This window comes from Capricornis sumatraensis, chromosome 6 (genome assembly GCF_032405125.1).
Source record: "Capricornis sumatraensis isolate serow.1 chromosome 6, serow.2, whole genome shotgun sequence".
In the NCBI taxonomy this organism is placed as follows: domain Eukaryota; kingdom Metazoa; phylum Chordata; class Mammalia; order Artiodactyla; family Bovidae; genus Capricornis; species Capricornis sumatraensis.
The window spans coordinates 53,571,318-53,681,773 of NC_091074.1; the positions used below are offsets into that span (position 1 = coordinate 53,571,318).

Consider the following 110,456-nt stretch of genomic DNA (forward strand, 5'->3'; position numbering starts at 1 on the left):
TACACCAAGTAGAATGCAAGCACTATCATGACAAATATACAGAAATATGCAGATCAACATAAAACAGTAATTTATTTTTAAAGAAGGGAAATCTCTTTAAATGGTATGACAACGTACTCCCAAGAATCCTTTTTTCAGTTAATTATACATTTCAATAAAATAAATGGTAATGAATTAAGTGGAAGTTAGCTTGTGAATTTTTCTAAAAAATAAAAATCCAACCCTATTAATCCATGCCAGTTAAACACTCTCAACTAAAATTTCCCAGTAAGTGCAAGAGATGGGGTTAGTTACCTTTTTCGCTTGAACAGTCCCAAGGGAAATGGTTACTACAAATACAGCAGGCAAACTGTTAAGACCAACCAATCTAGAACATAGTGTTGAACTAATTTCAGTCTCAAATTGTGCTGAACGCTCATCATTAGTATGGCACATTTTGGTCCATGATGTGGTTTAATGCCAAGACAGATCCCAATTTGTTACAGAAACACATAGATTACTGTTGCTTTTTTTGTTGTTTATATATATATATATATATATATATATATATATAAAGCCAGATATACTTCCACATACAAAGGCAAGTTTTCCCAAGAGGGATTTACAGGAAGCAGTCTGGGGTGCCCCGGGTCACATGAGGCTCTCCACGAGAGGTGCTGGGTCAAACTGAAGGAAGGAATATTTCAAAGCGTCATCTAATTCCATGATAGCAGCCTGGTTCCCACAACGATAACAGTAATTGGGTGCACTGAAAATGGTAACCACGTTCCGATCGTGACACCAATTGTATCCCTCCATTACAAGTTGGTGAGCGCGAGAAACCAGTGTGGTTAAACGTTTAGCATGGTTAAACGTTTCAGAAATATCTTGTCCCGATGTGTAGCCAGCACCACGTGGTGAAATACCCCACCTACCATGATCATCTGGACCTGACCATAAGAGATCACACACTGGGCCCTCCTGTGGAACTTCTTGTGAACGATCGGGGCTCTTATATGATCCAGTGTATCTATGGATGGAGAGAGGCCACCATGGAGGCAGAATACCTGTCCATCTACTAAAGCTGTAAGTGGCAGATAATGCAAGAGATCTGTAAAATATTTCCAAACATTGGCATTTCCGTACTTTCGCAAACATTCGTCATAAAAGCTATATACTCGGGCAATTTGTCGGCTTTCCTGGCTTCCTCTCAGTATTGTTATGCGTTCTGGATAATGCACCTTTAATGCCACAAGAAGAGTTACCATCTCCACAGAATAATAACCTCTGTCTACATAGTCACCCATGAACAGATAGTTTGTATCTGGTGACTTCCCACCGATTCTGAAGAGTTTCATAAGATCATGGAATTGACCATGCACATCTCCACAGAAGGTAACAGGACAATGGACCTCTTGTACATTTAATTCTTTTGTTAAAATTTCCTTAGCCTTTTCACACAGCGTCCAGACTTGGTTCTCGTTGAGCTGTTTACACTCATTCAGCTGCTCGACCCCACTGGTCCAGGTCCTTAGTGAACGCCTTGTCATCCATGTCGGCCCCGCCCCTCCACTGCCACTTCGTCCAGCCCCCCACCCCCCAACCCCCGCGCACCCTACCCCGGGCGCCGCTCCCCTAGGCCACCCCCCACACCCGCTGCCCGCTGCCGCCAGCTCCCGGTTGGGGAGGAGCCCACTTTATTTACTTTTAATTGATGGAATTCCAGTTGAGCTAGTTCAAATCCTGAAAGATGATGCTGTGAAAGTGCTGCACTCAATATGCCAGCAAATTTGGAAAATTCAGCAGTGGCCACAGGACTGGAAAAGGTCCGTTTTCATTCCAACCCCAAAGAAAAGCGATGCAAGAGAATGCTCAAACTACCGCACAACTGCACTCATCTCACATGCTAGTAAAGTAATGTTCAAAATTCTCCAAGCCAGGCTTCAGCAATACGTGAACCGTGAACTTCCTGATGTTCAAGCTGGTTTTAGAAAAGGTAGAGGAACCAGAGATCAAATTGCCAACATCCGTTGGATCATGGAAAAGGCAAGAGAGTTCCAGGAAAACATCTACTTCTGCTTTATTGACTATGCCAAAGCCTTTGACTGTGTGGATCACAATAAACTGTGGAAAATTCTGAGAGAGATGGGAATACCAGACCACCTGACCTGCCTCTTGAGAAATCTGTATGCAGGTCAGGAAGCAACAGTTAGAACTGGACATGGAACAACAGACTGGTTCCAAATAGGAAAAAGAGTATGTCAAGGCTGTATATTGTCACCCTGCTTATTTAACTTATATGCAGAGTACATCATGAGAAATGCTGGGCTGGAAGAAACACAAGCTGGAATCAAGATTGCCGGGAGCAATATCAATAACCTCAGATATGCAGATGACACCACCTTATGGCAGAAAGTGAAGAGGAACTAAAAAGCCTCTTGATGAAAGTAAAAGAGAAGAGTGAAAAAGTTGGCTTGAAGCTCAACATTCAGAAAACAAAAATCATGGCATCTGGTCCCATCACTTCATGGGAAATAGATGGGGAAACAGTGGAAACAGTGTCAGACTTTATTTCTTTGAGCTCCAAAATCACTGCAGATGGTGACTGCAGCCATGAAATTAAAAGACGCTTACTCCTTGGAAAGAAAGTTATGACCAACCTAGACAGCATATTGAAAAGCAGAGATATTACTTTGCCAACAAAGGTCTGTCTAGTCAAGGCTATGGTTTTTCCAGTGGTCATGTATGGATGTGAGAGTTGGACTGTGAAGAAAGCTGAGTGCCAAAGAATTGATGCTTTTGAACTGTGGTGTTGGAGAAGACTCTTGAGAGTCCCTTGGACTGCAAGGAGATCCAACCAGTCCATCCTAAAGGAGATCAGTCCTGGATGTTCATTGGAAGGACTGATGCTGAAGCTGAAACTCCCATACTTTGGCCACCTCATACGAAGAGTTGACTTACTGGAAAAGACCCTGATGCTGGGAGGGATTGAGAGCAGGAGGAGAAGGGGACTACAAAGGATAAGATGGCTGGATGGCATCACGGACTCGATGGACATGAGTTTGAGTGAACTCTGGGACTTGGTGATGGACCGGGAGGCCTGGCTTGCTGTGATTCATGGGGTTGCAGAGTTGGACACGACTGAGCGACTGAACTGAACTGAACTAACTGAAGGATAGTTGCTTTACAATATTGTGTTGGTTTCTGCCATACATCGACATGAATCAGCCATAGGTATACATATGTCCCCTCCCTCTTGAACAGTTGGATGTTTTGTTTTGTATTTTTCTTTTTTTTTTTTTTTGCTATGACTTCAAAACTTAAAAAAGAAATGTGGCTCATATAGACCACTGCTTCCCTGGTGGCTCAGATGATAAAAAATTTACCTGCAATGCAGGGGGCCCAGGTTTGATCCCTGGGTTGGAAAGATCCCCCAGAGAAGGGAATGGTAACCCACTCCAGTATTCTTGCCAGGAGAACTGCATGGACAGAGGAGCCTGAAGGAGGACTACAGTCCGTGGTGTCGAAAAGAGTTGGACATGACTGAGCGACTAACGCTTTTCACTTTCCTTTAGACCACTAGCTAGATTCAGTTTATCCAAATACTTGAATCTCTGCCTGCTCACAAAGTCTAGGAGTCCCACCTAGATGATCACTTGATTGGAACTGCACTTACCTGATTTTTGTGTACAAAAATGTCTTTTTTTCCATCCAGTTCAACACTGATGGGAACCTAAGCTATTTAAATAATTTTTAAAATTTAACTTGAAAGGTATTTGAATGTGATCAATTCTTTTCTTCTTTCATGTTCCAGATAGGATTATCCTACTTTGTCCAGGTATGGGTCATATATTTGAAATCATAATTATTCTTTTTTCCAAACATTTGTCATTGCTTAGCTAGGAAATAGAGGATATGGACATTCTTAACTTTTCTGTAAATTTAATGAAACTGTTTTGTATGTTCTTAATGATGATTGGAGATAGATATAATGTCAAGAAGTTATGCCATTTAAAAATCAGAAATGGATTTTAAACAACTGGATTGAAATAATTGTTCACATACAGTATAATTCACCCATTTAAGATGTGCCATTCAGTGGTTTTTAGTATGTTCACAGATATGTGCAACCATCACCCTGTCAATTTTAGAACATTTCATCACTTCAAAGAGAAACCTCACACCATTTGGCTTTGTCTCCATTCCCTCCCAACCCTAAACAATCACTAGTCTATTTTCTTTATAAATTTCCCTTGTCTGGACATTTTATGCAAATGGATCATATAGTATGTGGGACTTTTTTGTAACTGGCTTCTTTCACTAGAGAACTAGATGCTGAAATTGGTCAAACATCTTCTTAGGAAATATTAGAAAAATATCCTACTTTTTAATTTGGACACTTCGTATGGGTTTGTCTGTCTTGCAATCACAATGATGAAGTCTTTCTATTGAAATGGACCAACCAGTTGTGGTCCTAAGGGAAGGTGCGGGGAGGGCCCCTTCAGATCAGATATCTGCCCCAGACCCAATCTCCAGTTGAGGGCGGAATCAGTCAAGAACATGGCAGCCCTCACTGGGAATGCATGGTTAAGCAAAGAAAAGTCCTTGAATATGAGGCGAGACAGAATCGAAAATGGCTTCTTTGAAGGTCCTCTCCCATGTTTTCTGAATCATGAGTAACATTGTACCCAAAATATTGCAGGGGTTTACTGGGAAAGAGACCAAAATAGAAGTCAGAAGGCCTAGGTTTTTGCTTTGATTTTGCAGTTTGTCTTGAAAGAAGTCAGTCTATAGCTCCGAACCTCAAGTTCTTCTTAGAGAGTGAAAATTTAGTACCCAGCATGGCTGTTGGTGTATTTGAAAGATTTATGCAAACATGAGACGTGTATGTATTCATTGTCTGTCTTCTCACTCTGACTCTTGGTATCCTGCAAGACGCACCATAGCCCCCTGCTTCCTGGATCTGTTTCAGGTTTAACTCTGGGTAAGTGCAGCATCCATCCCTCTACTTCATGCTGCCCTTGGGGTCTCTGTTTATGAGGCCCATGGTCAGTGGCCTCCAGGGTTCCCAGAGGTTTCCTCAGACTGCATCCATCCACCACCTCCAAGAACACTAAAAACCTTGGACCACTGCCCTTTACTCCCCACCCCCACCTCACTCCTGCTTTAGGTCTCCACTCACCCACTCAATCCCAGCAAAGATGGTTTGCTTGTTAGTTACATTAGTCTCCCCAGAGGTCTGTCATAGCCAAGCTCATCCTTAGTCACATTCTAAGCTGCAGAACCTGTGAGTTCATGAGGGGTACAGCTTCTGCTCGCTGGGGCTAAGCTCTGAGGCTGACATGTAACATAGCCACCAGGAGTGGGATACCTGATATGTGGGTGGCAAGTAGCCTGACACCAGGGCTGTGGGGCCCTGGCTTGTTTTTCAGCTTCATTTACACACACACAAACACACACAGATACAAACACACCTTTCTTTGTACTTTCACATTGAGATGATTCATAATCAGAATATTCTTCTTTAAAGGAGACCCAGGCACTTGGAGAAGAGAGCATTCTACATGCTGGCATTTAGAATTATCTGTCAGAACTGAAAAGAACCATGCACACAATCCAGTCTAAACACCTCCCTACCCACCCACTATCCCACTCCCCATTAATGGAAAAGACTGAAGCCCACTGAGGTGATGTAATTGTCTAAGATCACACAGCAAGTGAGAGAAAAAACAAAGATCATTTGTTTATTCAATAAAACTTTATTCATTCATATTTATCAGGCACTGCTCTAGGAGAGAATATAGGCTTATTCCACACAAAGTCCCTGACCTCATGAAGCTGATATTTGTCGTATTGCCATGGAAACAATTACAATGTAATGTCAGATGGTGATAAGTACCATGAAGAAATCTAGAATATGAGGATAGAGAATGAAGGAGGTGGGAAAGTGCCACATTTGATAAGAAAGTCAGGAGTGATTTCTCTAAAAAGTGAATGAAATAGGGGACAAGACATGTGGGAGAAGAGCATTGCAGATAGAGCAAAAGTGCAAAGGCCCTGGTTTAGTAAAGAGGCCAGTAATTTGCCATCTAGAGCTCCTTCATCAAACCACACTGCCTCTGAATCATCAGGGGTGTCCTAAGAGTCTTCATACCACATAACGTGTCCAGGTTTGAGGATTGCTATATAAACCCAGAGTCACCATGCTGCCCAGGTTAAAACAGAACTTATGTCCCCCATGTATATGACACTGACCCAATACCTCCATGTAGCATAACAGCAACAGCTCTGAGGTGGGAATCAGGAGACTGGTTCTTCTACTGAGCGAGTGATCTAGGGCAAGCCCTCTTGGGAGATCAGATTGTTGTTTTTAAAATTTTAATTAAGGTTTAATGTTTAGTTTTAAAATGAGTACGCAGTTTTCTCATGTATCCTGACCTTGTTGTTGTGGTGGTGGCGGTTGTTATAATTCAGAGATACACACAAATCTTAAATGCACAGCTTGATGAATTTTTATGCATGTATATATCAGAGACTCTATCACGCATGTCAAGATGTGGAGCATTCCAGTGTCTCTGAAGTTTTTTTGTTACGTGCCTTCCCCCACACCTGTAAGGCTCGGAGGGCCGCACTCTGAAGGGGACACTCAGGGACAGCCTCTAGTGGACTGACAAATTTTATTGTCCAGCTTTCACAGATATATGGTCTCAGGGAGCAGAGCATAAAGCAGACTTGCACGTAGCCTTTCTCGATAAAACATCAAAACATTCAAGCATAAAATACAGTTCCCACCGCCCAAGCCATAACATAGCTTTGGCGAAACTCTAAAGGGAGTCTTATCATGAAACAACAGTCCTTGCTCCCAGAAACAGGTGGTCAGAAGGCAGCCTTCGAACGCCTCAAGGCCTGGCGTATAACCCTTCGTTATCCGTTCCCAGCCTCAGGCACTTGGTGAACGCGCATAACCCTTTGTTATGCTCGTTCCAGCTTCCAACCTTCATCATGAGTGGAGCAAATACATTCTCAGTATTTGCTTAAAGCCTTCCAGCTCCTCCACACACACCCCTCCACCTCTAATGCACCACCCCCACCCTCCCACATGCAGAGTCTCGATAGGAATCTAGACAAGAAATCAGGCAGTCACAATACGGTGCGAAGTAGAGAGCAAAATGAAGCACAAAGCAGGTTCACTCTACCTGGCCTCTGGGGGGGAGGTGGCCTTGTAGGGATGTCACAGACAACTTTTGGGAGCAAAGAAGCCCCAACTGTAACCTAGGGATGAGTAGAGGTGTCCTGGGAGAATGTGTCTATGTAAGTTGCGCATCAAGGAGGTAGGCATAGAACAGTATTTTTGGCAGAGGGGACAGCATATTTAAAACCCCAGAAGTAAAAATGAGCCTGGGATAAAAGACTGACATATGTCAAAATGTTGTTGTTATTCAGTCGCTAAGTCATGTCTGACTTTTTGCAACCTTCCTGGACTGTAGCCCACCAGGCTCCTCTGTCCATGGGATTTCCCAGGTCAAGAATACTGGAGTGGGTTGCCATTTCCTTTTCCAGGGGATCTTCTCTACCCAGAGATCTAACTTGCATCTCCTGCATTGGCAGGTGGATTCTTTATTGATGAACCACCAGGGAACCCCTATATGTCAAGACACTTATTTATATAATCAGAACAAGGTGTGAAAGCACACAGTTGAATGCACAGAACTCACATCTGTTATCAAGAGCAGCCCATCAGATCAGAAGAGGTGGGAGAGTGATTTAGTACCACACCATTTCATGCAGAGCAATTTATTTTTGTGCTCTGGACCGTTGAAAGACAGATAGCGACTATGAGCAAAAGAGGCTCAAAGGTGAATGATTTTTCTTTTGCTTCTTTCTCTTCCTTTCCAGCCCAGTTCAGCCAAGGAGCTACCTCACAGAGATGAATTAGAAATAATGCACGCAGACCTGGTCATAGCAGAACATGAAGGCCAGTAGCTAGTGTTACGAGGAGGCTCAGAGAAAGAACAGGGTTGCTCTTCTTCCTGCATCTTGACCTCCACGTTGCTCTCAGTTCCATCTCTCCTGGAGGGCTGGCAGCAGTCATGCCCTCTTCCGGCAGGGGAGACCCCCACCTCTTTCTTCCTGGGTGACTAAGTGGTCTTCAGTAGGTCAGTGGCTAAGATTTTAAATCCATAGAATTTGTACATTTCCCAAATGTATACACAGGGACATCTATAGCTCAGCTCACATGGGCTGCGCTAAGCCCGGCCCAAATCCCCCTCATGCTCTCTCTTCTAGTTTGACAGGCAGGGACTCCATCCTCTGACTGTCTTTGAGGGCCCAAGGTTTTATCTTCTGTAAATAGTTGCTAAAAAGAAGAACATATGTATACATACACATGCACACACACACACACACACACAGGTATATTTGTCTCGAGACATAGCTTTTGAGGGCATCAACTTCTGGGGAACTTTTATTAAATATAGTATGTATGGACCCTACCAAAACCTTATAAATCAGTATCTTCATAACTGGGGGCTTAGAAATTATATATATATAGATACACACATATATATCAAATTTTTTTTCTTATTGAAGTTTTTTTTTTTTTTGAAGTCGCTCAGTCGTGTCCAACTCTTTGCGACCCCATGGACTGTAGCCTATCAGCCTCCTCCGTCTATGGGATTTTCCAGGCAAGAGTGCTGGAGTGGATTGCCATTTCCTTCTCCAGGGGGATCTTCCCGACCCAGGAATCGAACCCGGGTCTCCTGCATTGCAGGCAGATGCTTTACCATCTGAGCCACCAGGTATAATTAACTTATATTAGTTTCAAGTGTACAGCAGAGATTCACTATTTTTATACATTATAAAATGATCCCCACGGTCAGTCTGGTTATCATCTGTCACCATACAAAGTTATCACAATATTATTGACTCTCTCCCTTGTGCTGTAGACTATGTCCCTGTGACTTATTTATTTTCTAACTGGGAATGTGTACCTCTTAATCTCCTCACCTATTCAGAGGTGGTTGCCAGAGGGGATGAGGGGTGTGGGATGAGTGGAATAGATGAAGGAGAAGTTGTATATATTTTTAAGCTCCCTTGGTGATCTGACAAGCACTTCAGACCAAGAGCCCCTTAGTGGAGGGTGAGAACTCTGCTCACACCAGGCAAGGACAGCCTCTCTTGTTATCTTCCAGGTTTTTCCTAAACATCTTCTAGGCTTCACATTTGGTATAAGTAAAAGATTTGTTCAAGAGATTTCTTCAAAAGTGCTCAAAGGTGAATTACAGCTTTAATGTCTACAGAAACTTGAACCAGGAAGCTCTAAGATTACAAGGTTTCACAACACACACACACTCGAATATTCACATTCTCTCTCATAAACACATGCTTATAAAATACAGTTTATTACACATATTTGTGTAGCTTATTTCTCCTAGAAAATTATAAGCCATAAATAAATTTTAGAGCAATTGACTTGAATTGTATTTTGTGAGACTTGCATTATAATAGGTTCTTCAGTATTTAATTTCAAAGAGAAAATTATGGCTGCAGCCCTTCTGTTTAATAGATAAGTCTGTCTTGGGGCCAGTGGCATTAGAAATCCTTAACAACCAACCTGCACCATTATTTCAGAAAAACAAGAGTACCTGGTTTGCCCACCTATGTTCAAGTTGCTTTCTTTTCTTCCATTTTTTTGTTCTCCCTCTCTCTTAATTAGAAAAAAAATTCCACAGCTATTTCTTTGCAAAATGAATTTTATAATGCAAGTTGCCACTCAATTTCCTGGACACAATCCTTGTTCAAAATTGTACCTCAGGGAAAAACAAGAGGCCTTAAAGTTTAGAATGAAGCATTTTTCATTTTGTCATTTTATTCTAGGTCTGAAAGTTTAACTATGCCACACCTTAGTTCACCTGCTTTTCTTGCTCTCTGCTCTCATGCTGATCACCTGAGAAATCATGGTGATTTGGATGGCTGAATTTCAAAATCGCAGGCCTTGGTAGCAATAGAGGCTAGAGAAGTTTGGAGCTGCTCAAGATCACTGAGTGGAGGAGGGACTAGAACCTGGGATGTCTGGCTCCTAATTTGGTCCCCTTTCCAGTAGAACGCAGTGGTTTCAGTCCTTCCTATGCATAAAAATCACCTGGGCAGCAATGCCTGGCTGGGACCCAGCAAAACCTCTCCCTCCAACATATTTACATCTAAGTTTGTATTCAAGCCAAATCCCTTCCAACTATTAAGCTACTTCTAGTCCCCTCCCATATGAAAATGCCCATGTCAAGATTCTTGAGTCTGACTACTACCATGGTTATCAATTCATGTTTTTAAAAATTTGTTAATACGCAATTTGCCAGTTCTTTCCAGATTGTCAGGTTCTGTGAGTGTAAAGAAAGCCCATGAACCTGCATTTCAACCAGCTTTCAAGTGGTTCTGTAGTCCATGAACCAAACTTAGCAAAGCTGCTCCAGAGACACCAAATTAAAGGAGGACTTCTGGATTCCACTCTGCCTGCTTCAGAGAAGCTTTTCTCCTTGTAAAATGTTAAGTACTGGAGGCAGGTTGCCAGGAAACATGTTTCTCCTAGCACTCTAATTAGCTGGCAGGTTGGGGCTTCTGAGGAATGGTGGGAAGCACTGAGGACTTTGTATAAAGGTATCCAGTGTAACCTGAGTGAAAGAATTTGAATTTCTGGGCAGAAAAGGCTTTGAGTGTGGGAAGTGGAAAATGAGGTATGCGGAAGGGAGGAGTTGATGTAAATTTCTCCTTGCAATTTGGCTTTGATATTGAGGAAAGCTGGCAGCTGGGTTCCACCCAACAATATACTACAACCACTGTTTCCTTGCATTTTGGCCCACGTTAATGAAACGCCTGGTCACATTTTCCACATGTTTGTCTTTAATTATTTGTAATACGTCTTAGTAAGGACTTTATTAAGAGCTAATGATAGATTCACCTGTAATATTTATTGAGATACCGTTCCCCCATTCAGTGTTCGATTCAGTGGTTTTTAGTATATTCCCAAGGTTGTGCAATCATCACTAAAATAGACTTCAAGATTTTTTCACTTCAAAAAGTCACCTGACCTTTTAGCTATAAACCCCCATTCAATCTTCTAACTACTCCCCCCATTCCAATTCCTAAGCAATCATTAATCTACTTTCTGTCTCTATGGATTTGTCTGCTGTCGAGATTTCATATGAATGGATTCACATAATATATGATCTTGTGGGACTATCTTCTTTCACTTAGCATGATGTTTTCAAGGTTCGTTCATGTTGTAGCATGAACCAGTACTTCATCCCTTTATATTGTTGAAAATATCCCATTGTATGGCTCTCCTGCATTTTGTTTATCTATTCATCCATAATACCGCATTTCATTTATCCATTCACCCACACTTGCTTTTACCTTTTGGGCTATTGTGAATAATGCTATTTGTATATAGGCTTTTATGTGGACATATGTTTTACTTCTTTGGGGTATATACTGAGGAATGGAATTATTGGGTCAAATGATAATTCTTTAACTTTTGAGGAATTGCCTGTTTTCCAAAATCCTCACTTAAATTTTTTTAAGCCAACATGAAGTCAGTGACTCTGAATTATCCTATAAGAATTTAGTAACATACAACTCAGCCTGATCAGGTATAACTTAGGACTTACTGTAACCAACTGTTTGGGGGGATGCAAAGAATCAGTCTTGAGTTATACAACCCAAAGCTCAAATACCCAAAAGTGCTATTTGGCATAATCTTGAAAGTTGGGACAAAGTTTCATGGATTTGGGTTGATGGAAAAGAATCTCACAGCTATAAATATGGCCAATAACAACAACATAAAAGAAAATTTCTGTGCAACAACTCTTAATTAGCAGCTTAGGAAAAGGTTTAGTGGCCTGAAAAAATATGTGAAGTCTTGGATAAAACTGCCTATGGATTTTAGTTACCTTTGCAGTCATCTGTTTCTATATAGGGAAACAGACAAAAATTTAAGAGTAAAGTACACAGAAAGACTTGAAAATATTTAAATATAAAAAACAGAGCACTGCACAAAGTACAGCTTCATGAATTTTCTCAATGAGTCTCACCCATGGAACTGGCATCCACACCAAGAAACAGACCGTTACCAGCTCTCCCTTTCCAGCCATTAAACATCCAAAGGAAAGGAGGATATCTGATTTCTGGCACCAACCTACACAGACCCAAAGAATACATTTTTGACAGTACGTTTCGGGTGTCAGAGACTGACCAGTGGAATAAACTTATTAGCTGACAGAGTTTCTCAAGACTCAGACTTTTTTACATTACACAGTGTAGTAGAATGTTAAAAACTGAATACCTTTAAGCTTGTGCATAAATTAAAATGTATAATCTGGCACACGAGAAACTCAATTTAACATTACTTGCAATTTAAGAATACCTACCATAAGATGTTTTAAAGTCCATGAAATCACATACTTCAAACGTTTATTTTAAAAGACAACTCCTTTTTTCTTTCCGGGATTTGACGTTTATTTCCAAAAGGAGTTTGTAAAAGAAGTTCTTGAGACTATGAATCACAGGTGCTTTAATAATTCAAAAAGTGTACATGTAGACACACATGCACATTGGCAGTGCATTACATTGTGAGTTACAGTAAGTAATGAACGAAATAAATACAGCCTTTGTAAGCAGAGCATAAAAACAGATACACATTTCCTTTGGTTTAGTGGGGAGGAGGATATAAAATACCCTCCCCTTACTTATTACTCACCTAATACTGAGACTGACTTTCTGCAGAGTGACAGTGCTCTGGTTCTTAACCTGAAAAAATTCTATTATAATCTTTTTATGTATAAGAACACTTTCAACACATAAGAATTCCTACCATTAGGAAATAAAATTTTACAAAGGCAAATCATTTCTTTTTAAGTTCTAAATATATTTTATAAATTACCAAAAACAGATTAGAATTTTATGAGGCCATTTCTCTGAAAGTCTGGGATTCTATGTTCTACCAGATGATGCCTAATACAGCTCAGGAGTCAAGGTGAGACGGCCACAGTGTATGTAACCCCTGCCAACGCTCCAGGCCGTTGGTTCTCTTTCTGGATGCCGGATACTTCCAAGGAAACTTTGGCCTCCTGCCCACTCCTACGCTGGTGCCAGGAAAGCACCCATATCCCTCATTCCCCACCTCCCAACTTCCCAGGCGGAGGGGCTGCAGAGCAGTCAGCGCCGGGAAGCCCCACGCGAACGGTGACTTTGCTCTGCGTCGTCCTTTCCCGAAACCCTGAGGCTTAGACTTTTCCCAAGTCACCCACAGCTCTCTTCCTGTCATCCTTCCTTTAGGCCGGGGAAAAGTTTAAAGCCGGGCTCCCTTCGTATGAAAGGTCGCCAGAGTCGCGCTCGCGGCTGGACCGGAAAGGGGCGAGGGGCCCCAGCGCGCCTGCGGCGCTCCTGTTGCGCCCCAGCTTGGCGGCCGTCGGTACCTCCGCGCCCAGTCCGCAGTTCCCTCCTAGCCTGAGGGAACCTGTTTTAAAATTGGGGCACCTCTTCTGGAGCCCCGGGAGAGAGCGCCGGTTTGGCGGGGCCCCAAAGGGTGCAGGCGCTGCGCGGCGAGACCTCAGGGCGTGAGTGGTGTTGGGGGCGGGGTGTGGGAGTGGGGCGCGCCCGGGAGGCCGGAGGCCGGAGGCCGACCCGCCGGCTGGCAGGTGGGTGCGGCCGGCGGGAGCCGGGGCGGCGGCTGCGGCAGCAAGTGGTTGGGCCGTGCGCATTTTCTTCCCGCCCCCTCCGCGTCCGAGCCCGCCCGCGTGCTCAGAGCCTGGCGCCGGCGGCTCAGCTCCGCGCCCGCTCCCCGCTGCCACCGGCCGCTCCTTCCCCGTTTGTCCATGTCCCTGCCTGTGGTGCTCCCGGGCTCCTGCTGCCCGGTGGCCGGGCTCTCCGGCGGGCCGCAGGCCGGGGGCCCGGGCGCCGCGGCCGCCGCCGCCCAGGAGCCGCCGCTGCCCCCACTACGGCCGCGCTGGCCCCGGGCTGCGCTGCAGCCCCCGGCGCGGCCTCGCTGCGGGGCTACCGCCGCCGGGGTGCTGGCCGCGCCGCCTGCACTCTCTTCCCGCCGGGCCGCCGCCGCGGCCGGGGCTCCGGGCTCCGCGCTGCTGCCCGCTCGCCTGCTGTTGTCGCTCGGTCTGCTGCAGCTGATCCTGGGCTGCTGCATGGTGGCACTCAGCTTTGGGGCACTGTCGCTGAGCAGCTCCCCGCAGGTGAAGAACTCGTGCCCGTTCTGGGCCGGCTCCTCGGTGAGTGCCGCGCGCGCGCCCCGCTCACCGCGGGAGCAGGGATCTTGGGCCGGTTCCCTCCTCTGCCTCGTGATTGAGCGTCCTAGGGCTGCACTTGGGGAGGAGAACCTCTCAGACCGGTCGAAGTTTTTGGGCCGTTGAGAGAGTGGAGGTCCATGGTGAATTGGGTTGCACCTGGACGGTGTCTATTCCATGTAGGCTAAAGGGTTTTGTTATTCCTGTCAAACTAATAGGATAAACTTGATTTCCAGCCCTGGCGAGACTAGAAGGATGGGGGTCGGTGGCAAAAAAAAAAAAAAGCGGGAAGAAAATGAGTAAACTTCTTCTTTCAGCCATTGAGTGTTTACTTCGCTAACAGCGTCCGCAAGGCTCTCGATCTATTTTGTTCACCAGTTTCTCAGCAGTGCCAGGCACACGGCAGGGGTATTTGTGGGATGGATGAAGTGACAGGTTGGGGCATGTCACTTATTTTATTCTGCACTGAGGCAAACGTAAACATGAAGTGTCTGGTGTAAAGTAACTCCACTGTGTTTGGGGACGAGCTCAAGAGGTAATAACAGTGTGTTAACTCGCTGTGTACTTGGTCGTTAAAGGAGGGCCCTAGGCCCGCACTGGGTTCCTGGAGCCACACAAACTGCTAGGCAGAATTTAATTCTTGAGAACAGGAAGCCATCATGTGGATGAGCTTGGAGATGTCTACCCGGCTCTGCCACTGGCCCTACCGGACTGGCGCCTCCAACAGAGAAGGCTGATGCGGGGCAAAAGGTCTGCTGCCCTGGAGCATCCCTGCCTCCAAAAGAGTTCACAGCTTCCAAGGCAACCAGTGTCTTGAGGTTTGCTGGGGATTGAGAGACTTGGAAACAGGTCTTCGTGAACTGATCGTGGAAGATGAATATGTAAAGCAAACAATCTTTCTCTAAATTAAATCTAAAAGCCTGGCAATGCCTATAGTTCTTACTGAGATCTGTAATGAATGTAGGATACCTAAAAACATTGGGTGGTCCTTGCAAGTCCACACAAACCCACTTTCAAGACCAGATTTAAGAATATGGCGGTGGTTGGTGCTCACTCCTGTCCGACTCTTTGCAACCCCATGGACTATAGCCCACCAGGTTCCTCTGTCCTTGGGATTTCCTAGGCAAGAATACTGGAGTGGGTTGCCATTTCCTCCTCCAGGGAATATTCCCCACCTAAGGATCCAATCAGGGTCTCCTGCATTCTCCTGCATTAGCAGGTGGATTCTTTATCAAGGAGCCACATGGGAACCAAAGAATTTTAAGATTATAGGGAGAACTAATTGAACCCAAAGTAATTGTTTGAATAAGAACTGTAAGAAAATTAGGTATGTAGAGCCTGGCTTGGTTTTTAAACTTAAACTGATGCCAGTTTGTTCTGCTTATTTTGATGCTGGTACGGCCTGTGCTGTGGTGGGTGGAATTCACAATCTGTGCAACATATAAAAGAAATCCCCACTTCTAGCCCTGCCCTTGGGCTCTCCAACAGGCTTCTGGGAGTTCTTTAGAACTTCGCAAGGAGGAATATTCTCAACAGGGTAGGTAGGGGTTGGCTCTGTCTTACTCCTTAGTCCACTTGTCAGACTAAATGCAGCCAAATGATGGGTGCATTTAATTTCTCTAAATACCCTGGGCCAGAAGTGACTCTTGCATACATTTTAGGGATTTGCTGTTTGTAAAATCATAATCTCTTGTCTTGTCAAAGATAACTAGTTTAGGATTACTGAAAACTATTTTTTCTCTCCTAAAATTAAACCCCTAAATCAGTGTACTCCTGTGAATTATATCAGAGGTAAATGCATTTCAGATGTCAGTTGAGCCATGGTTAGATCTGATGAACTAACCACTCCAGTATTCTTGCCTGGAGAATATCATGGACAAAGGAACCTGGTGGGCCACAGACCATAGGGTTACAAGGAGTCGGACACGACTGAAGCAACTTAACACACACGTGTGCATCAGATGGTAAAGGCTACTAGTTTGGGCCTGCTGGCTGGGCATGTTCTTGTCCCCAGGACCCAGCAAACCAGAGCAGGGAAAGAATCAGTGATTTGGAACTAAGTCTCTTCTATAGGGTCCTTTTTCCACCTGTGCCCCCCAACTCCATATGAAATTTGCAACTGTTATTTTTTGTGGCCTGTTTCTGAGGTTGTCTTCAGAATTTTTGGTCACAACAGAACCAACAGATACTGCATGTCCAGAACAACGGAATAGGATTTGAGAATGGCCTTACGTCCCATAACTCTGGGGCAGGACAAGAGTTTCAGCAGTAGCATACCTTTTGAATTTATGTGTGTGAGAGGCGTTTTTTTTTTTTTTGAAACTCTTCTTTATGGAAAAATTTAAATTTATTAAAAAACTGTACAGTGAATTTTCATATGCCGCTACCCCAGTTGTTGCACACTGTTTTATCTGTACCTCTTCCTGGCTCTATGTGTCCTCCTCTTCCCCCTCCACTGGGTGGCTTGGGGGATCTTAGTTTCCCAGCCAGAGATTGAACCCAGGTCCTTGGTAGGGAAAGTGTGGAGTTCTAGCCACTGGACCACCAGGGAGTTCCCTCTGTGTTCTGTTAACTCCAGAAGGATGGGCTTTCCAAGCAGGGTAGAAATCAGTTTCAGCATGCTCTCCAGTCTGTTTGTCAGATTCACTTCCCATGCTATTGTGAAACAAACCTCAGACATCACATCGTTTTATCTGTATTTCAATACCTCTGTATTTTTAAAAAGAAAATCTAAATGGACTAGAGAGATAGCATAGAAGTGACCAGGAAGTCTTAAGAACCTCACTCCACTTAACTATTTTATTGTGAAAATTTTAAATTTCGGCACACGTCGAAAGAATAGTATAATGACCACCCTCCACCAGTGACCCATTACCCAACTTTAGTAGTTATCAGCACTTACACGATCACTGTATGCTCAGACTCATTCTCCCTTTATAACACCCACTGGATTATTTTAAGCCAAATCTCCATCATTGTAATTTCAACATTAACTATTTCACAATGTATTTCTAAAAGAAAGAGAGGGGAGGGGCTTGATAGTACATTGTAACTAATTTAATTACAGCTAAAGTTTTTATGAAAACTTGAAAAAATTATGACTTGAAGGCTGCAGAATTTTTTTTAATGAACACTTTTGTTGAGATATAATTCACATTCCATTTAAATCTACTTAAATCACCCATTTAAAGCATGCAGTTCAATGACTTATATTAAATTACAGTTTTGTAACCACCCCCACGATCAATTTTAGAAAATTTTCATCACTTTCCAAAAGAAACCCTGTACCCATTAGCAGTCACACCCCATTTCTCCCTTAATTCCCTTATCAGCAAGCAACTACTTACTTTCTGTCTCTATGGATTTGTTATTCTGGACCTTTCATATAAATGGAGTCAGTTGTGACTGGCTTCTTTCACTTGGTATAACATTTTCAAGGTTCATCCATGTTGTGGCATGTATCAATACTTCATTCCTGTTTATATCCAAATGAGAATCCATTGTATGGCTACAATGTTTTATTTATCACTCAGAATTTTGACTGGCATATGAAAGTAGGTAGTTGAGTGGCAGTGCCAACTTAAGTCTAAGGTTACTTCAAACCCACGTAAGAACACAGTAGAAAGATATCCTCATATTTCAAGTTTTGAATAACCATTATATGCCTGAGTCTGCTATAGCAAGTAAATCAGCAAATCTTGTGGCTTCAATAAAAGTTTTGCTCATATATCTGATACAAAATTAAGAGACAAATATATTCATCTGAGGCTTCTCTGGTGGCTTTCCTGTTGGCTCAGATGGTGAAGAATCTGCCTGCAATGCAGGAGACCCGGGTTCAATCCCTGGGTCAGGAAGATCCCCTGGAGAAGGAAAAGGCAACCTACTCCGCTATTATTGTCTGGAAAATCCCATGGACAGAGGAACCCGGCAGTCTGTGTTCCATGGAATCGCAAAGAGTTGGACGTGATTAAGAGAGGCACTAAACAACAGCAACAGATTCATTTGAAAGGACCATCTTGGTAAACACACTGTAGTTCAAGAATATTTTTCCATGTATACTCCTGTAACTAGTCTCACCTTGAGCCTGAGATTTGGAGGCTTCCTTCACTTGTCTGAATCTTGAAGGCATATTTTACCTGTTGTAATATATATTTGAGAATTAGCAAGTCCTATAAAGACTCTTCGATTTCAGTCTGAATTTGGCAATAAGGAGTTCATGATCTGAGCCACAGTCAGCTCCTGGTCTTGTTTTTGTTGACTGTATAGAGCTTCTCCATCCTTGGCTGCAAAGGATATAATTAGTCTGATTTCGGTGTTGACCATCTGGTGATGTCCATGTGTAGAGCCTTCTCTTGTGTTGTTGGAAGAGGGTGTTTGCTATGACCAGTGCATTCTCTTGGCAAAACTCTATTAGTCTTTGCCCTGCTTCATTCCATTTTCCAAGGCCAAATTTGCCTGTTACTCCAGGTGTTTCTTGATTTCCTACTTTTGCATTCCAGTCCCCTATAATGAAAAGGACATCTTTTTTGGATGTTAGTTCTAAAAGGTCTTGGTCTTCACAGAGCTGTTCAACTTCAGCTTCTTCAGCGTTACTGGGTGGGGCATAGACTTGGATTACTGTGATATTGAATGGTTTGCCTTGGAAACGAACACAGATCATTCTGTCATTTTTGAGATTGCATCCAAGTACTGCATTTTGGACTCTTTTGTTGACCATGATGGCTACTCCATTTCTTCTGAGGGATTCCTGCCCGCAGTAGTAGATATAATGGTCATCTGAGTTAAATTCACCCATTCCAGTCCATTTTAGTTCGCTGATTCCTAGAATGTCGACGTTCACTCTTGCCATCTCCTGTTTGATCACTTCCAACTTGCCTTGATTCATGGACCTAACATTCCAGGTTCCTATGCAATATTGCTCTTTACAGCATCAGATCTTGCTTCTATCACCAGTCACATCCACAGCTGGGTATTGTTTTTGCTTTGGCTCCATCCCTTCATTTTTTCTGGAGTTATTTCTCCACTGATCTCCAGTAGCCTATTGGGCACCTACTGACCTGGGGAGTTCCTCTTTCAGTATCCTATCATTTTGCCTTTTCCTATTATTCATGGGGTTCTCAAGGCAAGAATACTGAAGTGGTTTGCCATTCCCTTCTCCAGTGGACCACATTCTGTCAGACCTCTCCACCATGACCCGCCCATCTTGGGTGGCCCCACAGGGCATGGCTTAGTTTCATTGAGTTAGACAGGCTGTGGTCCTAGTGTGATTAGATTGACTAGTTTTCTGTGGTTATGGTTTCAGCGTGTCTCCCCTCTGATGCCCTCTTGCAACACCTACCCTCTTACTTGAGTTTCTCTTACCCTGGACATGGGGTATCTTTTCACGGCTGTTCCAGCAAAGCGCAGCCGCTGCTCCTTACCTTGGAGGAGGGATATCTCCTCACAGCCGCCCCTCCTAACCTTGAACATGGAATAACTCCTTTAGGCCCTCCTATGCCCCGCGCAGCCACTGCTCCTTGGATGTGGGGTTGCTCCTCCCGGCTGCTGCCCCTGGCCTCGGGCAGGGGATAGCTCCTCCCAGCCGCCGCCCCTGACCTCGGACCCACGCGGGGTAGCTCCTCTCGGCTGCTCCTGTGCTGTAGCAGTCAGCTGTGATCAGCTGTGACAAGCTGGAATCAAGATTGCCAGAAGAAATGTCAATAACCTCAGATATGCAGATGACACCACCCTTATGGCAGAAAGTGAAGAGGAACTAAAAAGCCTCTTGATGAAAGTGAAAGAGGAGAGTGAAAAAGTTGGCTTAAAGCTCAGCATTCAGAAAACGGAGATCATGGCATCCAGTCCTATCACTTCATGGGAAATAGATGGGGAAACAGTGGAAACAGTGTCAGACTTTATTTTTTTGGGCTCCAAAATCACTGCAGATGGTGACTGCAGCCATGAAATTAAAAAACGCTTACTTCTTGGAAGAAAAGTTATGACCAACCTAGATAGCATATTGAAAAGCAGAGATGTTACTTTGCCAACAAAGGTCTGTCTAGTCAAGGCTATGGTTTTTCCTGTGGTCATGTATGGATGTGAGAGTTGGACTGTGAAGAAAGCTGAGCACCAAAGAATTGATGCTTTTGAACTGTGGTGTTGGAGAAGACTCTTGAGAGTTCCCTGGACAGCGAGGACATCCAACCAGTCCATTCTGAAGGAGATCAGCCCTGGGATTTCTTTGGAAGGAATGATGCTAAAGCTGAAACTCCAATACTTTGGCCACCTCATGCGAAGAGTTGACTCATTGGAAAAGACTGATGCTGGGAGGGATTGGGGGCAGGAGAAGGGGACGACAGAGGATGAGATGGCTGGATGGCATCACTGACTCGATGGACGTGAGTCTGAGTGAACTCCACGAGTTGGTGATGGACAGGGAGGCCTGGCGTGCTGCGAATCATGGGGTCGCAAAGAGCCAGACACGACTGAGCGACTGAACTGAACTGAACTGATAAAGACTTTTTCCCATACTTTACATTCTTAACTTTCAGCAACTTGAAGAGAGTGTTTTTAATGTGCTTATTGTTTTGGGGCACTCTATGATCATTGGTTTCCTTGCTGGTGTCCTTGACTAATGACTCTTATTATTCCCGAACTTCATGAAGCTAAGAGATTAGACACGTTAAAAACATGCTGAAGTTTAACCCAGGTGGGTGGCACAGGGAGGATTTAAATGTCCATGTTCAGTCCTTGCTGTCCTGGCTCCCGGTTTGGAGGCATAGTTAGTTAATGTTACTTAGATCCCACTGGGATTACAGAGACCAGCCTACCACACTTTCAGGTTAATGAAAGCATAGAGAGAATTGCATTGTTTTCTGTCTCCCTCAAAACCCAAAATTCCTGACCCTAATGCCATGTATGATCCTTGGGAGATATTTCAGGCAAGTGGTAGAGAATTAGTTACTATTTTTTGTTCTTCTCTGGGGACCCTAATGCCATTTATCATCATTCATGTCTCTGTGTTGAAGTCACTGACCTGAACTCATGGTCACCCCTCCCTTGATTCTGTGATTCTTTGTCAAAATTCCAGTTCCTTATAAAGACACAGACATTGGTGAACCTTAAGGTTAATCTTTAAAAAGTTTTACAGTGACAAAATGTAAAAAATGAATGGTTCAAAGGGGAAACTAACACAAATATTCTAAAATCTCTACCAGTCAAACAATAGTAAATACATTTTTTCTATCACAGTCATCAAGTACTACTTTAATATTGCAGCTGTTTTTTTTTTTTTGCAGCCGTTTTTTAAAGTATAACATTTGAGATAAATTTCATTTTCTTTGGTCCTTTATTTTACACAACAGCAGCGTCATAAGTTCTTGAACAAATGTTCAGCCTCTCAGCCTCAGTTACTTGCCTATAAAAATGAGTGAGATGATTCTTGCCTCAGAGTTGATTTTGTTAAAGTATAATTAGAGAACACTTAGGAAAATGCTTTGTTGCTGAGCACTAGCACCAGGCCTGGTACATACTAGAACTTCTGTCAGTGTTTTTTAAAACATAAGGATAATATTTAAGGTAAGGTGAACAGACTAGTTTTTGTGTTTTGTTCTGTGGGATATTGTGGTAACCAACAAGCATACACAAGAAATACCCAGTTGTCCACTTTGTCAGATCTTTTACTGAGTTGCCCTGGGCAGATAAAGAATGATACATGCACACATACATTAAAAAAAATTCCCAATGTAAAAGCTATCGGGCAAGATAGGTTATTAAGAGGTGTGAATATTGTGTGTTTTTTTACAAGGTAAGTATGGGATGTCTATAACGTGACTCTTTTTAACTCTATTTAATACAGCAACTTTGATGAATAATTCAGAATTCAGAACATTTTTGCACTACAGCATGTTATTGGATTCCTGGAGTAGGAAATCGCAACCCACTCCAGTACTCTTGCCAGGTAATTCCATGGACAGAAGAGCCTGGTGAGCTACAGTCCGTGGGGTTGTAAAGACATGACTGAAGTGACTGAGTACCCATGTGTTAATGGATTAACACAGAAGAATAGGGTAGTAGAATTATTAATATATGCTTTTGACTTTAATGATTTGATTTTTAAGCTGAAAAGTTCAGGCACATTCACAATATATGGTGGGTAACAGTGATTCTTGCCTGGAGTATCTCAATATCCTTCTTTGCAATATTAGAAATAAAGAAAGGCCTCTGCTTTTCCCTATAAGCTACAAGGAATGGGTTTCAAGTGAGTGAAACCAAAAGTGTAATAAATCTCATTATAATAATATAGAGATAATTTCATATTAGAAAATAGGTTCTTACCTATTTATTCAGAGCATGTAGCTTGCACTGGGCAGAAAGAGTGCTAATGGAGTTGCTTTTTACTGTTGCTGTGCTCTTTTAAGAAGCACAGGAGTGAAAGTGTGTTTAGGCTTACACAGTCATCTTTGAGCAAGTTGATCTCCTGTTTTTGATCTTCATTCATTCATTTATTCTTTATCCACTCATTGACTCCTGCCATAACTAACTGAGTGCCCCTAGGAGCCTTTAGTGATACTTGAGTGAATATTCAGAGATCCAAGTCCTCATGAGATTGCAAGTGAGTGTAAAACACAATTGAACAAATAATAGCATTATGGTGTAATGAAAAGGGCCCGTGTTAGGGCCCTTCTTGAGTCCCTTGGGATGCAGGCCCAGCTGCTGCTGCCCCTGAGGAGAGTGGAGGCATTGAATACACCGCATCTTCCTTTTCGCGTCCCCATCCCCTCTCCCCAGTCATGAATTCCACACCTTTCCCCAAAATGTGACCCTCCATTTCTTAAGGCTTGAACTCTTAAAGGATTCATCCCCAGCTACGACACTTTTGTTCAGTATTCCAGGGTTTCTACCTATGCAGTCCTACTTCATCTGCTTCCCCTTCTCCATCTCATCAGTCACAGAGTTCCTCTAGTGTGTTAGGTACGGCTTACTTAAGCTTAAAAAAAGGGATAAACTGAGTAGAAGCTGGTGTGAGACTTTGTTGCAGGGTTCAGGACTGAACAACTCCCCACCCATGACTGGAATATAGTTTCTTGAAGCATCCATAAAAAATGTTGTTTGCAAAAATCCTCCTGAAATTTAAAGTGGATGTGTGCTAAGTCTGCAGAACAATTCAAATGGAAATGATATCTAAGTATTTTGTCCTCCAACTCATGAATGTGATATAGGCCTTGATTTATTGGATCTTTATTTAATATTGTTCAGTAAGGTTTTATTTCTTCCTACTGAGGTCTTAAACATTTCTTTGTCATATATATTTTGAGATTATTGATATTTCTTATTTGTCAAATACATATTGTACTTTTTTAACAATTATGTTTTAAATTTAGTTTGCTTATATATGCCAAGTTCTCCCTAAAAGGAAAAAAGAAAGAAAGCTTAGTTCTTTTGTCCCAGAGACCCTTCATTTGAAATTGTATCTGTCACGATCTATCAAAATATTTTATTTATTCATGTATTTATTTATACACATATGCTCCTTAAAACTTTAGCAATACTACTCCTGGGACTTTAGTCAACCAGAAATGAAAAGCACTTGTTTGTAAAGATATATGTCCATGATGTTTATTGCAACATTGTTAGTGAGGGTAATAAATTGAAAAAAGAGTGAATACCCATGAATATGCAGATGATTGAATATATTAGGTGCTAGCTATATAAAGGAATATTATGTAGCCATTAAATAGAAATGAATGAGAGCTAGTCTGGTAAGCATGAAGTGATTTCCAATGAAGTATTTGTTGAGAGATAAAAAGAAGAGGAAGAGGAGTGTCTTTGATGATTTTTTTGGTAAGAATCACACCCCTCTGCGTGTGTGTGTATACTTAAAATCCATGTAAGGAACCTGAACCGCAAGGCCGCATGGATTTCAAGTTCCAGGTTGTAAGTAGAAGCAGCCCAGGCCCTCTAGACCAGCAGTCCCCAACAGTTTGGGCACCAGGAACTGGTTTTGTGGAATATAGTTTTTCCCATGGATGGGGAGGGGATGATTTCAGAATGACTGATCCTCTTAACGTTTATTATGCCACTCCTGATCTAACAGGAGGCAGAGCTCTGGCGGTAATGCAAGCAGTGGGGAGTGGCTGTAACTACAGATGAAGCTTCATTCACTGGTCCGCCACTTACCTCCTGCTGTGTGTCCCGGGTCCTAACAGGCCACAGACCAGTACTCACCCAGGGGTTGGGGACCCCTGGTCTAGATGGGCCCCACCAAGTATGTTTCCTAGAAGAAATCATTTAAAGGAAGGAAATATCCTATTGAATTTAAGATGATGAAAGTATATAGTGCACAAAACAGGCTGTAATAGTATGTTTAAACATAGATATATACAAAGAAGTGGTCCCCTGTCTGCCCATATGTATTTCTCATCCTCGATATAAGTGGGTAGACTTGTCCTCTGCTGGTTTGTTGTGAAATGATTGCCCTCAGTCAATAAATGGAGAATTGAGAGTATTGCAAGCAGGCCTATGAGCTTCGGATTTCAAGTAGCACTGTAATCCTTAGAGTTAAATAAGAAGTTCTTGTGAAATAGTACATTTGAGTGATTTGGGTAAAAAGTGAATTTGAAAAAAAATCCTCATAACTGCCTTCAGGAGATTCACTTTACTGCATACACAAAGATAAATGTGTTCTGATGGCATCAGAATGTCCCTGGGCTGAATAATTACTTTGCTCATCCTTTCTGACCTGCTTATGAACTGTGTTATTCAGAGGGCTGATGGTGGCTTCCACGTTACGTTTGGCAAAAAGCTGGTTCTTCTTTACTGAGGATGTTTAGGTTGTTTACTGACATATCATTCTGCAACATGAGATATTTCTTACTGTATTCCCTCCCCCTTTGTGGAATAAGTGTTCAAGAACATTTTCAAATTGCCAATCATGTGACAAGCGCTGTGCTAGGAGCTGGGGATTCAGAGAGACTGGACAGGAGTTCACAGTTAGTGGGCAAGACAAAAATGATACGATATTTTGGGGGGAGAAAAATTATGTGTAGAGGGCTTCTAGGAGGGTGGGGTGTTGAGATTAATAAGGCTTAACAGAGAAGGTGACTGTGAGTTGGGGCCTTGCAAAATGCATAGGAGTTCTCAGGCAGGAGAGTGGAGGGGAGTTGAGAGATTTCAGTGGCAAAGAGAAGCACGAAGTCCTAGAATGTCTAGAGCCTGGCCAGTCTGAGGAAAGACAAGTATGCCTGGGAGGAGGGTATGTGGTGGGTGGACCAGGGATTTGTGGAAACCAGGCTTGAGAAGTAGGCAGGGGAAGATCCTGAAAGGCCTTGTTTACCATTTTGAGGAACTGACTTGCCCCCTGAAGGATGGGGCTTCCCAGGTGGCACTTGTGGTAAAGAGCCCATCTGCCAACGCAGGAGACTTAAGAGACGTGGGTTCTATCCCTGAGTTGGGAAGATCCTTGGAGAAGGAAATGGCAACCTGCTCCAGTATTCTTGCCTGGAGAATCCCATGAACAGAGGAGCCGGGAGGGCTGCGGTCCCTACGGTTGCAAAGAGTCAGAAACAACTGAAGTGACTTAGCACGCACGCATGTAGGATGGGTACCCACCTACTGAAGGGAGGGTTGTGGCCAGGCATTCCTGTTCTTCTTTTTTAAACAAAAACGACTTTTATTTTTTTACTTATGGCTGTGCTGGGTCTTGTTGCTGCACTTGGACTTTCTCTAGTTGTGGTGAACAGGGCCTGTTCTCTGGTTGAGGCACGCAGGCTTCTCATTGTAGCGGCTTTTGTTATGGAGCGTGGGTTCCAGGTGAGCGGGCTTCAGCAGTTGCGGCTCACTGGCTCTAGAGCACAGGCTCGGTAGTTGCGGTGCATGGGCTTGGTTTTCCATGGCATGCGGGATCTTCCCAGACCAGGAATTGAACCCCTGTCCCCGCACTGACGGGCAGATTCTTTACCCTTGAGCCACCAGGGAAGCCCCAGATGTTCTTCTTATGAGGCTGACTTTGGCTACAGATTAGGTGCTGCCGGGGGCCAGAAGCCTGGATGGGAAATACTGATTCCTTCATTTATTAGAAGGTAGGCTACTTTCTGTTTGTGTGTTCTTAACTGACCTTAAGAAAAAACATACAGTCAGTGAAAACATTTTAGGACCATGGACATGAAAGATAGTCCAAGATGGTCTACCAGGTCCCATGTAATCAATAGGAATATTAAATGTTTGAGGTAGAAGCCTTTGAAATTTCATGTATTTTTAAAAATATATACTTTAGAGATCGGAGATTAGTGATTGGAACTTGTCTAGATTTCTGATACTGTTTATCCTTGTAGGTGATACTCTCTGGAATCATAGGATTAACAACATGGAAGCGACCTATGATACTCCTGGTACGTACTGATCTTATAAATTTTTACCCTTTGTAAAATGTGCTGTTTATGAAGTCTATAGAGACAAATTGTTGAAATGCTAAAGCTTTCTTGTTCCTTAAAAAAGTAAGTTAATAATGGACACTATTATCCAGATGTTCTCATAACAGTAAAGTGAGATGATAATTTTGCTATAATTTTGTGTGTTTCAAGTTCCAGGATTAGCTCTATTGTAAAGATATAGCAAACACAAAGTAAAGCAAAACTAAATGGCTTACTCTGAACATTTTGAACATACACTGAAGTGGAGGGAATGATATAATGGACTCCCTGTACCGGTCATTCAACTTCAACAATTTTCAGCTCTTAGCCAGTCTTGAGGAGGTTCTCCACATTCTTTTTCTTTCTCATTCTTTTAAAGGAAATCTCAGCTTCAATCATGAATACATTATTTTTTACTGTTATAATGTTTTGGTTGGATAATCTCAGAAATTCCTTGCTTAGATCCCCTTTATTCTCTCTTTATCACATCTATTATATTTTATCACATATATTTTCATGGCAGTAGACTTTGCCCTCTTATAAGGTATTGAGGTAAAACTCACATAGTATAAAATGAACCATTTTAAAGTGTACAGTTCATCCTTTGTTTTTATTTGCTGTGTCCTTTTGATCAGTAAATGTTATAAAAAATAGACAAATGTGCAGAGAGGCTAACGTACAAGGATGAGGTAGAGGATGTAGGAATTTGATATGAAGTATAATTAAAAATTATTTTTTCTGTATAGCATCTCTTCTTATTTTTCTCCCATCCATTTCAAAATAGGGTTAAATGATTTTCTAAACTCATTCTGTAAATATACTTAATACAGCCAGACTGTCCTTCAGACTACTGTTTGCAAGGTGATGGGTAACAAATACAAACTAGTTAAATTCTTACATACAAGGAGGAGAAGCACATTTTAAAATACAATAAGAATAATGGTACTGTGTTGATGGTCTTGAAAAACTAACCTGGAGAGTTTTCAGACCCAGAAGACAATGCAGGCAACATTTTATAACATGTCACATCTCTTTGCTGATATTTCCAGAAGGAACAAATTACTGATGCAGTATTTTAACATATTAGACAGGAGGATAGGAGAAAAGGAGGCTTTGGATGAATCTTGCAGCATGTGCTATGTGTGCCTGGGGTTTGTTTTGCAACAACTCTCTAGGTTACAGTCTCTGCAGAAAAATGTTTGATGGTGTTCAGTGTTTATGCTAGTATTTCACTATATGCGTCATCTTTGCACTGTCCTTTTCCATTAGGTCATTATTGAAATGCTCAGTGACCCTCAGGTATTTAAATAAATTAAAACCAGAAAACTATCTAATCTAATGCTATTTGTACTTTTAAAATTTCAAATGGTGAATAGAGTGACTGCTTGTTCTAGACAGATATTAAGAAAGTCCACCTTTTAAAACATTTCTTTCTTAAAACTGTTTTCTTGTGGAAAGATGCCTTGTGAATTTATTCTGTGAGCTCAAGCAATTTTAACTGAAAATAACCCCAATAAAAATATATTTCTCATCTTTGTTGATAAGTATATGAACTTTGTCACAAAGTTGTAACCAGTTTGTGCATATCATGTTGTGCCTGCTTTTTCTGTTTAATATTAAATTAAGTTCATATCAGTAGCTATTGTGTTTTCCTGAGCAAGGATTTCATATGCCTATCACTTAGAATTGCTAAGTAGCTTTTTGTCATATTTCTGTATTACCTTCGGTTGTTGAGTCTGTTGGACATTTGAGCTTCTGTGTTTTGACTGTTAAGAATATACATTTAGAAGGACATTTAGTGATTATTTTGAAATGTTAATTAACATCAGTTTATAAAGAAGATAAGTTAACTGACAGGAATTGTGCAAAGGAAAACTTTCTGAGTGTATCAATAGTTCATTTGAGCCTTATGTATGTGTTAATCAGTTATGTCTAACTCTTTGCGAGGCCCACCAGGCTCCTCTGTCCATGGAATTCTTCAGGCAAGAATACTGGAGTTGGTTGCCATTCCCTTCTCCAGGGGATCTTCCCAGTGCAGAAATCAAACCTTGGTCTCCTTCATTGCAGGCATATTCTTTACCGTCTGAGTCACGAGGGAAGCCCATTGAGCCTTAGTCAGTATAATAAAGGAAAAAAACAGTCTGTGTGAATCTCAATTGTATATCATTATAACCTGTGCCAAATGATTTTGTTATGCTAAAAAGCAAAATGAAAAAAGCTGATGGGCCAGTCAGACACTCCTAGTTTGAGTCCTAGCTCTTCTGTGGAAGAGTTGTGACACCCTGTGCAAGCCACTTGACTTTCCAGTGTCCAGTTTTCTTTTCTGAACAGAGAGGATACTCTAGTGACACCATGCCACCCCCACCCTCAGTGGATACTTTTTTTTTTTTTTTTACCGCACAAGCATCACCCTTTGTGAGTTTAGGGAATCTGCGGTTGGATGATTTGAGTGGGAGGCTATGTTCATTAGAGAAACCGGAAGTGCCCATGTGTTTTCATCACAGACCCCGGCTGAGCTGGTCCGAGTTACAACCCTACCCACCTGCATATCCCACACTCTACCTACAGGGGTGCCTTCTGACCCTGGCACAGCCAGGCTGTCCTCAGAGACTAGGACCATCTGCCCCGAACTGTTTGCTTAGCTACCTCCTCTTCTGGGTCTCAGCTCAGCAGTCATTTTGAGAGAGATACCTTCCTGAACCACCCTGATTGAGTGGCCCCTCCTCCATGCCCCTTACCTGGTCCCAACCTCTGAAAGCAGCCTGAGTGCTTTCTTGGGTGAACCTCTCCTGTGACCCCCAGTAGATGGTCAGTGAGTTCTGTGAGGACAGGGGTCTCTCCCCAGGACCAGTGGGCTCAAGACTTACTTATTTTTGAACAGTGGGGTTACTCTGGCAACCAATAAGCTGTTTAGGTTCTGGGTTGGTTCTCAAAGTTTCTCTTTTTGTCTTAAATGTTTTTCACTTGTTTTTGTTCTCTGAACTTTGTGTTTACCCACTTCTGACTTCAGGGGGTTAGGGAGTATTCTGGCAGCAGAGTTTGGGAGGGGGCTTTCCAGTGGCAAGCTGCTCTCAGTTTTGGGCTGCTGGGGGCACACTGGTCTAGAACACTTGAGCTCTTCCTTTTGAGAGCTGTTTGCATTTGCGCTCCTTTGTGTGTGTGTTTCAGTGATTACATCAGGATTATACTGGTTTGAACAAAGAAGGGTTGGTTTGACCTAGTTCCTTCAAACTCTAGTTTTCATGGAAACTCAGAGTTGGAAACTTCCATTCACTGAGTCCTCTTCCTTTTATTGATAAAATACTCAGATGCCAGAACAAAATACAGTGTTGGGAGGTACTTTGTGAATGTTTGTATCTGTTCTGGCTATGAGTGGAATTAGGACTGGAGGTATGGGCATGTGCGTGCACTTGTGTGTGTATGTTGGGGGTGTTCTATCAAAAATACTTGTATAGTTTCTGTCAAGATCAAACATTTTTAAAAGATGGTCTTATTTTTTTTTCTAGTTATCATTCATTTTTTCATTCTAATAAAATATTGTAGATTTGTTTAGAAATCATAGATTCAGTGCTGGGAATGATCTCAAAGCCTGTCTTATCTAGGCACCTCAGTTGGAAAATGGACTTGTTTTGGTAAGATAGTTGCAGAATGAGTTGACTGGACCTGATATCCCAGGTAGAGAGCCCCTGTCTCAGGCAGGGAAGTCATTTTCTTATTGGATTTGCACAGCCAGTAATGAAACCATGCTAAGACTGGAATAGTACAAGCTTTAATTGATGGACAGAGGATAGAGAAGAAGGAACCTAGTTCACAAATCAACTTGTCAACCCAGTGTGGGTGAGAGACACCAAATATATTGGAGAGTTGAGGTAAAAGGGAAGGAATTGGAAAGAGTGGAAAGAATACCCATGTGTTATCTAAGAGTGGGGTAACAGGTTCCAGGGGACCCGGAACTAATGCAGCTCTCCTTTTCAGTCCTCGCATGGGCTTTCCCAGTTGGCATGGGCATCAAGTATCATGGTGCTGGTGGTTATGTTGTAACGTGCTGATGCATTACAGTGAACATATAGTGAGGCTGAAGTTCTACTAGAGGTCAGCTAGTTTGTTTTTCTTTTTTTCTTGGCAGCTTCCTCCTGAAACTCAAAGATTAAGACTCATTGGTTTCTGTTTGAGGGAGTGCGAGGGTCTCACTCTGGGGCAGCAACCTCAGTGACTGGTGTTTTTCTTTGGTGGTATACTTGGTAAGAGTCGCCACTGTGAAAGCCTGGTCAGGCATGCTGCCTACAGTTTTGGTTGCTTATGAAGTGCTAATTTGAGCTATAGTTATTTTTATTTTTCTTGTCAGTTTGGAACAGAGGGGATGAATATGACCTTCAATGACTATCAAAAACAGCTTTATTCTCTAGCACCAAGAATGAAGAAGATTCTTTCCTAGTGATGTTCTGGGGTTATGTATGTGGTTTATTCTCAACTGTGGGTCCTGTTGATTTGAACTCTAGACTAAAAATAGGAGAAGTAAGTGAATTGGCTCTTTTTAGAAAACGATCCATCAGTTTCGCTTCTAACTTCAAGATTATAGTATTTAGGGTAAAACCTCATTCCCCAAAGAGCCTCAAAAAGTGGCATGCATAACGTATACAGAGATTTTATTCCCCCTCAGCTAAGGGTCCCAGTAGGCTAGGCTGGTAAGATGGTCCTTCTCCATGAAACTGTTTGGGGATCCAGTTTCTTTCCATCTTATTGTGCCTCACAGGAAGAGTAATGGAACATCCAGACCCTTTCATCAAAAGAGATTGACAAATTGGCATCACTAGATTGTCAGAAATATACATATAGGTGGGTTATGGTGCAGGATAGGTAGTGGTCCTTTCATTCCTGATGATATAAAGAACAGGAGGAGGGCAGAATACCTCGGCACAGTTTAGGAGTCTGTACATTTATAAAAGGAACTCTGAAGCTCTGGCTTGTGCAGTTTGGTTCTTTCAAGTACATTTCACGGTTGTTAATAATTTGGAATGAACTCCCTGGTTTGAAAGTTCAAGAAACCTGCATTTTAATGCTGACATGTTACCACTAATTATTGGATGGTCTTGGGGAAATCTCTTGATTTCCCCTTCTATAAAATGAGAACTCAGAACACTCTCTTTTTAAGAGTCCTTCTGGCTCTCATATTATAGGTGTCCCAAATCCTCTTTAGTTACCTGGATGGTGTTTTAACTTTAAACGTTTATTTGCACCAGGTTATTGTAAACTCCTGCGTATAACCTGAAATATTATGCTTGTTTCGCACTTGGTATTTTATTTTTGGCTGTGTTGGATCTTTGCCGCGGCGTATGGGCTCTTCTATAGTTGTGGTGCCTGGGCTTCTCTCGTTGCTGAGCAGGCTTAGTTGCTCCAGGGCATGTGGGATCTTAGTTCTCCAACAAGGTATCAAACTGATGTCCCCTGCATTGGAACATGCGTTCTTAACCACTAGACCGCCGGGGAGGTCACCACACTTGGTGTTTCAAGGCATAAATATGGAGGGCTTTTCTCACTCTTTAGAATTATTATGCTACTCTCTTGCATGCATATAATGCATAACAGTTTACCAGGTTCTTTCATTTACCATTCTTGCATGATTTCTATGGCAGGTGTTTTACTTGTTTTGTAGATAATGAACCAGTGGCTCAAGAGTTAACTGGCTTGTCCACTTCCCAAACAGATGAACTATTATTAGAAAGAACCAAGGAGCTTTGATTCCTAGTCCATTGCTTGTTTCACAGTGCTAGTATGTCACCTCCTTCATTGGCAAATTAGTAGATATTTCTCTGTGGCCAACAGTGCTGTGTATGTGTAGCATAATTTAAATAAGTTATTTCCTTGGTGCTGACTGTCTACTTTTTTTTCACGTTCCCAAGTGGCAAAAGCTTAAGGAATTTTGCCCTTGACTCAAAAATATCAGACAGAAGGTGACAGAAGGTCAAGTTTTGGGACTTAGTCTTGTCACTTTCAGTCAGTGAGCGGATAAGGAATTTATCCGCTCAGTTTCCTCATCTGTACAGTGGGAGATCAACCATCCCTCAGGATCTCAGTGAGGAACAAAAGACATGAATGGACAGGAGACTACAAAATGTAAGGGGAGGCAAGCACATTGTGCATTGTTTTTCATCATTCACTGAGAAAATCAGTCTCCGAGATCTGATCTCTCAGTTTAGTGTGTCGTTAAGTAATCTGTGCAACAAAATATGCATTTAGGTATCATGAAGTTACCTAGACTGGGTTTGGGCTTATCTATTGGCAATAGAGCCGTTATTTTTCTGCTCTGATCATCTCTCCCAGGAGGAAATCAGAAATGAGAAAAAATTGTGGAACTCCTTTCTGGGAAGAATCAAGGCTTTGCTTTACAAAATGACCTAAGCCATTTGGTCATGCTCTCATTATTAGCAGGTTTAGTTTGGTAGCAACAGGTAGCTGGGAAGGCTTTGAATTAACCTTCCTGCCAAGTTGATTGTTACAGTGAAAATGAACCCCTGCCCTCAGACCAAATTTTGCTATACAAGCAATTAATAGCCAACAGACCCCTGCCCGCCCCCCCCCCCAAAAAAAAAGTTCATGCATTCTGTTCTACAAGCTTAAAGGATAAACTGCAATTTTTATCGAGCTTACAGAACAGCGTGAACGAATTTTTTTACCTGTAATATTTGTTGTATCCCTTTGTCTCTAGTGGGATTCCCAGGTGGCTCAGTAGTAAAGAAGTTGCCTGCAATGCAGGAGACATGAGTTCGATCCCTGGGTAAGGAAGATCCCCTGGGGAAGGAAATGGCAAACCACTCCAGTATTCTTGCCTGGAATATTCCATGGGCAGAGGGACCTGGTGGGCTACAATCTACATGGTCGCTAGAGTTGGTCACGAGTTAGTGACTAAACGACTTGTTGAATATCACGGTTTATTCCCTGAAATCCTGTTGATCAAGCAAAGCTAAGTTTATTGGACCTGCTGAAGTAAGGGAGAACACCTTACCAGTAGTTCTCAGAAAGATTGAGTCTAAGAGAGGATTTTATAGGGTTTTAGGATCCTGGCTGGGTGATTTTAAGGTGAGTCTCATAAGATAGGGAATTGATTGTATTTGAGCAAAACCTATGAGATAGTGACTTTGGATTGCTGGGCTGATGAAGGAGAGGGCCTGGAAGGAAGATTTGATGAGTAAGCTGTTAGTTTTGATAACTGTTTTAGTTGGCTCACAATCTTACCTTTGAGGAACAAGTATTTCTTAGAGCAAGTAGCTAAGTTACTGTTTTTGTTCGCAGTATTGCTTACTATAGGGTCAGAAGAGCATGGCCAGTCCCAGAATTAATTAACACAAGGACTGAAAGGGATATTGGTTTTGATTCTTACCATAAATTTCATGGGAACTCATTTTTAACATTCTTTACACTTATTAAGCAAGCCAAGAATTTCATCAGTTGGATAACTCATTTCCATTGTCACTGCTCATTTAGCAAAGCTGCTTGGATACTGTTGGGATGTAAAGATAAAAGCAGCAGCTTCTGGAGTGTGGCTTTTTTTATATGTGCCAGCTGAGTATCCTGGAATATGAATTCTTAGTCATCCTGAGGGTGTAGCTCGACCAGTCAGTATGTACATGGTATTACCCTGTCTGTGCTGAAGTGTTTCCAAGTGTATTTCAGACACCTGAAGTATGTGTCTGAGTTGTTGAGGGGCCTTCTGACTATTCTGCATCCAGGCTTCCTGGACCCGACAGACCATAGTCATCAATTTCTGAATATGATTCTCAGACAGCTATGTGAAATGTGACTCTCTTGGGCAAGGGAGGAAACCACTTTGAATCATGGAGCATCTTAAAATAGATGTTACATGAAAAGTCATGGTATAATGTAAATAGTATATGCAATAATGGAATAGTGTATATGGTACCACTTGTGATTTTTCAAAACATCTGGGAAATCATATGTGTGTTTGCAATTACATGAAAAGTTCCTGAAAAGATGTGTAAGGAACTGTTGAGAGTAGGCACATCCATTGAGTGCAGTGGATGGGCAGGAGGGAGACTGATTTTCCACTTTACATCTGCAGAGGACATGTGGATAAAGTGGAGGATGTTTTAGCTTCCCTATTTTGTTTGGGTTCTGGCTGCTGGTATCTGCATATTTAAACTCTATTTTGAGGGTTGGTTTATCTGCCCTTGTGTGTCTTGATGAGAGACAGGACCCTTCCCCCAGCCGGAAGCCTCTGAGGCCAGATGCCTGCCCTCCTGTATGCTGGCAGCCTGGGTGGGAGCCCGTGACCTCTCTCCACTGAAGCCTCTGCCCAGGACTTGGAAGCTGGAGCTGCTGATGCAGAATAGCCAGTGCAGCTTAGATTTCATCAGGCAGAAGAGGCCACTGGCGTCCAAGGCTGGCAGCCAGGGCCCTGGCTTTCCTGTGGCATGACCTTGGTAGAGGTCCCAGCACCCAGGTTCACTTGGCTCCTTCCTGGGTTTCTGAGCCTGTCCCTGTGGATTCTGTGAACTACTTGATAGTTTTTATAGATATAGACATAAGAGAAATAGGGAACAGGGCTAGAATCGTGTGGAATTGGGTCTCAATAAGGATACCAAAGATTGCCTTGTAGAGCTCTTTAACGAACAGAGAAGAATTTATAAATGGACATTGTGTATTAGCAGGTATTGGTGCATGTTGGTTAAGGGGAAAGAGGGTAGATTTGAGTCAGACCTGGATCTGATAGGGGCCCCATAATTAAATGTATGAAAGTGAAAGTGAAAGTGAAGTCGTGTCCGACTCTTTGTGACCCTGTGGACTGTAGCCTACTGGGCTCCTCTCTCCATGGGATTCTCCAGGCAAGAATACTGGAGTGGGTTACCATTTCCTTCTCCAGGGGATCTTCCCAACCCAGGGATCGAACCCGGGTCTCCCATATTGCAGGCAGACGCTTTAACCTCTGAGCCACCAGGGAAGCCCAGTTAGATGTATAATTGAGGGCATAATAAACAAATCACCTCTCTGAGACTATTCTCTATTTCTTTTATGTCTATATCTATAAAATATATTTATATGTGATATATATGCATAACACAGTATATGTGTATGTACCAAACATATGTATATATGTAACATATATACACACACAGATGCTATATGTATATTTCAAGCATACCACTGTGACATTATGACTTTTATAATTTGCTAAGTGCCTTTTAAGGGAAAATAAACCTTAAAAAAAAAAGAGGAGCTCATTAGCTTTCTTACTCTTATTTAAAGTGATGGGATTTCTGTGCATGTGTGTGAATGCAGTCAGCACCCAAACGTGACTGCTGCTGCTGCTGCTGCTGCTAAGTCGTTTCAGTCGTGTCCTACTCTGTGCGACCCCAGAGACGGCAGCCCACCAGGCTCCCCTGTTCCTGGGATTCTCCAGGCAAGAACGCTGGAGCGGGTTGCCATTTCATTCTCCAATGCATGAAAGTGAAAAGTGAAAGTGAAGTCGCTCAGTCGTGTCCGACTCCTAGCGACCCCATGGACTGCAGCCTACCAGGCTCCTCCGTCCATGGAATTTTCCAGGCAAGAGTACAGGAGTGGGGTGCCATTGCCTTCTCCACCAAACGTGACTACATTCCCCCAAACTGACCATTTTATTTTCTCTCTGGTTGTACTGTGCCTGGAGGTTGTCTACGTCTCACTAAAAGTGAGTCATGATGACGCTTATTCTCTCCTGCCTATCTTCCTCTTCTGTTTTTGAAATTATGTTCATTTCTCCTATTGATGGCTTTATTATTTTAAATAATATCATAAAGTTCTGTTTCTTACTTCATCAACTTTGAGTGGTATCTTTTGATTCTCTCTCTTTTTCTTGGCTGTGTAGGTCTTTGTTGCCACTCTTGGGCTTTCTCCAGGCGCAGCGTGCGGGACCTTATCTCGTTGGGGAGCATGGGCTCTAGGCACATGGGCTCTGTGGAAGTATGCTTCTTGGGCTTGATCTGTGAAAAGTACAATTATTTGTACTTGTTGCAGTTGGGAAATAATGGTACTCTCATAGACCAAGTTGCCACGCGGCATGTGGGGTCTGAGTTCCCTGACCAGGGGCTGAACCCACATCTCCTGCATTGGAAGGCAGATTCTTAACCACTGAACCGCCAGAGAAGTCCTGATTCTCTCTTTTATAAGATGAAGAAATTAGCAGTTAGCTCTGCTTCTTCCCCCTTCTGCCTCCTTTTGATAATAACACCATTCATTTCCTTTATATAGGCAGTGAGTTAGCATTAACATTTGCTCTTAGAACTAAATTATACCATTCAAACTTTGTCTGTAAATGGTTTCTAAAAGAGTGAAAACCGATAATAGCATTTATAATATTTTCGTTATATGAATATGGTTGAAATAGGATGTTATGATTAGATTCTTGCTTTCCAGATTCACTTGAGGCCAAAATACAACCGATGTCAACAGGGGACTTGCAAAGTTTCTGGGTGAAAACCAGTTTTGCAGTCCTTAGCTGATCTCCATCCCCCAGACTGTAGAAAGATTAGGGGTTAAAGAGACCAATGTTTGGAGAAAGTTATTGAATCGCTCTGGCATTGAGTTCCACCTCTATGTGGGGAGGGGAGAGGTGCTTAACGGTAAGCAGTGGAGAGCGTGAGATGTGTCTCACAGTGGTTGAATTTGAAGGGCGGGCTGGAGTGCCTTGAGGCTGAGAGTTAAAGACTGCAGTTGGGAAATAACTGTACTTTCACAGACCAAACCCACGATGCATACTTCCAACTGACCAGGGGGTTAGGGCCCTGTAAGAGAGAGTAGGCCTGGGGTGAGCTTATATCCTGCCGCAGAGAGCCCCTTAGAGGAGTGAGCAAACCACAGCAGAGTGAGGCTGGGCCTGCACTGCAGGATGCCTATGTTAAGAGAACTAACTGCAGGTTCAAAAGTGGGTATCTCAGAGGAGCCAGTGGAAGCCCCATTCAGCAGTCTCTCTAAGTACCTGCCAAGGCCAGTTGTGAACAGTCATTGGAACTCTCCTTTCCCCTCACCTGTGTACCCGCTCGGCCTGGCCTGCTCTGGCTCCCTCCTCTCCAGGGTGGCAGAGCTGTAGCTGGCAGGCTTCAGGAGAAGTGGACACAAAAAGCAGGGGTATCGAAAAGATTGTCTCTTTCCACTGCCGTTCCCACTGCAGGCTTGTTTGCTCCCTACAAGAAGATGAGATGGAAAGAAACTGAAACTTAAATGTGGTTTCAGGTTTTTACTGGGACACAGGTCTGGATATTTTAATTACCAAAATGGGACTTTTTGTGACTCGAAGTGCCTGGAGGAGGACTTTTTGTCACTGATATTGTCCACAAGAATCATGTGCCCAGCCTCAAATTTCATCTAAGCAGTCAGGAAGAACTAGCTCTACAAAGTGAGAGCGACCAACATTAGGGAAAAAAACAAAGTGGTTTTCTGTTGATGCCCATGAGTCCTGCTTGTTCAAGGGATCAGCTGTATTACTTTCTGTAGCACCGGGAAGAAATGATGGGATCTAGAGAGAAGGAAATTTAATCCTGTGTTTAAAGGATTTTAAACTGTGTTTAAGAGCAGTTTCGAGCTGCCAAGTCACATCTGTTATTCTCTTTTATTTTCTCTATTGTTTGCTTGGTATCATGTCATATTTTAGTTTGCTTCAGTTTTGGACTGTGACTCTGATATGTAGATTTACGTTTTTACTAGAGTTTTTAAGTGATTTTTTTCTTTTTTCTTGTTGACGAAAAAAGGAAAAGTTACCTAATCTCAGAGATCATCTAGCTGCTTCTTGTATTTTTTTAAATTTGTTGTTTATTTATTTGTTTTTGGCTGTGCTGGGGCTTCATTGCTGCGCAGGCTTTTCTGCAGTTGCAGAGAGCAGGGGCTACTCTCTACTTGCAGAGAGCAGGGGCTTCTCACTGTGGCGGCTTCTCTTGTTGTGGACTACCAGGCTGTAGGGCTTGCAGGCTTCCGTAGCTGCGGCTCCCAGGCTCTAGAGCACAGGCTCAATGGTTGTGGCACATGGGTTTAGCCGCTGAAGGCATGTGCAGTCCTCCTGGACCAAGGGTTAAACCCATGTCTCCTGCATGAGCAGGTGGGTTCTTTACCCCTGAGCCACCAAGGAAGTCCTCTTATATTTTTAAACACCTTGTGGAGATATAATTGACACATTATAACATTTACCCATTTAAACTCTACAGTGCAATGGTCGTTAGCATGTTCACAGATATATACAACCACCACCACCATCAATTGTAGAACATTTTCAGATCACCCCCAAAAGGAACCATGTACCCATTAGGGGTCACTCCTCATTTCCCCTCAATATTCCCAGCCCTAGGCAACCACTATCTGTCTCTATAAAATTGCCTATTTTTGGTATTTCAAATAGAATCTAATATGTGATCCTTTGTAACTGGTTTCTTTAACTTAGCACATTTTTAAGCACAATATTTTTAAGGGTCATCATGTTATAGTATGCATCAGTACTTTCCCCCCTTTCTATTGTTGAATGATATTCCATTAATGGATATACCACAGTTAATTTATCTATTCATCAGTTGATAGACATTTCCACTTTCTGTCTACTATGAATAATGCCGCTGTGAACAATAGTGTTCAAGTTTATTTGTGGGCATGTTTTCATTTCTCTTGGCTATAAACCTTGAGGTGGAATTGCTGAGGCATATGGTATACATTTAACATTTTGAAGACCGGTTTTCTGAAATGACTTTTATTTTATATTTCCATCAGCAGTGCATGCAGGTCTCAATTTGGCTACATCTTTGTCAACACTTATTACTGTCTGTCTTGTTTATTATGGCCATCTTTACGGGTGTTAAGTGGTACTTCATTGTGGTTTTGACTTGATGTTGAACATTTTCACGTGTTTATTGGCCATTTGCATGTCTTTGGCTCACTAGACCTCATCATAATAACATCATCACAACTAAGAGAATAATCCAGTTTCCCTTTGCAAGTCCCTTATCAGATATTCGACGTGCAAATATTTTCTCTCATTCTGTGAATTGTCTTTTGGCTTTTTTGATGGCATCCTTTAAAGCACAAAAGTTTTTGATTTTGATGAAGTTCTTTTGTTGCTATACTGTCATATCTATTAATAAGACGCCTGGTCTAGCCCATGGTCATGAAGATTTATTTCTATATTTTCTTCTGGGAGTTATATTGTTTTAGCTTATGATTAGGTCCATAATCTGTTTTGAATTAACTTTTGCATATCCTATATCAGTAGTCCAAGTTCATTTTTTTGCAGGTGGGTATCCAATTGTTCCAGCATCACTTGTTAAAGAGCCTGTTCTTTCCTCATTGAATTATCTTGGAACTTTATTGAAAATCTGTTGACTCTAAATTCAGTTTTATTCATCTAGCTTCTTAATCATTCTCTTTCTGCTAGTTGTTTTATTTCCCCCTTTGGACATTCTTAAGACTATTGACTTCCTATTCTAGTTTGGATTTAATTGTTTTCTAGGTATCCTATACAAATGTCATCTAAATATTTTCTTTATATCATTGGATTAGAGACATTGTTTCTTAGATCTCATGCCTCACACATTCTTTTTTCTTGAATTCCTTTTTCATTTTGCCAGAAAATGTGCTGTGTTGTGCTTAGTCACTCATTCATGACTGACTCTTTGTGACCCCAAGACTGTAGCCTGCCAGGCCCCTCTGTCCATGGGGATTCTCCAGGAAAGAATACTGGAGTGTGTTGCTATGCCCTTCTCCAGGGGATCTTCCTGAACCAGGGATCGAACCCAGGTCTCCTGCACTGCAGGCAGGTTCTTTACCGACTGAGGCACCAAAATTTTCATGAAGAATGTGAGAGAAAGGAGCTCTCTAAGAGTTTGAATGCCTGATGTATCTTTGTTTTGCCCTCCCATTTGAATGATGGTTTGGCTGCATGTAGAATTTTGGGTTCAAATGATTTTCCTTCCAAAATTTAAAGGCATTGCTTGATGACTATTGTCACTGATATAAATCTGATTCTTGTTGCTTAGCTATTGTTCTGTTAGTTGCTCAGTTGTGTCCAACTCTTTGTGACCCCATGGACTGTAGCCCACCAGCCTCCTCCATCCATAGGATTCTCCAAACAAGAATACTGGGGTGGGTTGCCATTTCCTTCTTCATGTTCCTTAGTGGGCAACCTCTTTTTCTATCTGGAAGCTTTTAGGATCTTCTCTTTACCTTGGTATTGATAAAGTTTAATTTTCAAAAAGATAAAACCATGACTCTCAGGCCAGTACAAAATGAATATGTGTCAGTAACAAGGGAAAATTGGTTCAAAGCACAGTTGAGAAGCTCAGTGTTCATAGGATGTTCATAGGATGTTAGGAGGAGACTGCTGGGATAAATAGAAAACTGCTAGATATCCAGCAGTAAATCTCCAGGTTTTTCTATTACATTGGACAGATTTTGTTTCCATCCTTACTGAAAAAGAATCTACAACTTAAGCTCTGCCTCTCCAGAGTTGTAAAATGGCCAAATAACTGAATAGGTAAATGGAACACCCAGTAATTTCTTTTGCCCATTTCCAAGTTTCTGATAATTTTTCTGGCAGTCTTCTGAAATAATGTAAAGGTATATTTAGATGTGGGTCTTTTTTCCTTCATACTTTTGGACTGTTTTTACCCTTGAGTTTTTTAAAATTTGAGACACGTTTCTTAGACGGAGGAGTGTGGTAGCTTACAGTCCATGGGGTCGCAAAGAGTCAGACATGACAGAGCGACTTCACTTTCTTTTTTTTTCCCCACATAAAGGAGTTTCCTTTTATTATTTCTTTGATTATTTCCTTCCCTCCATTTCCTCTGCTCTTTCTAGAACACCCAGTAATCAGATGTTGGAGCTCTTGAGTTGAGCTACTTTGTTTCTTAACTTTTCAAAGTCTTACACTTTTTATTTCTTTGTCTTTTTCTTTCCCGTTCTGTGAGTGAGCATGTTTTCTCCATGTGGGTCAGTAGTTCTGGTTGATATCTTGGTCCTTCTTTTTCAGGGACTGCTTTGTGTTTGAATGTCTGTTGACCCTTGATTATTCTTTCTAATTATGACTGAAGAACTAGGTTGGTAGTATTTTACTGTTTGTAGTAGTTTGTAATAATAATAAACACACAAGTGAGATGTATATATTAATATTAACCCACTAATCCTATAAGATGTTATTTGCATCTTTATTCTGAGGAAACCAAGACACAGAGAGGTTATGAAATTTGCCCAAGGTCACGTAGCTAGTAGTGACAGAGTTGGGATACACATTTTTAGGTAGTATCTCTCTAGAGCCCATGCTCTTAATCACTACCCTTGCTTTTGTGGGTCTGTTTGCACAACAGGCTTGTCTCTTAAGGGGTGGGAGGGTTGCCTGGAAGCTCTGTGCTACTGAGTGGATAGGCTTTAGTTTAAAGTGTGCTTGAGAGAAGCAGATAATCCTCTTATGCCAAAAAGAAGATTTGACTTGGAGGGACTGTTCCATCAGGAGCCCTGTTTCCCCAGGTAGATGACTCAGTTCTTTTAGAAAGAAGTTCTTTAGTAATAGCTGATGGGCACGTGCTTCTGCTTCTTGTTACTTTTGCACCTGCAAAAGCCTCTTCAATATATTTTTTAATGTTTTATTATGAAAATTCTCAAACTTACAGAAAAGTTGAGCAAATAACATAATGAATTCTCATTTACCTTCTACTTGGATTGAGTAGCTTTTAACATTTTGCCTTACTTGCTATGTTTATATAAAATATTTTATATAGAACTATTTTGAAGTTTCATACATGTGGTACTTCACCCCCATGTGCTTTAGGAGTTATCTCCTAAAAATAAGACATTCTTCTACCTCACCATAGTAACATTATCATAACTAAGAAAATTATTTGTAATTTCTTAATGCCATCTAATATTCAGCCCATATTTAAATTTTCTCAATTATTCCAAAATGTTATACAATTTTTATTAATCAGGAAACTTCTCAGCTGAAATATGATTTGTACACATTTTTATATGCTTGATGAATCATCCAAAAGTGAATCCTCCTATGTAAGCCTGTTCTTCTTTCACAAAAGTCAGGACTCAGCCAGGTTTCCGTCATGTCAGTGGACTGTCCTGTCTCTTTAGTCCTCTGTATTCTAGAATACCCTTCCTGCCACGTTCTCTCTTTTTCCACGAGTTTGTGAAGAGATAGGTGCGGTTGGCTTCTTCACTCTTCATTCCCTCCCATCTCCTTTCCTCCTCTGCTCCTTCTTCTCCTTCTCTTCCTTCCCCCTCTCCGTCTCCTCTTTCATTTTCTCCTGTTCCTCCTTTTTCTTCTTTCTTTGCTATGGAAAATTTCAGATATACTCCTAACTTGAGGGAAATACAACCGCCTCCACCCCATGCTCATTGGCCAGCTGCGCGTGGGCAAGCTCATCTCATCTGCCCCCTAACCATTTCTCCTCTCCCTCACCACTGTGTTGGTTTCACTTAGATCCCAGCCTTCACAGCGTCTCCTCCTTAAATATTTCAGTGCATGTTTATAAAAGACCCGGCCGGGAGCCCAGCAAGGGCTGCTGGCTAGAGCATGAACATGTGACCTCCTCATGTAACAGCCACCCAGCATGGTTCCTGAGAGGGCATGTCTGTGAGCAGTGTTCCAGGAGGCCCAGGTGGCTCAGGCATCTCACCGTCTAGCCTGGATGTCCCAGAACATCACCTCTGCTGAATTCTCTTGGTCCAACAAGTTCCCATGGATCAAGGGGAGGTGAATTGGGAATTGGACTCCACCTCTTTTCCTTTTTGAAACGATTTTGTGATTCTTAAAAACTGTGGTAAAATATACGTATTTAAAATTTTACAATTTTAGCCACTTAAAAGTGTACAGTTCAATGGCATTAAGTACATTGAACAGGTACAGTACATGCTGTATAATCAGCAGTACTCTCCATTTCCAGAGCTTTTTCATCATTCCCAACGGAGAGTCTGTGTCCATTCAACCAGAACTCCAATTCTTCCTGGGTAATTACTGTTCTGCTTTCTATCTCTATGAATCCGACGACTCTAGGTACCTCATGTAAGTGCAATCATACATGTCCTTTTGTATCTGGTTTATTTCACTTAGCATAGTGTTTTCAAGGTTCATTCATGCTGTAATATATGTCAGTACTTCCTATTTAAGGTTGGATAATATTTCATTGTATATATTAGCCTTCACCTCTTGACATGAGGAACAGCCAGTGAAGTACAGAGGGAAGGACTTGATGGAAGCCATCTTTGAGGACTGTTGTCTCTAGGTAACGTCTCTAGAGCCATGATCTTCATTACTGGCGAGTCAGAAAGTCTGATTCTAACTTAGCTTCTTACGAAGCTGAGAGTAGAGATTTCCCTGATGGTCCAGTGGTTAGGACTCCAAACTTCCAATGCAGGGGGTGCAGGTTTGATTCCCTGGTTGGGGAACTAAGATCTCACCTGCCATGCAGCCAAAAAGTTTTAAAAATAAAATAAAATTGGATCTTAAAAACTTTTTTTTTTTTTAAAGAAGACGCTAAGATCACACTTTCCCACTGTTCTTGTTTCAGTGGGAAAATGTAACCCGGAGAAAGGGCTGGGAGCAGGGGAAGAATGACACACAGATGAAAGAAAAGCACAACAGAGAAGGAAAGTGATGTCTCAAGAGTCATAGCTCTGCAATTTTGTTTAAAACTTGCTGCTGCCTTTCTTATCTTCAAATCCAAATTGACTTCTGCCACCTTACTCCTGTGAGATAGAGCAGAACATGATCCTGAGCCTTTCACCTGTTCAAAGAGCAGATCTCAGGGTGTCCATCATCCTCTGATTATTTCATCTTGAGACTCTCAGCAGGGTGTTTTCGTCTTAGCCCTCTGCTGCACTGCTGATGAAAACATGTGAATTCAGGGTGACGGAGCTTCCTCTGTCGTATCAGGGAACTGTGGCGCCAGACGCATGATGAGTTCACCCCCTTCTCTGCTGGTTGCTTAGGTCATGAGAAGAGTCGCTTTCCTGAGAAATGAGGGGCATTGTGCAGAAAGGGAGCCCTGGGACACAGGGGATCTGTAAGAGGGCGGCGGGGAGGACCCCAGGAAAGGCAGAATTTCCTCTCGCGAGCTGGGAGCCTTAAAAGTACCCTGAGATTTGTATTTGTGTGTTGTTATTCAGTTTGCGACTCCATGGCTGCAGCATGCCAGGCTCCCCTGCCCCTCACCGTTTCCTGGAGTCTGCCCAAGTTCATGTTCATTGCATTGGTAATGCCGTCCAGCCATCTCATCTTCTGACGCCCCCTACTGCTTCCTCCCTCAATCTTTTCCAGAATCAGGGACTTTCCCACTGCGTCGTCTGTTCGCATCAGATGACCAAAATACTGTATTTGCCTGTATATTTATTTATTTTTCCTTTGGCCATGGCACACAACATGAGAGATCTATTTCCCAAGCAGGGATTGAACCCCGGCCCCCTGCATGGGCAGTGCAGAGTCTTAACCACTGGACTACCAGGGAAGTCCTGAGATTTGTATATTTTTATCAGGAATTTGCAAGTCTCAGTTGTAATTATTTTTTGCTCACCTCAAGACTGTTCCAAACTAATGAAAAGTTGTGTCTTTCACTGGTTGGGAGAAGAAGAAGGCTTTCACTCCTGTTGAAAAAGGAATTCAAAATAAATGTTATTATAGTTTAGATATTTTATGAAAAGAGAGTCTGGGACAACCATAACATGAACAAATCTGACACTTAAACATCTCTGAGAGGAAAGAGAGACAGCTGTTTCTGTTCACAGCAACGGGCCTGTGTTTGGCTTGTTGGCAGGGAGCACCAGCCTGGACGTTGGCAATATATCTGCCAGGCTTCTGGAAGAAGTTTAAAAGATGTCAAGGGAGTGAAGCCCGGGAGCAGGTTCTCTTGGGATCTGAGTTGACTAAAGGCACTTTGCAAACCAAGTCAGTGCGTGTGCGAGCTCCTGAAACAGGGTTAAAGCAGCCAGAGGCTGGGCTTTGTGAGTCACTGTGATTTATTATGTTTTGTTGGTTGCCATGGTGCTGAACAGTCTATCAGAAGAGTCATTTTACTAAGCTAGTTCAGAAAGGTTTTAGTTTGGTGTCTTCCTTTTTTTCCCCCCCTGGTGTCAGTGTGTTGTATTTAGATAACTTGGCCCTACAAGGGCCCCTTGATTCTACATCTGTGTATTAAATTGCTTCTCCAAACTGAATTAAAATTGTGAATATTAAGAGTCAAATAAGTGTTTTTGCTCATTGTCATAGGTCCTATGACATTTGTCTTATTAACCAGTGACTGATCAGTAGTTTGGAGCTGGGACTTCTTGTCTCTGAGAACATAAAAGTTAGAATGTCAGTCACATTCCCAGCCAGATCATATAATGTTCTTGTTTCAATGGGAAAATGTAACCTGAATTCTATGCACTGGGTGCTTAGTTCTTCCACCCACTCACTCACTACCCCTACTTGTTCCTATGACATGATGGGAAAGGAGTCCCAGCCCTTCCCATCTTTGCTCCCCAGGAAGTGGTGAGTTCCCACCAGGAGCAATAGCAGTAGCCATTTTCATGCAAGCAGTGAGAGTCAATCTGGTGACTGCCTTTCAGGGCCTGTCTGTGTATGTTCCCCAGTATTGATAAGGATGCATGATACCTCCAAACAGTGTTTATCATAAGAGTCAATTTTCTTTCATTAATTCATTGATTGATTTGTTCATTCATTCAGTAATATTTAAGATGACCTATGTTTTTGTACCCCACTGGAGAAAAGTGTATTCTGATTTTCATTTATTTTCAACAGCATCATCTGAGGAAAAATAAGGCATCATAACTAAATGGGTACCAGTGATGTTTTCTTGGGAAATTAAAAGATGAAAGAAAGTGTGAAAGAAAAGGATTTTGAGGCAGTAGTAGTATTTTTTGAATTAAATCTTTTTGAGAAGTTTCTAATGGAAATAATTTGGCGAGCCTTTGATATTTAAATCAAAAAATACATACACAAATGCATTAATCTCATTCATGAGAAATAAATTCTATTGTTTTGGCTTTCCTCATCGCTGTTGTAAGATTCAGTTTTCTCAGGGCCACTGACTAAATTTATGCTTGCCCATCATGACCTAATTGCCTCCCAAAGACCCCCAACTCCTAATACCATCACTTTGGGGCTAGGATTTAAATTTATGAGTTTGGAGGAACACAGACATTCAAACGATAGCAGTGGGTTTTATTTTATTTAAGAGGGTACTACAAATTATTCCTCTACTATCCTATTCTTGGACATTTGGGTTGTTTTCCAGTTTTTGGTTATTATGAACCCATTGCTATGACCTTTCTTGTACATGTCTTTTTGTGGGCATATACATTAATGTATGTACCTAAAGGTGAATTGCTGAATCATAGGATGATAGATACGTAACTTCATTAGAAACTGCCACTGGTTTCCCATAGTGGTTGTACCATTTTCTAATTGCTTCTTAGACTCTCAGCCAGTTCTATCTTTAGCCTCACTTTTACATCCAGAGGTATCTGCTGCCACCCACTTTTGAACATGTGGTGACTGAGGAATAAATTCTTCTATCTGGGCTTTCGTCATTGCTGTTGTAGCATTCAGTTTTCTTAGGAGCCCTGAGTCAATTCATGCTTGCACACTGGCTTTGTAACTTCTAAAATTTTTCCTCTTGGTCCTTATGAATTTCTGCATTAAAAATATTTCCTTTATTGTCAATTTATTGGGTTTTCAGGACTTAGCAGAACTAAATGCTTATGTTCAATTCACTATTTTAAACCTATTCATTTTAAGCTACTCTACCTTCACACTATTAGTGAAACTATTTATTTAAAGATACATAGTTTATTTTCAGGTGAATCTTAAGTTTAGAGCAGTAGGGAACTAAGAAGCAAAATAAAGCCTCTTAAGCAGCAGGGAAAGGTCAGTCTATTTAGAGATAGAAATATTGTATCAAAAAGGACTCAACAATACCAAGCTGTGATAGCTATAACTATTTAATGATGTTATGTGAGAAAAGTTATGACAAACCCAGACAGCGTATTGAAAAGAAGAAGTATCATTTTGCCGACAAAGGTCTGTATAATCAGAGCTATGATTTTTCCAGTAGTCATGTACAGATGTGAGAGTTGGACAATAAAGAAAGCTGAGTGATGAAGAATAGATGCTTTAGAATTGTGGTGTTGGAGAAGACTCTTGAGAGTCCCTTGGACAGCAAGGAGATCAAACTAGTCAATTCTAAAGATTTCTACGCTGAATATTCACTGGAAGGACTGATGCTGAAGCTGAAGCTTCAATACTTTGGCCACCTGATGCAAAGAACTGACTTGGAAAAGACCCTGATGCTGGGAGCGATTGAGGGCAGGAGGAGAAGCGGACGACAGAGGATGAGATGGTTGAATGGCATCGCTGACTCAATGGACATGAGTTTGAACAAACTCTGGGAGATGGTGAAGGACAGGGAAGCCTGGCGTGCTGTAGTCCATGGGCTCACAAAGAGTCGGACACGGCTGAGCGACTGAACAACAACAATGTGATGGAAATTATGAAGAACTTTCAGCAGGTTGGAATAAGCAAATTGCAGGTGATGTTTTTTATTGGATGGCTTCCCCAGACTGATTCTTATATTGGGTCACTTAATTGAGACCTAGAATGGACTGGGCACACATTTGCAAGAAATCAGTGTTAAGGTGAATTCCAAATACTCAATTGAAAAACATACTTCCAAGGACTTCCCTGGGAGGTCCAGTGGTTAAGACTCCACACTTACATTACAGGGGGATAGGTTCCATCCCTGGAGGGGAAATTTAAGATCCCACATACTGTGTGGGGTGGCCAAAAATAGAAAAGAAAAGACAAACATACCTTTTGTGGTAAGCTACCTGGTGTATGCTGCTGCTAAGTCACTTCAGTCGTGTTCGACTCTGTGTGACCCCATAGACGGCAGTCCACCAAGCTTCCCCGTCCCTGGGATTCTCCAGGCAAGAACACTGGAGTGGGTTGCCATTTCCTTCTCCAATGCATGAAAGTGAAAAGTGAAAGGGAAGTCGTTCAGTCGTGTCCGACTCTTAGTGACCCCATGGACTGCAGCCGACCAGGCTCCTCCGTCCATGGGATTTTCCAGGCAAGAGTTTGTAAGTATCAGAAAATACATATGATTCAAGTTAGTAACAATGAAACTGAAACTGTAAAAGGCTTAACTCATATTGCCAGTCCTGATCTTGGATTTTGCATTTTGCTCTTGAAAGCCACAGGATGCAATGAGGCAAACTCTCTACTTCTTGGGTCTCTCAGTCTTTCATGGCTAAAATATAAATTCTAGAAAGACTTTTCTCTATGAACGCTGGGTTTTTCTGTTTCTTGTTGGTAAATCCCAACTTCCCAGGTGGTGTTAGTGGTAAAGAACCCATCAGCCAATGCAGGGGTTGAAAGAGATGCGAATTGGGTCCTGAGTTGAGAAGAACCCCTGGAGGAAGGCATGGCAACCCACTCCAGTATTCCTGCCTGGAGAATTCGCATGAGCAGAGGAGCTTGCGAGGAGCCTGATGGGCTACAGTCCGTAGGGTTGCACAGAGTCGGACACGACTGAAGTGACTTAGCATGCATGCACACACACATGTTGGTAAATCACAGTGAGGAATTGGCTTCAGTAGAGTTCAGGGACTGTAACCCATGGGATTCACTTCATTGAGCAAGTAATATTCCAGTTTGAAGTGAGAGCAATAGGAGATAGGCTTAAAGAGCAGGGAAAAAATTAGGTTAAATATATGGAAAAATTTTATGGAGAAGGTCTTGCTAAAATGCTATAATGATACCCTGACAAGAAGTTCATTAAGGGCCAGTTCGCAAAGATCTGTGCAGGGTGTAGTCCTGACAGGGGAAGGTAGTCAGAGTCTAGAATTTGGGATCATGTACTGAGGAGCCCTTGAGAAGACCTGTGGCTTTTCATGAGAGACACAGCCAGCCTGAAGCTGCAGAGAAGGAACCAGGAGAACAATTACTCCAACTTCATCCTCTTCTCTCCCTTGGGTCTTCTTCCAGGGCGCCCACGGACTGAACCAAACCAGACACCAGAGGGCAGAGGAGCCCTGTTGATACACTCTGCAGATCAGTCTCCCCGAGACGAGGCGGGAAGTATGGGGAGCAGAGGGAGGATCTGGAGGGGCCAGTAGGATACACCTCACACACGTGTCAATGGTCAGCATGGTGGAGTGAGTTCCTAAAGCAGGCTGCAGAGAGAATTTCTGGAAGAGTTTTGGAAATAATATACCTACAGATTATTACAGGTGGACTGTAGTAACTGACTATCCTTCTCAGCTGCCATAGATTTGTTGTGGGGGGGGGCAGTTATGCATCACAAGTATAAGAACAAGTTGCTGCTACTGGAAACTAGTGAAACACATTTTGAGAAATTCATTTTATAATAAAAAGTCTTCCCCACAAAGGCAAAACGCCTGTTGTTAGCAATAGTAAAACTGGTTGCCTAGTATTTTGCAGCATATAAAAGATTTTCATGTACATCATTTTGTGTTATTCTCTCATTAATCTTGGGAAGTACCTGGGATGATAGATCTTTTTTTTAAAAACTTATTATATTGACGTATGGTTGATTTACAGTGTTGTGTTAATTTCTGGTATAGAACAAAGTGGTTTAATTATACATATAAGTACATTATTTTTCATATTCTTTTCCATTATGGTTTATCATAGGATATTGAATATAGCTCCCTGTGTTATAAGTAGAACCTTATTGTTTATTTATCCTATATATAATGGTTTGCATCTGCTAATCCCAAACTCCCAGTCCATCTCTCTTTCACCCTCTCCCCTGCTTGGCAACCACAAGTCTGTTCTTTATGTCTGTGAGTCTGTTTCTGTTTCGTAGGTAAATTCATTTTTGTCATATTTTAGATTCCACGTATAAGTACTATCATGATACTTGTCTCTCTCACACTTACTTCACTTAGCATGATAATCCCTAGGTCCATCTATGCTATTGCAGATGACGTCATTTCTTTCTTTTTGTGACTGAGCAGTATTCCATTGTATATATCTACCGCGTTGTCTTTATCCATTCATCTGTAGATGGACATTTAAGTTGTTTCCATGTCTTGCATATTGTAAATAGTACTGCTATTAACACAGAGATGCATGTATTTTTTCAAATTATAATTCTGTCCAGAATATGCCCCAAGTGCGATTGCTGGATCATATGGTAACTCTATTTTTTGAAAAACCTCCCTGCAGTTTTCCATAGTGTCTGCACCAATTTACATTCCTACCAACACTGTTGGAGAAGGCAATGGCACCCCACTCCAGTACTCTTGCCTGGAAAATCCTATGGACGGAGGAGCCTGGTGGGCTGCAGTCCATGGGGTCGCTAAGAGTCGGACACGACTGAGCGACTTCACTTTCGCTTTTCACTTTCATGCACTGGAGAAGGAAATGGCAACCCACGCCAGTGTTCTTGCCTGGAGAATCCCAGGGATGGTGGAGCCTGGTGGGCTGCCGTCTATGGGGTCGCACAGAGTCGGACACGACTGAAGTGACTTAGCAGTAGCAGCACCAACACTGTGGGAGGATTTCCTTTTCTCCACAGCCTCTCCAGGATTTGTGGTTTGTGGACTTTTTGATAATGGTTATTCTGACCAGTGTGAGATGGTACCTCATCATAAGTTTGATGTGCGTTTCTCTAATAATCAGTGATGTTAAGCATCTTTTTATGTGCATGTTGGCCATCTGTATGTCTTATTTGGAAAAATGTCCATTTAGATCTTCTGCCCACTTTTTAATAGGGTTTTTTGTTGTTGTTGAGTTGTATGAGCTACTTGTTTATTTTGAAAATTAAGCACCTGTCGGTTGTATCATTTGTGTGTATTTTCTCCCAGTAGGACAATAGACCTTTCTAACAGATGAGAAAAGCAAGTCTTATAGAGATAGAGATTGTCTAAAATATCACGGCAAGCAAGGGGAAAGCCTGAATTTGAACTAAGTGTCCTGATGAAAAATTCAGGTGCCTTCTACAAAGAGAAATCCAGATCACATGCGATGGTTTTTTAAAGGCAAGAATTGTTGACAATAGAAGAAAATACCAGTCTGAGAAATTCTGCTTTCAGGGTATAGCTGAGTGGGCTTTTGACTATGATGTTCTTTACTAGTAGCTGATTTTTCACTGTCTTCTGTTTGAGAGGACTCCATCTATTTGGTGATAGATGGGGTGGATATTTGAGTCTTGGAAGTTATACCATTATAACTAGGTAAAAGCCAGATGAGTCCATTCTGAAGGTCTGTTTAAATCCTGAGTCCCATATAACTCCAATATTTCATAGAGTTGAGCCTGATTTAATCTCTGAAAGACATGTGCTTGGTTTCCTAATAGCCACCATGTCTGATACATGCTACAGTGATCTACACTAGAGTGATTAGGTGACCATTTGGCCAGTGTTTGGCCAGAGTTATAATAATAGTAATAAAAAATCCATATCAGGAATAAATTTGGGAAAGAGTGCATGGCAATTTTGTACATAGCCTGTGTGCCTGGGGCAGGTCTTTATTCTGGGGTTTGCAGGTGGCCATTCTGGTGATGTGACTTTGACTGCTCATTAGCAGCCCCTCCACTGTAGAAGAGAAGCCAACCCATTAGGCAGTGAATCCCTGGGCCTTCTCTCATATTTGTTGTTCTGACATTATATGATCTCACCCTGCTGTCTTGACAGCTGGACTCAGAATTTTCTTCCGTATTTAAAAAATACATATTAAGTATAATTTATATAAACCCCAGATCGTAAGTATTCAATTAGCTAAGCTTTGACAGTTGGATATACACATGTAGCCAATATCTAAAACAAGAGAGAAAACATTTTTATCACTCCAGAAAGTTCCCTTATGTCTTCTTAATCAGTCCCCTCACATCACGCCTCCTCTGGGAGGGCAACTGCTCTTCTGATTTCTCTCACCAGGATTGTCTGTCTGTTCTTGAACTTCATGTGAGTGGAATCATACAGTATCTGGCCTGTTTTACTCAATGTAATGTCTTTGAACTGCTTGTGTTTTTGTGTATCACCAGTTTTTTTTTAATTGCTGGAGGTGTTCCATCATTTAAAAGTACCACAATTTGTTTATATATTCTTCTGTTGTTGGTTGGTTGAGCTCTTTTCATCTTTTCATTTTTGGCCCAGTTTGAATAAGCCTAATGTAAACATCCTTTTGTAAATTCTTTTGTGGGCAATTGCATTTATTTCTTTGGTCTATTCCTAGCAGTGAAATTGTAGGTATATGTTCAGATTTTTTGCAGTTTTTAAAAAATTATTTATTCATTTTAATTGGAGGATAATTGCTTTTTAATAGTGTGATGATTTTTGCCATACATAACATGAATCGGCTGTGGGTATACATGTGTCCCACCATCCTGAACCCTCCTCCCACCTCCCTTCCCACCCTGTCCCTCTGGGTTGTCCCAGAGCACTGACTCTGGGTGTCCTGCTTCATGCACTGAGTTTACACTGATTATCGTTTTACATATGGTGATGTACATGTTTCAGTGCTATTCTCTCAAATCATCCCACCCTCACCTTCTCCCACTGAGTCCAAAAGTCTGTTCTTTACATCTGTGTCTCCTTTGTCGCCCTGCATGTAGGATTGTCGTTACCATCTTTCTTGTTGTTCAGTTGCTCAGTCATGTCCGACTCTTTGTGATGCCATGGACTGCAGCATGCCAGACTTTCCTGTCCTTCACCATGTCCTGGAGCTTGCTCAAACTCATGTCCATTGAGTCAGTGATGCCATCCAACCATCTTGTCCATTGTCATCCCCTTCTCCTCCTGCCTTCAGTCTTTCCCAGCATCAGGGTCTTTTCTAATGAGTTGGTAAAGTATTCACATCAGATAGCCACAGTATTGGAGCTTCAGCTTCAGCATTGGTCCTTCCAATGAATATTCAGGATGGATTTCCTTTAGGATGGACTGGTTTGATCTCCTTGCAGTACAAGGGACTCTCAAGAGTCTTCTCCAACACCACAGTTCAAAAGCATCAATTTTTTGGAGCTCATCCTTGTTTATGGTCCAACTGTCACATCCATACATGACTATTGGAAAAACCATAGCTTTCACTATATGGACCTTTGTTGGCAAAGTAGTGTCTCTGCTTTTTAATATGCTGTTTAGATTGGTCATAGCTTTTCTTCCAAGAACTAAGCGTCTTTTAATTTCATGGCTACAGTCAGCATTTGCAGTGATTTTGGAGCCCAAGAAAATAAAGTCTGTCGCTGTTTCCATTGTTTCCGCATGTACTTGCCATGAAGTGATGGGACCGGATGCCATGATCTTAGTTTTTTGGATGTTGAATTTTAAGCCAGCTTTTTAAAGCTGGGTCATATGGCATTTCTATTCCCAGTTTTTTAAGGAATCTCAACACTGTTCTCCATAGCAGCTATACCAGTTTGCATTCCCACCAGCAGTGTAAGAGGTTTCCTTTTTCTTCACACCCTCTCCAGCATTTACTGTTTGTAGACTTTTAAAGTTTATGACAATGGCCATTCTGACCAGTGCGAGATGATACCTTATTGTGGTTTTGATTTGCATTTCTCTAATGATGAGTGATGTTGAGCATCTTTTCACATATTTATTAACCATCTGTATGTTTTTTTATTTTAGAATAGTTTTAGTTTTACAGAAGCATTTCCCAGGTGATGCTAATGGTAAAGAATCCACCTGCCAATGCAGGAGATGCAGGAGACGAGTGTTTAATCCTTGGGTTGGGAAGATCCCCTGGAGTAGGAATCGCAGCTCATTCCAGTATTCTTGCCTGGAGACTTCCATGGAAAGAGGATCCTGGTAGGCTACAGTTCATGGGGCCTCAGAGAGTCATACACGACTGTGTAAGCACAGTTGCATAGAAATATTGTATGGCTGGTACAGCGTGGCCCTGTATACCCCATACCCAGTTTCCTCTATTATTGATACCTGACATTGGTATGTTACATTTGGCACCATTAAGGAACCAGTATTGATATATTGAAAGTGAAAAGTGCAAGTGCTAGTCGCTCAGTCGTGTCCAACTCTTTGCAACCCTGTGCACTGTAGCCCTCAAGGCTCCTCTGTCCGTGGGATTCTCCAGGCAAGAATATTAGAGTGGGTTGCCATTTCCTTCTCCAGGGGATCTTTCCAACCCTGGGATTGAACCCTGGGTTGAAAAATCAGGTTGAAAAATCCTTTGTAGTTTCTAATCTGTGCTAAGTAAATACTGGCTTCTTGATTGATTTCTGTCAGTTCTTAATCACTTAGCATAGTATTTGTAATATTTAACTTTGGAGATGAGTACTTGGAAGATCATTGCACGCCTTTTCTTTAGTACCAATGGTGTTTGGAACTGAAAAAAAGACTTACCTATATTTTATTTTTACACATATACTATGATTTCTGGCTGGTAATGGCTCTGAACTCCTTGATTTTCCTGGGTTTCACTTATGTTCTAGAATTCTCCATTTATCCAATTACCATGATTCTGTAAAATTTGGAAGAAATAACAGTGGCTCAAGGAGAAAATAGCCATGGCTTAATGTCTTGTACAGCTAAAAGTCAGGACTCTATTATTTGCAAAGAGGAAGAAAAATAGGGACTTGAAATTGAGAAGACTTGAGGGTCAGTGGCATTCCTCAGCACAATTTAAAGCATTCTAAAAAGTGGGGGGGGGGGAGTTTGCCCATTAAGAACATGATTCTGGCTTTTCTTTTTTTTCTCTAGGGAAAGAATGAGTCTTTTTACTTAGAAAAAAATCTGTCTCTGAATTTAGCCGTCACCTTTTCTCTAACTGCCTCTTTTCTTGCTGTTTCAGGTGAATCTCTTTGTACTGCTGTCTGTGGTGTGTGTCCTCCTGAATTTAGCCGGATTTATTCTTGGCTGCCAGGGTGCTCAGTTTGTGTCCAGTGTGCCCAGGTGTGATCTGGTAAGCTATCCTGAAACATCACTTTGTGCCTATGCCAACCGTGGCCTGCCCAGCATTCTTGGGTGCCAGTGTGTGTCTGGACACAGGACCACACTGTGTCTTAAAGTGAGACCTGAAGTTGGTAAAAGGAGGTGGGAAAACAAAATACAGAACTAACTGCTAATTATTTTATTCAGATTGTCGATTAGTTTTTCTAAAGCAGGGACCAGCCAGTAGAACCCCCAAACCACAACAATATAATGCATCATTAGTCAGTGAATAGATGGACCAGAAGTGGGAAAACAAAGAACTAACTGCTAATTATTTTACTCAGATTGTCGATTAGTTTTTCTAAAGCAGGGACCAGCCAGTAGAACCCTCAAACCACAGCAATATAATGCATCATTAGTCAGTGAATAGATGGACCAGTTGTCCACAATCAGCATCTGTCTATTCTCGTCTTAAGAGGAAAGATAGATATTATCAGAATTCAGGTTAGCAGTCCTTTATCTGAAACTTCTGGAGGCCTTTCAGCATTCAGAGTTTTTCCAGTTTTTAGAAGATAAGTGTGACACATAGACTGTTTATTCTTTAACAACTCAGTGGAGTTGGGAGACAGCAGACTGTAATCAAAATTTTTGGTGTCCAGAGCTTTGGGGGTTTCAGAATCAGAGATAAGAGGTTGTGAACCTGTGCTATCCCATTTTTTTTTTTCTAATTTTTAATTGTGGTAAAATATACATAGCATAAAATATACCATCCTAACCATTCATTAGTGTTAAATACATTCACCTCATTGTGCAGCCAGTCTTCAGAACTCTTTCCATCTTGCAAAGCTGACATTATACATTTTACTTTATTTAAAAATTATTTTTTTATTTATGGCTGCGCTGGGTCTCATTGCTGCGTACCGGCTTTCTCCAGTTGCAGAGGGTGGGGGCTGCTGTCTAGTTGCAGTGCGTGGGCCTCTCATCGTGGCGGCTTCTCTTGTGGTGGTGCATGGGCGCAGTTGCCCCACTGCATGTAGAGTCTTCCCAGGCTAGGGGTCAAACCCATGTCCCTTGCATGGTGGGCGGGTTCTTGACCACCAGGGAAATCCAACACTATATATGTTAAACTGCTACTCTCCATTCCCTCTTCCCTCTGGCCTCTGCCAACCACTCTTCTACTTTATGATGCTACGGATTTGACGGCTCTGGTTGTCTGATGTAAGTGGGATCACCCAGTATTTGTCTTTTAGTAAGTGTTTATTTCACTTAGTATAACACCCTCAATACATCCGCATGTTGTAGTAGGTGTCAAAATTTCCTCTCTTTTTAAGGCTGAATGAGAAATATTTCACTGTATGTAGAGGTCACATTGTGTTTACCCTTCTTCCATTGGAGGACTAGGATTCTTTCTACCTTTTGGCTGTTGTAGACAATGCTATCATGGAAATGGGTCAATTCTCTGGAGTATGTGCCCAGAAGTAAAATTTCTGGCCATCTCTGAACTTTTTAAGAGGACTTTTCCGTGACAAATATCTCCCTGTGGCAAAAAGCAAAAGAAGTGGACTCCTGGGGATTCCCTGACCATCCAGTGGTTAAGACTCCATGCTCCCAATGTGGGGGGCACAGGTCAGGAAACTAAGATTCAGCGTGTCTCACGACATGTCCCCCACCCCCTAAGTGGGCTCTTTATGAGTTATAGTAAACCTCATCTATTTGGGACTTGTTTCCATGGCATTCTCACCCAGTCAAAACCAGCAGGATTGCAAGTGAAGGCCGCCGTGTCTCTTACAGCGCTGTGATGGAATCTGTGCAGAAAGCTCATGATCTCCCCAGATGGGAAGATTCCTCGGGGACTCAGTAAAAACTTGTTGCTCTTAACAACCCTTCACAGTTTTAAAAAAGTTTTTGTCATTTTGTTGCTTAATAACCTTAAGTTTTGGAAGCACAGGCTCACCGTGTTTCCTGATGTTTAAGGCCCTCTAGGACTTGCCCTTGTCCCTCTCTCCCACTGTCATCAAGCCCAGCCCACAAGCCACCTAGGTTCCTGCCCTACTTTGCTCTTCCTGACAATGCCTCTCCCCTGACCATCCCCTGTCCCTTACTTCTCTGTTCATCCAAATAGGATCGGCCTTTTAATGCCTCTTTCAATGATTATCTTTTAAAGGAAGTAGTCCCCGATCCCCAGAGAAGATAATCTTTCAGAATTCCTGTCTGTCCATCTCTGAAACATTTCTCCTTTTCTTTTTTGGGCTAAAGGTGTTCACACACTTGTCTTCTCTCTTTTCCTGTTCTGGAATCTCCCCGAGGACAGTGTCTGGCTCTCCATCTTCTGGAGAGTTTTCAACAGCACCTCCTCACACACTTCTTTATATGCACAGAGTTCTCAGAAAAAAAATTTTAAACAAGGCTCGATCTCCCTGTCACTAATCACACAGAAAATTGGAAGGGACAAAGAGAACAGACACAGCAGAGAAGTGAAAAGTCTTAATACATTGAAAGATAATTCAACAAAAGAGTAGCATCTATTCTATGCAAGACACCATACTAGAGACTGCAGAGAGCAGAAAGAAAAGTCAGGCATCGTTTCTGACCTAGAAGTTTATCACAGAGCACAGGGAGTGCGGTCACTGTGGCAAGTGCTTGATCAGTGTGTGCGGAGGGAATGAATAAACACCCACATGCAAAGCCAGGGAGACTGCTTGCAGCCATCAGAGTGAGACATGGTGTTCTGGGGATGCAAAAGAGAAGGTCTTGGACCCTTGGGAAGGTGGGAAAAGGATACCTGGGACATCGGTATTTGAGATGGGCCCTGAATGATAATAAGTAAAGGGAGTGAGTTGAAGCCAGGAGAGGAGATTCTGAGTGCGGTGGTCAGAAGTTAGCCCAAGTGGTAGATCACTGGGGGCTCTGGAACAAACAGAAGCCAAATTGCAAGGTGTAAAGGTCCATACAATTGACTTTTCTGAGAAATTCTGTGGTTCTCTACCTTGACTGTTATTAGAATCACCTGGGGAACTTTTTAAAAAGAATATCCAAGCTTGGGCCCTATACCCAGATATTCTCAGTTTGCCCTGAAGTGGGGGCCTGGACATCAGTATTTTTTTTTAAAGCTTTTAAGTATATTTTTAATTAAAAAAATTTCCCACTACCACAAAACCAACTCTGAGATTGTTTCTGATTATATGATTGTAAAAATTGGACAATCCTTAAAAGTGTGGGATGGAACTTAAAAATCATTTGAAACCTCAGTATTCTGGGATATCGTAGTTAATCATTTGACACTTTCTTTGTGTGTCTTTATGAATAAAAATATTCATCAACAGGACTGTATTGTAGTTAGTTTTCACTAGGGAGCCTGTGTGACAAGTGGGGTCGTTCTGAGGAAGGGATGTTTTCCTTCCCTCTTTGCCTCACTACCCACATGTCATTCCAAATCCACAGTAATAAGCTGGGGGGTTTCCTTTCATGTTTTCACGCTTATGTAACCTTGCATAGATGTGTCTGGGGTGGGGCTTTGTTGTTCAGTTACTCAGTCACGTCCAACTCTCCGTGACCCCATGGACTGCAGCACGGCAGGCTTCCCTGTCCTTCACTATCTCCTGGAGCTTGCTCAAACTCGTGTCCATTGGCTCAGTGATGCCATCCAACAATCTCGTCCTCTGTCGTCCCCTTCTTCTCTTGCCTTCAGTAGTTCCCAGCATCAGGGTTTTTTCCAGTGAGTCAGCTCTTTGCTTCAGTGGCTCAAGTATTGGAGCTTCACCTTCAGCATTGGTCCTTCCAGTGAATATTCAAGATTGATTTCCTTTAGGATAGACTGGTTTGATCTTCTTGCAGTTCAAGGGATTCTCAAGAGTCTTCTCCAACACCACAGTTCAAAAGCATCAGTTCTTCAGCGCTCATCCTTCTTTATGGTTCAACTCTCACATCCATACATAACTACTGGAAAAATCATAGCTTTGACTATTTGGACCTTTGTTGGCAAAGTAATGTCTCTGCTTTTTAATATGCTGTCTAGGTTTGCCATGACTTATTTTTCAAACATGGAATCTGTTGTATCCACTTACCTGTATATTGTTTTTCTGACTTAAAATTGCATGAGGTACAGGTCTGATATCTTTTTTTTTCCCTTTGAGCAGCTCAGTTGTCTGTTTTCTTGTTGTCTGTTGTGGCTTGGGTTTTGGCCGATAAAAGCAATGCTGCTATGAATACCACTCTGCATATCCCCACGGGAGCTGTTGACCTAAGTGGGCTAGTCTCCCAGGACAGGGATTATTCTTCTGTTTGTCTCATCTTTTTATAGCTCATTCAGCCATTTGATGATTGTATTCTTTTTTTTTTTAATTAAGATAAAATTTGCCAACAGTTAAATGACCAGGTTTCAAGTGCACAGTTCATCAAGTTTTGACCAGTGTGTATATTCATCATAACAAATACACTCCTGTTCAGACAAGATAGGGAGCATTTTCATTACTTTAGAGAGTTCTTTGCTGCCTCCCAACCACTGTTCCAGTTTCGTTCACCATAGATTAGTTTTGCCTGTTCGTGAATTTCACACAAGTGGAGTTGTGTGGTATGTACCTTTTTGTGTCTGACCTATCTCAGCATGATGTTTTTGAGATTCATCCATGTTTTGGGGGTCATATCAGTTGTTTGCTCTTTTTCTTAAAAAAAAATTATTTTAATTGGAGGCTAATTGCTGTACAATATTGTAGTGGTTTTTGCCATACATTACATGAGTCAGCCATGGGTTCCCCATCCTGAACCCCGCTCCCACCTCCCTCCCCATCCCATCCCTCAGGGTCATCCCAGTACACCAGCCCCGAGCATCCTGTATCATACATTGAACCTGACTTGAAATCTGTTTCACATATGATAATATACATGTTTCAATGCTGTTCTCTCAAATCATCCCACCCTCACCTTCTCCCACGGAGTCCAAAAGACTGTTCTTTACATCTTTGTCTCTTTTGCTGTCTCACATATAGGGTCATCGTTACTATCTTTCTAAATTCCATATATATGCGTTAGTATACTGTACTGGTGTTTTTCTTTCTGACTTACTTCACTCTATAATAGGCTACAGTTTCATCCACCTCATTTGAATTGATTCAAATGCATTTTTTTAATGGTTGAGTAATACTCCATTGTGTATATGTACCACAGCTTTCTTATCCATTCATCTGCCAATGGACATCTAGGTTGCTTCCATGTCCTAGCTATTGTAAACAGTGCTGCAATGAACATTGGGGTACACGTGTCTCTTTCAATTCTGGTTTCCTCAGTGTGTATGCCCAGCAGTGGGATTGCTAGGTCATATGGCAGTTCTATTTCCAGTTTTTAAAGGAATCTCCACACTGTTCTCCATAGTGGCTGTACTAGTTTGCAATCCCACCAACAGTGTAAGAGGGTTCCCTTTTCTCCACACCCTCTCCAGCATTTATTGTTTGTAGACTCTTTGACAGCAGCCATTCTGATTGGCATGAGATGGTACCTCACTGTGGTTTTGATTTGCATTTCTCTGATAATGAGTGATGTTGAGCATCTTTTTATGTGTTTGTTAGCCATCTGTATGTCTTCTTTGGAGAAATATCTGTTTAGTTCTTTGGCCCATTTTTAGACTGGGTCGTTTATTTTCCTGGAATTGAGCTGCAGGAGCTACTTGTGTATTTTTGAGGTTAATTCTTTGTCAGTTGCTTCACTTGCTATTATTTTTTCCCATTCTGAAGACTGTCTTTTCACCTTGCTTATAGTTTCCTTCATTATGCAAAAGCTTTTAAGTGTAATTAGGTCCCATTTGTTTATTTTTGCTTTTATTTCCATTACTCTTGGAGGTGCTCTTTATTTTTTTTAACCAGGGCAATATTTCATGCTATAAAAATACTATAACTTGTTTTATCAGTTCTCCTGATAATTGGGTTGTTTCCAGTTTGGGGGTATTATGAACAAAGTTGTTGTGAACATTTTTGTGTATTTTTTCTTGGTCGACCTGTTTTCATTTCTCTTGAGTAAGCACACAGGTGTAGAATTGTTGGGCTGTGTGGTGAATGTATGTTTAACTTTGTAAGAACTGCTAAATGGTTTTCTGAAGTAGATGGGGAATAAGTATATTTAATTAAAGGGCTTTAACTTACTTTTCCACCAGTAACCCTCCACCTACAACATGTTACTCTAATTTTTACCAGTCTGGTGGGATTGAGTCCAGATCTCATTGTTACTTTAAGTTGCAGTTCCCTGATTGATAGAGGTGGTACAGCATTTTGGGGAAAACTTTACAGAAAATTCTAATATGTGGCTAGGGTAGAGAACTGTAGTAATGGTGGATGATAGGAGGAAGAAGAAGATCTTCTATTTTACATTTAAAGTTGCTCAGTCGTGTCCGACTCTTTGCCACCCCATGGACTAAGTCCATGGAATTCTCTAGGTCAGAATACTGGAATGGGTAGCCTATCCCTTCTCCAGGGGATCTTCCCAACCCAGGGATTGAACCCTGGTCTCCTGCTTTGTGGGTGGATTCTTTACCAGCTGAGCCATAAGGGAAGCCCAAGAATACTGGGGTGCGTAGCCTATCCCTTCACCAGGGGATCTTCCCAACCCAGGAATCAAACCGGGGTCTCCTGCATGGCGGGGGATTCTTTACCAGCTGAGCTATCAGGGAAGCCAAAAGTCTGACCCTTGTAGTTTGTTTCCTCCTGCCGTTAAAGAGAGAGAGAAACCATGTCTGACACTTACAGCCTATTTCCTCCATTTGGAGACCCCTAGCCTTCCTACCTGTTCCCGTCTCATTCCCCCCTGTTTCTTTTAGGAGAATTCTGTTGCCTAGGGAAAGGTACATCATCCCTAAATTGTTGAGGCAACATATTCTCATATTGAGGGTCTCTAATCCAGGGGCCCCAAGTAGTAGTTGGAAGAAGCTGCCGCAGTGGCAGGAGTTTGAGCAGCCATTTGTAACTTAAAAGCCTTCATGCGGCTAGAAACAAATCCAGTCACACAGTTACAGATGCAGGCAGCAAACAGCAAAAACAGAACAATCACCAAAGTTAAAAGTCACATTATGTCCACAGTTAAGGTACAAAGCGTCGCACCAGTCCATTTTAGGATTGTTAGATGTCATCAGATCAAGAAGAGTCATCACATATGATTGTTGCTGTCAAAGGTATTCGCAGACTTAGAGAAAGTCTGAAAGATGGATGGTTTTCATTTAAGAATGGGGAGATTCTTAAGAGATGGAAGAGAAGTTTGAATAGATTTTCAGAAATATTGGGCAGAGATGGGATTAAGAAGGCAGGAGAAGGATTAGAAGCAGGAAGAACAAGGAACACAAAATGCATGGTTGCCTAGAACCGTTTTGTACAGAGCCTAAGGGCTTTCCTGTATTCACTAGGCAAGGTGATAGATATTCACTGTTGTTTGCATAATGATTAACTTTCAGACATTATCTCTTATTTAAAGGAATTAATTCTCACTTATCTGGAAAAATTTTGCCATCCAAGCTGGCTCACCCCAAAAGTTTCAGATAGCTGAGGTTTCTATATATTTGGATGCCCAGGGTTGTGTGAATTACGCAAGTGTGTGTACAGCCCACACAGGACTGGTTTCCCTCTTATTATAAAGCCTTGCATCAAGAATGGACTCATGTAGGAGGGAGTACTTTGTAAGATGACACCTAATGTTACCTGAGGGAGGTAAAACTAGGTAAGATTTTGAGGCTTACACAGCTATAAATAATGGAAATTGCATTGTGACCCATTGAAAAGCCTGAGTTTGGTTCCTGCTTGGGGAGGGAGGGTCCTGTGTACATGAACAGAATGGAGATGTGAGAAGAATGAATAATCTCTATTAGCTGCTGCTTTGTTATACTGAATAATGCTGTGAGTATTAAAACAGGAAGTTCTCAGCCAGAGACTTTCAAGGAGGAAGCCCACTGGGAGTAATATTTACCTTCTGAATTTAGCCTGATATCATTAACTGTGGAAGAGGGCCAAGGGAAAGTCAGCCATCCCTGAAGGGAAAGAATAGTTCCCACCTGCCGAGGGAAATCCTGTGTGAATGGCCACAGTAATTTTCCTTTAGAAGGAAGAAGAATCTCTTTTCGATATTAATGGCAGGATGTACCTTCAAAAATGTGAGACAATGAAAGAAAAATTCAAATACAAACAGCTTTGTGCCTTTGTGTGTGGACTTGTGGATCTAGGTGTGGGGACATTGCTGAGGTAACAATCTCTGTGGATAAACCATGAAAAGACAGAAATCAAGTGTCTATGAACTGATACATTATGGAGTCCATGGAGGTAACTCTAGTTGTAATTTTTTTATCAGAGGCAAAAGTTATATCAAAATCAGCATCAGTGTTTAATACAGTAATGCGTCCCTTTAAATATGATTTAAGGACAGGGAATAAACAGTGTTCTAGGACCCATGGAGTTCTAGAAGAGGCAAAGCTAATCTCTTTCTCTCTCTGTGCTGCACCTTGCGGATGTGGGCATTTGGTTCCCCGACCAGGGATTGAACCCACACCCCCTGTCGTGAAAGTGTGCAGTCTTAACCACTGGACCACCAGGGAAGTTCCTGAGACAGAACTAATCTATATATAAAAAGTATCCAAGCAGTGGTTGCCTTTGGGAGGGTGTGGGCATGGATCAATGGGGAAGGGGCATGAAGGATTTTCTCTGGTGATAGGATCTTCTGTATGTTATTAAGTGTTTGGGTTATAGAGGTATACGCATGGCTCAAAGTTCCTTGAATGGTATGCTTATGATTTGTGTATATAAATTTTGTGTGTATACTTAGATTTCAGCTCAAAAGAAAAACAGTTCAGGTTAGTTCAGTCGCTCAGTCATGTCCGACTCTTTGTGACCCCATGAATCGCAGCACGCCAGGCCTCCCTGTCTATCACCAACTCCCGAAGTTCACTCAGACTCAAGTCCATCGAGTCCATGATGCCATCCAGCTGTCTCATCCTCGGTTGTCCCCTTCTCCTTCTGCCCCCAATCCCTCCCAGCATCAGAGTCTTTTCCAATGAGTCAACTCTTCGCATGAGGTGGCCAAAGTACTGGAGTTTCAGCTTTCACATCATTCCTTCCAAAGAAATCCCAGGGCTGATCTCCTTCAGAATGGACTGGTTGGATCTCCTTGCAGTCCAAGGGATTCTCAAGAGTCTTCTCCAACACCACAGTTCAAAAGCATCAATTCTTCGGCGCTCAGCCTTCTTCACAGTCCAACTCTCACGTCCATACATGACCACTGGAAAAACCATACCGTTGACTAGATGGACCTTTGTTGGCAAAGGAATGTCTCTGCTTTTGAATATACTATCTAGGTTGGTCAGAACTTTTCTTCCAAGGAGTAAGCGTTTTTTAATTTCATGGTTGCAGTCACCATTTACAGTGATTTTGGAGCCCAAAAAAATAAAGTCTGACACTGTTTCCACTGTTTCCCCATCTATTTCCCATGGAGTGATGGGACCGGATGTCATGATCTTCGTTTTCTGAATGTTGAGCTTTAAGCCTACTTTTTCACTCTCCTCTTTCACTTTCATCAAGAGGCTTTGTAGTTCCTCTTCACTTTCTGCCATAAGGGTGGTGTCATCTGCATATCTGAGGTTATTCATATTTCTCCTGGCAATCTTGATTCCAGCTTGTGCTTCTTCCAGTCGAGCGTTTCTCATGATGTACTCTGCATGTAAGTTAAATAAGCAGGGTGACAATATACAGCCTTGACGTACTCCTTTTCCTATTTGGAACCAGTCTGTTGTTCCATGTCCAGTTCTAACTGTTGCTTCCTGACCTGCATACAGATTTCTCAAGAGGCAGGTCAGGTGGTCTGGTATTCCCATTTCTCTTAGAAGTTTCCACAGTTTATTGTGATCCACACAGTCAAAGGCTTTGGCATAGTCAATAAAGCAGAAGAAGATGTGTTTCTGGAACTCTCTTGCTTTTTCCATGATCCAGCAGATGTTGGCCATTTGATCTCTGGTTCCTCTACCTTTTCTAAAACCAGCTTGAACATCAGGAAGTTCACGGTTCATGTATTGCTGAAGTCTGGCTTGGAGAATTTTGAGGGTTACTTTACTAGCATGTGAGATGAGTGCAATTGTGTGGTAGTTTGAGCATTCTTTGGCATTGCCTTTCTTTGGGATTGGAATGAAAACTGATCTTTTCCAGTCCTGTGGCCACTGCTGAGTTTTCCAAATTTGCTGACATATTGAGTGCAACACTTTCACAGCATCATCTTTCAGGATTTGAAATAGCTCTACTGGAATTCCATCACCTCCACTAGCTTTGTTCGTAGTGATGCTTTCTAAGGCCCACTTGACTTCACATTCCAGGATGTCTGGCTCTAGATGAGTGATCACACCATCGTGATAATCCGGGTTGTGAAGATCTTTTATGTACAGTTCTTCTGTGTATTCTTGCCACCTCTTCTTAATATCTTCTGCTTCTGTTAGGTCCATACCTTTTCTGTCCTTTATTGAGCCCATCTTTGCATGAAATGTTCCCTTGGTATCTTTAATTTTCTTGAAGAGATCTCTAGTCTCTCCCATTCTGTTCTTTTCCTCTATTTCTTTGCATTGGTCACTGAAGAAGGCTTTCTTATCTCTTATTGCTCTTCTTTGGAACTCTGCATTCAGATGCTTATATCTTTCCTTTTCTCCTTGGCTTTTCGCTTCTCTTCTTTTCACAGCTATTTGTAAGGCCTCCCCAGACAGCCATTTTGCTTTTTTGCATTTCTTTTCCATGGGGATGGTCTTGATCCCTGTCTCCTGTACAGTGTCATGAACCTCATTCCATAGTTGATCAGGCACTCTATCTATCAGATCTAGGCCCTTAAATCTATTTCTTACTTCCACTGTATAATAATAAGGGATTTGATTTAGGTCATACCTGAATGGTCTAGCGGTTTTCCCTACTTTCTTCAATTTAAGTCTGAATTTGGTAATAAGGATTTCATGATCTGAGCCACAGTCAGCTCCTGGTCTTGTTTTTGTTGACTGTATAGAGCTTCTCCATCTTTTGCTGCAGAGAATATAATCATTCTGATTTCGGTGTTGATCATCTGGTGATGTCCATGTGTAGAGTCTTCTCTTGTGTTGTTGGAAGAGGGTGTTTGCTATGACCAGTGCATTTTCTTGACAAAACTCTATTAGCCTTTGCCCTGCTTCATTCTGTACTCCAAGGCCAAATATGCCTGTTACTCCAGGTGTTTCTTGATTTCCTACTTTTGCATTCCAGTCCCCTATAATGGAAAGGACATCTTTTTTGGGTGTTAGTTCTAAAAGGTCTGGTAGGTCTTCACAGAACCGTTCAACTTCAGCTTCTTCAGCGTTACTGGTTGGGGCATAGACTTGGATTACCATGATATTGAATGGTTTGCAGGTCACTAGGTGCCCAATATGTTACTGGAGATCAGTGGAGAAATAACTCCAGAAAGAATGAAGGGATGGAGCCAAAGCAAAAACAATACCCCGCTGTGGATGTGACTGATGATAGAAGCAAGGTCGGATGCTGTAAAAAGCAATATTGCATAGGAACCTGGAATGTCAGGTCCATGAATCAAGGCAAATTGGAAGTGGTCAAACAAGAGACGGCAAGAGTGAATGTCGACATTCTAGGAATCAGCGAACTAAAATGGACTGGAATGGGTGAATTTAACTCAGATGACCATTATATCTACTACTGCAGGCAGGAATCCCTCAGAAGAAATGGAGTAGCCATCATGGTCAACAAAAGAGTCTGAAATGCAGTACTTGGATGCAATCTCAAAACCAGCAGAATGATCTGTGTTCGTTTCCAAGGCAAACCATTTAATATCACAGTAATCCAAAAAAAAAAAAAACCCAAACCAAAAAACGTGTAATCCAGTGGTACAAATTTCTCCCCTTGGCTTCCCGTCAACTTGCATTAGAAGGAAATGAGTTTCCTCCTTGGGCTTCCCAGGTGGTGCTGGTGGTATAGAACCTGCCTGCCGGTGCAGGAGATGTAAGAGAAACTGGTTCTATCCCTGGGTGGGGAATATATCCTGGAGGAGGGCATGGCAACCCACTCCAGTATACTTGCCTGAAGAATTCCAAGGGCAGTGGAGCCTGACAGGCTATAGTCCATGGGCTTGCAAAGAGTCAGACACAACTGATGTGACTTAGCACACAGCATGAGTTTCCTCCTAATTTGGAAAATACCATGAAATTTGCCACTAGGATTAGACAGTAAGAATCTTAATCAGAAAAAAGACTTTTTTTTTCCTGTTAAGTAACTAAAACAGTTTTCTGTTAAGTAACTGAAAAAACAGAGACATTACTTTGCCAACAAAAGTCCATCTAGTCAAAGCTATGGTTTTTCCAGTAGTCATGTATGGATGTGACAGTTGGACTATAAAGAAAGTTGAGCTCCGAAGAATTGATGCTTTTGAACTGTGGTGTTGGAGAAGACTCTTGAGAGTCCTTTGAACTACAAGGAGATCCAACCAGTCCATCCTAAAGGAAATCAGTCCTGAATATTCATTTTAAGGACTGATACTGAAGCTGAAGCTCCAATACTTTGGCCACCTGATACAAAGAATGGACTCATTGGATAAGACCCTGATGCTGGGAAAGATTGAAGGCAGGAGGAGCAGGGGATGACAGAGAACGAGATGGATGGCATCACCGACTTGATGGACATGAGTTTGAGCAAGCTCTGGGAGTTGGTGACAGACAGGGATGCCTGGCGTGCTGCAGTCCATGAGGTTGCAAAACACCGGACATGACTGAGCAACTGAACTGAATTAAACATTGTAGACATTCAGTCATTCTTAAAGATGCCTGAAAAATTTTGCAGCTGGTGAAGTCAAAACTGCCTCTGTATTTTAACAAGTATGAAAGAGGTGTGGCCTTTCTTTTTAGCCAAAATGATATAGCCAACTTTAACAGCTCAAGCTGCAAAGTAAGTAAAAATGAAACTCTGTTCCCAAATTATGGGTCTTATTAGCCCAGTTCAGCTGATATGTATGTTCCCAACCTGTCAATAGAAACTTGGAAAAGTGACCAAACGTTTGCAAAGCATCTCACTAAAAACATATGAGATTACTCATCAGTGATGTTATCACTTCAGATATCACACAACTTGTGCAAGAATCTGTGAGCATATTAAAGCTGTGAACTAAGAGATCTCTGTAAGCCTACGTGGTTTAGGGCTACGGTTCACCACACAGACCCTGAGCTCATTCGAGGCACACAGTAGACTGAATTTCCTTGCCCTCTTGGATAAGTAGGACCGTATGATTTGTTTTGGAAATGAAACTGAGTTCATGTGATCAGTGTCATTTCCTAAGAAGAAGATTTAAGCTAGGGTGACCAGAAGTAGCAAATCTAAAGGCATCCAACTAAATTTGAATTTCAAATAAACAGCTAATAGTTTTTGTTTTTTTACTGTAAACTTAACTTGTGCAATATTTGGGACATACTGACTCTAAGGAGTGATCTGTTTATCTGAATGCAAATCTCACTGAGCATCTTGCCTTTTACCCTGTAACCCTGCTTTAATAAGTGCCAGTGTACAATTCATCAGGTGCTGTCCATGTGTCTAGCATAGCAATCCTCAGACATCTGAGTGGATGCTCCATCACCCTTGGACCCCACGGCAGTATGAAGAGCAGAGCCCTCTGCTGACCTGCAGTGGACATATAGCATAGTCAAGAAATAACCTTGGTTGATGAAGCCACTGAAATTTGGGGGCTGGTTCTTAACCACAACATACCTAACCTATCCTGACTGCTGTAGATATTGCCTGACCCTGAACCCAGCCATAACTCATTCTGTGATATTACTGCTCCATGGTGTGGCCCGTGTATTTTTACTTAATGATTAAATTACTCTTCTGCCTTTTCCCCTTAAGGTGGACTTAGGTGAAGGCAAGATTTGCTTCTGTTGTGAAGAATTTCAACCAGCCAAATGCACAGACAAAGAAAATGCCTTGAAACTCTTCCCGGTTCAGCCTTGTAGTGCTGTTCACCTTCTCCTCAAGGTATCTGGAATGGATTCCACTCCCAGCCAGTAAACACACCACAGAGACCCCAAGGAAGGCAAAGCTCCCTGAAATATCCCTCTTCTGTTACCTCCTTCAAATAATGCTGCTAAAAGCAGATATGAGTGACTCCTTATCAGTGACCCAGAGTCAGAATGGAGAGCCAAAGGGACCACAGGTTATTTATTGTTGCCTCTTAAGTTATGAATAGATGGCTTATTTGTGTTCAGAATTATAAGCTAGTAAAAAAGGTAAAGGAGCCTAAATACATATACATGTATATGTGTATGTGTATAAATTTACATATACACATATGCACACATACATCCCACGATGTGGCTGCACATGTATGATGAAGTTTTAGCAGAACCTCTGAAGTGCGTGCCCATTTGTCACTGTTCTGATGCTCCTTTGTTGACCTAAATGAACCTTGTGGGCTACTGAGTGTTGCTGTTGTAAGACGCTTAGGCTAAGGAGATGTATTGGCCAAAAAATGAAGGAGAAATTCAAGACACTACCTCTTGTTTAATAGGCTGCAACTATACCAAGCCAAAGATACGAAAAACAAATGAAACCAGCTGAAAAAAATACTAGAGAAATGGATAAAAATCATGTCCTGACTTAAGGTCTGTTAGTCCAGTGAGTAACACGATCAGTTGGTAAACCCTGAGATACTAGTTTTTAGATGGTCCCTCACTGATGGCTTTCTTTAGATCTTAGTTTTGGGTTTATTTTTCATGGAGAAGAGGAATCTCTAAACAAAGATAGAGAAGCTGCCAGCTCTCAGAGTTTATGGAGGCTGTAAAAATGGCCTTCTTTCTTTGGCTTCTGGATTTTCAGTAGCTGAGTCACCCCCAAACTTTCTGAGCCAGGACTTTGCTTGGGGAAAGCCCCGCTAAGAAGCCAGGACTGTAGCAACAGAAGCTTTTGGAACTGGCTTTGCTGCTATTTTGAGGCATGTGTTTAAAGGAGACAAGCCCTGTTTACACTCAGGCTGGCCTGCTCCCTGTGTTGTCCTAGTTGGTTCCCCAGGGCAGCTCTGCCAGTGGTGCCTGAAATAGAATCTGTGGCCACCAATGAAGGAGCATGTTTCCTGGTGGGAGGCTGCGGGAGCATGGAGGTTGGGACTCACGATCACTGGGGACACCAACTTCAGAAGGAAAATTCAGTACCTTCCTGGAAGAGACGTTTCCAGACAGGATTCTGATGCAAAAAGAAATATGGTACTATCATGTCTACCCGGGACAAGAAGCTTCTAAGATAAGGGTTTGAAATTAAGAAGCACACACTGTTGTGTGACAGTCTTATTAACAGCCAGTGTTTGTTGGGCACCTAGTGTGAGCCAAACGCCGTGTAAGTCCTTTACATGCCTTTTCACATAAGTATCGGCCTCCTAGGATAGTGTTGTTATTAATTTTTGAAAGTTTTAATGCTGCATTCTGGTCATCAGTTTTGAGATACTCAGATGCGTCATTGTTTCCTGGTTCCAGAAAGTCCTTTTCACCCTGTGTGCCTTGAATGCCCTGACCACCACTGTCTGCTTGGTGGCAGCCGCCCTTCGCTACCTCCAGATCTTTGCAGCCAGGAGATCCTGCATCGTAAGTCCATACCAGGTGGCAGCCTGTCGGTGACGCCGCTGAGCCCACCCTCAGATCTTCTTTTGTCATCTGTGGCCTTTCTCCCTGAGCCTTTGTAGCGAAGGCTGTTGACTAACAGATGCTGTTTAATTAGGATGAATCCCAGATTCCTGTGGAAGAAGTGGAGGAACACAGACGCGTCCCAGACCCTGATGACTTCGTGCCGCCAGTGCCTCCCCCTTCCTATTTTGCCACGTTTTACTCGTGCACACCCCGGATGAACCGCAGGTATCCTCCCTTAGTACCCGTACCCATCCTCTCAGTTTTGAGGCTCGAGGGGCAGAACTCACGGCATGAGCTCTGACTTCTTTCCAGAATCTAGACATCGTGTTATTTTCCAGGATCTCCGGTTTTGTTTTGTTTTTTCTTCTCTCCTTTTTGGTCTGACAAATTACATGAAACCAAAGAAAAGTCAAGCCTTGACCTAAGGATATAGTTTTTCAATTTCAATTAGCTTCCCAGGAAAACTGACACCCAGTGAGATAACTACTGTAATTTGACATGATTGAGAACTGCTGTTACCCTGGAAACACTCTCATTTGGGCCAAATCGATATTCATTGTAACACCATCAGCAGGTCTTGAAATCATGAAATTCTTCCCAGCCATTAAAAAAAGATTAATTATTAATCACATCTCCTTGGTCTAGGGAAAAAAAAGACACCATGTTTATGTTCCTTTGCAAATTCTAGCTCAAAATTTTATCGTCTGTTTCTTAAATCTCTAAAATCATCATCTGTAGAACAAAGTGCCACATGCATTCTTTTGATTGTTAGCCACTTGTAGAATTGTACCTTTCTTAAAAATAAAAAGACTTCATTTATTCATTCAACAAGCATTTAATCCATTCTCTACTGCTTACGAGTCACTGTACTGGGTTATTGATATTCAAAATGAGTTACACTGACTTCCTCCCCCTAACAAGGAGCTCACAGTCTAGGTCATGAAAACTGAGTGTTGGAAGGATTGTAGTAGTACTCAGAAGGAGGTTTTGAGTGCAGGAGGGGGCGCTACCTAACCTGGAACGATGGGTGGGCTGTAGAGAGATTGAAGGAAGTCAGCTCATTAGGGCTGGCCTCCTGTATGAAGTGATGCTCTTAGTCTGAATGTAAAGGATAAAGCACACCTATATTTAAACTTGTGGAAGAAAAGCATAGACTTCTATAAGAAAGACTAGTGCCTTTCCATTGCTAGTGAGAGGGCCAGGAATTTCTACTTTTAACCCTGAGGTACATGTGGAGAATTGTCAAATTTGGTGTCAGGCTTGGGGTTTTTGGAAATCCATTTTCTAGTGCTCAGGACAGCCACGTGTGATTTTCAGAGGTCACTAGTGGCAGCTCACACTCAGATGCTGTTCACGTTCTCTTCCATGATTTACCTTCCTGACTTTCCCTCAGAATCAAGTCTAAACCCTGCTGCAGACCCTCCCCTGCTCACCCTCCTCAGTGGAAGCAGAGATGACCACAAAGCTGGAGAGGGCATCAGCTGGCTGCCAGATGGCCCCAGGGGACAGCTCAGCCTCCCTGTTGTACAGGGCCTGGTGGACTGGGATTTCGAAACTTCAGGGGCCAGGATGACTTCTGTAGTCTTTTTGGAAATGAACCAAGAATTACGGAGGCCAGAGGGACATAGCAACAAAACACATATTCTTTATGTACTATAGGACACATTTGCTAAAACCTTAGCCCAATGTCAGGCTGTCTACAGAGGGCACATTGAAGGACAGTGACGTGCCTGTTATTTCACGGGATGGGGAGAGAAATGCCCTCTTCATGGAGAATTCCTTGGCTCTCTGAGGCTGTGGGTGAGCGCTTGGTTGACCTAAGTGGAGGCGACAGACGGATTTAATTTCCTGCAGTGGCAGAAAGGGAAAGTGACTCATGTGGGTTAGGAAGTTGTGCTGACCCGCGGGATCTCCTGCTCCAGCCTTCCCTTCTCTCTTTCCTTTCTCTTCGCCTCTATGTCACGCTTTGAGTGTGGGTCTTTGAGGATCTGGATGCATCTCTGGACTTGCCCGTCTGAGTCCCGAGCCACTGCCTGGCCAAATCTGAGTTGGAAGAAGACGGACAAGCGTCTCACCAAGGGTTTTACCAACCAGGACTTCCTGAGAGGAATGTGGGGGAGGGGGTAAGGCAGAATACCCTTGCGATCTAAAGTATATACCTGGAGCTGTAGCTCATAACTCCAATAGGCAAACACCCTCATTTTCAGAAATTCCCCTAATATCTGAGTGGAGCCCACTTTTTTTTAACCTTTTATGTATTTTTTTATAATTGAAGTTGGCTTACAATAGTGTATTAGTTTCAGGTGTTGTTGTTGTTTAGTCACTAAATCATGTCCGACTCTTTACGACCCTGTAGATTAGCCTGCCAGGCTCCTTTGTCAGTGGGATTTCCCAGGCAAGAATACCAGAGAGGGTTGCCATTTCCTCCTCCAGGGGATCTTCCCAACCCAGGGATCAAACCTGAGTCTTTTGTCTCCTGCATTGGCAGGCAGATTCTTTACCACCAAGCCACTAGGGAAGCCCATTTTCAGATGTACACCATAGTGATTCAGTATTTTTTCTTTTTATGTTAATTGGAGGCTAATTACTTTACAATATTATGGTGGTTTTGCAATACATTCACATGAATCAGCCATGGGTGTAGATGTGTTCCCCATCCTGACCCTCCCTCCCACCTAACTCCCCGTCCCATCTCTCAGGGTCATCCCAGGATTCAGTATTTTTATAGCTTATGGAGAAGGCAATGGCTGGAGAATCCCATGGATGGAGGAGCCTGGTGGGCTGCAGTCCATGGGGTCACTAAGAGTTGGACACGACTGAGCGACTTCACTTTCACTTTTCACTCTCATGCATTGGAGAAGGAAGTGGCAACCCACTCCAGTTGTCTTGCCTGGAGAATCCCAGGGACGCGGGAGCCTGGTGGGCTGCCGTCTGTGGGGTCGCACAGAGTCGGACATGACTGAAGCAACTTAGCAGCAGCATATTCCATTTAAAGTTATTATAAAACAATGGCTATTATTTCCCTGGACTACACAATATATCCTGTTGCTTATCAATTTTATACATAGTACTTTGTATCTCCTAATCCCATGCCCCTTGTCCACTTTTCTTTTAAAATGGCTAAATGTATTCACTTTTAGATACATATTCTCTCGGAGATATTTTTAAACTTGACCGACTTTGCTAGATTCTCAGTGTAAATCAACTTCATAGGCACTAGCTGTATAAACCCAATTGATAATTTTCTTTCTTATAAGCAAGGCTTCCCTGGTGGCTCAGACAGTAAAGCGTCTGCCTGCAATGCGGGAGACCCAGGTTCGATCCCTATGTCTAGGAAGATCACCTGGAGAAGGAAATGGCAGCCCACTCCAGTACTCTTGCTTGGAAAATCCCATGGCTGGAGGAGCCTGGTGGGCTACAGTCCATGGGGTCCCAAAGAGTCAGACACAACTGAGCAACTTCACTTTCTTATAAGCAGACAGGCAAGAATGTTTGCATTAATGTTTCTACAAACAGTTATGCTAAGAGTTTTCATGCAATAGAGGCTCCCTATTTCCTGTAAGGTTTTATGACCTCTCAGAAGAGGTTTATTTATTTAACTTCTATAAATGTAACCATTTTATGCATTGGTATCTCCTTGAGAAAGGACTTCCTAACCTACTGTCGTAAACAGAAGCCTGATTGCAGTTAAGGCTTCTATCCAAAGATGGTTATCTACTTTGTGAATCAGTTTGTCAGTACAGAAGGTGACTGTGTGTCCCCATCTCCTCAGGGAGTCCCCCAGTCTCAGAAATTGGCTTGAGCCAGCAGTCGAAAAGGAGTCTCTAAAACAGTTAGAACTGGACGTGGAACAACAGACTGGTTCCAGATAGGAAAAGGAGTACGTCAAGGCTGTATATTGTCACCCTGCTTATTTAACTTACATGCAGAGTACATCATGAGAAACACTGGGCTGGAAAAAGCACAAGCTGGAATCGATTGCTGGGAGAAATATCAATAACCTCAGATATGCAGATAACACCACCCTTATGGCAGAAAGTGAAGAAGAACTAAAAAGCCTCGATGAAAGTGAAAGAGGAGAGTGAAAAAGTAGGCTTAAAGCTCAACATTCAGAAAACGAAGATCATGGCATCTGGTCCCATCACTTCATGGCAAATAGATGGGGAAACAGTGGAAACAGTGTCAAACTTTATTTTTTGGGGCTCCAAAATCCCTGCAGATGGTGACTGCAGCCGTGAAATCAAAAGACGCTTACTCTTTGGAAGAAAAGTTATGACCAACCTAGATAGTATATTCAAAAGCAGAGACATTCCTTTGCCGACTAAGGTCCGTCTAGTCAAGGCTATGGTTTTTCCAGCAGTCATGTATGGATGTGAGAGTTGGACTGTGAAGAAGGCTGAGCGCCGAAGAATTGATGCTTTTGAACTGTGGTGTTGGAGAAGACTCTTGAGAGTCTCTTGGACTGCAAGGAGATCCAACCAGTCCATTCTGAAGGAGATCAACCCTGGGATTTCTTTGGAAGGAATGATGCTGAAGCTGAAACTCCAATACTTTGGCCACCTCATGCGAAGAGTTGACTCATTGGAAAAGACTCTGATGCTGGGAGGGATTGGGGGCAGGAGGAGAAGGGGACGACAGAGGATGAAATGGCTGGATGGCATCACCGACTCGATGGACGTGAGTCTGAGTGAACTCCGGGAGTTGGTGATGGACAGGGAGGCCAGGCGTGCTGAAATTCATGGGGTCACAAAGAGTCAGACACGACTGAGTGACTGAACTGAACTGAATGTAAAAAAGGGAAAAAAAACTAAATAATTGAGTTTCCCTGAATCCTTAGTTTTTTGTTTATTTTTTATTGAGATTAAATTTATATAACATGAAATTGACCATTTGGAAGAATACAATTCAATGGTGTTTAGTACATTCACAATATGGTGCAGCCATCAGCTCCACCTAGTTCTAAAGCATTTTCATCACCTACAAGGAGACCCTGTATCCATTAAACTGTCACCCCCATTCTTTCCTTTCCCCAGTCCCGTGGAGAACCACAAATTTGCTTTCTCTTTCTTATGGATTGCTGTTCGCTTTTTGACTAGTGGATTTAAAAGGAATGATGGTATTACATTTTCTATATTGTCCCTTGCCTAAGAATTCCGGGCACTCCATCAGAGAGCAGCTTAGTTGATTATTCTCCTGCTCCTGGACCAGGAGGTTGTAGCATGGAGGGGCAAGGGGTTTTTCCCATTGTCAGTGGGTAATGCTCCAGGGTCAATGGCCAGTGTCTAGAGACACCAGCATCAACTAGCCGAAACAAGCTTTCTGATGCCAAGATGCTCTTCCTAGGATGGTTGGCCCTGATGTTATTCCCCTGCCACATATCTATGGAGCACGAATCAAAGGAGTGGAAGTGTTCTGTCCTCTGGACCCCCCACCTCCCTATGAAGCTGTGGTGAGCCAGACAGACCAGCAGCAGGTACTGTCCATGGAGTTTCTCTTTGGTACATTGATGGCAAGCAGGAAAAACAGCTGCAGAGGACAGGGTGGGAGAGGGACCATGTCTTGTAGATGTTTGTAAGAAGTTCACTTTACTCCAGATGATGGTTGAGTTGAATATCAATAAATAACCCTTTTCCCCTCTGATGCAGGGACCTTCATTCCAAATGCCAGAAGGATCAGAAGTTGCCACCAGCCCATTGGAACCAATCTGCATGCCAGGGATTCAAGGTAATAAATACATAATTGCTGCCCAGACTCATGATTCAGTAGATTAAGAATGATATTAATAATGATCCATATGATATTTTGTTGGAGGTCAGATATTCTTGGAGCAGATGGTTCAAGCTACATTCTTTCTTCCAAATGTAAAAGCATTATCAAGTCCTTAGGGCTTACAAGTAGAAGATAATATATGAACAGAAATATAGATATCATTAGAATCTTTTATGAATAACCAAGCTATTTTCAGAAATGGATTTCAGAGTTTAATTTGGCATTCTTTTTTAAAAAATTTTTATCTATATTTTTTAAACACTCAAAACATTTTGTATTGGGGTACAGCCAATTAACAATATTGTGATAGGTGAACAGTGAAGGAACTCGGCCATACATATACATGTATCCTTTCTCCCCCAAATCCCCCTCCCACACAGGCTGGCACATAACACTGAGCAGAGTTCCATGTGCTATACAATAGGTCTTTGTTGGTTATCCATTTTAAATACAGCAGTATGTACATGACCTTCCCAAAGTCCCTAGCTATCCCTTCCCTGCTGACAACGTAAGTTTGTTTTCTAAGTCAGTGAGTCTATTTCTATTTTGTGAGGAAGTTCATTTGTATCATTTCTTTTTTTGATTCCACATAGAAAGGATGGCGTATGCTATTTCTCCTTCTCTGTCTGACTTACTTCACTCAGTATGACACTCTCTAGGTCCATAATTTGGCATTCATTTATTTTCTGATCTAAGATTTTTTTTTCTCCCGTTAAGATAAGATGAGCTCTTTTAAAGGGACAAAGAGAGTTTTGTCTATTGCAGAGTGATTCGCTCATCTGTAACCCAGGACCCAGGTCATGCTGCCTTCACATGTACTGAGTGCCAATTCCCAAACCTCCATTAAATACTAGAGTCAATTTACATTTATCCTTGTAGCTTAAGGGCACATTGTTACCGCTTTCTCTCTTTGGAGAGGTTTTAAATGGCCCAGAGAATTGTTCACAGGATAAAATTGCAGATGGTGATAAATAATGGATTAACTCTTAGCTATTTTAGACAGAGGTGATTTTTCAGCAGCAACATTTGGAATAGGTTTCTGCTCTGTTCACCTTCCATCTTAAGTAGAATTATGAAGCAGGGTTCTGTTTCCTAAGTATGTTTTTAATCCTTCCATTTCTTAAAAAAAAGTTTCCCAGAGTACTACTCAGGCTCACAAATGATGGGATTTTATTTTCCTGAGCAGCAGTCATCCAGTTTCGGAGTGGTTTGACTGATTCCTTTAATGGCCACTAGCTCTTTAACCTGGCTTCCCAGGAGTTTCACAGCCCAGTCCGCAGACACTTCCTCTGCCCGTATTTGGCCTGCAGCCCCAGGGCAGCCATCTCACCTGTACACCTCACCTGTACCGATATTCCCTTCCGCCTGATCAAGTTCAGCCTGAATAGTCAGAAAGGGGAAATGGCAGGGACCTTTCCAGTGCCACACCAGCATGCTTCACTGGAGAAGATTCTAAGCACCTTTTCAGGCCTTTGGGCATGGCTTGTTTTTCTGCTCTTGGTTTTATAGTTTTTTGTTTGTTTGTTTTAGGTGTGTTTTGGGCTTACAAGTAGTAGTTTGGGGAGGCGGCATTTCCCATAGTGCTGCCAAATAAAAATGTTCTGGGCCCACCGCCTAAGTAAATATAATTAACTGGACTACCCTTGTCCCAGCTGGTTGGGGCTCACAGGTGTTTCCTGCCCAACATTTTGAAGGCTCTAGCTGGTGAAATAATTTCTGTTTCTTCTCTTAAAAAAAAAAAAAAAATCAGGTGGGGATATTCCTACCACACCTGGAGAAGAAAGCGCATCCATACCAACTCCCAACACAAACCAGCTGTGTCCGGCGAGGAGCTGGAGAGCCCTCCGACCTCTGAGGACAAGATCCAAGAGTGATCCTGTGCTACATCATTCTGCTGAGAGAGGTGATGCCATCCCCCAGGCTCTCCGCAGGGCACTGTGCGTACTTGCCCACAGGTGCTGAGTGGCTCTGGCCACCCAAGGCTCTATGGTTCAAGACAAAGCTTGGAGGGGGGCTAAGAGGTCTTGGCAAAATAACAAATTCTGCATGCATCTTAGGGATAGATATCTACCACATCTTTTCCAGCTGGTAGGAATTTTTCTTGTCAAGTCAGTATCAAGCATTTGGTTGCATGGGATACTGTGTTGGTGCCACACGAAGAAGGCAGTGAAACCTAGGTCTGATTCCTTAGATGCTCAAAGTTTCGTGGGAACCAATATTCTCACTCCAGGAAAAAGTCAAACGGGTGTTATTTTCCCCCCTTCTTCTATAATTTGACACTAATTATCTTTTTATTGTGTATGAGTAAATTGAATTATTTAAATCTGACCTTGTTCCAAGAACTTTGGATAGAGTGAAAGTCACACTCCATCTCTCTCCCTTTCTGTTTTCAGTTTGTGTATAGATGGTATTTGAATAATTTTAAATTTTAATAATCAGAAATTTTTAGAAACTTGAAATAATCTTGAATCTTCTTTTCTAAATATATGACTACCTGAACATCTCCAAATACTTCTTCATTGTAGAAAATTATTTTAAAAAATAAGGAAAGAAAGGAAGACAATGAATATCTTCTGTAATCCCAGTAACAGAGGCTTCTTTCGGTGACCTGTGCTCTCTTCAAGCTCTGTGCAAATACAGCTTTGCAAACCCTCTGGCCCTGCTCTGCCCTGGGCCCCACGTCACCCCTAGTTGGGTTCCGTCCCTCTGACAGCCTGTGTTGTTTGCCACAGCTCTGAACTGACCATGTGGGAGCCAGAGAGAACACACCTCCTGTCTCTCCAGTGGCTTCTGAGCGGGGAGGAGGCCTGCCTGGGACTGAGCACCCTCTGCCCCCCAGCAGGCCCCGGCAGCTCCCCAGACCCGTCTTCACCTTGGGGTCCTCTGCCCACCTGGCAAGCTGAGGACTCGAGATGGCCACCTGCAGTTTCCACAGGAGCTCGGCTGTCTGCACAGCTTAGTCTGTACCTCTTTCTAGAACCTGCTCCCCCTCTGCAGCACTGCAGGGGCAAGCACGACACGTATTTACCTGTTGGAGCCTCTGCGGTGGAAGGGACCAGGTCGCCTTCGAGTGACAGTGCAGTGCCTGGCTGTCTTCCTCACACATGAGTGTCTCTAGCGAGTGGTCCCGGAAGACTCCTGTCCCCTGTGTTGTACGCGTGGCAGCCAAGGAAGATGGCTGCCACCCCCTGTTTAGAACTCCTCACACCTTTCTCCAGAGGAAAAGGAATGCGCCCCTGCCTCTACCTGTTCTCCCAGCCCCTGCCTCCTTTCTTCCTTCAATATCTAAATTGCTGCATATCAGACCCTCATAGACTGAAAATCTCCAGTGTCGCGTACACTGAAGGCCGCTGGCTGGCTTATGAACACGTGGAGACCAGGCCTGACTTTGCTGCACCCACCTGCCAGTGCAGTAATGTCCTGCCAGTCCTTATACCCTTGCTGAAGCAGGGAGTTATGGAAGTTAGAGCCTGTGGTGGATTTCCCAGGCCTGCTGCGGACTTCCAGAATGACGTGTGCTGGTCTAGATTTCTGCACTAGATTTGTCTTTCTGTAACAGTCAGCCATCGCGCCACCACCAGCCATGCTGTGACGTCGATACTGTAAGTCAGGACATTGCTCCCCAGGATGTTTAGGACAAAGGTACAGTCAGTGTGAGCAGAGCGTTCCATTCATCCCACAAGTCTCCTCTGTCCTCGGTCCCTCTCTTTCAGTGGCTTCTTCATCCTACCCGCTGGAACGTTCTTGCTTTGGTCAACCATGTTTTTTTCTGCCTGTGCAAGCCATCCCCACGTATTGGTCATCACCCCATGAAACCATTGTTCCATTATGATATGCATTCTGGATGCTCTTCTCTATCAGCTGTGTTTACCCTGATGGTTATTTTCTTATGTGGCACAGTCAAATATTTGGGGGACCTGTCCTATTGAAGTTATACTTCAGGGAACAAGCTCGTGTCGCAGTCATTGGGTTTTTCTTTCTTTCCTCTTCCTTCTGCAAGAGGAAAAGCAAGACTTGCATGACTGTTGGCACCTGTCACATGCTTTCCACGTGGAGTTTCATGGTCTGTGCTGTTTCAGGTACAGATGTGTTCACAGGACTTGGCCAACAGGTACATGTTATTTGTCTCTGTCCACAGCCGTCCCTGTGCTCAGCTGTGAGGCTGCGACTCAGACTGAGGGAAGACTGGACTTGGCTGCAGTGACCTTGAGGAGAAGGTTGAGGTCCCGAGCTTCAAGATGCAGACCAAGGTCTTTGATAGATTACAAGTCTTACATGGACACCAAGCTGCTGGTGGCGAGGTTCCTGGAGCAGTCCTCCTGCACCATGACCCCAGACATCCATGAACTTGTAGAAAACATCAAATCTGTTCTGAAATCTGATGAGGAGCACATGGAGGAAGCTATCACGAGTGCCAGTTTTCTAGAACAGGTAGTTTTATTATTGATATCAGGCATAAGTCAGACAACCTGTTTCCATAGCAGCTGAAGCAGCTTCTCTGGTTTCCTGCCCAAGGCACAGAAAATCCATGTCACTGTTTCAAGGGGAATGGGCTGTATTAAGGGGTTAGGAGGTCTGGGGAGGGAGAGGAAGAAGCAGACCTGCTTTCTTTTCGGGAGTGATGACTTTTCCACAGTCTTCTTGACCCAAGAGAAGAGAAAACGATTTTCCTAGAAAATGGAAGCATGCCTGGAAAAAAAAGAAAGGGAGCAGCCTAGGATGAAAGCAAGGGCTCTGTGGAGTGCAGAGTATGATCAACATTCCATTTCCTAAGTTGAAAGTTTCCCTTGATCTGGCATGTTTTTTCAGCCCTTTGACAATAATGGAAATACGTGAATTTTAATACTGACAAGATTCTGGGGGCTGGTCACGTTCCCATGAAATGTTTGGCGAGATTACCTAAACTGATAGACTTAAAGGAATAAGCACCTTTTCCTTTGCAGGAATCAAAAACCACATTGCAATCTCCAAACAAGTTGCAGGTGAAAAGATAAAACTGGACCTGTAAATATCCCACTTGGGTGTCAGGCTTCTCATCTGGAAGGTGAAGGGTTGGAGTGGGTGGTCTGTACACCCGCATTTCTGAGTGAATGGGTTTTGCCCCTGATGAGAAGTCAGAATGGTCACAACTTCCCTCACTCATCTCTTTCAAAAGCAGTGTTTACCTTTGGACATTTGCTCTGTTCCTCTGTGTCTGGGGTGGCCATTGGAGACCTCAATGAATGGAGGCTCATAGGTGTTACTTGGCTGTGCCTGAGGGTGTTGCATGCCCGTCAGATACTTCTTTTTTATATAATTTTATTTATTTCTTTTTGGCTGTGTGTGGGCTTTCTCTGGCTGCGTCAGGCGGGGCTGTTCTCTGGCTGTGCTAGGGCGTCTCTCTGCGGTGGCTTCTCTTGTTGGGGAGTGTAAACTCTAGGTCTCACGGGCTCTGGTTTCGGCACATGGGCTTCTGTGGTCGTGGCCCCTGGGCTCCAGAGCACAGGCTCAAAAAGAGTCGTGGTGCACTGGCCTAGTGGCTTCATAGCATGTGGGGTCCTCCTGGATCTGAGATTGAGCTCGTTTCTCCTGCATTGGCAGGCGGAGTCTTTACCACTGAGCCACCAGGAAAGCCCCCAGATACTTCTTGAGTTGAGTTGGCCTGATTCTCAGGGTCATTGCCAGCTACTGTTTCCCTGGGTGTGCTTTTGAGGCAGATTGAACGAAGCCCCATCTCGCTTTCTTTTCTGTTCCTTTTCCCACCTGCTGGCCTCTTCTTACAGAAGCCAAATTCTGTGCTGTCTGTTGGGGAACGTGGGTAATAGGAGAGCAGCTGTGTGAAGAGGTGCATGAACCATGGACCCTCTTGTTGTTTGCTTTCTAAAAAAGTGGTCAACAGTGGTCCTAGGCCAGCTCCAGCTGGTTGCCTGTGTAGAAGAGAGGTTTCTATCTGCATGTCCCTGGTCTGCTCCAGGGAGTAGATGTCACTACCTGCCCCCTTCCTTGTGTTCAGCCCCAGTTGCCTGATAAACAGAAGCAGGTGTTCGGAGCTGCCAAGTTCAGGTGAGGTAAGAGCTAGAGCGTCTGTGGAGCTGTTGGTCTGGACCTTCTGCAAAGTCTTGCTTGATGGAAGATGGCTTTGAGGAGAAAGAACAGACACTGATAGCTTTTTTGATAGATTTTACTAATAGCTCAGCAGGTGCTATCACTATAAAAGTTTGCTAGGTCTTTCTGCGCAGACTGGGTCAAAGTTCAGGTACCAGGTTATTATAATAGACTTTATGCCACCTGCCGGGGCTTCCAGAACAGAACCCCAGTAGTCAGGTGTCATAAAGCCACACCACTCCTCGGAGAGAACGATGCAGGGACAAGGGGAAGGGAGCTTTTATTTCTGACTCTGCTCAGCTTTGCACATTTTCTCCTTCTCTAGTATTACTGAAACGTGTTATTTTTTAAAGATTTTTTTTTTTGATGTGGACCATTTTTAAAGTCTTTACTGAATTTGTTACAGTATTGCTTCTGTCATTTATGTTCTGCTTCTTTTGGCAAGGAGGTATGTGAGATCTTAGCTCCCTGACCGGAGGTGAACCTGCACCCCCTGCATTGGAAGGTGAAATCTTAACCACTGGACCACCAGAAAGTCCCTGGAATGTGTTTTTATATATCCATTTACATCTTTACCAATATCAAAACCACTTGTCCTAACTTACCATGTAATAATAGTAGACATCTATGAATGTTAGAATTTTCTTCTTAGTCAGGAAACAGCTATAGAGACAAATATAATAGAGTATTGGAAAATTTTAATGTCCCATATTTTGGGGGTATTAAACTTTTAATGACCTTAGAATCTCTGAATGGTGTAAACTAAATGACAAGTCATCCTGATGATTGCTCTGTGATATTAGATGGTAATAAAGCACTTGAGTTTTCTCCAAGGTGCTTACAGCAATATGTCATACAGACATGACTGTGTAATTTTAAAAATTTGACGGTTCTGCCCTTATTAGTCTCAACTGGATCAGAAATTACCCATTTTTGCCTTGATATGGTATATTTAGAAGTTATGTGTGTGCTACCTTGCAAAATCGATCTAGCAGTAGAAATACTCTTAAGAGTTATTAATAAATGGTTCTAGTTTTTACGAGATTTATCATGTTTTTTATTGAAGTGTTATCAGATCAATTAGAAACACATTGGTTTAAGTTGACATAAACTTAACCAGACCAGTGGTTATAAAATTTGCAGGTTTAGCAGTATTACCTTGTGATACACTTTTAATGAAACAGATGCCCACACCCGTTCCAGACTCCCCTGTCAGAACTGCTATGGGGGGAGCAGGGATTCTATGTTTCTGACAAGCTCCCCTCCTCTCTAGTGATGTGCAGACCCAGTGAGAATCACAGGGAAATTGGAACAAAAGGTGATAAGAAGAATGTTAAATATAAAGCAGAAAGTTGCAGTAAATAAGTCAATAAGTGTGGCAGGCCTACTGTTGAAATAATAGAAAATTGAGGGAATTTCTTAGGAACTTCAGAAAAGAAGCAGTATGTTAAAAGACTCTGGAATTTCAAGTGGGTTCCACTTTGGGAAAACACCCTTTTCTCTTCCCCAGGGCAACTAAAATCATGTCCAACTCTTTGGGACACCATGGATTGTAGCCCACTAGGCTTCTCTTTGTGTGGGACTTCCAGGCAAGAATACTGGAGTGGGATCTTCCCAATCCAGAGATCAAACCTGCATCTCCTGCTTGGCAGGCAGATTCTTTACCACTGAGCCCCCTACCCCAAACTGAACATTACTTGGGTGGATATTGGAGGCAGGTCTGAGGACCACATCAGGTAAAGTTTAACCTCTTGTCACCCTGTTTATTCTCCCAAAGATCATGGCTCCGATGCAGCCCAGCACTTCCAGGGCCCTGGTGCTGCCCTCGCAGAAACAGCCTGGCCTGCTGCACCTGCGGAGCTGCGGAGATCTGAGCACCTTCGTCCCTGCCGGGAGGCCCCCGGCCGAGAGGAGGCCCCGGCGAGCCGAGGCCGAGAGGCCACACAGCCTCATCGGCGTCATCCGAGAGACTGTCCTGTGAGGCTGCAGGGCTGGGGCTCCTGAGGAGCAGAAAGACAGTGGGCCCTGGAAGGCAGGGAGCCTCTTGAGGGGATGGGTTCCCTGTCTGTTTCCTGACTGGGAGTTAGGGTGCCCTTCCGGCTTCTCCTCAGAAAGAGGGGCCACTCCGGAGAACATTTATTCCTGCTCCTGGGCTCCCGGGTTCTCCTTTCTGCTGGCTGCAGGCCCTTGATGGGGGAATGACAAGTTCTTCCGGGCCATTTATCTTTTGGATACACTGAGTGGGAGACTGTAAATGAAGCCCAAAGCTCCTCTGCCCGGGTCCGCCCTGCTGTGGGCAGAAGTGGCTCAGGATTCGGTGCCTGCTGTGCCCCTCACGATTCTTTTCTGCACTGAGCTCTTGCCTTCTCTGGAAGGGCAGATGTGCTGGCTCTATGTATTTGCTGCCAAGTGAGAGTGGCACTGGCCCAGAAGCAGGGTGATGGACCCCGATATTCTGTGGTCATCAAGCCTCGTGTTAGATCACTTTCAGATCACATTTTCTTACGGAAAACAGGAAACTTGTTTGGTGACAAATTTTGATGAAAGAAATTTGGGAGAGAATTCTTGTTGATTCCATTTATTCATGCTTGTAAAACTAGAGATAGCTAAGGCAGAACTGAGAATAAAAATGTTTACCTTGGACCTCCAGGCTCACTGTGTAATATTTGTTTATGTGTAGGTGGCCAGGCCTTATCTTTATGATGGGTTTGGGACTTGGAGCAGTGGTAGTCAGGTGGGTAGGTCTGGGCAGGCCACCAAACCAGCTTAATCTCAAAAGCACCCAAGCTCCTTGGATAACAATGCTTCCTTCATCCATTCAGCCAGTGCTGGGCTTCATGGAGCTGCCTTCTCCTGGGGCCATGAGCAAGAAATCAGTAAGGTGATTATAGGTCGAGGATTAGTGCCAAGAAGGAAGGGGGCCGTTAGAGAGGACTTCTTTGAGAAATGACATTTGAGCAGGACTTGATTTTGAAGGTCAGGGAAGAGTGCTTGAGGTGCAGGGAACAGCCAGTGGAAGGACCCCCAGCCCTAGAGACCATGGTGACTGCAGCCCAGAGCGAGGGGAGAGGCAGGAAGAGCTTCAGGCTGGAGTTTTTGCTAACAGTGAGGTATGATGGAAGAGTCAGCAGCAGAAGAGTACAGATTCAGTTATATTTCAGATGATCACTGTGCCATGTGGAGACTAGTTCAGGGCAGGATATGGAATAAAGTGGCAGGGAGGAGCTAAACGCAGAGGCTGTGCACTGAGGCTGGCTGGCCTTTCTGGGCACCGCCTGGGCTCTAGGTACTGTGCTGGGGGCTTTACAGGCTCATGTCACCCTCACAGCAGCCTAAGAGATGGAAGCTGTGATTGTCCCCATTTTACAGATGAGGAAAATGAGGCTCAGTAATTCAGAAGTTAAGTGCTAGAGATGCCACCCAAGCCCATCATCTCTAGGAAACACTCTGTTCCTCGACCTCCCACATAGGAGCAGTCTGCCATTTCATGTTTCTATGAAAAAGTGGTTGCTGAGACTTCTAGCCTGGTTTGTGAAAGCACAGACTCCCCCTGTTGCAAGGCAACAAACCAGGCCAGAGTGGAAACTGGGATGAGGTCATGCGACTGAGTTAAAAAGAGGGAAGAGACTGGAGGCATGGAGCTGGGGTGGAAAGCGGGCTGGAGCAGCAGACCTGGAGAAGAGGGAGAGATGGGGGGCTGTAGCCAGGGTGGGATCTGGCCTACTCTCCTGAGGCGGGCTGTGTTTATAGTGGAGGCTTATAGGGGCTTCCCAGAATGACGGTTTCTCCCTTCTCATCTGCTTGTGCCCAGGCATTGAATTCCCCATGCAAGTGAGCAGTCTTTCCTGGAAGCCCTCGCTGTCAGCATCGTAGCTGGGCTTGGTCCACTTCTCTGGGGCAAACCCCTGCCCTCTTCGAGGGTCTCCACTGTGGTACAAGCCCCCGCTCAAGCTCGCCGTCTCCATAAACTGCCTGTGTAGCCCTGTCTGGTGGTTCTCCTTTACTGCAGTTTATTTTCCCCAACCCTGTGGCTCCAGATGAGGTCCACAGGCTCTCAGTCACCAATTTGCTGCTCCCACTCCATGGCTGGGGAGAGAAGGACCACCTTGGCCCTCTCAGCTGTGGCTGGCCTTTCTCACCTTTCTAGGCTTATGGGAGAGCATCCCTTTCCATCTTCCTTCTGAAGTCCTTCCCACTCACTTCCACCTGCCACTGCAGACCTCACCATGTACCTAGAAGGCTCCACAAAGGTAGGTGGGGACTGCAGGTGTGGACAGTGTCTGCCTATAGCGTTCAGGGAACAGTCACAGAGGTGGTCCCAGCCATCCTGAAGAAAACGAAAGAGTCAGAAACAACCAGAAAAGGAAAGGGGAACCCAAAGACTGAGGACATCACCTGATGCACACCAGGAGGAAGTGAAGACCTGCCTCAGCTTTGGAGAGTTGACCCGCAGCCTGGAGACTGTCCCGTGTATTTCCAGGGTATTAGTGAACTCAGATAACTGACTTCTGCCTTGCTTCTCAGGCTTTAAGGAATGTGAAAGTAAAAAATGTATATTACAATATATATTTGCCCTGGGAGGGAACTTAGAGGCCATGAAATTCATCTCCCTGTGAGGTTGCTAGGTGTGATATACTTTTAAAAATTATTTATTTTTAATTTTAAAAATTTTAATAGTTATGCAAAGAGCTGGACACAACTGAGCGACTAATACTTTCACTTTCATAGTTGATTTAAAATGTTGATTTCAGGTGTATGGCAAAGTGATTCAGCTATATATATATATATATACACACACACACACATATGGGCTTCTCAGGTGGCGCTAGTGATGAAGAACCCACCAGCCAATGCAGGAGATGTAAGAGATGCGGTATTGATCCCTGGGTACAGAAAGAACCCCTGGAGAAGGAAATGGCAATCCACTCCAGTATTCTTGCCTGGAGAATCCCATGGACAGAGGAGCCTGGCAGGCTACAGTTCATAGGGTTGCAAAGAGTTGGACACAACTGAAGTGACTTAGCACACATATATGTATATACATGTATATATATTCTTTTTCAGATCCTTTTCTCTTATAGGTTCTTATAAAGTAGTATAGTTCCCTGTAATATACTTTGAAGTACATCGGCATTCATGTGCGTGCATAATTAAATGTACCAGGGAAGGCAGCCCTTTCGTACTTAGAGTACCTTAAGAATCCAGTCCAGACGTGGTAACAAAACATCTCAAAAGTAGTTATCAAAATTATACCAGAGATTGATTAAATGGCACGAGGGGTCTTTTCACTGGTGAAATAAATGATGTCCAGGATCTTGGCTGACTCAACGCACAGGACAGTCAGTTCTGCACCAGCGTGGTATGAGAGCCTAGTCTCCACTTCATGAGACTGTCACATGGATCAAGTCACAGGATCAGGTCACAGATGGATCAGGTCACAGGCTGCTTCTTCAGCATGTTGTCTTTGCCTCAGCCTTTCATGCAAGTTGTGTGTCCGAGTGTCTGAGGACAGAGCAAGATTTTCCCAAGCTTATGAGCTGTTCCGTGCAGGCTTGCTAGTGGGTATTTGTGTCTGGCTGGCAGAATTTCCCCAAGACTTGCTTTCTCTTCACAGTTCCAACTAGCGGTTAAATAGGGAAGGGGTCTACGGCCCCTGACTGCCTGAGGTTGCACACACTTAGTGGAAGAAGCAGCGCTCGCTGAACAGCCACATTTACTAGATCCAGTCACGCTACTCCTTCAGTTGGCAGATGGAGAAACTGAGGCAGAGAGCTAAATGCAGAACAGAGACCAGGGTTTCTGGCTCCTGGACCAGGGCTGCTGGTGTGGGTCAGAGCTTCTCAAACTGGGGTGAAGAACCAGTTTTTTCCCTTCCAACCTGCCTCAGACCAAGAACGTTTCCAAATTATAACAGACTGACTATAAACTGTCATGGCAGCTCAGGCTGCCAAAACAGCATGCCGCGGATTGGGTGGCTTACACAATGGAGATATTTATTTCTCACAGTTCTAGAGGCCAGGAAGGCCAAGGTCAAAGTGCCAGGTGATTGAGCATCTGGTGAGAAAGCCCCCTTCCTGGCTTACAGACAGCCGCCTCCTGCTGTGTCCTCTCGTGATGCAGAGTGAGCTCTGGTCTCTTTATCTTCTTGTGAGGGCACTGATCTCATCATGGCAGCTTCACCCTCATGACCTCATCTAAACTCAGTCCTCTGCCAAAAGTCCCACATCCAATTACCACAACACGGAATTAGGGCTTCAACATACGGATTTTGAGAGGACATAAACGTTCAGTGTACATAGTGATCTACCACAGGCTTCCCAGGTGGCACAGTGGCAAAGAATCTGCCTGTCAGTGCAAGAGACTCAGGTTCGACCCCTGGGTCAGGAAGATCCCCTAAAATAGGAAATGGCAACCCACTCCAGCATTCTTGTCCGGAAAATTCCTTGGACAGAGGAGCCTGGCTGGCTACAGTTCATGGGGTCCCAAAGTGTCAGACACAGCTGACAGACTGAGGACACAGTGATTTACCAGGAAACTGAAATAATAGTGATTTATAAAAAGGTATATGAAATGTAACTGCCCCCTTTATTAGGTTTTATTTTTAAGAGCAATTGTGGGTTCACAGCAAAATGAGTATTCTCATAAACTTCCTGCCCCAACGCATGCACAGACACCCACAATCAACATCCCTCACCAGAGTTGTATATGCATTGTAATCAAACCGATATTGGTGTGATTCTCACCCAAAGTCCATAGTTTATACAGGGGTTCACTGTTGGTGTTGTGTAGTCTATGAGTTTTAACAAATGAATGACATGTATCTACCATTATAATGTGCTCAGTCATTCAGCTGTGTCCCCATGGACTGTAGCCCATCAGGCTCCTCTGTCCACGGGATTATCTCAGCAAGAATTCTAGAGTGGGTTGTCATTTCCTACTCCAGGGGCTCCTCCCTACCCAGGGATCAAACCCACATCTCCTGGTTTGGCAGCCAGATTCTTTAGCACTGAGCCACCAGGGAAAACCCAACTACCATTATAATATCATACAGAACACTTTGTCTGCCCTAAATATCCTTGGCGCTCTTCTCTGCAACCCCTGGCAACCAACGGTCCCTTTACTGCCTCCACGGTTTTGCTTTTTCCAGAATGTCATGTAGTTGGAGCGCAGAATAGAAAGCTGCTTCAGATTAGCTTCTTTCATTTAGTATTGCGCATGCAACTTTCCTCCATGTCTTTCCATAGCTTAATGGCTCCTTCGACCCCTTATTGAATTATTAGATTCAACAGTTATAATAGAACTCTATCCAGTTAACATTTCAAAACACCTTCATTTTCCAAACTTGCTCTTTCTTGTCAGGGATCAGGAACAAAGAGTTCTTGGCTGATCTGCAGCCCATGCTTTGCATGGTGCTGGTCAGGGTTCTCCCTCTAGTCGGAGTTTGCCAGTTCGGTGTGGTTCTGTGTGGACATTGAGGGAGTAGGAGGAATTGATGGACTGGGAGAAGGGCAGGCAGACAGCCTCAGGGTTCACGAGTCTCCAAGGGTGCCTGACAGCTGAGGCTCCCCTCATAGAGAAGCCCACAGTGCCATGGCCCTACACGCTGGCGAGTCCTTTAGGACCAGGAAGAACTGGCAGAGAAAAAAGGCAGCTGTGGCCTCCACCCAGCAGCAGAGGAGCTGGGGAAGCAGAACAAAGGAGCGCATCTCCACCTCCCCAGGCCAAGTGGGTGAGATTAGGGGCCTGGACAAGGGCATCTTTGTTTATGTCAGTTTCCTCCCATCACTCTCCAAGTCTGGGGCCAGAAGGCATCGCATGTCCTGCATTTCTTTCTGCAGAGCCTTCATCTTCCCACTCTTTCAGCAGGTATTAATTGAGCTCCTGAGTAGCAGGGAGTGAGCCAGGTACTGAGGAGGGAATGCTGAGCAGGGGGAGAAGGACAGACCTTCCCTGGTGACTCAGACGGTAAAGAATCTGCCTGCAGTGCAGGACACCTGGGTTCCATCCCTGCATTGGGAAGATCCCCTGGAGAAGGGCATGGCAACCCACTCCAGTATTCTTGCCTGGGAAATCCCATGGATAGAGGAGACTGGCAGGCTACAGTCCATGAGGTCACAAAGAGTTGGACATGACTGAGCAACTAACAGCACAAATAATAATAATTGCAAAGTTAACATTTCTCTTGACTGCTGCTGATAGTTCTGAGGGACTGTTCCAAAGAGGTAAGGTAGATGCCAGGATGTATAGGAGTATTTGTTGGAAAAAAAAAAGCTAGTATGATATCCAAAGATTACTACTGACTGATTACAAAAAACAGATATCTCAAGGTAATGGTTTTGGTGTTTTTCAGTGTGTAAGAGGATGTAAGAATTTGGGCTCCTTGACATTGTTCTTTAGACATGCATCTTAACTATCTAGGCCTGATATCCTGTTTTTCTCCACTATGAGTTCGCCTCTGTGCACAAAATTAGGGACAGCTGCCGTGCAGTGGCTGATGGCAGGTAATATCCCTTGTTTACTGGAATAGCAGGCAGTATTCTTTGTTTTTTGAATTGCAGGTAACATTCTTTTGTCTGCAGAGCTATGGAAAGGTAAAGGAAATATACTACTGGAACTCATAGGAATTGAAACATTAACACCAATACATGACTTCAAAGTAGTAATCATAACTAACATTTATTGTGAGCCCTTCCCTTACTAACTATGGTAGTTTTCATGATAACCTTCATAATTCAGTGCATGGTCAGCCACCCAAGACGGCTGTTTTTTTGCTCTCTGTACACCCCTTGCATGACCAGAGGCTGCTTTACCTACACCCTGCTCACAGGACTGACCTTTTCACCTATTCCCCCAGGCCCCAGCTGGTGATTGTTCTTATCAAGGGGGCAGTGAGGGGTGGACCCCTCTGCTGGTTTCCCTGGTAACCAATGAGCCAACCTGATTTCAATTCTCTTATAAATTGAAGGGCTTCTCCCCCTTGGGAGTGGAGCCTGCCGCCATGTTCTGACCACCATTGGCCACACACGTTGGGGTGTTGCTCCAGGATATTGCTTCAGAAAAGTAAGCTCCCCGCTATTGATGTTTCTGTCACTGACTCTGGACTCTTTCTAGCGTCTTGAGGCTGGGCTGGTACAGGTTGTAGGCTTGCTGGGCGCATCCCAACAACTGGAGAAGCAGCCAGCTGATGACGGAGAAGACTCCCACTGGCGCCGAGATGTCGGGGAGTACAGGACAGGGAATGAAATGTTGTGGGGCAGGGGTGGGAATGTCCACTAGCATGTGGGGCCCGGAAGTGTTAACACAAGTTTGAAAAGTCAGAGTTTGAAGCAGAGAAAGGTTTATTGCAAGGCCCGTTCAAGGAGGGAGGTGACTCATGTCTTAAAAAGCCCTGAGCCTCCTGAAGGTTTTCAGCAAAGCAATTTTAAAAGCCAGGTGACGGAGGGGGTTTTGCAGGGTCTGTGATCAGCTTGTGCACAATTCTCTGATTGACTGGTGGTGTCACAGGGGTTAGCATTATCAGTCCTTAGGCTCTAGGGGGCCTGGGGCTCTGTGCTCCTTTCCTCAAGTATTTAACATCTTCCATTTGTTGGAGAGGGAGAGGTTTCTAACATCAGCAAAACGACTCAGGAAATGTGTACCAAATATCATCTAGGTACTTCAGAGAGGAGCTGAAGCAGAGGATATGGGGGAAGGCCTGTCCTGGGAAGGCCCCACAGGGTCCTGCTTGGTTACGAAAGCTGCAGGTGTAATCCTGGGGTAAACAGGATTAGAACCACGTGTCCAGTAACACGTGGGTTCTAAAAGTCCCAAGGGTGACCCTGAAAGTTGGGGAAATCCCCGGGTGGCCATCCACTAGTATGTGGGGCCCTGTGGTGGCCGTCCCTGATGAATGGCGACTGCCAAGAGACAAGAGATCTGGGGAACAATGGTCTGTATGGGCTCTGATATTGTATCAAAGGGTTGTTATTGCAGTCGCTCAGTCGTGTCTGACTCTGCGACCCTATAAACGGCAGCATGCCAGGCTTTGTAATTGGTTAAGCTAGCTCTCTAGAAGAAACTGGTATTTATCCTCTTGTGCCTTTGTGATGTAAGTGATATACCTGGACTCTCAGGAAGTTTAACCATGAGTGATCTCCAAGAGTGAGGGCATGGGGGAGGGGGAGAACTTTTAAGGTGAACTCTGTAAGAATAATTATGTTTTGGGAATGTCTGTCTACTTTCTCCAGATTTCAGAAACTTGAAAGTAAACTAAGTTAGTTTTTTGTCTTTGTTTTTTAATTGACATATAAATTGGTAAATTGATTTCAAGTGTTTTGTTAGTTTCAGGTATGAAGCAAAGTGATTCAATTATACATAATCTGTTTTTTAATTGATGTATAAATTGATAAATTGATTTGCAATGTTGTGTTAGTTTCAGATGTATAGCAAAGTGATTCAGTTATACGTTTACATATATTCATTGTTTTAGATTCTTTTATAGGTCGTTGCAGAGTATTGAGGAGGGCTCACTGTGCTGTTCCATAGGTCCTTGCTGGTTATCTACCTTATACATAGTAGTTGTGTGTGTAGTTGTGTGTGTTCATTGCAAGTTACTGATTCATCCCTCCCCTCCATGCTTCCCCTTTGGTAACCATAAGTTTGTTTTCGATATCTGTAAGTCTATTTCTGTTTTATAAATAATTCATTTATATCATTTTTTTAAACATTTCACATGAGGTATATCATATGATATTTGTCTTTCTCCACCTGACTGACTTAGTGTGATGATCTCTAGGTCCATCCATGTTGCTGCAGATGACACGATTTTGTTCTTTTAATGGCTGAGCAATACTCCATTGTATATATGTACCACATATTCTCCATCCATTCCTCTGTTGATGAATATTTAGGTTGCTTCCATATACTGGCTATTGTGACAAAGAAGGGTTTCCCAGGTAGTTCTAGTGGTAAAGAATCTGCTTGCTAATGCAGGAGAAGCAAGAGACATGGGTTCAGTCCCTGGGTCAGGATGATCCTCTGGAGGAGGAAATGGCAACCCCCTCCAGCACTCTCACCTGGAGAATTCCATGGATGGAGGAGCCTGAAGGGCTACAATCCATGGGGTCGCAAAGAGTTGGACACGACTGGAGCAACTGAGCACAGCACAGATTGTGCTGCAAGGAACATGGGGTGCATGTGCCCTTTCACATTATGGTTTTCTCCAGATATATGCCCAGGAGTGGGATTGCTGGGTCATATGGTAGCTCTGTTTTTAGTTCTTGAAGGAATCTCCATACCGTTGTCCATAATGGGTGCACCAGTTTACATTCCCGCCAGCAGGGCAAGAGAATTCTCTTTTCTCCAGGCCCTTTCTGTTACTGAAAGGTGAGGGGTCCGGCTGCTCGCTGCTCAAAAGCCAATAAACAGGCCAGGTTGGTGGACAGGAAAGTGTGCTTTATTTCAGATGCCAGCAACTAAGGGGGAGAGCAGACATCTGTCCAAAGGCTGACTCCCCCCGACTGGCAACCAGGGGGCAAGAGCTTTAATAGACAGAAAGAGGGGGCTACATGCCGAAACAGCACAATCTTCTCTGACAATGATCTTCAAATTTGTCTTCGGTGGTCTGACTGGTGCCATCTTGGTTGTTTTAGATACAGTTAATCTTCAGTCCCAGGTCTGGTTTGTTTCCATTTTTTTGAGGCCAGTTCTTGGAATTGTGGCAGCTCACATCATGGGTACAGTCTGGTTATTATGTAGTTAACTTCTCCACCTGGGGTTTCAGAATCTATAAAAGACAGCTCACAGGATATGGCTCAGAATATTATCTAAAGCCCTTGAGAAGGAACGAAAGGTCCTTGACTATGCTTAGTTCAGTTCAGTTCAGTCCCTCAGTCGTGTCTGACTCTTTGTGACCCCATGGACTGCAGCACGCCAGGCCTCCCTGTCCATCAGCAACTCCCAGAGTTTACTCAAACTCATGTCCATTGAGTCAGGACTACATTATTATTTGGTCTCCTCTGACTGTCTTCCTTTGTTTTTGTGTGTTCTTATCTCTCAGATTAAACTTATTATTTGACTAAAGTTGTTCACAGGCAAAAGGCAGGAGAGGACATGGGGGGTGAGGGGCAAGAAACATAGGCTCCTGCCCTATTTGATCTCCAGCATTTATTATTTGTAGACTTTTTGATGATGACCATTCTAACTGGTATGAGGTGGTACCTCATTGTAGTTTTGGTTTGTATTTCTTTGATAATTAGTGATGTTGAATATCTTTCCACGTGCTTTTTGGCCATCTGTATGTCTTCTTTGGAGAAATGTCTGTTTAAAAGATATGCCCATTTTTTGAAACTTTTTTTTGTCATAGAGCTGAGTGAGCTGTTTATAAATTTTGCAGATTAATCCCTTATTGGTTGCATCATTTGCAAATATTTTCTACCATTCTGTGGGTTGTATTTCTATTTTGTTTATGGTTTCCTTTGCTGTGTAGAAGCTTTTAAATTTAATTAGGTCCCATTTATTTATTTTTGTTTTTATTTTCATTACTCTCAGAGGTGGAAAAGATATTGCTGCAATTTATGTCAGAGAGTGTTCTTCCTGTGTTTTCCTCTAAGGATTTTATAGTGTCTGGCCTTACATTTAGGTTAGAGAATGTTATGATTTCACTTTTTTACATGTAGCTGTCCAGTTTTCCCAGCACCACTTATTGAAAAGACTGTCATTTCTCTGTGATACATTCTTGCCTCCTTTGTCATAGATTAATCAACCATGGGAGCATGGGTTTATTTCTGGGCTTTCTACCCTCTTCCATTGATCTATATTTCTGTTTCTGTACCAGTACCATACTGTTTTGGTGACTGTAGCTTTGCAGTATGGTTTAAAGTCAGGGAGCCTGATTCCTCCAGCTCTCTTCTTCTTTCTCAAGATTACTTTGGCTATTTGAAGTCTTTTGTGTCTCCATACAAATTAAAAAAGACTAAATTCTAGTTCTTTGAAAAATGCCCTTGGTAATTTGACATGGATTGCCTTGAATCTGTAGATTGCCTTGGGTATTATAGTCATTTTGACAATATTGTTTATTCCAGTCTAAGAACATGGTATATCTTTCCATCTGAATCATCTTTGATTTCTTTCCTCAGAGTCTTGTAGTTTTTGGAGTACAGTCTTTTGTGTTAAGTAGGTTTATTCCTAAAGGTATTTTATTCTTTTTGATGCAATGGTAAATGAGGTTGTTTCCTTCATTTCTTTTTCTGATCTTTCATTGTCAGTGTATAGGAATGCAAGAGATTTCTGTGTATTAATTTTGCATCCTGCAACTTTACTGAATTCATTGATGAGCTCTGGTAGATTTCTGGTAGCATCTTTAGGATTTCCTAGGTATAGTATCGGACTTCCCTGGTGGCTCACATGGTAAATTGTCTGTCTACAATGCCAGAGACCTGGGTTCGATCCCTGGGTTGGGAAGATTCCCTGGAGAAGGAAATGGCAACCCACTCCAGTACTCCTGCCTTGAAAATCCCATGGATGGAGGAGCTTGGTGCAGGCTATTGTCCATGGGGTTGCAAAGAGTCGGGCACGTTTGCAAACAGTGACAGTTTTACTTCTTTTCCAGTTTGGATTCCTTTTATTATTATTATTATTATATTATTATTATTATTCTTCTCTGATTGCTATAACTAGGACTTCCAAAACTATGTTGAATAAAAATGGCCAAAGTGGACATCTGAACACTTTAGGCTTTTCACTGTTGAGAATGGTGTTGACTGTGGGTTTGTTGTATGTGGCCTTCATTACGTTGAGCTAAGTATGGCAGCCCACTCCAGTACTCTTGCCTGGGAAATCCCATGGGCGGAGGAGCCTGGCAGGCTGCAGTCCATGGGGTCGCGAAGAGTCGGACACAACTGAGTGACTTCACTTTCACTTTTCAGTTTCATGCATTGGAGAAGGAAATGGCAACCCACTCCAGTATTCTTGCCTGGAGAATCCCAGGGATGGCGGAGCCTGGTGGGCTGCTGTCTCTGGGGTCACACAGAGCTGGACACGACTGAAGTGACTTACCAGCAAGTATGCTCTATTTCCACTTTCTGGAGAACTTTTATCATATATGGGTGTTGAATTTTGTCAAAAACTTTTATTGCATCTATTGACATGATCATACTTGTTTTTATTCTTCAGTTTGTTAATGTGATGAATCACACTGATTGATGTGCAGATATTGAAGAATCCTTGCATTCCTGCGATAAATCCCAGGTTATCACAATGTATGATCCTTTTAACACATTTTTGACTGGAGATGTATTAATACATCTTTTGTTACCTGAACGTTATTGACTGGAGAAGTATCAATATGTTTTTAGAGAGTGATACAATTAAAATGACTATGCAAAGTTGTTAGGAGAAGGCAATGGCACCCCACTCCAGTACTCTTGCTTGGAAAATCCTATGGACGGAGGAGCCTGGTAGGCTGCAGTCCATGGGGTCGCTAAGAGTTGGGCACGACTGAGCGACTTCACTTTCACCTTTCACTTTCATGCACTGGAGAAGGAAATGGCAACCCACTCCAGTGTTCTTGCCTGGAGAATCCTAGGGACGGGGGAGCCTGATGGGCTGCCGTCTATGGGGTCGCACAGAGTCGGACATGACTGAAGTGACTTAGCAGTAGCAGCAGCAAAGTTGTTAAGAGTTTAAAATTGATCAAGGATTTATTATACAACTTATGATTGTCATTATCACTCACATTTTGCTCCATTAGGTTGTTGATCCAATCTTGTATATATAATAAATGTAAAATTTTCAAAATATGATGCATCATGAAATTATGAGTGAAGAATTTTTCGGTGAATTTTATGCAAATATTGTCTCTGATTGCCTGAGCAACATATATACTAGTGTTTCAGAGCATGATAGTTCTTCAGAATATAGTCCTGAGTCAAACAATGTGAATATTAAACCAACAAAAAGACAAGAAACCTTAGTGATTGATTCCAATATAGAAAGTGAAAATGAAACTGATGATACTGGAGAATGTTCTTTTGTTTCTGCAGATGCCTGAATTGAGATATTTCATGAAAATTAAAAAACTTTACAGGTGTGTCAGGTGTAACCATTGAATGTAATAACCCGCACAGTATTAGTGAAATAGCAATTAATTTTTGGCTGGTCAAAATAAAAGTTGCCAGCCACAGGCATTAGTTTCTGCAAAAATTCCCCCCAGTCAATGAGTTAATGTATTGTTGGATTCGATTCGCTAATATTTTGTTGAAGACTTTTGCATCTATGTTCATCAGTGATATTGGCCTGTAATTTTCTTTTTTTGTGTTATCTGTGACTGCTTTTGGTATCAGGGCAGCCTCATAGAATGAGTTTGGGAGTGTTCCTTCCTCGCAATTCTTTGGAATAGCTTCAGAAGGATAGGTGTTAACTCTGGGTGCTTGATAGAATTTGCCTATGAAGCTATCTGCTCCTGGACTTCTGTTTGTTGCAAGTTTTTTAAAATTTGATTTTCTTTATTTGTTTTTGGTTGCACTGGGTCTTTGTTTGCTGTGCAGGGGCTTTTTCTAGTTGCAGTGAGTGGGGTCTTCTCTTCACTGCCATGCGCAGGCGTCAGTGCTTTCTCTTGCTGCAGAGCGCAGGCCCCAGACACCTGGGCTGGAGTTGAGGTGCAGTAGTTGTGCCGCATGGGCTTAGCTGTCCCCTGGCATGTGGAATCTTCCCAGGCCAGGAATATAACCCGTGTCCCCCGCATTGGCAGGAGGATTCTTACCCACTGGACCACCAGCGAAATCCCTGATGGAAGGTTTTAAATCACAATTTCAATATCAGTACTTCCGTTTGGTCTATTCATATCTTCTATTTCTTCCTGGTTCAGTCTTGGGAGAGAGTACCTTTCTAAGAAATTGTCCATTTTTCTAGGTTGTCCATTTTTTCTAGGTTGTCCATTTTGTTGACATGTAGTTGCTTGAAGTAATCTCTTAGGAGGCTTTGCATTTCTGTGGAGTCCATTGTAGCTTTTTTCAGTTCTAATTTTATTGATTTGTGCTCTGTCCCTTTTTTTCTTGATGAGTCTGGCTAAACTTGAATCAGTTTTATCTTTTCAAAGAATCAACTTTTATTTCATTGGTCTGTCGTACTATTTTCTTCAACTGTATATCATTTATTTCTGGTTTGATCTTTGATTTCTTTCCTTCTACTAACTGGGTTCTGTTTGTTGTTCTTTCTCGAGTTGCTTTAGGTGTAACCTTAAGTTGTCTACATGAAACTTTTCTTGTTTCCTGAGCTAATAATTGATGTCTAACCTTCTTGCTTAGGACTACTTTTGCCAGCCTGGCCAGTAGGGAGATGAGACTCCCCTTACCCCATGGGTCAGCAGCTAGGCTTAGACCAAGGAGTGGTAGCCTGGGAGCCAGGGAATGAGATTCTAGCTGACTACTCACTGTATGGCTTTCGCTGAGTCCTATTCCTGTTTAGGACATTTGTTTCCTTATTTGGAGAAGGAAATGGCAACCCACTCCAGTATTCTTACTTAGAAAATCCCATGGATGGAGGAGCCTGGTAGGCTACAGTCCATGGGATCGCAAAGAGTCGGACACGACTGAGCGACTTCACTCGGAAAACAAGGGGCCTGCGAAGTGTGTCTGAGATTCCTCATTTGCTCAAACACTATCTGAGATTTTAACCTGTCTGGATTTGGCATTTCCAAAGTGGTGTCACCAGAGGGCGCCAAATCCTAGCTCTTGCTAGTGATGAGCGCTCAGAGGAGCGGGTAAGTGTGAGCTGAGCGTGATGGAAGTGTGTGTTTGAGTGGAAACAAAACCACTCAAGGTGTGTGTGTGCATGTGTGTATCACCAGAGTTCTCACCACCACCGACATTTACCACCATCACACCCCACCCCCTGCCTTCATCTCCAGCCGCTTGCTGCCTCCCTCTCTGCTCCAGCAGCACTGGCCTCCGGCTCTCCCTCAGGCCTCTGTGTGCTGCCCCTGCAGCTCGGAACCCTCATCCCTAGACATCCACAGGGCCTCCCTTACTTTTCCTCAGTGAAGCCTTCTCTAACTAAAGAATTTTATCTAACTAATTTTGTCTATTATCAGATTTGGAAAACTCAGCAGTGGCCACAGGACTGGAAAAGGTCAGTTTTCATTCCAATTCCAAAGAAAGGCAATGCCAAAGAATTCTCAAACTACCACACAATTGCACTCATCTCACATGCTAGTAAAGTAATGCTCAAAATTCTCCAAGCCAGGCTTCAGCAATACGTGAACCGTGAACCTCCTGATGCTCAAGCTGGTTTTAGAAAAGGCAGAGGAACCAGAGATCAAATTGCCAACATCTGCTGGATCATGGAAAAAGCAAGAGAGTTCCAGAAAAACATCTATTTCTGCTTTATTGACTATGCCAAAGCCTTTGACTGTGTGGATCACAATAAACTGTGGAAAATTCTGAGAGAAATGGGAATACCAGACCACCTGACCTGCCTTTTGAGAAATCTGTATGCAGGTCAGGAAGCAACAGTTAGAACTGGACATGGAACAACAGACTGGTTCCAAATAGGAAAAGGAGTACATCAAGGCTGTATATTGTCACCCTGCTTATTTAACTTCTATGCGGAGTACATCATGAGAAACGCTGGACTGGAAGAAACACAAGCTGGAATCAAGATTGCTGGGAGAAATATCAATAACCTCAGATATGCAGATGACACCACCCTTATGGCAGAAAGTGAAGAGGAACTAAAAAGCCTCTTGATGAAAGTGAAAGGAGAGAGTGAAAAAGTTGGCTTAAAGCTCAACATTCAGAAAACGAAGATCATGGCATCTGGTCCCATCACTTCATGGGAAATAGATGGGGAAACAGTGGAAACAGTGTCAGACTTTATTTTTGGGGGCTCCAAAATCACTGCAGATGGTGACTGCTGCCCTGAAATTAAAAGACGCTTACTCCTTGGAAGAAAAGTTATGACCAACCTAGATAGTATATTCAAAAGCAGAGACATTACTTTGCCAACTAAGGTCCGTCTAGTCAAGGCTATGGTTTTTCCAGTGGTCATGTATGGATGTGAGAGTTGGACTGTGAAGAAGACTGAGTGCCAAAGAACTGATGCTTTTGAACTGTGGTGTTCAAAAGGGACACTTGAGAGTCCCTTGGACTGCAAGGAGATCCAACCAGTCGATTCTGAAGGAGATCAGCCCTGGGATTTCTTTGGAAGGAATGATGCTAAAGCTGAAGTTCCAGTACTTTGGCCACCTCATGCGAAGAATTGACTCATTGGAAAAGACTCCGATGCTGGGAGGGATTGGGGGCAGGAGGAGAAGGGGCCGACCGAGGATGAGATGGCTGGATGGCATCACTGACTCGATGGATGTGAGTCTGAGTGAACTCCGGGAGATGGTAATGGACAGGGAGGCCTGGCGTGCTGCGATTCATGGGGTCGCAAAGAGTCAGACGCAACTGAACTGAACTGAATTTTGTCTAACTAAAGTTATCTAACTAATTTTATCTCATATAAAATGACACCTCCAAACTCAGTCCGTGTTTGTGTATTTTTATTTAGAAAAATTTGGTAAAATATACATAATATGAAATTTACCTATAACTTTTTTAAGTGTTAAGTTTTCTAGCATTAAGTACGTTCCCATTAATGTGCAACTATAACTACCACCCATGTCTAGAGCATTCTTCATCTTCTAAACTGAAATTCCATAACCATTAACCAATAACTCCCCAGTCTGCCTTCCCTCATCCCTTAGCAACTACCATTCTTCCTGTGTCTATGAATTTATCTAGTCTAGGTAGCTCACTAAAGTGGATTCATATAGTATTTGTCACTTGCTTGTCTTTAAGCTTTGTCCATGTTGTCCATGTTTCAGAATCTGCTTCCTTATTAAGGCTGTCTAATATTCCATTTTATATGTCTACCACATTTTGTTTATTCATTCATCCCTTGATAGATACTTGAGTTGCTTCCACTCTGCCTACTGTGTATAAACCTGCTATGAACCTGGGTACACAAATATCTGCTGGAGTCCCTGCTTTTTGCTTTTTTCTGTGCTTTATTTTTCTGCTTGGTTTTTATTATCATCCAACAGTCCTCCTTCTCACCCCAACTCGAGATGCAAATGATTTCTGCTTAGATAAGAAAATTCCAAAGGTGATAATTATAGGGCTTTAAAGGACATTAGCCAAGTATATCTAACCTAGCAGTTTCATTCAAATTCTTTTTTAAAGGGTCTGTGTGGAGAGGGAGGGAGAAGGGGACGCTAAGCCTTGCCCCCAGCACCTGGAGCAGAGTCTAGCCTGCAGGTGGGGCAGCTTTTTTTTTTTAAATTGAAGTGTATTCTCTTTGCAATGTTGTGTTAATTACTACTGTATGGCAAAGTGAATCAGGTGTACATGCATGTACATTCTTTTTTTCAGTCGTTTCCATTGTGGCTTATCACAGGATGCTGAATATAGTCCTCTGTGCTATACAGGAGGGCCTTGTTGTTTATCCATTCTGTATATAGAAACTATGTCTGCTAGCCCCAACCTCCCACTCCATTCCTCCCCCAGCCCCATCCCCCTTGGCAACCTGCAGTTGTTCTCTATGTCAGTGATTCTGTGTCTGTTGCATAGATAGGTCCATTTGTGTCTTATTTTGGATCCCATGCATAAATGCTACTATATGGTATTTCTTTCTAACTTACTTCACTCAGTATGATAAGCTCTGGCTGCATCCATGTTGCTGCAAATGGCATTACTTGATCTTTTTATGGCTACGTAGCATTCCATAGTGTGTATATACCATATCGTCTTTACTCATCCATCTGTTCATGGGTATTTAGATAGTTTTGATTTCTTGGTTATTGTGAATTTTGCTGCTATGAACATAGGGGTGCATGTATCTTTTTGAATTATAGTTTTGTCTGTATATATGCCCAGGAATAGGATATCTGAATCATATGGTAATTCTATTTTTAGGTTTCTGAGTAACTTCCATACTGTTCTCCACAGTGGCTGCATCAACTTATATTCCCACCAACAGTGTAGGAGTGTTCCCTTTTCTAGAACCTTCTCCAGACTTTGTTATTTGTAGACTTTTTAGTGATGGCCATTTTGACTGGTGTGAGGTTGTACATCACTGTAGTTTTGATTTGTAGTTCTCTAATAATTAGTGATATTGAGCATCTTTTTATATGCCTATTGGCCATCTATATTTTTTCTTGTGAGGTTTAGGTCTTCTGCCCATTTCTGAATACAGTTTTAGGGGTTTTATTTTTTGTTGTTTTTCTTGTTGACTTGTATGAGCTGTTTGTATATTTTGGAAATTAAGCCCTTGTTTGTTGCATTATTTGCAAATATTTCCCCCCATTCGGTAGGTTGTGTTTTCGTTTTAAGCTTGTAAGTGTATTAGGTCCCATTTATTTTTGCTTTTATTTCTGTTGCCTTGGGAAACTGACCTAAGAACATACTAGTACCATTAAGTTCAGAGAATGTTCTGCTTATGTTCTCTGGATTTTATGGTGTCAGGTCTTATGTTTAAGTCTTTAAGAGGTGGGGAAGCTTTGACTGAATAGCCATTGAGGTTTACAAAAGATAGGAACCTGGAAAGAAAACTGTAAGAACCAAGAGTGAACAAAGAATAATGCTGAGTTCATCCGCTGTGACAGAACGGGGGGTCTTAACACAGTTGGAGCAGCTGGAAAACTAAGCACAAGCCCTCAAATTCTCAGTGCCTGTTTCCTCATCTGGAAGATGAGCACCGAGTGGAATCTACCTCCTGAGGGCACTGTGGGGATTAACTGAATTACTCTGTAAACAGAATTAATCTGAAACAGTGCCTGGCACATAGAAGGTGCTGAAAGACGGGCTATTTCTCATTCTCCAAGTTGTGACTTCTTCAAATACCAGTGAGATGTGCTTTCTTTCCACTTTCCTGTACAGTGGACATCTCTGTGTGATGAGATCTGCCTTTGTGAAAGGGGACAAAGGTTGGGAGGAGGCCCCTGGGGCCAGGTTGCAGGAGGCTACCCCAGGACCTCTGGTACAAGGCACAGTTCCATCCCCAAAGGCTTGCAGCAGCCCCAACTAACAGACCATCAAGGGCTGGGACTGGGCTCTGCAGGAAGTGGTGTCCACAGAGAAAAAGTGTCACGGGCATTTTTTACTCTAGAAACAGGGCTATGATACTCTGTGTTAGTGCACTGGGTGCCCCCAACCCACCACTGGCAGAAGGCGTGTCATGCCCAGCAAACTTCAAAAAGCAGAATTGCCAAGAGCTCAGGAGAACCCCAAGCCAGTGGATGTGGGGGAGATGGGACAGGGAACTTCTCCTTCTGCAGTCCACTTAAGCAGGGCTACCTCCCCTCCTTGGGGATTTCTTGGGGAAGGTAATTCACTTCTACTTCCCTTCCCTCATGGAGAAGCCCAGAGGGTTCCTGTGTTCCATTCAGTGTGTTCCCAGGAGGCTGACGAGACAGTGGACTTTCTGCTTTACCAGCTGACGCAGCCGCTTGTGTTTTCTAGCTGAGTTGCTTCACAGAACCTGCCCGTTTAGGCAATGGGCTCTGGGCACTGTGCAGGCCCCATGGGATGGGTAGGAGGTAGCCTTTTGGGATGATGACATCTTTCCCCCACTTTGTCTTGTCCCCCCTGAAACACGAAGACACTGAGCCAGAGCCGAGAGGTGACATTCGTGTTTATTGTTGCGGCAACTCTTACAGACATTAGCGTTCAGTTAAATAAAGGAAGAGGCCACATTAAGTACTTCACAACCCCTAAACAGTGGAGAACTTTGTCTCTCGTTCCTCATCACAGAGGGAATGTTTTCAATTTTTCAGTGTTGAGAATGTTGGTTGTGGGTTTGTCATACATAACCTATATTATGTTCAGGTCCATTTCCTCTGTTTCCACTTTCTGGAGAGCTTTTATCATAAATGGGTGCTGAATTTTGTCAAAAGCTTTTACAGCATCCATTGAAATGATCATAGACTTTATTCTTCAGTTTACTGATGTGGTGAATCACACTGATTGATTTGTGGATATTGAAGAATCCTTGCATCCTTGGGATAAATCCCCCTTTATCTTGATGTATGTTCCTTTTAACACATTATTGACTGCAGATGTATTAATACATCTTTTGTTACCTGAACATTATTGACTGGAGACGTAGCAATATGTTTTTAGAGAACGATACAATTAACATCACAATCCAAAGTTGTTAAGAGTTTAAAATTGATCAAGGGTTTGTTATACAACTTGTGATTGTCATTATCATTCACATTTTGTTGCATTAGGTTTTTGTTCCAACTTTGTGTATATTATAAATGTAAAATTTTCAAAAATGATGCATCATGAAATAATGAGTAAAGAAAAAATTTGCAGTGAATTTTATGCAGATATTTTCTGATTGTCCAAGCATCATATATACTAGTGTCTCAAAAGATGATAGTTGTTCCCTATATTAAACTTACTTAAAAAATAAAAGCTGAAGATGATAGATGTTCAGAATATAGTTCTGATTCAGACAATGTGAATATTAGACCAACAAAAAGACAAAAAGCCTTAGTGATTGATTCTGATATGGGAAGTGAAAATGAAACTCATGGTGCTGGAGAATGTTTCTTTGCTTCTGCAAAACAGTGAATTGAGGGCAATGTTTCATGAAAATTAAGACTTTACAGGTGTGTCAAGTGTAACCATTGAAGGTGATAACCTGCACAGTGTTAGTGAAATAACAATTAATTTTTGGCTGGCCAAAATAAAAATTTCCAGCCTGAGGCATACATTTCTGCAAAAATCCCCTGGTCGAAAATCAGTTAAGGTATTGTTGGATGCAATTTGCCATTGTTTTGTTGAAGATTTTTGCATCTGTGTTCATCAGAGATATTGGCCTATAATTTTCTTATTTGTGTGTTATTTTTGGTATCAGTGTAACCTTATAGAATGAGTCAGGAGTGTCCTGCCTTTGCAGTTCTTTGGAAAGGTTTCAGAAGGATAGATGTTAACTCTTCTCTAGGTGTTTGCTAGAACGTGCCTGTGAAGCCATCTGTTCTTGGACTTTCGTTTGTTGGAAGTTTCTTCTTTTTTCGGCTGCACTAGGTCTTGGTTGCTGGATGTGGGTCTTCTCTAGCTGCGGCTCACAGGCTCCTCGTCGTGGTGGCTTCTCTTGCTCCAGAGCACAGGCTTCAGGCGCCTGGGCTTCAGTAGTTGCAGCACACGAGCTCAGTAGTGGTGATGCACAGGCTTAGTTGCTCCGTGGCGTGTGGGATCTTCCTGGACCAGGGATCAAGCTCGTGTCCCCTGCATTGGCTGGCTTATTCCCAAACAGACATTTATTTATTTTTTTTCAAATTAACATTTATTGGTTACGCTGGGCTCACTGCTGCAGGCAGACGTTCTATACTGGTGGTGAGTGGGGGCTGCTCTTCACTGTGGTCCTTCAGTGGCTTCTCGTCTGGGGACGCCGGGTCGAGGCTAGCAGGCTTCAGTTCCTTTGGCTTTCAGGCTCTAGAATGCGGGTTCAGTAGTTGTGGCAGGGGCTTAGCTGTTCCCTGGGACATGGAATCTTCCTGGACCAGGGATCAAATCCATCCCCTGCACTGGCAAGTGGATTCTCATCTACTATACCACCATCGAGGTCCCTATTGGAAAATTTTAAACCACAGTTTTGATTTCAGTGCTTGTGACTAGTCTGTTCCTATTTCCTATTTCTTCCTAGTTCAGTCTTGGAAGGTTATACTTTTGTTAGAATTTGTTTATTTCTTCTCGGCTGTCCATTTTATTGACATAGTTGCTTGCAGTAGTCTAATGATCCTTTGTATGTCTGTGGTATCTGTTAGAACTCCTTTTTCTTTTCTAATTTTATTGATTTGTGCCCTCTCCCCTTCTTTCTTGATGAGTCTGGCTGAAGGTTTAGCAACTTTGTTTCTTTTCAAAGAACCAGCTTTAGTTTCATTCATCTTTTCTATTGTTTTCTTCATCTGTATTTCATTTATTTCTTCTCTGATCTTTACGATCTCTTTTCTTCTTCTTACCGGGTTGTTTGTTCTTTTTCTAGTTGCCCTAGGCGTAAAGTTAGGTTGTCTGTATGAGAGTTTTCTTGTTTCCTGAGCTAATTCTGTCTTTAACCTTCCGCTTAGGACTACATTCGCAGCATCCCGTAGGCTTTGGGTCGGTGTGCTTTTGTCTCTAGGTTTTGTTTTTTTTTAAATTTCTTCAGTGACCCATTGATTGTTATTAGTTATTATAATAGGTTGGCTACATTCCCGTCTGTTGTACAGTATATCTTTGTAGTTTACTTTACACATGATAATCTGTACCTCTTCATCCTCTACCCCTATTTTGCCCCTCCCCCTTCTCTCCCCTCCGGCAGCTACTAATTTGTTCTCTGTGTATGAATGAGCTTCTTTTTCTGTTACATTCACTAGTTTCTTGTATTTTTTAGATTCCACATGTAAGTGATATCATATATTTTATCTGTCTGAATTATTTCACTTAGTATAATACCTTCCAAGTCCATCTATACTGCTGCTAATGCAAAATTTTGTTCTTTCTTTATGGCTGAGTAGTAGTCCATTGTATGCATATGTGTGTATATGTATATATTCCATATCTCCCTTAATTTTCCTTATTCATTCCTCTGTTAATGGAAACTTAGGTTGCCTTCAAATCTTAGCAATAAACTAAACTTGTAAATAAACTGCTATGAACATTGGGGTGCACGTCTTTTTGAATTAGTGCTTTTCTTTTTCAGATATTTATGCTGGAGTGGACTTGTTGGGTCTCATGGTAGTTCTATTTTTAAGTTTTTGAGAAGCTTCCATACTGCTTTGCACCGTGGTTTACCAACAGTGTAGGAGGGATCGAATGCCCTGGGTTTTAGTCCAGGTGTGATGAGACCCAGTTGGAAGGATTTGAATAGGGAGTTAACAAGATTTTGCCCTGTTAATAGCTTTATTCTGCCTACTGATTGGAGGGGGAAGTGGAGAGGAATGAAAACAGGGAACCAGTTAGCAGGTTGCTATGTTAATCGAGGTAAGGATGCTGGTGGCTTGTTCTAAGGAGGACAGAGTGGAGGTCATGTCTAACGTGGTTGAACTCAGATGTGGCTCCTGCCACAGCTATTTCTGTCCAGGAAGTGGTGCCACTGACCTAAGACAATCAAGTTTCAGCCACTTGAGTAAATTTCTAGCCAATCGGTGGCCATTCTTTGAACAAACGCCTGTGTTCTGTACAATGTGCTAGGCACTCTGTTAGGTGTGACAGGTAAGGAAGTGAGCAAGATGGACACAGTCCCCACCCACGAGGCATTCAGGAGCGAAGAAGAGTGATGGATTAGAGTTACAATACAGGACATTGAGATAAGGGTGGTAAAAGGTACTCAAGGCATCACACCACAGCAAGCAAGTCATTCTGGAGGCACAGATGGTTGAAGAGGGTTTCCTTGGGCAGGAAGGGTGTCACAGACAGAGAATAAAGTGGCAATGGGAAAACCTGTATGTGGAGAAAAGCCAGTAGGCGGAAGCACTGAGGAGCTGCAGAGCATGAGGCAGGATGAAGAACCAGGCTTGTAAAGGCCCTGGAACACCTCGCTATGGCCATTGGACTTTATCCTGGGGGCACATAGGAGCCCCGAACAGAGCCCACAGGCAGCGGGGAGTGTAGATGAGCGTGGAAAAATTGGAAATACGAATTCCTTTTGAAATGTTATTGCTAAAAAAAAAAAAAGAAATGTTATTGCTAATTCTTCAGGATAGGTTTAGAATTTCAGAGCAAAGATAATAATTGCAGCACAATTTGAAATACCAAGAAAAAATTAAAACAGGCCTTCTGTTCAGCAAGAAGACTAGTTAAAATATTTTGCATTAAAATGAAAAAAACTATGTATGTGATACAATAGTATATTGCCATTAAATATATTTTCAGTGAATTCTTACCAGCCTGGGAAAGAGTTTATGACGTGTTAAATGAAAGAAGTAGGATCTAGGAATACAGTGCAGTGCACAACAGTCGGAAAGGAAAATTTCCCAATGATTCTCTCTGGGTACTGAGACTACATGTGATTGCCATTTTTTCCCCTTTTCTACATTTTTGAAAAATTTCACATGAATATGCATCAGTTTTATAATCAGAACTGGTAATAAATAAAAATTAAAAATTAAATAATGACAATGTCATGTTGATGTATGGTAAAACCAATACAATATTGTAAAGTAATTAACCTCCAATTAAAATAAATAAATTTATATTAAAAAAAATGAAAAGCCTGGCCTTAAGAACCTGATTTGGAGGACTACATACTCTGGAAGCAGAACTGGGAAAACTTGCTGGCTGATATAATGTGGGGGAAAGACTATAAGATGACTGAAGCATCGTGTTTTCTTTCTTTTTTTTCTTTAACTTTTTACTTTATATTACAGTATAGCGGATTAACAATGTTGTGATAGTTTCAGGTAAACAGCAAAGGGACTCAGCCATATATGTATCCGTTCTGCCCCAAACTCCCCTCCCATCCAGTCTGCCACATAACATTGAGCAGAGTTCCCTGTGCTACACAGTAAGTTCTGCTGGTTATCTCTTCTAAATATAGCAGTGTGTACATGCCCACCCCAAACTCCTTAACTATTCCTTCTACCCATCCTTTCCCCTGGTAACCATAAGCACATTCTCTAAGTCTGTGAGTCTCTCTTTTGTTGGTAAATTCATTTGTATCATTTCTTTTTAGGTTCCACACATAAAAGATGTCACACAATATTTCTCCTTCTCTGTCTGACTTACTTCACTCAGTATGACAATCTCTGCTGCTGCTGCTAAGTCACTTCAGTCGTGTCCGACTCTGTGCGACCCCATAGACGGCAGCCCACCAGGCTCCCCCGTCCCTGGGATTCTCCAGGCAAGAACACTGGAGTGGGGTGCCATTTCCTCCCCCAATGCAGGAAAGTGAAAAGTGAAAGTGAAGTCGCTCAGTCGTGTCTGACTCTTCACGACCCCATGGACTGCAGCCTACCAGGCTCCTCCGTCCATGGGGTTTTCCAGGCAAGAGTACTGGAGTGGGGTGCCACTGCCTTCTCCGATGACAATCTCTAGGTCCATCTGTTTTGCTGCAAACGGTGTTATCTCATTCTTTTTAATGGCTGAATAATAGTCCGTTGTATATGTGCACCACATCTTCTTTATCGGTTCCTCTGTTGATGAATGTTTAGATTTCTTCCATGACTTGGCTGTTGTAAACAGTAAAGGCATTGCATTTTCAGTCCTGCTCCATGCAGCAGCCAGAGTAGTCCTGTGAAAACATTCCTCTGGGCATAACCCTCTACTGGTTCCCACCTGGCTCAGAATAAAAGCCAGAATCCTAGAGTCACTAATGGGGCTCCACCAAGCTACAGATAACACCCACCCTGGCGTTATCTGTGGCTTGGTCCTCTCCTACCCTCTCCCCCAATCCCTTCCTCCCTCTGCTCAGGCTGCTTTGACTCCTTCC

At 42.8% G+C, this 110,456-nt stretch overlaps 1 protein-coding gene and 1 pseudogene across 1 annotated transcript; one reads left to right on the top strand and one right to left on the bottom strand.

Moving 5' to 3' along the window:
- Nucleotides 1-601: 601 nt before the first annotated feature.
- Nucleotides 602-1,533, bottom strand: LOC138081144 (serine/threonine-protein phosphatase 2A catalytic subunit beta isoform pseudogene; annotated as a pseudogene).
- Nucleotides 1,534-13,844: 12,311 nt separating this feature from the next.
- ENTREP1 (endosomal transmembrane epsin interactor 1) lies at nucleotides 13,845-85,002 on the top strand. The gene is made up of 11 exons (XM_068974731.1): nucleotides 13,845-14,249; nucleotides 26,576-26,632; nucleotides 55,455-55,565; nucleotides 69,400-69,528; nucleotides 71,019-71,126; nucleotides 71,260-71,393; nucleotides 76,512-76,641; nucleotides 76,814-76,892; nucleotides 78,688-78,840; nucleotides 81,076-81,368; nucleotides 84,799-85,002. Exons 1-11 carry the CDS (start codon nucleotides 13,845-13,847, stop codon nucleotides 85,000-85,002), a joined length of 1,803 nt encoding a protein of 600 aa, XP_068830832.1.
- The last annotated feature ends 25,454 nt before the right edge of the window (nucleotides 85,003-110,456 follow it).

Bases quoted from the DNA above. Each gene is read 5' to 3' on its own strand.
- ENTREP1 (XM_068974731.1), top strand. From the start codon at position 13,845: ATGTCCCTGCCTGTGGTGCTCCCGGGCTCCTGCTGCCCGGTGGCCGGG. The intron at 14,250-26,575 runs GTGAGTGCCGCG...TTATCCTTGTAG, and splicing joins CGTTCTGGGCCGGCTCCTCG to GTGATACTCTCTGGAATCAT. The intron at 26,633-55,454 runs GTACGTACTGAT...TTGCTGTTTCAG, and splicing joins AGCGACCTATGATACTCCTG to GTGAATCTCTTTGTACTGCT.